The 135,059-nt window shown below is 38.7% G+C and overlaps 1 protein-coding gene across 1 annotated transcript; it reads left to right on the top strand.

The window, feature by feature from the left end:
- Window positions 1-31,433: 31,433 nt before the first annotated feature.
- Window positions 31,434-84,511, top strand: LOC145984415 (uncharacterized). Its single transcript, XM_083118079.1, has 6 exons — window positions 31,434-31,666; window positions 47,322-47,644; window positions 49,485-49,554; window positions 54,337-54,525; window positions 72,452-72,507; window positions 84,407-84,511. The coding sequence occupies exons 1-5, from the start codon at window positions 31,468-31,470 to the stop codon at window positions 72,472-72,474; spliced, it is 804 nt and encodes a 267-aa protein (XP_082974205.1). The 5' UTR covers window positions 31,434-31,467; the 3' UTR covers window positions 72,475-72,507; window positions 84,407-84,511.
- The last annotated feature ends 50,548 nt before the right edge of the window (window positions 84,512-135,059 follow it).

Genomic DNA, 135,059 nt, shown 5'->3' with positions numbered 1-135,059 from the left:
TCTGTAGTGTACAATATTGGTTGTCTTTCTTCAGTCCTAACGTTCTGCGCTTTGTATGACGATATGGTATTTGTAAGTCATAGTGTAACATGACACTGTAAACGACATAAGTATTTTCGGTTCAATTTACAAAACACTATGGTAACTAAACGGAAGAAAATAATAGCATTTACTAAATTTGCTAATTTTGAACAAATTCTTTGGTAACGATAAGCAAAAAGCAAACATGCACTAGCTATACTAAAGAGCATTTAGTACTGGTGAATAATTATGCCATTTATTTATCACCTGCTTAAACAAATGCTTGATTGATTGATTGATTTTACTTCGCTTCTTGTGCCACTTTTGGCTAATTTGCGAAGATGGGATGAGTGATCATGTGATGAAATTGACGAATGGACACTCAAAAACATCCATGCTCAGGCCGGGATTCGAACCCGGGATCCATGGCGTTCGAAGCGCCATGTGCTAACCACTCCGCCACGGGGACGGCAACACATATTTGTTTTCTAGAACATATTTATTTATTTATTTTGTTATTCCAAACTTTTCTGTGAAGAGTTTACATTATTTTAAGCTAAAAATTGGTTACGAAAAAGGGGTGCTGAAGTGGGTGCGGAAGAAAATCAAGGGATTTGCGAGCACCCCGTAGCTCATGGCTCTGGGGGTTAACATACACGTACGTGACCAACTATTCAGAGCTAAAGGGAAGAAATAGGCTAAGGCGAATATGTACCAATGTCTGTTATTCACACGTAATTTAACTGTTAAAGGGCAAATAGCTGTGTGGAAAATAAACCATCGATTTCACAAATGATTGTGATTGTTGAAAAAGAGTTGAACGTGTGTAGGAGAAGCTAGGAAAAATTCGTGGGAAACTGAATAGGCAGAGAAGTAGTTTTCCCTCCTGCGAATAATATTTGTTCATTTTCTTCCATTGCTGGTATTTCATTTACCTCTTTACACCATGCTACTAACTCGAAGGAAAGAGTTTGTCTTGTAGCAATATACTCGTATTTCTTCCACCATTTACCTGTTTCCTTTTGTGAATTGTGATATACCGTCATGCCTGTGGACTTAATGTCATCCTGCATGGTGCCTCATTTAGAAATATCTATTGTTCGTAATCGGTGGCAGTAGACGCCATTAACGGCCCTGACGTGCAACAAAGCTTCCCTTTCGGTTCCAGCTGTGTGAAGGTGTTCTGTTCACACGTGTTGCCTTCTGCAGTGAAAGTAGGTAGTAGCTGAAAAGCATTATTAATTGACTGCCTACATTCTAAAATTGTAACGTTACCGTTAATGGAAGAGTGTGTAGAACTCAGGGGCGTGCGACAGTGGTGCCCATCTCCTCCCAAGGACAATGACTCGTCTCCCACATAGCAAGCCATACGAACCCCAACCATGTCATAATCCCCATAACGTTTTTTATAACGACAGAGTGTCTACTGAAAGTATTTTCTTTTTGGCTTTACTTAACACTGTACTTGATCTGTCCCTCCATCTTAAACCTATGTCTATAACCTACAGGACCGTGGACGCATTAACCCCAAAATCTTTTATCATAATCGCCCAAGAACAGTTTGGATGAATATCTCTCTCTCTATTTATTGTACAAGAAATCAATCATTCCATTTTGGAATGTATAACAGTAAAAAAATTACAACAAAAATAATAACAAATAAAAATTACATCAGATAAAGAGTCTTACGTATTAATTGATTATAATTCGAATACAATAGGCTGTCTATATTATTTCCATTGTTCAAATTTGCGAAACAACGGAAAGCTAGCACATTGATTGGGCAAATGTTTAAGTTAATCTAAAATATTATGGTAAATTTCGGTACAAAACGAGAACAATTCGATAGCAGTATAAGATCCTCAATTTTCGAATATCAAAAATACCATTTCAGTGGAACCCGGTATTTTGGTATACGATACTTGGTATAAGGATTTTGTTACAAAACGAAATTTTTGTGGTACATTTCGGTACGAAACGAGTACTATTCGGTGGCAGAATCAGAACCTCAAATTTCGAATTTCGAAAATACCATTTCAGTGGAACCCGGTATTTTGGTATACGATATCTGGTATAAGGATTTTGGTACAAAACGAAATTTTTGTGGTACATTTCGGTACAAAACGAGTACAATTCGATGACATCATAAAAACGTCGAAATTCGATTGTCGGGGTTTTATCGTTTCTGTGGAACCCGGTATTTTGGTATACGATATCTGGTATAAGGAGCTTGGTACAAAAGGAAACTTTTGTGGTACATTTCGGTACAAAACGAATACAATTCGATGGCAGGCAGTATCAGATCCTCAATTTTCGAATTCCGAAAATACCATTTCAGTGGAACCCGGTATTTTGGTGTACGATATCTGGTATAAGGAGCTAGGTACAAAACGAAATTTTTGTGGTACATTTCAGTACAAAACGAGTACAATTCGTAAATGTATTTTATTTCGAGTTTCGTTGCTGTCGGGTTCCAGTAAAATGATCCCTGATTATATTGTAATACCTATGGCAGTGGCTAAAAATACCTATATATAATATAAAATATAAATTTTCAGATTGTCTTATTATCCACTTGGGACTTCAGTGGCCCACTGCAAGATAAATCGTCTAAACAAATCTTTCTCAACATTTCTTGACAAAATAACTTCTCATAATTACTATTTACCGTTATTAAATCACTATTATTATTATGAGTTTATAAATTGCACAAAGCTCCTCTGCATTTGTTTTTGCTGGCCCCCGTGCTGGGCATGGATGTTTGTGAGTGTCCATTCATCAATTTCATCATATCATCACCATCCGCATCTTTGCAAATTAGTCGAAAGTGGCACAAAAGGCGAAGTAAAGTAAAGCAAGTCAATCAATCAATCAATCTACATTTCCTTTCTTCTGGGTGTGGTTTTGATTACTACTGCAATCCTCTTGCTCTGCATAAATGCAAAAACAAATAAGCTTTTGTCTCCGAGACTGAATGGTTAGCACAGCGCGCTACGACAGTCCCGGGTTCGAATCTCAGACCGGGTATGGGTGTTCTTTGTGAGTGTCCCTTCATCAGTTTTATCACATCATCACTAATCCTCATCTTCGCGATTAGCCAAAAGTGGCAGAAAAGCGTAGTAAAATAAACCAGATCAACCAAGCAAATAAGCTTTGTCAGTTGAAGAAGGTTGCATTAGCAATCGAGGGTGTGCTCGGGGAGGGATACTTGCGGATCGATGTGGATCTGGGCGATTTATAAAATTCTTTACTACGTGATTACTGATTATAGTGGTAATAAATTGTTTAGAGAGGGGGGGGCATCTCAAATGAAACGAAATTCCTTTTCTAAACACGGATATTATTTTCATTATTTTAATGGTAGTTTCTACATTTTTTTATTTTTTGAGCACACAGTAGGGGGTGCGGCACCCCTGGCACCCCCCGTGCGCACCGTATCTTTAACAAATGTACCGATTTATATACATTACTCAGGATCAAAGTAAATTGTAGTCACCGCCCAGCTCCAAACCAGTGTTTATTACATTGTTTTTAAGATTGTTTTCGCTTTCAAAACGGTGCATTTGGATAGTTTTGGAACAGTGGTCGCCTAGAATTATCTACCCCAAGATCAGTGCAAACTTCTGTAGCGGAGTGGGTAGAAGTGCAGTACACAAGGGAAAACCTTACCTTTTTAAAATTAACTAAATATTTCATGCAATTAACTCCTCAGCTGTTCATCTGTATAAAATATAATTCTAGAAAGATATGGAGCCGGCCTGCGTGGCGCAGTTGTTGGCACAGCGCGCCACGACGCCAGGGGACCTTGGTTCGAATCCCGGCGTGGGCATGGGGTATTCTTTGTGAGCGTCCCTTCATCAATTTCATCATGTCATCACCCATCCTCATCGTCACGATTAGTCAAAAAGGGACAGAAAAGCCGAGTAAAATAAACCAAATCAAACAATCAATCAGTCTAACTTTTTTTCCTGCTCCGCACTTTTCTTTAGGCCCTCTACTGGTGACCGCTCGGCGGAGTCTTTGATTCCATCTATAAGGACAAGGCCAGTTGCAACAAAAAGTTTGGATCCACCTGTAAAGGAAGTGTTAGTTGCAACAACTGGTCTCAGTCCCACATGCCTCAGCAAAGGATGGTGATTATCCAACAAGTTACGGGATAGCGTATGGTCAGCACGACGAACCCCCAGTCGTTGTTGTAGGTTTCTATGACCGGGTTACGCTACTCATTTGTAGCTCCCCAATATCCTCACGATGGTGGTTGGCCACCGGTCTCATACGCTGCTCGAAATCTCAGAAGAAAAGTTGTTAAACTTCCGTCAGGAGCGAGCCCCCCCCCCCCCCGAAAGTTTTCAGTTTACACTAGATAAAATGATTTTTTTTGTTTATTGTGGTATGAAATAAGATAATGTGACGATAATTTAAGGAGAGAAATAATTTTCGAAGTAAGACAGAGTATGTTCTGTAACCCTGTTATTGTCAATAGCACTATCCAAGGTGGGAATCAGGTAGCTCGAGCCCCCCCCCCCCCTCCCAGGAAATTTTTCACTTTACACTAAATAAAATTCGTTTTTGGCTTCTTGAATAATGTGACGATAATTTAAGGAGATAAATAATTATCGAAACAAGACGGAGAGTGTTCAATAACCCTATTATTGTTAATTGCATGTATCCAAGGTGGGGATCAGGGGGCTCGAGCCCCCCTTCAGTTTACGCTAAATGAAATTATGTTTTTGACTTCTTTAATAATTTGATGATAATTTGAGAGAAATAATTATCGAGACAAGACGGAGAATGTTCTGTAACCCTGTTATTGTTAATAGCCCGTATCCAAGGTGTTATAGATCAGGTGCCTCGAGCGCTCCCCCCACGGATATTTTTAAGTTTACACTAGGTTAAATTATTTTTTTGGGTTCTTGCATAATGTGACGATAATTTAAGGAGATAAATAATTAGCGAGGTAAGATGGAGAATGTTCTATAACCCTGTTATTGTTAATAGCACGTATCTAAGATGGGGATCGGGTGGCTCGAGACCCACTCTCCCAGGATATTTTTCAGTCTACAGAAAATTAGGTGTTTGGCTTCTTGAATAATGTGACGATAATTTTAGGAGAGAAATACTTATCAAGGCAAGTTGGAGAATGTTATGTAACTGTTGTTGATAATATTGCACGTAAACTTTTCTTGCTGCAGCGAACTTGAGCATTATTTAAAGACTTCTGAGCATTTGAAAGCTGTACAACAAAGGTAGCGCCACGAGTAGGACGATTCGTTGTAATTTTTTATCTCTGGAAAGCGCGAGAGGAAACGTTCTTGAATAAGAGAAGGAGTCGAACTACTGGCAACATTAACGAATCGTTTTATCCGCGGAATATTCTAGAATATAATGATATAATGAGGGGGTTACGTATACTATTTTTTGTGGTCAATCCTCATCTTGCCCAGGCCTGTACCCAGGATTTTTTTGAGGGGGGCAGACCCATAGGCGAATTTTAAATACATTTTGTCTCATATTATACACTGTATATATATGTGTGTGTGGAGGGGGGCTGTATAGGAGAGGGTTGGTAGAGAAATTTGCTCATTTTGTTACGAAATGTTGAAGAACAGAATTTTCTAACCTATATGTATGCAACCACGTGACAAATATTTGCAGTTGACACTGACATTTGTTTGTCAGAGAGCGAGAAAAAAATTGTATGATGTATGATGATTACGTGTGCATAATGCAAACAATTCAAATAGCCTACGAAAAGCAACATAGGTATGTGTGTGGGGTTGATAGATGAGGGTTCACACCCATTTTGCAAAGTCCGTGACTTTTCCAGGCATTTTATTTACATAAATGTGTAATGATTTAATATTCTAAAAAGTAAGTTACATTTCAACTTTGTAAGTTAATCAAATGAATCACATTTGTTGAAAATTTTTGAAAATAAATGAAAGAACCTTTTTATAAGCAATATTACCCAAAAAAGAAGATTGTTTATATGATAAAACGAAACGTGTTTCCGGTTTCAAATTCTGCCAAGCAAAAATCATTTGTTTCCAATGACCACAGTCCTAGCCTTGTTTTCCTGACTCCTCCAGTTGCCCAGGACTTTGGAGTCAGTGCGAACCCTGTAAATAAATTATCTGAAGGGAACGGCTAAGTGACTTCACCCTGGCAGTGTCTCTGCTGGCGTAATATTGTTTCTATGGTGTATTTTCGGTTCTAGAATCTTATTCGACAGTAAAAATAAATGCTATTAAAAAAGCTATTAAATGGGGTTGCATACATGTGGGATAGAAAAATGCCATTTTCAACGGCTTGTAGCATCAATTTTTTTGGCCTTTATGTCTTCTGCACATTTCTGAATTAAAAATCCGTTTATAGCAACAAAACACGTTTATTATGGTGTATTTAAAGGGCATAGGCCTATTCTAACAATGGCGGCATATGCAATGCAAAAAGGACATTTTCTCGGGGTTGTGTTTTTTTTCCAAACTTGTTGTTGAATGTCGTTCGACCTTAAAAATTTGTGTGTTGGCTTAAAGCAAGGTGAGTCCGTTACGGAGCAATATGACGAATGCGATCGTTGACTTCTAGCCACATTTAAAACCTTGCATTCTGCTCTTTTTTCCCCCTTTTGCCTGTCCGGATTAAGCGAAATCCGGCTTATCGGGGTCCGGATTAACGAGATTTTACTATATATGTGTGTGGGGGGGGGGTGTCTGTGTGTGTGTTTGTATATTATATACGTATATATCAACAAAAACATTTTCGGATCTGGCCCCTCCCTCAAAAAAAATTTGGGTACGGGCCTGACCTCTAGAGATACAATACAAACAATGCATTGTTTGTATTGTATAACATTTGTTAAGAGTTTAATATTGTGCACCAATATTGATTTTCAATTGTCTACTTTCATTACTATTTTAAAAATAGAAACATCGTGACAATGATAGGAAAACATGTGGTAAGTGATAACAAATACCCAGAGACTATAATGTTAAAATTTCTTCATGTACCTAATAGTTCTGTGAACGAGAAACATGCAGTCACGACAGCATTGTACAGATACGCAATTGAAACACCCTTTAAGGTGTCCCCAAAATAAATTAGTCTGCGTTCGCCTGTGAATGAGTGAGATAATACTGTGAACTACATCGCCAGGCAGGCCAATAAATGAAACGATCTCTTTCTGCTGCTTGGTCTCCTGCTCCTACACTGCGAACACCTCAGAGAGCTATTAGAAACAACATCCTGTTTGGTGTTTGGGTACAATCGTGTTTACACTTCCAGAGCCTAACAATCCTACGTGACGGCAGTCGAACGATCAGTTTATCCAACCGCAAAATAACTTTCGTCAATTCCTTTCAGTTTCGTCAAAAATTTATATATTACTGGCAATGCTGATCGTATTCGAAGGCAGTGCGAACAAGCTAGCATTGTTCTTCCTCAACGAAAACCCAAGTTGCTCTTCGCTGGCAATAAACACTTCCTGAATTATTATACCCATGGTAGAAACCCTGTGACCCCAAGCCTAGACTCTTCTTGTTTTGCTTCGTATGTTTCATAAATAATGTCGTTCCAGGAAAGGGGGGGGGCTTGTTTTAATCTCCGCGATCCTTTTACACCCCCTTGTCGTCGTCCTATTCCCATCCTGAATCATGCCGTATGTTTCAACGATTTTGCCAACCTCCGTGGCGGAGTGGTTACCACAGCGCGCTACGACCGCAGGTGTCACGGGTTCGAATTCCGCCCTGGGCACGTATGTTCTTTGTGAGGGTTCCTTCATCACCTAGTGTCGTCGCCTTGTAATCAAGCGGTCCCGGGTTCGATACACGGTGGAGGCACAAGTTGTTCGGATCCCACTTTAAGCTGTAGGTCCAGTCCCAATTAGACTTACTGTGCATAAAGTGGACTTAAAACACCAACTCAATCAATCAATCAATTCATCAACCCCATTATATCATCACTCATCATCTTCTTAGCGATTTGCCAAACTGGCACAAAAACGAAGTAAAATAAACCAAATCAACCAAAGATTTTACTTCCAAGTTGCGGCCCAAGTTATGGCTTAACCTTTTCCACTTGGAATAAAAATAACACATCCACCCCGTCCCCCAGCTCGGATTTTTTTTCTGCGTTTGTTGAGTTTTAATTGATTATTATCAATCATTTTAATGGTTTACAGGTCTTAACTTAAAATAATTAGTGAGTACAGAGTTTGGATAAATAAAAGTACACTTTACCTTCAATATATATTTATATTTTTAATGAATAAAAATGTTTTTTTATCTCTAATATATTTTGTTGATTGATTGATTTGGTTTATTTTACCTGGCTTTTCTGCCAGTTTCGGCTAATCGCGAAGATGAGGATGAGTGATAGTACACTTTTTCATGCTTGAAGAAGATAATAAAGAAAAGATGTGAAAATCTGAAGTGAAAATAGGTAATCACACCGTAATTATCATATTTGAATTTAATCATACAATTAGTGGACAAATTGTGTGATTGGGTTTGCCTAAATATTGAGAGTTTTAGGCTCAAATTATGAGAACTAACTAACTCTTTAGCCTTCTTAAACCCGAAGGTTTATGACTGCAGCAACACAAGCCTTCCATCTGTCCCTATCCTGGGCAAGATCAATCCAATCTTTTCCATCTTTACCGATTTCCCTTAGGTCCATCTCAACGTTATCCATCCATCTTCGTCTTGGCCTTCCTGCAGGTCTCCCAACAAGAATCCTGTAAACTTTCCTTTCCTCTCCCATTCGTGCCACATGGCCTGCCCATTTAAGTCTTCTTGATATAATTATTCTAATAATATCTGGACAGGAATACAAATTGTGCAGTTCTACATTATGTAACCTTCTCCATTCCTCTGTCTCCTCATCCCTTTTAGGTCCAAATATTTATCTAAGGATTTCATTTTCAAATACTCTTAATTCATGTTCCTCTTTTAATGTAAGGGACCAAGTTTTACAGGCAAAATTACTGTTTTGTATATTTTGACTTTTAGTTTCTTAGATATTATAAGAGAAGATAAATGTTTATGAAGAGAAAAGTAACACGTTTCGTGAATTAAGTCTGCTTTTTATTTCCTCTTTAATATCATTTTCATTTGTTAGTATTGTTATGCTTTATTTGCTTCTGGAAAGATTAACCTGCCTTTCCACGACCTGTTGCATGCTTTAGTTACTTCCCCAGGCAAATAGTTAGCATTACACTTTAGAAACTAACAATTCAATTTAGTTCAATCGAACGAAAAGACATTGAATAACTATCATATTCTTCACCATGGATATTAGGGGAAAACTCAGTTCTTTATCTTTGAATGATATCAATATGAAAGAACATCTTAACTACAGCTACCAGACGAAGTCTTGGTGATGTCCACCAATATTTCCTAAGGATCCAGGTTCGAGTCCTAGCCTGAACATGGGTGTTTCTTCTTACCGTAGTGCGCTACGACGCCAGGAGTCCCGGGTTCAAATCATGGCATGGGTGTTCTTTGCGATCGTCCTTCATCACTTTCATCAATCTTCATCTTCGCAATTAGTCAAAAGTGGAAGAAAATAGAATAAACCAAACCGATCAATCAATGGATATTTCTTGTGAGTATCCTTTCATCAATTCCACATAATTGCCGTTCATCCTCGTAAAACTGACCTGAAGGCGACGTTAAATAAGAAAAATTCAGAGCTCCGAGATGCGTACACTTCGTGTATACTCAGTATACGGGCCGCAACCTGTGATGTTAAAAGGACTGATGACGTCAAAGGATTAGTCGTGTGTTTTGGGGAAATACATGTACTTGAATGAGCGATAAAGAGTTCCTTTAAATGTATTTATTTCAGAGTAAGAATAATAATCGTAATCTCAAATTAAACATAGTTATATCCTGATCATTTACAAGTAAATGTAATATAACATCTCATTACATGTTCGTAAAAAGAAGTGTGTTCAACCAGTGCGAAGTACAACATTTAAGAATTTGTGTATGGTAATATTCATTACACGGATGCCAAACTTGTAACTACTAATTATATTCCTTTATTTAACACGAAAAGTGTTGATAGTTAATTGTATGTCGGTATTATTGCTCATACATTGTCTGAAATTGTGTAGTTCAAAGTTCAAAAGTCATGTCTGAAACATCTTATTTACTTTCTAACCACAGTAGACGGTGGCGGCGATTAGGGGGCGAGGGAGGGGCTGTTGCCTCCCCTCCTACTCTTTGCCACTTTTGCTCCCGCACTATGCTAAACCTTATGTATCAAGCGAAAGTAAACTGTTCTTGCCCCCTCCCCCCCCCCAGTTTGGAACCCAATTGCCGACACTGACAGCAGAGGATATTAACTTACTTCTTAAAGCTATGTTCCAGTTTACAAAAATTACGATCTTGATGATATACATATAATTAGAGCCCGGAAGTTTGGCAAAATGCCTCTTTTTATCTACTGCATATATTGATAAAATTTTTCCGGATATACGTTTTTTTATGTTGTTTCGAATGTTTTAGAAGCCTTTTCATTTTGCCTATTTTGCCTATTTGGGACCCCACTGCCTATTTTTAATTATAATGCCTTTTTTTGCCTTTTTCAATGAAATTTGAACATTTTTTTAAAAAAATGTGTACATAAATTATTTTTCTCCCAAAAAACGTTGTTGGCATTTATTTTTCTTCCGTTTATTATGTGAATAATATTCGCCTTATTTAAGTAATATTGAACTCACGTATGTTTCAACATTGCTGAAGGAGAAAAGTGTGTTTAAAAAAAATAGTATTTCATGCTGAGTTAAGATATTGCCTTTCCGTTAACATAACTAACTAACTAACTCTCTAGCCTTCTTAAACCCGAAGGTTCATGGCTGCAGCAACACAGGCCTTCCATCTGTCCCTATCTTGAGCAAGATCTATATACTCTTTCCCATCCCTACCGACTTCCTTTAGGTTCTCAACGTTGTCCCTCCATCTTCGTCTTGGCCTTCCTACAGGTCTCTTACCATCTGGTTTCCCAACAAGAATCCTATAAACTCCTCTTTCCTCTCCCATTCGTGCCACATGGCCTGCCCACCTAAGTCTTCTTGATTTAATTATTCTAATAATATCTGGACATGAATACAAATTATGTAGTTATAAATTATGTAACCTTCTCCACTCACCTGTCTCCTTATCCCTTTTAGGTCCAAAGATTTTCCTAAGGATCTTATTTTCAAATACTCTCAATTTATGTTCCTCTTTCAATGTAAGGGACCAAGTTTCACATCCATATAATACTACAGGCAAAATTACTGTTTTGTATATTTTAACTTTTAGTTTCTTAGATATTAAACGAGAAGACAAAAGTTTATGAAGAGAGAAGTAACATGCATTTCCTGAATTAAGCCTACTTTTTATTTCCTCTTTAATATCATTTTCATTTGTTAGTATTAGTCCTAAGTATTTGAATTTGGAAACTGGTACAAACGAGTTGTTATCAATAATTAGATTTTGATTATTACCTAACACTTGGTTTCGGCCTGTAACCATATATTTAGTTTTCTCTTTGTTAACTTCCAAACCTATCTCTTTAGCAGTTTTGAAAAATATTTTAGCATTATTCTTAATTGTATTCACATCATCCCCCAGTAAGTCCACATCATCTGCATATGCTAACAACTGAGTCATACCATTTAATTTTCGTCCTTCTTTAGTTTCTTTCACCTTCCTAACAGCATATTCTAAGGCAAAATTAAATAGCAATGGAGATAATGCATCTCCTTGTTTTAACCCATCATGAATTGTAAATTTGTCAGACATATTATTACCCACACGAATTTTACTTTCTGTTTCACTGGTGCATATTTTTATCATACTAACAAGCTTCTTAGGTATTCCAAACTCTACTAATATATTATATAATTTATCTCTTTTGACCGAATCATATGCTTTTTCGAAATCAATGAATAGCTGATGGACATTTTGATTATATTCCCACTTTTTTTCAAGTGTCTGTCTGATGTGAAAAATTTGATCTGTAGTTGATCGGTTACGTTTAAATCCACATTGATAATCACCTATAATTTCATTAGCATATGGGGTTAGTCTTGTTAAAATAATGTTAGACAATATTTTGTATGTTGTTGAGAGTAGAGAAATTCCACGGTAATTATTGCAGTTCATTTTATCACCTTTTTTAAACACAGGAACAATTATGGATTCTTTCCACTGTTGAGGGATTTCTTCTTTATTCCATATTAAACAAATTAATTTATGAATTTGACATATTAATGAATTTCCACCATACTTAATTAACTCAGCTGGTATTAAATCAATGCCAGGTGCTTTGTTATTCTTTAGCCTTTTAATAGCATCTTTAACTTCAGTCAAATTAGGTTCTGGAACTAAAGGTTCTGCTGTGTGTACTTCATTTACTTCTGATTTATCTCCTACATGAACATTTAAAAGGTCATTAAAGTAGTTCTTCCATCTATTTAGAATATCGCTTGGGTCAGCTAGAAAATCACCGTCTTTATCTTTTATCAAGTTTACTTTAGGTTGCCACCCCTTTCTAAATTCATTTATACCTTTATATAAATCTCTGATATTTTTATTTTTGCTGTTTGTTTCAATTTCGTTAATTTTGCTTTTCAAGTAATCTCTTTTTTTACTTCTAAACGTTCGGTTAACTTCTCGCTTTATTCTATTATAATTGCTTAGATTTATATCATCCGAGTTATTTAACCACCTAAGTCTAGCCTGAACTCTTATTTCTATTAGATTATGACATTCATTATCAAACCATGGCTTACTTTTTCTTGGTTTATGGTATCCTATACTTTCTTTAGCTGCTGATTCTATTGCATTACGTATGTGCTCCCAATTCTTATTTACGTCTGTTTCATTTATATTTTCATCATCATTTAAATCCTGTAAAACATCAAATCTATTTGACAGTTTAATTTGGTAATCTTTCTTAATTCTTTCATCAGCAAACTTTCCTGTATCAAATTTTAGAAGTTTTAGATTTTGTTTCTTATGATTTATCACTGAGAGTCTTTCTCTAAATTTAGCAATTACTAAATAATGGTCACTGGCACAGTCAGCACCTCTATGTGTACGAACGTCAATTATACTAGTATTCCTTCTCTTATCAATGAGAATATGATCTATCTGATTATGAGTTTTACCATCTGGAGAAGACCAGGTATATTTATGGATATCTTTATGTTTAAAAGTGGTACTTTTCACAATTAAATTCTTTGAGGTTGCAAAAGTAATCAATCTTATACCATTATCATTACTTAATTCATGAAGACTTTCTTTACCAATCGTGGGTTTAAATGTCTCTTCTTTGCCAATCTTTGCATTACAGTCACCTAACAGAATTTTCATATCATACTGAGAAAATTTATCAAAGATCTGTTCTAACTCTGCATAAAAATCATCTTTAGTATTATCATCTTTATCTTCCGTTGGTGCATGTATGTTTATTAAAATATTTTTACACCACCTACCCTGTAAAACTGCATATGATATCCTATCATTAATAAATTCTACTTTTTTAAGAGCCGAGATAATTCTATTATTTATGAAAAAGCCTGTTCCAAAATTATGATTTTCAGTACCACCATAGAAAACATGTCCTTGTGAATGATTGACTGCTGAAAACCTGTTGCAGAACACCTGCACAATTACGTCATCACGTCCAGCGTCCGTGTCAGGAGGTTATTGATAAGAAACAGCATTAATGCCCAAGGGCCTTTGCATGGATTCCAAAATCAAGTTCTCTATCTTTAGTTTAGTTCTGCACTTTGGAAGGAAAGGATCGTGTAGTTGTCATCATGCCGAAATTTAGTGTGCTATTAAGTGGTAAGTTACATGGTTACGTGCATGAATTTGGTGAAAGCACATTTTTGACAGATGATACTATTCTTCTCTGCAAGATATGTGAAAAAACATTCAACCATGAGAAAAAATACTTTATATCTCAGCATGTGTCAACAGCAAAACATAAATCTGCAGTTGCCAAAAAGGTTGGACAGAAGAAGATATCCCTAATTTCAACAGTGGGCCCTTCATCCAACAGGCAATCTCAGTTTTCTCTTGAACTGTGCAAAGCTTTCATGGAAGCAGGGATACCTTTCTGGAAAGTGGAAAACAAGTCACTGAGGAAATTCCTGGAGAAATACACTAAAGAAACGGTGCCGTCGGAATCTACGCTGCGGAAAACATATTTAAGCATCTGCTACGAAGAAGCTCTGCAAAGAATTCGTGCTGAAGTTGGTGGAAAGAAGGTTTGGATTTAAACAGATGAAAGTACTGACGCTATGGGACGCTGAATAGCCAACGTCATCATATGAACTATGGAACCAACATGCGGAGAATCCTCGTCATTTCTTCTCACGTCAGAACAACTAGAGAGAGCCAATGGTTCGTCAATAGCTCAGTTATTCTCAAATTTCCTACTTCTGCTCTGGCCAGATGGTGTACATCATGATGACATGTTACTTTTTATCAGTGATGCAGCTCCCTATATAAAGAAGGCTGCCATAGCAATGAAAATTCTCTTCCCGAACATGCTTCATATCGCATGTGTAGCCCACGCAATGCACAGAATCGCCGAAAAAGTTAGAGTGTTGCACCCAGAAGTGGACAGGTTGATTTCGAACACAAAGAAGATATTTCTGAAATCTCCCTCTCGAACCCGAACATTTCAGGAAGTTGCACCTGAGCTTAGTTTACCTCCGCAACCAGTCTTGACGAGATGGGGAACCTTGATTTCAGCAGCTATATATTATGCTAACCACCTTGAAAAAATCAGTGAGGTGATCGATGCTCTTCCAGAAAATGAAGCGGCTTCAATTCGTGAAGTGAAAAAACTCCTGTGCTATTCAGAACTGAAGAATGAACTGTCGTTTATTTTTGCACATTATGGTGTATTGCTAGAGACAATTACAAAGCTAGAAAAAAGAGATGAGACTCTTGTAGCATCCATGAAAATCTTCGAGGAATCTATGCAGCAGATGATGGAAGTGTCAGGAGAAAAGGGGTCAGCTGTTGTGAAAAGTGCAAATGGGTAGTGAGTGCAAATGATGACTTGAAACAATTGAAAACAATTTGTGATATTCTAAAATGCTGTTATCGAAATGAGTCCAGCTACATTTGCTTGTTTTATGTATGCTTCATTAACATTTTGCCAGAAATTATAGATAAAAGTAAGTGACTTTCAAATGTGCCTTTTTCAGTTTATTTTGCCTTTTTTCCCATTTTTAGTGCCTATTTTCCACATTATAAATGCCTTTTTGCCTGCCTATTTTAACGAAAATAAATGCCTGAACTTCCGGGCTCTACATATAATGTACACGAATGGAATTTTACGACTTTGTTCAATTTTAATAACCTATTTCACAAATACATTGGAGATAATTTTGTACCATTGTACTCAGTAATGGATGTTATATTTTTCCTTTGTCGATTATTTCTGTCAAAAACAGGAAGGTCTTTATGATTATTGCTATGTAGTTAGCGAACTATATAAAATGTGTACTTGTGTCACCAGCATTTAAAGTAATTGGAAATGTAGAACGAAAATCTGTAGACAAGTTGCTAAAGTGAAAATTTACTAGTATATAAAGAATAACGATTCGTTTCGTACACTTGCACAGTCAGTCATTGTGAGTTCATGTAACCTATTTGCTTTATTCAAATTTTTGCTCTGTGTAAAAGTAAGAGAGCAAGATTTTTATCTCTACAAGGGAAAAATATAATTATCAACTTATATGACAGCTAATTTTGCATGGTACAATTTCAAATCATGTCCAGGTACAGTTACAAGTAAATTGTCATTGTTAGGGATGAATGAAACACACGCTGATATTCCTAAAACTTACGCCGTATCCTAAATAAACAACTTGTCTCTTGATTTTTACCATATCTAGCTTGTCTACCGACGACAGGCATGTATCCAGAGGGGGGGCTTAGGGGGCTCGAGCTCCCCCCGAAAGTTTTAGGTTTACACTAGATAAAATGAGGTTTTTGATTTCTTGTGGTGTGAAATAAAATAATGTGACAATAATTTAAGGAGAGAAATAATTATCGAGGCAAGACGGAGAATGTTCTGTTATTAATAATAGCACGTATCCAAGATGGGGCACAGGGGGCTCGACACTTTCCCCAGGAAATTTTTCAGTTTACGTTAGATAAAATTATGTTTTTGGCTTCTTAAATAATGTGAAAATAATGTAAGGAGAGAAATAATTATCGATACAAGACGGAGCATGTTTTATACCCCTGTTATTGTTAATGGCTCGAGCCCCCCCCCCCCCCACCTCCCTCAGGAAATTTTTCAATTTACACTAGATAAAATTAGATTTTTGGCGTCTTGAATAATGTGAAGATAATAAATTTATAAATCTGAGAGAAATAATTATCGAGACAAAACGGAGAGTGTTCTATAACCCTATTATTGTTAATAGCACGTATCCAAGCTGGGGTTGAGGTGGCTCGAGCCCCCCACCCAGGAATTGTTTTTATTTTACACTAGATAAAATCAGGTTTTTGGCTTTTTGAATAATGTGACGATGATTTAAGGAGATAGACAATTATCGAGGCAAGACGGAGAATGTTCTATAACCCTGTTGTTGACATGGGCGTCCGGAAGGGGGGCAAGGGGGGGCCGTGCCCCCCTGAAAAATGAAAGTCAACCAAAAATTTTGTATTTCACACACATAATTTCATTTTAGCCACAATAATATGTGTTAATTATTGCATGAACACCATAAATTCAAATTTAAGCAATGTTTTTTTTAGGGAACAACACTATTTTTGGGGAAAATGTGCCTTGTTTGCCACCCCCTGGAAAAAATACCTTCCTTGCCCCTCCCTGGAAAAAATCCTGCGGACGTCCATGGTTGTTGATAATATTGCACGTACACTTTTCTTGCGCGTTCGCTGTTGTCGCAACGCACTTGAGCACTATGTAGAAACTTATCAGCATTTGGAAGCTGCACAACAAAGGTAGCGCCACACGTAGGGCGATTCGTTGTAATTTCTAATCTCTGGAAGAACCGAGAGGGAATGTTCTTGGATGAAAGAAGGAGTCAACTACTGACAATATTAACGAATCGTTTTATCTGCGGAACGTTCTAGAATATAATGAGGATATAAATACGCGGATTCAATTTTTCGGTTGATCTGTACAAAGAATCGGTTAATGAGATTTCAGAGGTAAGTGTGACAATTCATCTAGTCGATTGGTGATCAGATCAGTCAGCGTCCTCTGATTGCTTTATAAGATATAGTGATTCGAAAATGAAGACATTGACGACAGCAGAACTTCCGGGGCCTCAGTGTAGTGCTAGTTCGGTTCGAGGGCCGAAGAGATCAAAGGTCTCTCTCTAAAGTGAATATTTCAGCAGTACCGGATATTGATTGGAGTGGTTTATTAAAACAGAAATAAACTGCATAGATCAACTGAAAAGCAAAGTTTTGAGTGATGATTTAGTTTTGCCAGAACTAAATTTCGTATATGTAGTCCGAGAATTTCATGGTATAAAAAAATACTTTTGTTTAAGCCTACTGGGTTCGAAACACATTCAAACACTTAACTACCATAAAGAGACAGCCGAAAATTTTATGAATGTTGAGAAGAGAAAGCAAGAAGATGTTGCATATGTATACATTTTAGGCGGAAATTGTAGGCTCTACCAGGACCCAAATCAGGGCTCTACCAACTGAGCCACCTAGCCATCCTTGACTTCAACCGATTTTTCGTTAAAATGTCTACATAGTACATGTCCTGTGTATATTAAATCTTAAGGTGTTGCCTGTATAGTGAACAAGCACAGAAAATAGAGGAGAGAGAAGAAAACTGAGGAGCATTCCCACCGATTGAGGAGAATTTTTCTCTTCTGTGGTCAACAAGAGCTACTACTTCGAGGTGACAATGACAGTGGCCTAATAAGGGAGATTTCACACCGTGTCGCCTGAGGAATTCACAAGTCGAAATTAGGTTTGTGCGGCCTTTTGTGTCGCTACGGTGTGAAACGTTGCTGTTGATTATCCCATTCCAATCGACATGTATCGCGTGTCCCTTCGGTCTGAAACCTTCCTGAGTCTTGAAAACCCAAGTCACAAGGATGGAAAATTAGGGCCTTGTTAAGGTTAGGTGTGAAGGCAGGCAGACGACAGCACCCTAAAGGATCATATCCAAACCTGCAGGAAGAACGCATCTTACTTCAATCTCCAATACGGAATGATAAAAACTTCTGGTGAGTTGATATTAAAAAATGTGTCCGAGATAAAGAGTGGCGTGCCCAGGATTTTCGGAAGGGAGAGGGGTTACGCATACTATTTTTGGTGGTCAGTCCCGATTTTGCCATTTTTATACTGTCTTTAACGTTCTTTTTTTTTTTAAAAAAAAAAAAGGAATACTGGGTCAAATGGGGTTATGACCTCACCAACCCTCCCTTGGGCACGTCACTGGAGATAAATGAATAAGGATTTGATCATACTGGGAGACGAAACATTAGATGTGTTGGGAACGGAAGGGTTTTCATTGTGCATTAATTGTTTCGTAATCCAGCTATATTCGAGAAGACTTCCTTTGTTTCGTGTCGATATATGACAAGACTCCGGAAGCTGTGACAGGCATTTTTGAACACTTGTGAGTGCTAAGGCCTGAATCTGAACAATTTGGTGGGTTTCGGCTTTTATAAGAGCTGCAAACATGGGAGGACAAGACACGTTAGTGGTGTTCAAGCTCGAATCAGAGAGAAATATTCGAGAGCTGTCTGCGTCCAGTTCGCAGCCCACAATTTGAATCTCGCGTTGTCGAGTGGATTGTCCATCCCGTGCATGTGTAACAGCTTCGTAAAAACACTCAAAGACACCATAGATGTTTTTATGCCTGATGAGAAGAAATGGACAAACACACATACTGAGATGGTTCCGGCACACAATGTTAATGCATGGAAACAGAGGAGTCGAGTGGTAAAAGATGTCCCGATTTCACGTTCTGATTAAAATGACAGCCTTACAGTGGCGACGATTTAATGGATAGTTGCTCCCCATTTTTTATTTTTTTGCCTCAACATTATGACCTCTTAATGTTAAGCCTTGGCTACCAAGAGAAAGTAAACTTTCCTTGCAACGCCCTCCGCAACCCCCCCCCCCCCGTTTTGGAACCCAACCACCTCTGGTTTTAAACACACAATTGTGAGGTTCTTACTATACCCCTTAAAAAATGGTGTTGAGCCCCCCCCGAAAGGAATTCCTGGATACGTGCCTGACCGACGAGGGATATAATTATAAGGATTTTAGAATACGAAATTCTTCTAACAATATTCTCCTGATAGATCTTGAGGTTTATTGTGCTCTGCTTCGTTTTGCTTTGGACTTCTTAGTTAAAGTAAGTTGCTTGCATTAGTATTCTCATTTTCCGCGTGATCGCAAATCCGTTTTCAGAGGTTTGAATTACTATTAGATCATTTAAGGTTAGTGTTCTTAGGATCCAGGTATTTCGCATATGTTAGTCTAGTACGTTTGTTGCATTATTGTGTGTACACTTTCTCTCTTTGCTTGATGTAAAATTTTTAATACGAAAAATGATTTTAAAAAAATGTAACCTACAACCAAACCATGTCAAACTTGTGCAGCCAAGTATTTACCGAATTTCTAAAAAACACAAAAAATGTATTCAAATTACATACGGGAATTGAGTTGGGAAGTTTATTTAATACGAAATTCCAAACTTACAAGCTTTTTCCTCAACCATCTGTATGTAAACTTTTACAAAATTACTTTGCATGCATAATTTGAATAGTAAGTGTTTATTCCACAGCAATTCGGTAGCAATTATTATATACTAAAGATGATAATTCTTTACGAATTTAGACTAAGTTTCAAATGTAGGATAAAATTTTATCTCCTTCGCCTTTTTTCTCTTGGTAATTTGAAAAATAAAGGTGGTAAAGATTAGATTTTACTTTTGTTTTATCAATATTATTTACGTATTTTCTAATGCCGTATAACATTTGAAATGTTCTTGAGGTGAAAACAACGTTCTGAAAGAATAAGAAAGGACGACTCAGTCAGAAAAATAGATATTTTATTCTTATAATGTGCTTTGTTAAATGTTGTAAATGGACTATACTTGACTAATCCTGTGACGTCACGGAAGCTGATGTGAGGCCCGTATATAGGTATCTCGGAGGGCCCGCCCTGACGCAGAATATTTACAGTCCAATTTTCATTAAATTCAAAACATTGGCTAACGTACGGCTATTATCTCAGAGCGTACACTTTGTATGTGATGATTTTGTTGTTGTATTCATCGTGTTATTATTCTGCAGTCGATGTGAACACACAATGCATCTTAATATGTCGTCTTTTTATCATCTTTGTTTCGTACAACTTCTCATTAAAGTTCCAATTCCTCCTCTAGCATTGGATGGATATGCTCCACTCACAGGACACATTTTTTCAGTAAAAAAGTACATTTTCATCTTTAACACAGAGCAAAAAACAACATAAGTTGTCCCATTAACGTGATCACTAGCTATGCCGACGTCCATGGCGGACATAGGTGTGCGCACGAGGGGCAAGGAAGGGCAGTTGCCCCTCCTAATACTCTCACTTAGAAATTTAGTGTAGAAAAATCTCATTACCGTTATTAAACAATATTATTATCTTTAGAAAATAAAGTATTTTCAAGACTACGGAAGTTCCAAGCAACTATGGCTGGGTTTATTTCCTATGTATGTAATTAAACTATCTCAGTTCGTTCTCCAGCAAATTTCTTGTTATTAAGAGACGCATTTTATTCTTTAGCTTAGTTGTGTTACACCCACGTGATCGCAGAATAAATTGGTCACACATTGGAAATGAATAAATTATGTGTAGTTGTTTTGAATCTCCTGTACGAAATCTCATGTTTATATGTAAATTAGTGTGAATCACAGGGAAGGAAAATAAAGGTTGAGGGAAACAGAGAACTTTTGTACCACGGAAGCTGGCATTCTTCTAATAGAGTGGTTTTCGGTGGATCCGAATTCCGGACATACACTCTATGCGCCCCTGCAGTACAATAAGACAGTGAGATGGAATGAGATTTTTCTTTCTCCGACTGAACTTTCATCAATGCTTTCGTCCCCCTTAATCAGAGGTTCTGCGCATGCTTATGATGACGGAGTGGTTATAACATAGTTCTACGGCTCCAGGGGTCCACGGTTCGAATCCTGGCCTAGACAAGGGCGTTATTTGTGAATGTCCTTCATCAATTTCATCACATCATCACTTATCCCCATCGTCGCGATCAGTCAAGTGGAAGAAAAGCGACCCTAAATAACAAATATAAAATCAAATCACTATAGTTATAATCTATTACCTACACATATCCAGCTCCTGAAGTAGAAAATGTTATGGGTGTTCTTTTCATCAATTTAATTATATCATCTCTCATCCTGATCTTAGCCATCTTAGCCAAAAGTGATAGCCAAGGGTCCCGAGTTCGAATCCCGCTCGGGCTTGGTTGTTTGTGAATGTCCATTCATCAATTTCATCATTTCATCACTCATCCCCATCTTCGCAAATTAGCCAAGAGGCACAATACGCGAAGTAAAATAAACAAAATCAATCAATCAAACCAAATGTGGCAGAAAAGCCAAGTAAAATAAAGCAACCAAATCTAGTCAAAAGAGGAAACAAAAGTGAAATAGTGCAACGAATGGGGATATATTTGGAGGAAGTGAGGGAACTCTGAAAAAAGGGCGATAATGTACAGCTATAAAGAGAAAGAAACTGAATAAAGTGCTATGGTCGTATAATACGAAAACTGTGTAATTGTCAAAAAGACTCATGTCGTGCAATTGAAGACTAAAATTGGTAAACGGTGTAAGTGCCACAATAATTCAAACACCGTTTTCCACGTTAAACTGTGAAATGTGCCATGCTTTATAATGTGGTAAACGTGAAAAGTGGCTGGTAGCCCTCTAAGTAGTTCAAAGAGCGTGTAAAGAGGTCACTAGTGTTAACGTTCTTACGGGCTGATGTGCGAATCAATACGATTTCTCAACATTTTTGCTTTTGGCACTTACAACGCTTACCACTTTTAGTCCTCAATTATTGCAAGTATGGTAATGCAAAGTCAAATTTTAGTGCATACAGGTACAGCCTACGGCACGCACAAGAAAAAGAATTAATACATATGAAATAAAATGCAAATAGACAATTGGGGTCTGAGCTGTGGAAATCAGTTCGGATGTCTTCCTTCAAGAAATACTTTTGGTTTCGGTTTGGTAACATGTAACTTTTTTTTATGTATAAGAGAAATCATTTATACCCTGTCGCATCTAACTGGAGCAGGGCCGCGCATAGCGGAAGAGGAAGAGGAGGGAAATCGAGTGGTGAAAGCGCATCGTTGCAAACCGTTGGCAATGCTGCGAACACCAAGGCATTCTTGATAAGAGGCTTGAGGAGCATCCAGCAAACTTTCCTGAAAAGCACAACTTCAGCATCGAAGGACATGCATGCTACACGTGGATTGGCAACTTTCGGGAGCATGCTGTCTGTCTACACAATTTTCCTCAAATGTCTGTTTGAAGATGAATCTTCTGCTCGCATTTTATTTTTAAAATGTAGTTCTGACATTGTAGTAATTTTACAATTATTTTTATTTGTTCTTATGTCACTTTTATAATTAATCGAAACTATGAAGATGGATGATAATTAGATTAAATTGATCAAGAGACACTTAAAAAAGAGATTTCCAGACCAGGACTCGAGCCCGGAACCTAAAGCGGATAGGTTGGGGAAGACCGTCAATAACTCCCGGCCATGAACTGGCGTATAACATTTGTAATTGCTCAGGAGTATTTTTTGTTCTGTTCATGCTTAATACCTGATTTCGGACACTTCATTTATAAGTGACACACTTCGTTCGGTGGGGACAAGCCACGTATTGTTTGAGAGAAGGGACACATCTCGTTCATATACTAGATACAATCATGGACTATACTTGAAATATGACGTGCTAACCACTACTTTCAGTTGGACATGGTAATTTTGATATACATGTTGCATTTTCTCTACTTAGTTTTAGTTTTGTCCAATTTTATCCTAATAGATAATCTCGCAACAACGCAAAATGTTTTAATTGACTCGAATTCACAATGACTAATATATACTAGACCTACATTTTTTAAATGCAAAAATCTAGGTGACGAAAATATGCCTCAACACGAAATGAAAATGCAATATTCATTCAATACACTAAAAATGCTAACCAAAGCAGACTTTATTATATACGTTATACTTTATATTTATTATAGGATTATTATTCCCTACAAAGCGATAGCTATACATATTATACAAAAGTGAAATGAGGGGTTAGTGTTCACCATGAGAGAGTTGCAGCAGGTTAAACAAAATACATATGTAAGGAAGAGGTGTGTAAGTGTAAGTTTCTATGTGAAAATTGACTGAGTGGTAGCACTAGACAATTTTACGTCAGGGGTCCTAGGTTCGAATACCGGTCTGGGCATTGGTGTTATTTTTGAATGTTCTATTTATCATATCTTAACTCATCTTCATCGTCGCGATTGAAAAGCGACGCAAAATAACACAAATAAAAATATATGTGAAAATTAAAAGGTGAATTAAGAGTTGTTAGGTAAAATATATTTCATGAGCGATGTTCGATAGAAGTTCTCTTAAGATGTCAAACCTGTAGCAAGCAAATAGCGAAGTTGTATGAAGGATTGAAGATAAGCTTCTATCATATTTAATCTAACCTCACACGAAGAGCTAGAGCTCTGTGTGAGCTAGAGCAATGAATGCAAAGCACAGAAAGCACTTAATTATCGAGAGAAACAATGAATTTCAAGTCTGCAAATTTCTGCATATGTCAGAATTTAAACTCTAAAATAATTATTCTTATGTGACGAATAGCATCCATCATGTTGTAAGCCAGTTGGGATTTGAGGTGCTTTGCGTGTTGTTGCTTTTCGAAATTATTTTCGTTGTTACAATTCTTGCTATGGGCAGCATTTTGCGACAAGTTCTTAATTAGTTTGGGTTTTTTAAAGTCCATTTTATGCACAGATAGACTAATCGTAACTGGGCCTACAGTTTAAAGTGGGATCCACCTTTATGTGTCTCCACCGGGTATGGAACCCAGGGCCCCTTGATTGCAAGGCTTGACGTTATCACTACGTCATCGTGATGGCCCTCCGTAATGGGTTACATCTGCTTGGATTAACATAAATTTATTTTAAACATATTTCGTACACTAAATAGAGTTCGTTATCACCACAGACTGGAAATTAGTTTTTTGCGAAAATACGAGGGATACCTATCGCTCTTCTCTTGTTACTATTAATTAAAAAATAAGAATCATTTCATTTCTATCGTTGCTATTGATTGACGAAACAACAATGCTTCAAGCTCAGAAGCCAATACCGAAGATTATATTTTTGTTACTTCACGCAATTGTTCTACCACTCTCCGGTAATTGCGATAATAAAGATTAAATATGGAAGGTGGAGGTGGGATGAAGACCAGGCTCTAAACCCAGCTTTTCGACTTTGAAGCGCGTTACGCTAACAAATTTGCCACGGGGTTGTCTTTTTCGTGTATGTCAGTTCAGCAAATCAATCTATTCGCCATTCAAATTCCAGATGTAGCAAAGCAACGTAAAATAACGAAAACAGAAAACAATAACATATCCACTTATCATCACCCACCAAATACACACACGAACCTCTTTTGGCATTCGTTTTGCAGAATGGCCTTGGGGATTAAAGATCATCCATTTCCTGGTTCAGCTCGAGACAATTCAGGTGCCTTATCAAAGCTGCCCTGAAGCACGCAGGGTTTCTAACCCACTTCGCCGTGTGGTCTACTATTACCTTTGCCGTTGTTTGTACAGGTTATAGTGCCTTGGCGGCCAATTTCCAACATGGCGGACGAAGTCCTAGTCAGATACAGTATGCCAATTTTATAGATCATTACAATTGTTTTAATTTTATTTAGCCTAATTTTCCTACACTGTTTTCCAGACAAAATTCCCCCAAAATATAAATGAGAAATATATATACTAGAGAATTGTTATGTAATCTCCTTTCACAGCAGAGCACCCGTAATTTGTGGATTCTAGGGATGGGCGATATCGGAAATTTGGTATCGTGATATATCGTCACAGACGATACGATACGATTTTTTTCCGTATCGTGATATCGGCGATATATCGTCTCCACGATATATATCGCCGAAATATCGTGACGATATATCGTCTAGTTGATATCGCCTGGACGATATTTTTTCAATATCGCGATATATCGTCTCGCCCAACAAAGGAATAGGTGGGCAAACCGGTAAAGGGCGCACCCAGTACGCTCGTCACCACTCGTCACCGTCACTGTCACCGTCGCCATCAGCTCGCGCGATCCTCTTTCACGATTCTGATTCCACCCTGCTGGGTTACTGCACTACAAGGTCATTTCCTCCACAGGGAGAGTAGGCATGTTTTTGTTTTGTCTCCACTGGCGGACAGTGCCACCAACTTTTGAATCTGAATTTTTGTTGTAAGTCCACTTATGCAGAGATAGTAGGCTTGCCAACTTTATAGAATAAAATTCCGGGAGATTTCCTGGAAGACTTGAATCCTGAATATTAGCTGTTAGCCTGTTACTTGTTTTGTGGTCTTGCTACTGTGAATACAAAAGTGAATTAACTTGATCAGAACAACCTAGCAACCACAATTTGTAAGTAAACAAAACAAAATCAATAACTGATAAAGACTCTTTTGAAGTCGTACTACCATGGTACTACACTGTTACAAAATTGTTCAAAATGAAATACTGTAAATTTATATAAACCTAACACTAAGTTTAAAAATTAGCATTTGATCCTACTGTAACAGTTTACTACGAACGAAATCATGAAGCAAAATTGAGTATAGGAAAATAAAGAAGTGTAGAGAGTTTGACGCAACAATGCCTTTGTTTCAGTTTTCTGCAGCTCTTGTGCAGACGCTTTGGTGCAACAATGCATTTAAACTTCCTATTTCTCCACATTCTATGTACTTATAAACAATGGCTCATTTTTCCCGATCGTCATAATAATATTTCACGATCTTCATAATAATATTTCACGATCTTCATAATAATTTCTTCGCTCGGCAAATTCATACCGAGAGAAAATAAAAAAAAAGTTTATAATAAAGAATATAATAATACTAAATGTCGTCATTCTGGGAGTTAACAACGATTCCGGGAGACTCCCTGTCATTCCGGGACTGGACCTACAGTCTAAAGTGGGATTCGAACTATTGTGGGGCCTCTCCGATGGCACAGTGGTAGCGTCATCGCCTTGTAATCAAGGGGTCCCAGGTTCAATACCCGGTGGAGGCACATAGTGGTTCGGATCCCACTTTAAACTGTAGCTCCAGTCCCGATTAGCCTTACTGTGCATAAAGTGGACTTAAAACACCAAATCAATCAATCAATCGAACTACTGCGCCTCCACTGGGTATCGAGCAGGGGGGCTCCTTGCATACAAGGCGACGCCGTTACAACTACACCATTGGGCCGGCCACCAAGTGTTGAATGGACCCAGTTCAAAGACTTGTTCTATAATTTTAGGATCTCGCTGCCGAAAGCTTCAGGTTCGAGTCCTAACCTAGGTATCAATTCCATTTCGTCGTCACGATTAGCCGAAATCGGAAGAAAAGCGACGTAAAATTAAAACAATACAAATGAGACTTCATTTCGGAAGGAAGTATTTTATTCTTCTTGCCTTATAGCGGTGCTACTTAACAAATTGCCAGTCCTCACATTCTACAATTGCTTTGTAATTGCATGTATGCTAGCAACAAATTCAACAAAACAAATTATGCCATTGGGTCAAATTGTAAGGAATACAAGGAATAACAATGTTTTATTTGGTTTTCATAACATAATGTTCTTACTGTCTCAATTCAATTACCGGTAACTGTAACTGAGTTACTTTTTAAAATGAGTAACTGCAACTTTATTACTTTTCAAAAGTAACCAGGGGCGGCGACAAGATTTTCCAGTTGGACGTGGCTCATCTGATAGTTTTCGCCTAACAAGATACTTGTTGCCGTACTTGTCGGTATACTTTTGTTCCCACAAGGCATTGCGCAGAGCAGACAAGCTAAAAGAATGGATGAACCACTTAAAAGAAAAGCATAGGACAGATTTGGTGTGTTAAGTACACTTTATGCACAGTAAGGCTTAACAGGACTGAAACTACAGTTTAACGTGGGTTCCGAACCACTACGTACCTCCACCGGGAACCCCTTGATTACTCATAGGTGCTCTCGCACCTCTTGATTTTCTTCCGCGCCCCCTTTTTTCAAAAGCTAGGTTTACCCGAAAACACTAACTCTTACAATATCATGTTATGTCATGTCATATTGAGCATCGAATGTTAGGTATTGAACTGAACGTACAACAAGCAAGAATTGATCCTGTTTTGAAAGATTTTGATTGATTGAGTTGGTGTTTTAAGTCCACTTTATGCACAGTGAGGCTAATCGGGACAGAACCTACAGTTTAAATTGGGATCCGAACTACTATGTGCCTCCACCGGGTATCGAACTTGGGACCCCTTAATTACAAGGCGACGACGCTATCAGTGGGCCATCGGGGAGGCTCTGCTCTGAAAGAGAAGCCGCATTTACTTTCTTGTACTGGCAACAATCTCTATAAAGCTCAGCGGCAGATGTCTATCTTTCGTCAACATTGTTGTTAAGAATTGTTTCTTCAAGTGGTCTGTTTGAGGTTTTCAATAATTGGTTGGTTGGTTAAGTTTAAGCCTACTTAATGCACAGAAAGTCTAATCGGGACTGGACCTACAGTTTAAAGTGGGATCCAAACCACTGTGCAGTGTGCCTCCACTGGGTATCGAACCTACAACCCCCTCATTAGAAGGTGACGACGTCACGACTACGCCATCGGGAAGGCCGGTTTTCGTTAATTTCGTATAGCTCAATGTAATAAATTATTTTATTTATATTACCATATATACCTAATAAAAGTTCTTCTTTGTAGCTAATCAGTGGTGATTTATTCATTCTTGGTTTTGGACTTTTAACCACTGTTATTTTCAAAATATTTTTACCAACGCTTGGGAGGCTGAATCTGCCTCCGTCTTCAGGGTAGCGTGTAGTCCGTTAAATCATATGGTGTCTATAAATGGTTGCCTTGGAGGATTATTCTTGGTGGCCTAGGCTCCACCTCGTCTGTCGGTCACAAGGACCTCTATATATATGAAGTTGCCAGGGAGGATGTCCACAACCATTCAGGGTCTGACAGTAGCACATAAGCGACACTGAAGGAGGTTTTTTTTCTTCATTTTTTTGGGGTTCATATCCTACAACATCAATCCTTTGACAAGGTGGAGCCTGGGCCACCGCATCATAATCCTGCCTGGCAACCTACGTACATACAAAAATAGGTCTTGACGTGACCACCTGACGAAGTGGAGCCTGGGCCACTGATAATCCTCCCTGGCAACTTCATGTATGTATATAGAGGTCCTTGTGACCTACAGACGAGCTGGAGCCTAGGCCACCAAGAATAATACTCCAAGGCAACCATTTATAGACACCATATGATTTAACAGACTACACGCTACCCTGAAGACGGAGGCAGATTCAGCCTCCGAAATGTTAGTAATTTTTTTAAAAAAATAACAGTGGTTAAAAGTCCAAAACCAAGAACTTATAAGAGTTGATTGGTATTTAATGTTGTGGTTAAAGGTGATTCATGTTTTCATTATTTTCGACATCGCACCCCTTAAATTTCATTCCGCACCCCTACATGATTAATCCTGGCATCCCCGCAATCTGAAAAAGTGAAAAAGAAGGTTCTTGAAGTCTCCCTCCCCCTCCTTCTGCATTTTCTCCATTCGAACGCAGGTGATAGCGAAACTTTGCATTTTCGAGTTGGCAATTCTGCACGGTTCTCGGTGAAGTTGTTTATCGATGGTCACGTGCTTCGCACTAGTGAGCAGTGTTGCCACATGATGGGAAATTTGGATCGAATTTTAAGGGAAAAGGGAAATTTGATGAACATAACAAAATTTCAGGAAATTTTGAAGACATCACGCTCATTTCTTTTAAGGTTACATTTGGTTCCAGTTTAATATCCATCATTCATGAGTTATAAGTGAAATGAATTAAATTGTTGTTTTTAAGACCACTTTATGCACAGAAAGGCTAATCGAAGCTGGATCTACAGTTTGAAGTGGGATCCGAACCACTATGTGCCTCCACCGGTTATCGAACCCGGGACTCTTTGATTACAAGGCGATGAGCCACCACTGCGCCATCGGGGAGGCATTTATAAGTGAGTGAAATGAGTGATATGAACAAACACGACTGTACAGTCATGCTTGACCAGGGTTCGAACCTGGGACATCTGGTTCATTATTATTATTATTATTATTATTATCAGGGCCGGCGCTAGTCATTTTGCCGCCCTGGGCAGTCGCGGCACATGTCGCTTCCTGTCGAAAGCTTCCCCTTTCGTCATTACGCAGCAACGAGAAATTGAAAATCAATATATTCCTAAGTAATACATCAAACTATAAAATTAATATTGTGACCTGTTACGCTATTACTATACTATTATGAACATATTATGTCTTGACCACAGCAAATCTTTAAAGAAAATGCGATATTAAATTACATTTTATATCATTAAACCAGTATCAGCGAATTTGGTGCCAAAACTGGCGGGGAGGGGGGGGAGTAGAGGACTGTTTACTTACTCTTGTACACAAATCTTTGCATTACGAGCCCATAATGCGGGGGCAGTGGCGGCGATTAGCGAGGGCAATTGCCCCTCCCCCCATCCTTTTGCCAGTTTTTCCCCCTGCGCTTTTCATTTTAATGCTATAGTAGTGTCGCCGTACGAACCGGTCCCCAATCACAGCGCAGAACGGCTATTTTGACAAAATCTTGTTTCCCTGCTGGCTGCTGCGGGGAGAAGTGGTGGAAAGGTTGTCGCTTTTCGCCCAAAGAGGGGGCAGCTGCAGGTCTAATTGGCTGTTTGACCGCAAGTTCCTTTGTAGGTAAATACGGCAACAGAGGGTCACTGCCACAAAAGCGGTCCCCGCGCCGGCTGTAAAGGTGGCGGGACTGTAAGCCTTGTATACAAACATAAACTAAACTGTCTTTGACTTCGGACGGTACTTGCCACGGTTACCGGCAAAGTTAATAAAATTCGAAGTGGAACACTCACATTAGGAGCAAAATCATGACCATGTATCAGTTTTAAGCTCTCCTTTGGTGTATCGTATGTTTTTTTTTTTTTTTTTTTTGGCCGAAAGCACTTTCATTTCATCTTTTAAATCAGTAAGATAAGCCTTCATGTGTTATACAGGCAAGTTTTGTACACTTTTCAAGCAAAAGATCAGATGGCATGTCTCGAAGCTTGCTAATATCATACAGATACAATAAATCGAAAAATTCACTATGATGTTTAAGCTGCTCAAATATTTCTCTTAGAGCTAAAATAATCACGTCTGACCTGGTAATAAAAATCAACTTTGTACCGTGTTTGTGAATCTTCAACAGTTTTGTTCTCTGCTTCACACTAAAACTGCTTTCGATTTCGGACAGTATTGCCGATCTTTGGATGGCGAAATGGACACAAGTCCAAGGCGGAGGAAGAGAGGCCGGGACAGAAAGAAACTGCCAGATGAGTTTGTGGACTCTGTGCTGTGCTGTCAGAATTTATAAGCTTTTCAGGCTCAGAAAAGCGTAATAATACAAGATTTTTTTGAAAATTATCTCTGGTTTGGTTTGTGTAGAAAATGAGTTTCAAACGAATATTAGCATTGAACACGAATTTCTCGAAAAATCAAGTTTTGATCCTATTGTCGAAATGTCATGATTTCATCAGCGATAGGATAGGAAATTCTACATTTTCCTGTGATCAATAGTTTCAAATCTACTTATTATTCAGCCATTTCGAACAAGTTTTATAAAGTAATATTATAACTTCCAATTTTTCAATAGGCTTATTTCGTCGTCGCCTTGTAATGAAGGGGTCCCGGGTTCGATACCAGGTGGAGGCACATAGTGGTTCGGATCCCACTTTAAACTGTAGGTCTAGTCCCGATTAGCCTTACTGTGCATAAAGTGGACTTAAAACACCAACTCAATCAATCAATAGGCTTAATTTTTCTTTTACAATTTTGCCGCTCTGGGCAGTGGCACGGTTTGCCTTCCCCCTTCCGCCGGGTCTGATTAATTATTATTATTATTTTACATGAAGGGAAAGATTGGGCGAAAAAGGGAAATTTTACTCCTTGAAAAGGGAAATTGTACCCTCAGATTGTGGAAACACTGTTAGCGAGGCAAGGTGTGGGTTGGAAGCACGAGGAGACCAGTGAGTGATCCGAGTGTTGAGTGACAGTACGTTAATTGTGTTGTGCTAGAATGGAAGGGAAACTACCCCTACAGAAACCTGCTCCAGATACTTCTTCAGCGGAAGACATATCTCCCCCTCCAGCTGAATCGTCGTCCAATTCGGACTTTCATCTTCCATCCAAAAATGATACAGCAAAGTTCTTGTTCTTTATGCTACCCCGTTCCCCTCCACGTGAATCGACGTCCAATTCGGACTCGGATCTACCAGGTAAAACAGTAATTTTGATTGATTTACTTTATTTAACTTCGCTTCTTGTGCCACTTTTGGCTGATTTGCGATGATGAAATTGATGAATGGACACTCGCAAACATCCATGCCCAGGCCAGGATTCGAACCCGGGACCTCTGGCGACGTAGCGCAATGTTCTAACCATTCTGCCATGGGTAAAAAGCAGTGTTGGGCAATATATCGTTTAGGCGATATATCGCGATATCAACTAGACGATATATCGTCACGATATCTTGATATATATTGTATCGGCGATATATCTTCACGATATTTTGGCGATATATATCGTGGAGACGATATATCGCCGATATCGCGATACGAAAAATATCGTATCGTCTGTGACGATATTTCCTTGACGATATTTCGTAATATCAAATTTCCGATATCGTCCATCCCTAGAAATAGGCATCTTAAATCTAGGCCTAATGAGTATTCCTCAGACGTTCGTAGGAGTGTCGAATTTTAACTCAAATGAAGGTTGCCCATCCCCCAAATGCAATACCCCCCCCCAACATCTCTACACACTACTAACTTAAAGGCTAATTAGGGGTAGCAATTAAACATTAATTTCCTTGCCAGGGTAGTTGTTTCTTTTACAAATTTTGCAGACTTTAACTATATGTAAGCTACATAATGAATACAATCTGTTATATCACTATTCTTATATCATCTCTTTACCTGTTCATCTAATAATGTTACATTAATTAATTTGAATATTTTAATCGGTACTTCCTAGAAACAAGCCATTCATTTGTGCAAGCACAAAATTGAAATTTTTGCAAATTTTGAAAAATCATCAACGTTATTTTCGTAGGTTTATATAGGTTCAAATTAAAATGTTTCATAGCTCGAGGAAGGCGAATGACATGGCCCCTCCCTTGGGTAAGGGCCTGTCACATGGCTATTTCAAGTTTTTTTTATTCAGAAGTAGCGAATAGCGAACAGGAGTAACTTATGAGCTACTTTGGTAAATGTAGCTGTAGCTGTAACTAAGCTACATTTTGGAAGAGTAGCTGTAGTTGTAGCAAGGCTACTTTTAAAGTGTAGCGTTCTGATCACTGACAAAAAGTTGCTTCATAGTCCTCAACTCCATAGTCCTCATTTTTATCAAAAATTTACAAAGCCAGAGAAGAAAAAGAACATGTTTCGATACCTTCCTAGATCTAACAAAGGCATTTGATATGATTAATCATAAAATTCTAATTAAAAAAATTAACAATATAGTAATAAGAGTCACTGCAAATTCATGGTTCCAAATATATATTTAGAAAAAAGGTTTCAATAGGTATTTAGAGGTGGGTTCAGAAAAATCCAAATTTAAACTCATTATGCATGGAATTCTCCAGGGATCAATATTGGGACCGATTCTCTTCCTCATTTATATCAATACTATAGGCTACCAGATGATCTAAAACCAACAGATACAGTTCTCTATGCAGATGACACCAATATTTTATTACATTGCTGCAATGTGCATAACCTCCAGGTTACAACCGATGAAGCAATGAAAAGGTTGGCCGAGTGGATGAATCACAATCACTTTTATATTTACGAAACAAAAACTTTCGAAGTAAATTTTAATCTAATAGAACTTCAGAAAAGAATCATACTTGTCCTTTACAATGGAAAACAAAAAGAAGAAATTGCAGAGAGTAAATATTTTGGTATATGGATTGATGCAAATCTATCATGGGATAAACGTATATATAAATTATCCAAAAGGTTGAGCTCATATTGTTACAGGTTCGAAATCGTGAGGAATATCCTAACAAAAGATATGACGAAAACTTTGTACCATGCAATAATTAATTCAAGAATAACATATGGCATACCATTCTGGGGCCTATCATCAAAAGTAGAAACTATTTTCAAACTCCAGAAAAAGTTTGTCAAATTAATAATGCAAGAAGCTCCTAGAGCATCTAGTAAACCTATCCTTAAACATCTTCGTATATTACCAGTGCCTTGCTTATATATTTTAGAAACAGTTTCATTCATACACAAGCATTAGGGTGTATCGAAAAAGGCCCCAAATTTTCTTTTTCAGAAATTCAAAAACATATAGTGTGCAAAAGTTGTGTAAGGGTAGCAAAACATCTCACAATTTTTTTTAGCCAAATTGAAGAATTTCTAGCCACGCCTCCTGAGGGGTCTAGTTATTGTGCCCAATGGAAGAAAGTGCAGCTCTTCGCTTGATGCAAGCTGCAACTTTTATAACGAAATGTAACATTTTAGATTAGTTACAACAAAAAACAAATATAGCAATGAAACCAAAATATATTCATGTGCGCGCATGTCTGGTCTAGTGTAGTACACTGCTCACCATTAAAATTGCAACACCCAGAAGGAAATGAGATAGAAACACGAAACTTGGCAAATATGTAGTTCATAATAAGATAAGAAAATGATTACAGTTAGAGCTCGGTGGTGTGACATGTGACACGTAGACCATAGTTGCATAACCCCAAGGAGCTAGTAGTGTGTATACTTGCCTCGTTCTTTGGATCCCCAGGCGGCATCAAAGCGCGCCGGTTTCCTTTGGAAACTAGATCTTCCCACCCTTGAGAATATTGCAATCCTGCGACGCGTGCAGGGTGAGCATGCTGTCAACAGGCTGGACGTTGCCAAGTCACTTCATCCCCCGAGGCCTTCTCTTCGCCGCCTTTCACAAACTCCGCAACAAGAGAGCGGTGTGAGGTGCGTATGCGAGTTCATATTCTTGGATTGACAAGTGTATTTTTTTTATCTAGTTTATTGTTATATCTTAGAAATATTACGGGAAAACAGAGTTTGTATCGACATGTGGCGACCGTGGGACACAATCGAAGTTCCAGATCTTTCAACGAACCAAGATAATCCTCAACCAAGCACTTCCGGAGCACCGAAAATAAAAGTATCCAAAACCAAAACGTTGAACAAACAAAGTCAGTTATTTTGTGTAATGTGCACGAATATGTCGAAAAGAAAAAGCTAGGAGAAGGAGCAATTGCAGAGACAGCCAAAGTATTAAAGTTAGACAGAAAAACCGTGCGAAATGTGATTTGGAGAGGTCCAGTCACCAAAGAAGCCTGGAAATAAAAAGATAAAATTTAACAAAGTGGACGAGTTTACTTGTGATTTCATTAGACGCGAAATTTACAAGTTCTATAGTAAAGGACAGTCACCAACAGTGAGTGAACTATTGCAACTTTTAAAAGTGTGTCGGACTTCCCTTATGAAGAAACAACGCTTCGAGAACTAATAAAAAAACTTGGTTTTCGGTGGAATCTGCGACAATTGTTACTTGGAGATTCTACGGAGACTACAGGAGCTGCGTTCAGAAGGTTGCAAACTCATTTACTTGGACGAGACTTGGTCCACATTAAATTATCTTATTAAACGTTATAAAATGCTATGCAAGATTGGACGAATCAGATGATTATTATGATATATTTTCGGGTCACAGAAATAATGAAACACCATAATTAATTATCTGTGTCGATTTATTTATTTATGTCACATGCTTTGAGTGCAGCGCGTCGACTTCCCCCCGCCACCCTCTTAAAGCATGGCAACAACGCGTTGCCTGGAGCTTTGTTGGGGTGGTCTTGCTAAGGAGGTCCTGGCTCATTAGAAGAGGGGCGGGCAGGGTACGATTCCAAAGGCAGCCGCCTGGGGAACCAATGAACGCGACAACTATACAGCCTCCACGGGCGGCAATAACTGCTGCAACACGGCGAGGCATGGACAGAATGAGTCTATCGATGTCTGCTTGTGGTATGGCATCCCAAGCGGCTTCCACACGGTGCCAGAGGTCTTCAACATTACGTGCCGGAAACCTGAGTTGGGCCAGCCGGCGACCCACCATGGACCAGACATGTTCAATTGGCAACATATCCAGCGAACGTGCTGGCCAAGGAAGCAGGGGCACGTGGTTAGCTTCCATAAATGCGAGGACATTCCTTGCAACATGGGGGCACGCATTATCCTGTTGAAAGTGGCATTATGCAGTGCATGGATTAATGGGACAGCAACAGGGGTGAGAACCTGTGTGATGTACCGTTGGCTGTTCAATGTCCCTTGAATGCGTACGAGACGCGAACAAACACCTATGGCGATGGCACCCCATACCATGATACCCAATGAAGGCCCTGTGTGATCATGCATGATGCAGGCGTCATGAAGCCTAGTGCCACGGTTTCGCCACACGCGAGTACGTCCATCATGATGTTGTATACAGAACCGGGATTCATCAGAGAACACTACAGCATTCCACTCCGCCATCCATGCACGACGGTCTTGGCACCATCTCAGACGCAAACGCCTATGCTCTAGCGTATTCCCGGTTCGCCAAACGACGAAGCACGTTTCATGGGGACACTGGGTGTTGTAACACATCCCGTACTTCATGCGCAATCCTCGTTGATGTGGCCGTTCTATCTGTAAGGGCCATGCATATCAGACATCTGTCCTCTCGTTCCGTCGTTCGATGTGGATGTTGTGAACCTCTACGTCGCTCTACAGTGCCTTCCTGGACCCACTGGTTCCATACACGGATCACTGTGGATGCATTCCGTCCTACGTGGGCACCGATCTCACGGTAGGATAATTTGCATTCACGGTATGCAACAATTCGGCCGCAATCGAACTGGGAAACCTGCTGGAATCTCTGCCGTAGTCGACGACGTGGCATTGCTGACCGATTTTAACACACTACACTCACAACCATGCACTTTCACTGCTCTTCTGCACCTATCTGACCTGCTACAGGTACCACTTACCAGATGGCATGGCAGGCGCACATGACGCATGACGGCCTTGAACACCTGATAATTTCCTTCTGCACCTCTCCTCTACACACTGTACACGTTTGGTCTGATTCCGATTACTCCGTCTGGGTATTGCATTTTTAATGGCGAGCAGTTTATAATGCTGCAGGTTGCACCAACCGAGAACTCACTGCGTGGAGGTGGCTGCCAGCGAGTTCCATCCCACCCTCCCTCCATCCACTTTTCCTTTCCTTAAACTATTATTTTAATTTCAGTTTTACTTCCATCTTTGCTCAAAATAATCAGATTTCTTCTCCCTTTTTTTGTTAATTGCTTTCTTGCATCAAGTTTAGATCTGATATAAGCATCTCTTTCTCTTTCACCACAAACAGATGCTGAAGCCTCACTCACTATTTTAACTGCTGTCTCTAACTGCTTGAGTATGACATGGGAAGGATGCAATTGTTGTTTCTGCAATATTCTGATCATCAACCATCTTCTGAATATCCTCGGAATTCAAATGGGCAACTAAGGGAGGCTCTGTTACAAGGCACACATCTCAGTCTATCATGTTGATGTAGTCCTCTGTCAGGAAATTTATTTCTGTCACTTTGAACTTATGTACTGACCCTTCACCAGATGTTTTCCTTGTCAGAGCATCTAAAATCCTTCTCACAGATATTTCTCTTACTTCACGCCTATCATCTGTCAGCATACTGAGCAAGAAATGGATTCCTGGCGATCACCTTATTCACTACAGTTTTCAAAGGTTCCTCAAGGTACCTTGAGAGCTTAATTGCCAGATACAAGTGCCTAGCACCATCTTTGCATGTCGGGTTTGATTTCACAGATAACCAAACAGGGGCATAAACATACACAGCGAACTTAGCAAGAATTTTCAGTTCTTCTGTTGGGTTTTCTGTGGAAATATGAAGGCAGTAGTAAGCCATCTAGCATGAGATAATGTTCCGGACTTCTTGTTTCCTAAATGTGCATCACACTTGCCACTGATTACAGCTTGACATATTTGCAGAAGCTGCTGATCTGAGCTCAAATCTTGTATATCTAAGGCTGGCATTTCGGTAGGTATAGCCTCGAAGTTCGTAACTGGCCTGTCCTCACAATTATGGAGCATTTTCCCTACAGGGCCCGAAAATGTATAAGATCCTGTTGTGTGTCCATCATTTGTCTTCAGCACGTGTCGAAGTGGTAATTCATTGAAGTGCAGGAAACAAATGAACCACTGCAAAGATCTTTGAACGTGGTTCTCGAGAAATTTTATGAGTCCCCTCCCCGAACTCCGACGTTAATATTAGTTCCATCGCAACCAACTGCCCTCAGATCTATCAAGTCCACATTATTGTCATTCAGCTTCTGAATTATCGAACTTCCGATGTTAATGACAGTGGATGATCCTGACACAGATGTATGTGTGTGTGTTTTTGATTGCCAGTTTTCTTTAACATTACAGTCTCATCCTTCTTACCATCAAAATATGAATATGAACTTTGAGGTTTAATACTTTCATTAAGTTCTCCTTTTTGCACAAAACTACAGTTTTTTGCAACCTCTCTTTGAATCTTACTTTCGTCTATCACTGTCTGTTGATCTTTGTGCTAAATTACATTCAAATCTTCTAAAACGGCAGAAGCGATAGCAGCGACCTTTCTTAAAGTCACACCAGTTTTATCCTTTACTTTAGCTAAAGTTGGAAGTGGTGCCCTCTTTTTCACTTCTTTGGTCAAGACTCTAGGGGATAAGACCACTTAAAGTCACTGTCATTTACGGTTTCCACTTCTGACGAACTGCCTGTTGCTTGCATCCCACTGGTCGACTGTTCTTGCAAATCATCTTCTACGGCAGCACGTTTACTTACTCTCCTATCTTCCCTTTTCAGAAGAGTTTTAGTTTCCAGTACATCGATGGTACCTATTGCTATTTTTTTGTCTGTTCTCTGATCTATAATAAACTGTTTCTCCTTTTCAGTAGATTCTTCACATCTGCATGAACTGAAATCTGCACATTTGCAACTAGCAATATTAAGAAGTTTTGGGGAATCTTCTTTAAATTTCTCTAGCTTTTTCGGGTTGCTTATTTTTTTCACATTTTTCAAAATAGCCCTGACACTTTTGTGGTATGCATCTATCATAAAAGGAATCCTATAAAAGGAAACTGTGGGATCTGAGGATCGCAGCCACACTTCTCCCAACTTTTTTTGCCACTTCTTCACAAATGGAATGAATCGCTGGTTCTGTGCTTCCCTCTCCTTTCAATTCTGTATGAGTAAGTCTGTAGCATCTCATCACATCACTGTATGACTGTAATGTCCTGGAACTGAAAGCACAAGGAGTTCTGAATAGAGATTCATAACTCATACTTATGTTGCTTCTTGTACGAACAGATGATTTAGTGGTAGCCCTGGTCACCACAAACACACACACATCCAAATCTGTTCTCAGCACAAACACTACTGAATTCTGAAACTTCGATGTTGAAACTACAATGCAGGGCTGAAATTAAGTGTACATGAAAACGTTTAGCACAACCTCGTGAACCACTTTGGTAGCAACCCTTCGCCCAATCCAGTAACATGTGGTGACGACGGTCGCTGGCCTCTGCTCCACCTCCCCCTTCCCATTCCCAACCCTATAGACCCACAATTTTCTATTCTAGCTGGTTCATTGTACTGTGTAGATAAACACAAAGCTATTTTCTTCACCTTTTCCCGTGAATTTAATTACACAATACATTGTAAATCCACCAAGTGGAATCTTAATGATATCATTGAAGAAGTAAAAGGTCAAGCCCAAAGAGGTGCAGCTAGAAATCTTTCAATTTGGGTATTTTTTTTTATGTGATGTATTGGTACAATAATGCAACTTTTGCGCACTATACGAGGAGGCACCCAAAAAAAACTGGAATCATAATGTTGCGTGGATTACCGATGTAGTTATGGCTTGTGCCGCTAGGTGTCATTAGTATGGGATATCTTGCATCAATCTGCAAGTTGACATTATTCTGTGCTGAGCGGTTCGTTCGTAGTGTTGCATTGTTTGTGGTGTTGCGGGAAGAGTCTGGTGATTTTTGAGAGATTGTTGAGATGGCAAACCACAAGGAGCAAAGGACCTGTGTTAAATTTTGTTTCTTGTTGGGAAAAACGGCTGCTGAGACTGTTGTTATGCTTCGCCAAGCTTGTAATGAAGCTGCTTTGGGAAAGACACAAGTCTACAAGTGGTTTTCCCAGTGCAAAGATGGTGACATGTCAACTGAAGACTTGCCGAGGCCTGGCCGTCCTTCGACAGGCAGAAATGGGCCTCCCCCATGGTGCAGTGGTAGCGTCATTGCCTTGTAATCAAGGGGTCCCGGGTTCGATACCCGGTGGAGGCACAAGTGGTTCGGATCCCACTTTAAACTGTAGGTCCAGTCCCGATTAGCCTTACTGTGCATAAAGTGGACTTAAAACACCAACTCAAACCAAACCAAGACAGGCAAAAATGAAGAAAACATTGTAAAAGTTCGAGATGCCTTGTCTTGGAGTACCTGCCAGCGCATTTTAACTGACGATTTTAAGATGAGATGGGTGTCTGCTAAATTTTTTGCTCGCTTGCTGTCAGAGGAGCAGAGATAGAATCGAGTGAATGTTTGTCGCGACTTGAAGGCTGAATTGCGACTGGGGATGAGTCCTGATGCTATGGGTACGATCCTGAATCAAAACAAGCATCCAGCCAGTGGAAGACTCCAAATTCACCACGTCCCAAGAAAGCATGTCAAGTTCGATCCAATGTGAAAACAATGTTGATTTGTTTCTTTGATATGAATAGGATTGTCCACAGGGAATTTGTTCCCCAAGGACAAACAGTGAACCAGCAATTTTACCTGAATGTTTTGAGAATATTGGGTGAAAGTGTGCGACGGAAGCGTCCAGAACTGTGGAGAAGTGGAATGTGGTTACTGCACCGTCACAATGCCCCAGCCCACACGGCCATGTCTTGGCAAAGAACAACATGGTGCTTTTGCCCCATCCCCTGTACTCACCTGATTTAGCATCCTGTGACTTTTTTGGTTCCCGCTGATGAAGAGGAATGTGAAGGGGAAGCGAAGAGGAATGTGAAGGGGAAGCGATTCCATGACGTCAATGAGGTCAAAGACATTATGGACAAAACCTTGAAGAGTATTGTACCAGAGGAGTTTCGAAACTGTATTCAACAGTGGGAAAAACGTTGGGACAATTGCATTAAAGCACATGGGCAATACTTTGAAGGTGACTAGAGTAGACATGCTTACCTGAATGTACCTACAACATGTACATGTACGGTCAAAATAAAACAAGGTGACAAAATTGAGCTTCTTTTTGGGTACCTCCTCATATGTTTTTGAATTTTGAAAAAAATAAAATTTCAATACACCCTAACGGGCATGCACACTTATTTAACCAAAATTGCAACTACCATGAACACAACACAAGAACAGCAAATAACTTTAATTTAGATTGATTGATTTGGTGTTTTAAGTCCACTTTATGCACATTAAGGCTAATTGGGACTGGACCTACAGTTCAAAGTGGAATTAAAACCACTATGTGACTCCACCAGGAATCGAACCTGGGAGCCCTTGATTACAAGGCTACGATGCTACAACTGTGCCATAGGGGAGGCCAACTTTCATTTAGAGACCATAATGTTACAGTTAGCAAAAAATACTATTGATCACACAGGATTAAAACTATACAATAAATTACCCAATGTATTCAAGAAAATGAAGAAAGAAACATTTAGATGTATTACAAAGTGGATGAATTTTTTGATAACAAATAAAAAAATCCATTGCCTACTTGCAATGTGTACATATACATTTAAGTGTACACAACATTTCTATATTTACAAATGTGATATATCTGTGTTATTATATGTATTCTTCTGCATTCACTGAATAATTTTCTGAACTATTTATCATTGTATTGCATTATGTTTCATTCCATGTATTGCAAGTATTACCCAAATCTTGAGAGCACAAGAGGAGAAGGCAAGGAGGACACCTCTGGCTCATTGCCTGATGGCCATGACAACGGTCATTGCAACAGCTCCTACCCTCCAATACAGAGGGTGAAATCTGGTGGGACTATAGGTTTAACATCCCCATTTAAGTCTCCAGGGACCCACCCTAGGAAGGAACCTTAGCTCGTAACAGTATCAAAATTTTAGCTTCAAAATTGAGTTTTAAAATATTGGAGATCTGCATTTAGATATGTTTTCTTCTGACTTACAATTGATGATATTTGTGATGTATCATTTGCAGATATTGTGCAACTCCTCCAGCGACTTAAAAGCTGCTCCATGGAATTGAGTTGGTGTTTTAAGTCCACTTTATGCACAGTAAGGCTAATCGGGACTGGACCTACAGTTTAAAGTGGGATCCGAACCACTGAGCTTTGACCAGGTATTGAACCCAGGACCCCTTGATAACAAGGCAGCTGCTCCATGGAATTCTACAAGTCAGTGAGAGCATTGCTTTCTTTGAAATGCAGAATGCATTCCTTTTTGACTCATTTTTTTCTTGAAATATTTCTGCACATTTCTTGTTACTTGTAAAGTCATTCCAGAGTAGGATTATGACACACTGCTTTATTTATAGTTTTGCCCTCCGGGTAACCAAATACCGTGCGTCCATTTCGATCTGCAGCCGAGAGATCGGGAGAAACGTGGCGGGCGGCGCTGACGGAGGTGCCGGCATTTGCGGCCTGTAATGCCCGCATATTTTTATGGACATATGCAGACATTTATATAAATATTGCAAAACTAGCACTAACCTGTGTTATAAGAGTTGTTCAAATTGATGTCCACCTACATTCACACATTCCTGGCATCGTTTGATGAAATTTTGATTCACACGCAAAAGTTCTTCTTCCATAATTCTTCCTAGTTCTGCCCTTATATTGTCTTTTAGTTCGTCGATGCTATGAGGGTTATTTCGGTAGACTCTATTTTTCAAGGTTCCCCACAAATAATAGTCAAATACGGTAAGATCTGGCGAACGTGAAGGCCATAAACCTCTTGAAATTATTCTGTCATCAAACACCTCCCTTATAGCGTCCAAAGAATCAGCGGCGGTATGGGCTGTGGCCGAATCTTGTTGAAAATACCCATATTGTCTCTCATTATCTGATAACAACTGAAAAAACGGCGCGAGTATTTGTGTGCGGTACCTCTCTGAATTTATTGTGTCTTCAAAAAATATAGGCCCTATTATTCTTTTGGCACTTACAGCACACCACACACCAATTTTTGCATCGTGTAACGGAACTTCGTGTATTATTCGGGGATTTTCAGTGCTCCAGTATCTATTGTTCTGTGAACAAACATGACCACGCAAGTGAAACCATGCCTCATCCGAAAAAATTATTAACTGTGGATCAACAATACCATCTACAATATTCTGCAAAACCCAATTACAGAAATTTACTCTACTTACGTTGTCAGGGGGCCGTAATTCTTGCACTATAGAAACTCTGTACGGTTTTAATTTTAGTAGCTTAGTGGCTGTATGTGCTGATGATTTTGACACGCCCATCTCCTGTGAAACACGGCGTAGAGGTTTGTTTGGAGAACGTTCAAACGCTGCACCAATTTCATCGAGTTTTGCTTCGGTTAGAATCCGTCGTTTTTGCTTAGGTGTTTTAAAATTTAACGATCCAGTTTCTCGTAATTTAAGGACAAGACGTCTAACCATATCTCTATGTGGAGGTGAAACGCCTGGGAATTTCTGTACAAATTGCCTACACACGTCTCGACACGAGTCTGTTTTCACGTAAGTGTCATACATAAAAATTCTTTGTTCTAACGTGAACCTTGCGGCTGGCATTCCAATCGTCTGACTGACACAACACACATACACACTGCAATAACACAAACAAGTAACGGCAAGTAACCAAGAATAACACTCTTACGCACAGTACGAAATTAACACGCTCTTGGTTTACATCTGCCTGCCACTATATTCACAGCTCTGTAGTCGCGAAGGAACAAAAAACTTGAGCTAGGAGATTTCGGATTGCAAGGAAGCTCACGAACACCATTAGCTTTTAACGGTTCGTCTGCAGCGTAATCTTGATACAGTGTTGCACATTCGAAAACTCCAAACGATCCCCATCGACACAAAACTGACGTTACTGGTCAAAACTATGATTAAAATGTTTTACAGAGTATTATCTGTGGCTCTTAATATAATTTCTAAAGCATATTTATTTGTGTATATAAGGGTGGAACTTGGAAGAATTACAGAAGAACTTTTGCGTGTTATAACACAGGTTAGTGCTCGTTTTGCAAGATGTCCACAAAAATAAGCGGACATTACAGGCCTCAAATGTCGGCATCTCCATCAGCGCCGCCCGCCACATTTCTCCCGATCTCTCGGCTGCAGATCAAAATGGACGCACTGTAGTTAGCACTCTCACCAGGCACGTATCCAGGAATTCCTTTCGGGGGGGGGGGGGGGGTGAACTCCACCTTTTTTAAGGGGTAGGCTATAGATAGAACCTCACAATTGTATGTTTAAGGCTGTAGCGTCAATTGGTTCAAAAACGGGAGTGGGTGCAAGGAAAGTTTACTTTATCTTGGCAGACAAGGCTTAGCATTAAGAAGCCATAGTGATAGTGTGGAGGCAAAAAAAATGGGGAGCAACTATCCCCTAAATCGTCGCCACTGTTTGAAGGTGTAATTTTAATCGGGACATGAAATCGGAACATTTTTTACCAGTTGGCCCACTGTTTCCATGCACTAACATTGTGTGTCGGAACCATCTCAGTTCTGTGTGTATGTCCATTTCTTCTCATCAGGCATCAAAACATCTATATACCACCAGAAGTAAGTGTTTTTATAAAGCTGATACACATGCACGGGATGGACAATTCACTCGACAACGCGAGATTCAAATTGTTGGCTGGGAACTGGACACAGACAGTTCTCGAATATTTCTCTCTGATTCGAGCCTGAACACCATAATTGTGTCTTGTTCTCCCATGTTTGCAGCTCTTATAAAAGCCGAAACCCACAAAATTGTTCATATTCAGGTCTAAGCATTAGCAAGTGTTCAAAATTGTCTGTCATAGCTTCCGCAGTCTTGTCATATATCGGCACGAAACAAAGGAAGTCTTCTAGAATACAGCTGGATCGTGAAACTAATGCACAGTGAAAACTCTTCCGTTCCCAACACATGTAATGTTTTGACTCCCGATATGATCAAATGCTTACTCATTTATATCCAGTTATGTGCCCAAGGAGGATTGGTTCGGTCCTAACCCCATTTTACCCAGTATTCCTTAAAAATAATAACGTCAAAAGACAGGAAAAGATGGCAAAATGAGGACTGACCACCAAAAATAGTATGCGTAACCCTCTCCCTTCCGAAAATCCTGGGTACGGCTCTCTTTATTTCGGATACATTTTTTAAAATCAAGTCACCAGAAGTTTTTGTCATTTCGTATTTGAGACTGAAGTAAGATACGTTCTTTCTGCAGGTTTGGATATTATCCTTAAGGGTGTTGTCTGTCGCCTGCCTTCGCACCTAACTTTAACAATTTTCCATCCTTGTGACTAATCTTCAAGACTTAGGAAGATTTCAGACTGAAGGGACAAGTGATACATGTCGTTTGGAATGAGCCAATCAACAGCAACGTTTCACACCGTAGTGACACAAAAGGCCGTACAAACCTACTTTCGACTTGTGAAATCCTCAGGCTACACGGTGTGATATCTCGCCACTGTCATAGTCACCTAGAAATAGTTCCTGGTTCGATACCCGGTGGAGGCACATAGTGGTTCGGATCACACTTTAAACTGTAGGTCCAGTCCCGATTAGCCTTTCTGTGCATAAAGTGGACTTAAAACAACATAGATATCAATCAATCAATCAATCACCTAGAAATGGGACCTCTTGTTGACCACAGAAGAAAAAAATCTTCTCAACCGGTGATAATAACCCTCAGTTTTCTTCTTTCTCCTTTATTATCTGTGCTTGTTCACTATACAGGCAACATCTTACGATTTGACATACACAGGACATGTACTATGTAGACATGTTAACTAAAAATCAGTCGAAGTCAAGGGTAGCTCATGGACACTGACTGATCACTAATCGACTGTGTGAACTGAAGTCTCATCTCATTAACCCATTCTGTTGTACAGATCAATCGGGGAAATTGAAGCCGGGTATTTATATGCTCATTATATTCTAGAACGTTCCGCAGATAAAATGATTCGTAAATATTGCCATTAGCTCGACTCCTCTTATTCAAGAACGTTCCCTCTCGCACTTTCCAGAGATTAAAAATTACAATGAATCACCCTACTTATGGTGCTACCTTTGTTGTGCAGCTTCCAAATGCTGACAAGTCCGTACACAGTGCTCAAGTTCGCTGCGACAACACCGAAAGTGCAAGAAAAGTTTACGTGCAATATTATCAATAACAGGGATATACATAGAACAATCTCAGTCTTGCCTCGATAATTATTTATCTCCTCAAATTATCGTCACATATTTAAGAAGCCAAAAACATAATATTATGTAGCGTAAACAGAAATATTACCTGAAGGGGGCTCGAATCCCCTGCACCCTACCTTGGATACGCGCTATTAACAATAACAGGGTTATGGAACATTATCCGTCTTTCCTCCATAATTATTTATCTCCTTAAATTATCGTCACATTATTCAAAAAGCCAAAAACCTAATTTTAAGTAGTGTAATGTAAAAAGTTGCGGGGGGGGGGGCAGGTTCAAACCCCCTGATCTCCATTTTGGATATGTATTATAACAATAACAGGGTTATAGAACATTATCCGTCTTGCCTCGATAATTATTTATCTCAGATTATCATCACATTATTGAAGAAGCCAGAAACCTAATTTTATCTAGTATAATGAGAAAAGTTTCCGTGAGGGAGGGAGGCTCTAGCCCCTGATCCCCACCTTGGATGCATGCTATTAGCAATAACGGGGTTATAGGACATTCTCCATCTTTCCTCAAAAATTTGTTTATCTCCTTAATTTATCGTCACATTATTATATTTACACCACAAGAAGCCAAAAACCTCATTTTATCTAGTGTAAACCGAAATCCTTCGGGGGGGGGGGGCCTTGAGCCCCCTAAGGCCCCCCCCTGGATACGTGCCTGACTCTCTCCCTTAGTGCAAGTGATCCTGGTTTTGATTCCCTGTAGCAGCCTTCAAATTTCGGCATGGACCCAACTTCATGATGACAATTGGTGAACTACTTCCAAAAAGAGGAAATAGCGGTATATGGTCTCGAAAGCCAGAAAGCAGTGACAATGGGACTCAACGTGTCTTTTTTTTGTTTTGTTTTGAGTTGGTGTTTTAAGTCCACTTTATGCACAGAAAGGCTAATCGAGACTGGACCTACAGCTTAAAGTGGGATCTGAACCACTATGTGCCATCACCGGGTATCGAACCTGGACTCGATGTGTCACCCAATAAAAAAGCTGCTCTGACGGGCCATGGATCTTGGAGGGTTGTTGCACCACAGAGTTTAGTTTTAGTTTTTATGTGCAGTTTTCCAGAATACCAACTCCAACATAATCCTTGTACTCATACCATCATTCAACAACTCATCATCCATTGCTTCATATAGCCATATGCTGTCATGTGTACTTTTGTCTATCTGTTGTGCCATCAGAACATAACTGGCATCTGTAGTGAAGTCACCCTTGTTTTGAAAATTTATTTGAAAACAGAACAGTGGAATAAGAGCTTTGATGTTCATTGTAAAACCTTGTTTCAACTATCTATAGTTTGTAGTGCAATTCTTATGTTAATAAACTGCATCATTAATTTTAGTAAAGAAAATTTGTTTGATGAATATTGTTATTACTGTTTCAGATGTTTCAAAACGAGCTAAATATGATACTATGCTAGCAATTAGGATAGGTAGAAAGGATGCCTGTGTTGGAACTAATTCTGAAGAAATAAATGAACCTGAAATTATTACCATTAGTGATGATGAAGAAGAAGGCAGGAAATCTAGTAAAGAGAATAGAGAAAGGAGTGAGAAGGCCAGAGGCCAGGAAAAGGAGGATGAGCCAAGGCTACAGGGACAGAGTGGAAGCATGAAGCATGAATGCAAGATAACATTCAGGAAAAGGATACCCTATCAGGCACCAGTTGGAAGAGCTACTGTAATACAAAGAACTGACCTGAAAAACGTAAGACCTGGAAAAGTATTTTGTTGAAATATAAATGTAATTAAATTTATGAAATTACAGTTACTATTAAGTTTTAAGATCTCAAGGTTACAAGAGGAGTCATTAGATATTTTTCTCTTTCTATATTACAGAAAAAAAGGATAGGAATTATGTCTTAGTCTATAGGGCAGTGCAATTTACTTAACCCTTAGTTGGTCGTGCATGGTCTCTAGTTCTGGGTTTGTGGTTTTAACTTCACCATTTATTAATGATTATATTATCAACACCCTCCCTTTGTCTACTTGAGTTTGTGACCTTGCTTTTACTTCACGACTTATTTTTCAGTGTTCCTCAGATCTTTGAGCTACTAGGGGGTTCATTGAAGACCCCAGTCCTTTGCGCTCATGTGCGACTATCGGCGAACCTACTTTTTAGGGAAAATCCGGTCTGCCGTTCCATGCCTTTTTTGTTTATTTGTCTGTTTTTGACTTCTATTAAACTGTGATACTGAACAGTTGGTGTAACGAGATGGACATAAGGGTAAAAAGAGTGGATTAAACAACTATTCCTGAAAATTTTGGGGGAAAGTGACTCAACAGATGGATAGTTTGATTCAGATGACCATTGAGAGCCATCAGCATAACATTTGTAAGAGTGCTGCGAAAAATGATCAATCACCGATTATTTTAGCTGCAAGAGAAACTAGTCTTTTCAATTGTCTCACTGATGTCTCAGTGATAATGTCATGCAATTGTAATCAAAAGATCCTGGGTTTAATAAAGTGGACTTAAAACACAAATTGAGGAAAAACAACTTATTTTTCCAATTTTATGAAAGCACATGTAACATTGAAATTTTTAACACATGGTTTGTGATTTGATATGCTTTATTTTACTTTGCTTTTTGTGCCACTTTTGGCTAATTTGTGAAGATGGGGATGAGTGATGATATGATGAAATTTGATGAATGGACACTCACAAATATCCATGCCCAGGCCAGGATTCGAACCCAGGACCCCTGGCATCATAGTGCGATGTGCAAACCACTTCACCACAGGGGCTGGCTTTTTAACACATATTACTTATTTTGTCTTGTGTATTTAATTTATGGACTAAAATGTACATTTCATAGTTTTATAGAATCTCAATTGTGTGCAAAAAATCACAATAACTCTTAATCAACTCTAAACACATTTTTAGAACCCAGTCTTTGGCACCATGTGTGACCATTGACAAAATTTTTCTCTTGCGACCCACGAAGGGTTAAGAATAAAATACTCCAGTAAAAAAAAAACAAAAAAAAAACCTAAGTAATTATTAGTAATGTGGAAATTCACTCATTCACCCACTGAAGCAAAATAAACCATAAAATTGAACCCGTGAAAATAGGAAGAGATTCTACTAGATCATGATAAAGTAAATGTATTCTTGATTGCTCTGTGCTATAATGCTGCCGCTCCAATAAAGGAGAAGCCTTCTAGTGTTGAATTCATAAGTATTTTAAAAACATATTATGCAACTGTATTTCCTGCTTATACATTTGATCACGCATAAATAAAATTATGGAAACAAACTTGTAAGTTGCAAGATAAAAATGTAATAGCTTTAATGATTCTAATTGTTATTATTTTGAATCAATTTTAAGAAAATGTCTGTTAGTTAATGAAGTGGTTGACTTTCGATTCTGCCACTGAAGTTTCCAGATTTCTGTCTCAGCCTGGGTATGGGTGTTCTTTGTGAGTGTCCCATCATTAATTTAATCTAATCATCATTTATTCTCATCGTCATGATAGCCAAAAGTGGCAGAAAAGTTACATTAAAAATATATGAAATAGAAATAAATGTATTTTATTTTATTTTAGAAACGTCATCCGAGACATGAAAATGAGATGGCAGCAAGAGGACAGCAACAAATTGAATATTTTCACCCAAGTAAGAAAATTAATATTAATGTAATAAAATATTAATATCAGCATGCAAGTGTTATACATTGGAGACAGTTTTGAAATACAATCAATGTTTTCAAATGAAAATATCAATTTCTTGTTCATGTTCTTAAATATATTTTGTGTAGTTGAAATTTTTCTAATTGAAATTACAGTGGTTCTTTTTTTGCTTCTCAAGGTTTTTTTTTTATTACACAGTTGCTATACATATGCCAGTCTTCAAAGTGGAAATTTCCTACAAATACGTGCCCAGACATGCCCCCCCCTTCCCCCTCCTATGATAACCTGTTCATGGTCAGGCTGGAACAAGAGTTCTTCGACTCCCAGTCACAGAAACCACTTCTCTGGGTAAGATATTTTCCTCCTCCAGGCACATGGCAACCTTGCAACTTTCCTCAACCAACTCAACAACTTCACCACCCTCAAATTCACCTGGTTCCATTCCATAGACACAAGTGACCTTCCTTGATGTGGATGTCCACATCATGGGAGATCACTTTGAAACCTCCATGCATATCAAATCCACCATATATCTCCAATATTTCCACTACTCCTGCTCTCACCCCTACCACACTAAAAAAGCCATCCCATTCTTCCTAGCTCTCAAGAGGCCAGCTCCCCAAATCACCCCCCTCATCCCACGAAAACTACAACCTACGTCTCCACCAAGTTATTACCAACCTTGGCTACCCCCTCTCTTCAAATCACCAGTCACTTTCCACATTCAGACCAAACAATCCAAAACCAACCCTCTTGCATTGATCACACAACAACACCCTCACATCCTGAAGATCAAACACACCCTCCACTCCCTCTTCCCATCCTTCACAGTGATCCAGACACCAGGAATATCTTTCGGGACAAACTCAGGGTCATCTTCTATCATCTCCCCAACCTCAAAAACAGCTACTTCACCCCACACCCCCAAGCCCACAGGTGCAACAAACCCAGGTGCAAGCCGTGCCTTTATTCATCACCTCCCTCACCCTCCAGATCCCTACTGCTGGAGTAGTGGAGATTTTGAAAGTGGTTGGTGGGTTTGGTGTGTATGGAGGTTTCCCAGTGATCTCTCACTATGTGGACATTCAGCCCCAGGCATTCACTAGAGAACAATTGCTTTGAAATGCAGCATAGAATGTATATTTGAAATATGGTAATAATATGAATAATGTAACCAGGCATGTATCCAGAAATTCTTTTGGGTGGGGGAGGGGGGCTAAACATCATTTTTTTGCAGGGTTATAGATAGAACCTCACAAGGTTTAAAGTCGATGGTGGTGATTCAGTTCCAAAACGGTGTACGGTGGGGGGACACGAAAAGTTTACTTTCTCTTGGTAGCATTAAAAAGCCATAGTGCGGTGCCAAAAATGGAGAGCAACTGTCTCCTAAATCTGCCACTGTTTAAACTACTGATATTGAGACCTGTTTTATCACTCGACTCCTCTGTTGCAATGTACGAACATTGTGTTTGTGCCGAAATGATCTCAGTATGTTTATGTGTGTCCATTTCACGAAGCTGTTATGCAATGGACAATCCATTTGAATGTGTTCTTCCAGGTTTGGATATGATCCTTTATGGTGTTGTTGCCTGCTTTCGAAACGTAACCTTAACAAAAATCCTAATTTTCAATCCTTGTGACTTGGATCTTCAAGATTTAGGAAGAATTCAGACTGAAGGCACACACACGTCATTTGCAATGAGTGACCCAATCAACAGAAACTTTTCACACCGTAGTGGCACAACAGACTTCACAAGGCTGTGTTCGATTTGTGAAATTCTCAAGCGACACGTATAGCTTGTAGCTTCGGTGTGAAACCTGGTGAGTCAATCTCATTGTCACCTTGAAACGGCAGCTCGTGTTGACCACAGAAGAAAAACATCTTGTCAACCGGTGGGAATGTCCCTTAGTTTTATTCTTTCTCCTTTTTCTGTGCTTGTTAATTAAACAGCCAACATCTTACGGTTGGGCATACACAAGAGATGTGATATGTAGAAATTTTAGCGGAAAATGCAGGCTCCACCAGGCATACCATGCCATTGCTCTACAGCAACAGCAAAAGATCAAGCGAAGCCAAGGGTGACTTGGTAGCTCACTTGGTAGAACAAAGAATGGCACAGTATATGCAGGAGACCCTGGTTTTGGAGTCATGATCGAGCTTGCTTTTTCCGCTAAAATTTCCAGATATGCAACATCTTCTTGCTTTCTCTTCTCTTCTCATAAATGTTCGCCCTTCATGGCTGCCCCTTTGTGGTAGTTAGTGTTTGAGTGTTTTTCCAAAACAGTTGACTTAAAAGTATTTTTTTAACCCATGAAACTCTCGGACTGCATACACGAAACTTGATCCTGTCCCTAATAAATCGTCACTTAAAACTTAGATTTTCAGTCGATCTGTGCAGCTTATTTCCGCCCTTTACTGCTGAAATGTTTACTTTAGAGACCTTCGATCTCTTCAGTTCATGACCCGAAACTAGCACTAAACTGTCGACAATGTCTTCAGCTTTGGACCCGAACTTGTACTAGTGGTTGACTTCAGCACTTTCCAGGAAAATGTATCACTAGTCCTCTTCCCCCCCCCCCTTCCCCCGAATCCCTACATCTTATAAAACTCAATGGACACTGACTGATCACTAATCGACTGTCACACTTACTCCTGAAGTCTTATTGAATTATTCTGTTGTACAGACCAGTCCTGAGGTCTTGTTTCAGTTGTGTGTTTCCAGTAGCAAAACTTTGTGGGAATTTATATATTTTTACTATTACAAAAGCTGTAAGAAAAAGACCCCTCCCTAAAGACAAGGAAAACAAACAAGCAAACAAAAAAATAATGATATTCAGTTTCAGAAAGTAATATCATGCAATGCATAGACACCTACAGAGATAACATGCTAATCATGATAGTTTTCCTCTATTTTTAATATTTTAACATCTGAATATTCAATTGATTTCTTTACTTTTTTCTGTGGGTAGGGTTTTAAGAACTAAGAAAGTTTTCAATGTAGGTAATAATAATAATAAACTAATAATAATAGTTCCAGATAATTAAGGAATAAACTTTGATGTACTGTTGAAAAGATTTCCTCAGGCTATCGACTGGATGAGTTGTGGAAAAGATTCCAAGCTTTCGAGAGCTAACATTACAAAGACGAAAGTGACATTAGCTCTTGAAAGAATGTGGAACGTTTTCCACAAATCAACTGGATGATAGCCTGAGAGAATCTTTTCATCATTCATCACCAGGAAAACTTCAAGATATAACTTCATGCTAAGTATTGTTTGACTTTACTCATGCTGAGAAAAACTTTTATATCTACTATGGCCAGTGTGGTATTTAAAAAATTCGCATGGATAAAATTTATCATGCAGTTCCCCCCTACAAATACCACACTGACTATGGCCCAAGAAGAGGAATAGAAGGTAAAAATGAAAATATATCAATCTTACATGAGAATTGAACACATGTGTTTCTTTTATAAGTTCCTACCTCAGCAGTACCATTCTCATTACTCATTGCCAAGTATCAAAACACACTCATGATCCTCTTTGTCTACAGTTTGGATTAGATTGTTACAATCCATTTTGAAGTAAATGCCCTAAGATGACCAGGTTATCTGGCACAGTTCTAGGAGTGAATGAGACCAGTGAGCCTTATGTTGGTCATCCATATAAACAAGTTGGGAATCAACTCAAAGCAAAATTGCTTGAAGTTGAGATCACTTGTACTTTCAGCTGATGATGGGTAATACACTTGGCCATCATACCACCCTGATAGATTAGGGGAGGAAAACCTCCGTTCACACTTCCACACAGTACAATTCCTGTTGTTTCCCTTCAGGGGTGTAACTCTCTCCAGTTATTAAACCAATCACTACCCATACTTTTGTGATCCATTCGAGTTACTCAAGGGGATAAAAAAGACACTAAACATAACACCCTTACAGCTATTTAAAACACAAGAGTTTTTGCTGTCTGCAGGACACCACATGTGTGCATGATCATTACAACTTAAACGGCATATAATGAATATTATTCACAGCTTTAGTGTCCATGGATGGGTTTGCATCCCACATGGTTTCCCTTTTTGGCACTGACGAACCACAATGTGAAAGTATACTGTTGTATGGGAGTACCATAAATGTGTAGCTCAAGAAGCATTTATAGACTCCATAGATTTATGCATTTAGGAAATAAATACATGTAACTGAATTCAAGATAACACTATGTTTAAATGTTGTTTTTAATAGATAAAGTCTGTATGGCTGAGCTGGTAGCACTTTGAACTGATACAGATTCCCATCAATGATTGAGATGTATAACAATTAAAAATTGTTCAAAATATAGATCGATATTAGTGTGTAAGTTCTAATTTTTTGCATCAATTTACCAAGATTTTTGCTTTAAATGATTTTAGGATTACATCAGAATATTAAATTACGGGTCATATTATCACAAAATTCAGTTATTTCACACAAAACTTGTGCAAAATAATAAAAATACTTTGAATTTTGCATGTTATCCAGGTTAATTAGACCCTGTAAAAGTGTTGCACTATATTTTTGCAACTCTGTGAAAGATCAAGATACCAGAAAAGTATTGGCAGGTATCGGTAAATAAATTTCAACCGATACTTTCTGATACAGATACATTGACATCAGTATCAGCTCAGCCCTAAACATTTCCTTGTACAGAAATTAACAGCATATGCAAAACGTACTGTAGCTTTGCTAAGTTTTCAAAAGATAAATTTTTCCATTTTGATTTTCTTCAGATCCAGAGAACAATTGGGATGCTCCTGGGCCCAGTGGAATTGCAAGGAACACTCAACCAATTTTGAATTCCCCTGGAAGACCAAGTGAACAACCAATTTTGAATTATCCTGGAAGACCAAGTGAACAACCAATTTTGAATTCCCCTGGAAGACCAAGTGAAAATCCCAGAAACCAAGCTAATTCCAGAAGTAATATTGTCCAGGAATGTATCTAGAAATATATTTCAGGGGCGATCTGAACCAAGTGTTTCAGAAATAACAATAGTAGTGGTGGTGGTAATTAGATACTGGATTTTAAAGGGAATTTGAAAATTATCTTCCACTAACAAGATTAAATGGTTAGGACTATTTTTCCCTTTTCTTTAAAAAAAAAATCCTTTCTGCTCTCTTTATTGACTAGTTTTTCAGCTTACTTTCCCTTTTCTTCCCTTTTTAGAAAACATCTTCCTTGGTCCCTTTGTTGACAAGATATCAAATATTTTGTACAGCTCTATTTTCCCCAAACAAAACATCATGTCATCACCCATCCCCATTTTTGCCAATTAGCCAAAAGTGTCACAAAAGCCGAAGTAAAATAAAGCAAATATCATCATTATCGATGATTCAATGAGTAATGTAATAATGTTAAAAAAACTGCAGGTTCAAATCCCATAAACAGACATGCAGATTGAAGATTTTCCATGATTTTACCAGTCTCATGAGGCGAATTCTGGGATGGTACAGTCATGTTCAAAAAATCTGTCACATGGATTTTTTCTAAGACCAACGTCTTACGAAATTATGTTGGTAGCTCTGAACAAGGAAGTGTTGTGAAATTTACGATCCTCCAATCAGAGTGAAGTTCGATTCGGAGGAACAGGAGGCGTGACTCACGGTCTTGTCCACAGGAAGTTCAACCAATGCAGCATTTCCAAATATGAGATAACGTCCCCATTGGTTAAATTTTGTTTCAATAATGCGAATCGGCAGAAAGATTGCGCAAAATTTTACTTTGTCGTTTTAATGCCTTTAATCCTTTCAAATTAATATTAAATTGTCCCAATTATAGTTCACAAGCTTAATATAATGTATTCATGTATGTGTTTGACAATCATATATCACTCATTAGAACAATTTTCACATTGTTTTCACTACGTGAGATGACATTTAATTTACATTTACGATAAAATAGTGGTTTGGGTGTAATAACAGTTTTCATTAATTAATTTAGAGATGCATTTTTATTTGTTGAGTTAATGATTAGATTAATTCGTTATTTCTCACGAAAAGAGGGAACCACAGCTGAAAGAAAATACACAACTTGTATTATTGAGGTCAAGAGTTCGTTTGAACATCACTTTTTGCACACATAGGCTAATCACGACTCGGGATACATTTAAATTGGAATCTGAAACATTATGCGACCTGACTGGAACTCGGAAAAGGACACACTGATTACAATACGTCGATACATTACCACTTGGTCTGGCGAACACCAATAATAATGAGGGGTTGTGGGAGTGGGAGAGGGGTGACGGAAAGTAGAAAAATAAATAGTATTTTTGGTGGTATTTAATGTTATATTCATACACATACAAACCTAAGAAAATATTTATTTTGATACATATGTGTGGGGTTGGGGAAGGTGGAAAAGAGAGGGACAGAAAAATATTGGGAGAGATGGGACGAAGAGGTGATTGTGGAAAATGTTTTATTTGACGTTCAGTAATAAAAACAATCAAATCAATGATGATTATCTTATAAATACCATATTTAATGTAAATTTGTTTTAAAAATGGGGGCGGGGAGCTGTTTGTTTTACGTTCAGTGCAGGATAACAAGTGGAGACACATAGTGGTTCGTATCTCACTTTAAACTGTAGGTCCAGGCCCCATTAGCCTATCTGTGTATAACGTGGATTTAGAATTCAGTATTAAATAACGTCGATCTAGTATTTTGGATTTTAGATGCGTTGAGACCACTAACATTTCCAATTCTTATAATAATAAACCTGTCCTCATATTACCATTTTGAAAGAGAGAGAGTTAATTAATTAATTCAAATAGTAACAATGGGAACGAATAAAGTTAACGAAAAGTTTTTGCCACCATGCGGATTTGAACCTACGACCATTAAAGTGACAACCCAGTGCGATAACCACTACCCCACGATTTCGTTCCTTCTTACGGCATGATTATGAGTTAAAACCAATTCGTTCAATATGCATTAGAAATATAATCCCCACCCGCCTCTTTATAAACAACACACCCAAACGCTCCGTTGTAGCAAATGAAATAAAGGTGGTATGAATGTCACAAAACATTTAAGCAAAATCTACTATATTTACGACGCAATCGTTTTACATGGAAAGGCTACAGCTTCGAGATTTGAGGTTGTGGTTTGACTGTAATTGTAGGATACCCCATAGGTATCGATAAGCCAAGGCTCTAGTGTGCACTAGATTGGTTCATTTGTAGTGACGTGCTCAGGAATTTGTAAAGAGGTATGTGAATATAAAAATGTGTTAATGCTAATTTTTTAAACAGTGAACTCATAATTTAATATCTCTCTGTCCATCTCATTATCCTACTTAGGAACTAATTAGTATTTCAGGAGTCATACTGAAAAGAAATCTCACGTGACAATGACGAGAAATTAGATTTACGGAAGGAATAGTTTTCATATTTTAAAACCTCGAAGGGCCATGGGCTATCTCCCGACTGTCAGTCTCCCTTCCACAATCCTACCTAGAGTTATCTTCAACTGGCAACGAGGTGATGTTGGTCAGCACGTCGAACCCTCAGCCGTTATAGAAGATATCTGAAACCAGGTTACACCAGTCACTCGTAGCTCCCCAATTTCCTCACGATGGTGGGTTGCCACCGGTCCTATACAGATAACAGGCCGAGAACCCAGGACGACTCAAATCCATGCTGTCCCGCTGCAGTCGGAGTCCAAAGCACAGAGTGTTAGACCGCACCGCTACGGAGGAAGAGAGTTTTCATATTTTGTTTCTTATAAATGTCGACAATACATTAAATATATTACGCACCAAAAATTAGTGTAAAAAAATAGCCGGTTCTATAAGAGATTCGAACCTTCGATCTTCACTCAACTAGGCTTCTATTTTTAACAATTTCCCATTTTCTCACTCAATAACCTTTGTTGAACGTTTGTCTTAAGAGTTGTTAGTAAATCTTGTAAACCTTATTAACCTATCTGCTGTCTATCACAAATGTATTTTACAACCTGGAGTACATTTTGATGTCTGCAATTTAGAACTTGACTTTCGTGGTAAGTAATTCTCTACCGTCTACTATAATAAACAAATCAAAGTCAACATATCTCATATTTTGTAAATGCGAAATGTCATTGTTAAATGTTAGAAACTATTTCTTATTCCACCGATAGTTCCAGATTTAGCCACAGCATTCTGGAAGCCAGCGTGAAACGTGTTTCCAACACTTCCAAGGTCAGGTGAACCCTTATCAGTTGTATTGGATGCCTGTGAACATGTTACTTCATACGCCATGGTACTGTGGTCAGAGGCCTGCACAAGACCTGGAGCAGACCCGTTCGCGAGACATCGCTCCTGAAATGCCATGCAACCTGCGCAACACCCTCGCTTGAGCAGCTTGTCTGACCACCTGCCCAGATCGTTCCTGGCAGGCATTGTAGACCCGCCGGGTACCCGCAGTCTTACGATACCTAGTAGGTCTCAGTTCGTTCTTTCCATCAACTGCAGACCCCTCCCTCTGCATGACGTAGTTGCTTCGAGTAGAAACTGCACCGGGCCCACACCATTCTGCGGTGTTGCCAACTGCAATAGATTTTCACTACTTAAAAAAGGGAACTCAAAGCTTCGTAAGCCACATCACCAATGAAATGAGATTTACGAATGTTGCTACCCCCCCCCCCCCACACACATTGAAATAGGTTTTCCGTGGCACTGGGTCCATAAGTATATGTCGTAAACAACCAATATACGTATATATAGTGATATAGGGCAGGACTGAAACATGTCACGTTCGACGCCGAGGTGGCGAGTCGAACAACACACTGTTCTACTGCGAAAACCAGGGCCGTAGCCAGCCAGGGGCATTGCCGTTACCCTCGTTTGGGGAGGGGGGTTTCAAGTGCTTGGATAAACGTGCCAACAACAACAATCACAATAATAGTAATAAAGTAGCATGAAAGGCATTATTATCCTCATAAATCACGCAAAAAGGGCACGCAAAGAGGGGGTAGAAGTCCATTCTCACGTATTTGTGTTGAAACAGAGGATTAGAAATATTTTTTTTCAACACGTCAATTTCACATTAGCTAATAATGGAAAACAAGCACACAAACTGTTTTTGAAAGAAAGAAAGTGCATGATAAAAGTGGGAATATAATCAAAATGTCCATCAGCTATTCATTAATTTCAAAAAAGCATATGATTCGGTCAAAAGAGATAAATTATATAATATATTAGTAGAGTTTGGAATACCTAAGAAGCTTGTAACCATTATGGAAAACTGTGCGTTTACTCACTAAAATATATAAAAAATAAAAAAAAAGTTAAAAAACTTACGTGAGTGAGTATAAAAGTTTTGCAGACGACGTTTCACGAAGCTACGCTTCGCTTCTTCAGGTCACTTATCAGTATTTAAAATACTTCGTCAAGAACATAAGAAATCCAGGATTAGGTTAAAAGGGGGTGATAGGATATGGAATTAAAAATACCTGAAGTTAAAAATGCCATGTAGGCTAAGAAATAAATCTAAATGATGAGTGCCCGTACTACCATATTGAAGGATTGGCTGTAGTGGCATACAAATGCTACATTCCTTCCAATGAAAACTCCACAGACTCAGAAGCAGCACGGGCCACTTCCGGCGTGACATGGAATTTAACAGATTCACTCCTATTATTTCCCCATCGCTTAAACATGTGAATCCAGGCTTCGTTCAGGTTACCGTCGTCTCTGTTTAATTTTTTCCCTCTATCAACACAAATATTTGCGGCCTCGTGAACGTTCAAATCAGGTTGTTTATGTACCCTTTTTACAACCTCTCTTTTATCAACCGTATGGTTAAATTCTAAAATATGTTCAGAAAGCCCAGTTTTCGGGGATAGTTCCCTGATATCCTTGTCATGCTCGTCCCAACGGGTTCCCATGCTTCTTCCAGTTTGTCCAATGTACGCTTTATTACAGGAACAGGTAATCTTATATACGCCCTTCTCGTCTCTGACATCTTTTCGCCCTTTTCCATCCTTTTTATATTCAGTAAAAAATTTCTCGATATTTCGGGGAGCTCTCATTCCCCCTTTTATCCTGAAGCCTTTTAGAATTTTGTCAAACTTTTCGGATACCCCTTTTACATACGGGATGCCGACGTATTTGTATACTATTTCCCCTACCTCGTTATTCTTACTTATCCCCTTCTTTCTACCTTCATTATTCAAGACTTTAAGAGCCCCCCTCTTTATTCTCCTCATTTCCTCTACTTTATAACCGTTTCTTAACCCTACCCTCATAATCCAATTTTCTTCTTTCTCTCTCTCCTCCCTACAACTACAAAGTCTCCCAGCCCGAATGTAGAAGTTCATGTATATATTATTCTTAATTCTTTTTGAGTGTTCAGAATCTCGGTGGATAAATCTGTCCCCTGCTAACTTTTTGTGGTAAACCCCGGTTCGAACACTGCCATTAACCCGTTCAATCCTCAAATCCAAGTAGTTGATTACTCCTTCATTTTCTACCTCACATGTGAATTTTATTCTATCGTCCTGTCCTCCCATAATTTCGAAAATACAATCCAAATTTTCTTTTTTCCCGATAATCAAGATGTCATCAACATATCTACAAAAATATTTGATATCATTGTTAACCTCACTCAGTGAATCTTTCTCAAGGTAATGGAGGAATATGCTGGAAACTATTCCCGAAACAGGGCGCCTGAGCGCCGAACGATCTAAGTGAGAAAAGTTTTAAAACAGAGAATGCTATGGCGGCCCGTGATATTATTTGCTATTTATGTTGGTTTGTTACGAGTTGGATGAATTGATTATGTAATACGTCGCTCCATGTGAAAAGAAAATATTGTAGATGGAAATTTTACATGCCATATGTATGTACATTCGGAATGCATTTATCATCATAATAATAATAATAATAATAATAATAATAATAATAATAATCCGTTGCGCAACAGCCCATGAAGGGCCTAGGCATACCTACCGACTGCCGATCTCCCTCCCCCGCTTTCCTTCGTCACCTCTAAGCGTGGAGATCTTCAACCAGTATTGGAATAGTCGGGTGGTCAGCCCGACGTATCCCCAGCCGTTATAGTAGGTCTTCTCGACCGGATTACGCTCACTCACTCGGAGCTCCCCAATTTCCTCACGATGGTGGGTTGCCACCAGCCCTATACGCAGGCCGAATAAATTCCGACCAGAGCCGGATTCGAACCTACGCCGTCCCGCAGCGAACGATCTCAAGACGAGTGAACGCCTTAACCCGCTCGACTACGGAGGAGGACAAAAGGATATTTTGTATTTTTTTTAATTTCTCTGCCTTAGGTTATCTTGACTGGAGATGAATGCCAACTAACTAACTAACTCTCTAGCCTTCTTAAACCCGAGGGTTCATGGCTGCAGCAACACAGGCCTTCCATCTGTCCCTAACTTGAGCAAGTTCTATATACTCTTTTCCATCCCTACCGATTTCCTTTAGGTCCATCTCAACGTTGTCCCTCCATCTTCGTCTTGGCCTTCCTACAGGTCTCTTACCATCTGGTTTCCCAACAAGAATCCTGTAAACTCCTCTTTCCTCTCCCATTCGTGCCACATGGCCTGCCCACCTAAGTCTTCTTGATTTAATTATTCTAATAATATCTGGACATGAATACAAATTATGTAGTTCTGAATTATGTAACCTTCTCCACTCACCTGTCTCCTCATCCCTTTTAGGTCCAAAGATTTTCCTAAGGATCTTATTTTCAAATACTCTCAATTTATGTTCCTCTTTCAATGTAAGGGACCAAGTTTCACACCCATATAATACTACAGGCAAAATTACTGTTTTGTATATTTTAACTTTTAGTTTCTTGGATATTAAACGAGAAGACAAAAGTTTATGAAGAGAGAAGTAACATGCATTTCCTGAATTAAGCCTACTTTTTATTTCCTCTTTAATATAATTTTCATTTGTTAATATTACTCCTAAGTATTTGAATTTGGAAACTGGTTCAAACGAGTTGTTATCAATAATTAGATTTTGATTATTACCTAACACTTGGTTTCGGCCTGTAAGCATATATTTAGTTTTCTCTTTGTTAACTTCCAAACCTATCTCTTTAGCAGTTTTGAAAAATATTTTAGCATTATTCTTAATCGTATTTATATCATCCCCCAGTAAGTCTACATCATCTGCATATGCTAACAACTGAGTCACACCATTTAATTTTAGTCCTTCTTTAGTTTCTTTTACCTTCCTTACAGCATATTCTAAGGCAAAATTAAAGAGCAATGGAGATAATGCATCTCCTTGTTTTAACCCATCATGAATTATAAATTTGTCAGACATATTATTACCCACACGAATTTTACTTTCTGTTTCACTGGTGCATATTTTTATCATACTAACAAGCTTCTTAAAAAATAAAAAAAAAGTTAAAAAACTTACGTGAGTGAGTATAAAAGTTTTGCAGACGACGTTTGCTACGGCATTGAATTTGATGAGAGTGTATAATATTTTATAACATATTTCTACTTTCGTAAAATTTGAAATCAAGGGGTTGCAATTACCCCTCCATCCCCCCCCCCCTGCAGGTGCCGTTGGCCGTCTGGAATGAAAATGCAAGAAAAATATGAAAATTAATTCCATCTTGAGTACCCTTTCGCCCTGCTACTCTTAAATTCTGCTAGCCTGTTTTTTCTTGTACTTTAATGTTTGACCCCTACCCTGACCCCTCCGCTAGACTTAATTTCCGTCCAAGGTTGTGAGCAATGCACCCTACCCCCTCTGGTTGTGCCACTGCATGCCTGGTTAAGGCACCATGCAATGAAAAACAATTAGTTTTCAGTGAGGAGATTTTTGTTTGCTCGATCATTCATTTAGATAAATGAAGCTGTAATACTGCGTGCATTTCCTGGCAATAAGATAAAAACTGCTTACGCTGAACTGAAATTGCTAAGTATATAAATTCTCCTTGGAGGAGAGAGCTCCTCCTAGGACTTCGTAGGATTTAGAAGCTACGTAAGTAGGCAACACTGGCTGTAGCTGTCCGCGTGGTGATGAAACACCTGGAGCGACACGCTGCCGGAGGGCTGTTTCCTTCCAGCAGGTTTTGCAGGCGCCCGGGTCTTGTTGAATGCCCAGTTACCTTGTAAGCGCAGAGCGCCTTGAAGACCAAGAACCCGGGTAAAGACGCAAGTCGACTCGTTGCCGTGGGCAGGCGAGCAGGTATACCTGTCCTCGCGGGCAAGTGGGCTGTGAGTAGGTAAAAGGCAGACTATGCAGCCCTCTAACTGTGGTGGATTTCTTCCCCTTCCCCTTTTACCTTGAACGGAAGTAATCCCCGACTGGGCACGACGAATCAATCACAGAAAAGCAGACTGTCTAGTAAATCGCATGCCATGTATTATTTCGAGCTCCTAGGTTTTGGAGAGTGAAATAAAAAAAAGTATGTAACATTAATTCATAATGGTTGACTTGTTTGGGTATTATTTCATGACTCTTTTCTACTTACTCAATGAAACTTTTGTCTACTGTTTTCAGTAGATCAATAGGTGTTTTGAACAGGGGCAGTGCGTGCCTTTTCAGTCAGGCAGGGCACATTTTTCTTTTGGGTGGGGAGGGGGGGGGGCAGTTTACCTCTATATTCCTCTTTAAGGTTTTTGAGGGGAGTTTCTTGATATGGAGTAAGTAAATTGTTCGAACAATTTGGAATAAAATTAACATTCTGATCAAGATATCTCTCCAAAGAGCATTAAATACTCACTACGTAGGAATACGAAAAATCAGCAACATATGGAACAAATTACATAAATAATAAAAAAAAAAACTCGAATACTGACGTCGGAACCCTATACGCTTGCAGTAACTAAACTTTGGGTAGATACTGGAATGATTAGAAAAATGTTACACTGCAGTTTCTCTTCCATTGTCAATGAATTGAAAGGCGTAGATATTAAAGTTTCTACATGATTCAATGTCATATTCACCAAGTATCCACTAATATCAATGACTAAGTAGGAAGATGATGCAGCATTAAGTTCAGTTACAACACTTTACATTGGCCATGTACCCCTAAAAAGTTCGTTTATACTTACGAAGATATTCTGCATGTCAAGTTGCTGGAACACAGACACAATTACACAAATAAATAAACACGTACAGTAACTATAAAATCGCGAAAAACTAATTATTTCATAAGCGACCAATACGCACAGACGGAACGCAACGCAAACTCACACACTAACTCAAATCCAAATCCGTATTACAATGGGAAGAAAGGAGGATCTTTTTAAAAATACGAGGGACTAGTTTGTGCAATAAAAAGTGTTGTCAACTTTTCAGGTCGCCGGAACAAGCGCGAAGAAAAGCATTCGAGGGATTCTTTTATATCTTATTGCTGCAGGCTGGCGGAACGAATGAACTGCCTGCCAAGCGTTTGAACGGTGAAGGAGGCAAACATGAATGGGCAGGGCACCTCGTTCACTGCCCAGAGACGGCTATGAATTTTGCGCTTTTCCATTGTGAGGGGACCGTCCCTTGCCTATGCTGTAAATGTTTGGATCAGTCGGTGACGTCACGTCTCCGGGGCAGAGCCGAGATTAGACTCTCTCAACAGGACGGAGAAATATATTAACCTCGCACAGGGTGCATACCCTGTAAGTCTGGTTGCAGCAACGTAGGGGTTGAGGGAAAAAACAAAAAAAATATTTACGCGTATATACCAATCGTCTCTTTTATGTTAAAATTGTTGTGGGGCAGTGCCCTAGTTGCCCTTTATGTAGCATCGCCACTGGTTTTGAAACATCTACTGTGTTCAGATTTTCAAAAAGATATAAATACCAAAAAAATAATAAGGGGTATGAAATTAATATTTATGGCCAAAATATTAAATTTAACATATTATACATTATACTGAGCCGCGGTGGCTCAGTCGGTAACGTGTCTGACTACCATGCTAAAGGTCCCGGGTTCGATCCCCGGCCGGTTCAAATCCGGGAACTTTTCTAACGATGGAAGTGGCCCCGGCGCCCACCCAGCATCGAATAACATGGGTACCTGGGGGGGGGGTAAAGGTGGTCAGGGGCGTGATGCTGATCACATCACCCCCACTCTCGACCGGATCAACAAAGTGTGGGGCGTTACCCCCACACCCCCTATACGCCTTCATGGTGTGGTGCTAAGCACAGGGGAACACTTTACCTTTTTTTTTACTGAATAAATTAATTTCACTTGCAGTTTCTCTACTGTACTGGTTTCAGTAGATCAATAGGTGTTTTGAAACATCTATGTTAAGATTTTTTAAATTTGAATTACAATTTGTGTGCCTGAAAACTTAGGGTATTTTACACCTGTCACGCTATACGGGGTCCAGCCCCTTATCATGACAAAAATAAAAGCGTGTCTGAAAACTAAAATATCCTTACCTGGGTTAAAAGCTGAGCCTCTAAAGCGACAAACAGTCAGCACAAACAAGGACAACACACACGCAGTCCTACAAAGATTATACTAACAGTAGGTCCAGTCACCAGAGCTTCGTTAGTCTGCAAAATGCAGTTCAGGGTGTACTACATGGAAGTGAGGTTGGTTTAAATTTTAAATAGATATAAAAACAAGTTGTTAGTGAGGAGGAATAAAAAGTTATATTTACAGCTAACATGCTGAGCTAAACACACTACAAGGGTGTAAGGGATGAGCTTCCACGAAGTATGTACACCCAATTGTTGCTTCCAAGTAGTACACCCTGGATTTCAGTTTGCAGACGAACAAGGTTCTGGCGACTGGCCCCATGCCAGTATAATTTTCTGTGTTGTCCTGTGTTTGGTCCTTGTGGGTGCTTAGTGCCCCTTTACAGCCTCAACTTTTAACCGAATTCAGAATATTTTAATATTTTAGTTGCAACACGACATTACAGTTATGTTATTTTAGTTCTGGTAAGGGGCTGGACCCCGTATAAAGTGACAGATGCAAAATAGCCTAAGTGCTGCCGCACCCAAAATTTTGAATTCAAATTCAAAGTCAAACACACTACATTCAATATTACATGTAGTACTGAAGAGAATATTTCACTTGTAGTTCCTCAACTGTAATTACACATTAGGCCTACTGAAAGTGTTCAATAGGAAATCATTGAATTTGAGTAGATTTCCGAGAGACACAGTAGAGTACTACACTTGATAACAGTAGACCTGGAGCAAACAGGAACGTAGAATGTATGGGAGCAAGATGCAAGAGTTGATCAAGAGATTGTAGCATCAAATTCAGCTTAGAGCTCATAATTGATATTTCTACATGAGCTCAACATACAAGTTAACGTTACATACAATGAGAGAATTGAATTGAGTTTACATCTCATGTGATATGAGTCGAAACTATTGTTGCACATTGAACTGTGAAGTGAATCAATATTCAAATCGATTAACTAGTGAATGGTGATGTGCTGAGATTTTGTAACGAGATGTGCCAAATGGCTGACAGTATAATAACTTATGGACACACTGATTTAATATATTTGAACAATCTTATGATGTGCAATTTTGCATGAAATTTTATTACTTGAATCTACATCACTTCATTGCAAAGGCTGCAAGGCATTTTATGGGTTGTAAAATTCTGTGTTCGATTCACCGTTCGGTTAACTCTGCGATTTTTATTTCTTATTAAACCGAAAAATTATTTATTGCATTTTACTTATTACGAAAATTCGTATATTATTTGCTTTGCAAAATGTAGAGAATATATTGTTTTTCATGCTCTTTACAAATACAACTATGCATGGTGAACAAAAAATAATGTAAAATAAATACTATTCACAAAAGGATGTCAATAGTATATATTTGTTTTGTTTCTTGATAATTTTCCCTAAAATAAAAATCTATAACTTTCGCTGTACATGACATTTCTTCGAATATGACACATGGATCATTTTTATGCAAATCCTAGTAAAATGATGAGAAATTCAAAAACATATTCTGAAAAATTATTTTCAAAAATAATATTGAAAATCATTAGAAAGGAGTGTTATTTTTTAAAAAAATATATAACATTTTTATTTATTTCAATTATTAATTAAATACAATACTTAGTTGCTATATATAATAATAATAGGGTAATCGAACAGAAGTCAAACTTATAATCTTCGGCGTGTAATACTGATAGCTAGAGCCCGGAAGTTCAGGCATTTATTTTCGTTAAAATAGGCAGGCAAAAAGGCATTTATAATGTGGAAAATAGGCACTAAAAATGAAAAAAAGGCAAAATAAACAAAAAAAGGCACATTTGGAAGTCGCTTACTTTTATCTATAATTTCTGGCAAAATGTTAAAATCTACATTGGGAAGAGCATTTCAATTTTCACCAAATTCACGCACGTAACCATGTAGCTTACCACTTAATGGCACACTAAATTTCGGCATGATGACAAATACATGATCGTTTCCCTCCAAAGTGCAGAACTAAACTAAAGATAGAGAACTTGATAGAGAACTTGATTTTGGAATGCACAAAGGACCTTGGGCATTAGTGCTGTTTCTTGTCAATAACGTCCTGACACGGACGCTGGACGTGATGACGTAATTGTGCAGATGTTCTGCAACAGGTTTTCAGCAGTCAATCATGCACAAGGAAATGTTAACCGAAAGCCAATATCCTAACTCAGCATGAAATACTTTTCTCTCACACTTTTCTCCTTCAGCAATGTTGAAACATGCGTGAGTTCAATATTACTTAAATAAAGCAAAAATTATTCACATAATAAACGGAAGAAAAATAAATGCCAACAACGTTTTTTGGGAGAAAAATAATTTATATACACACTTTTTTTTTAAAAAAAATGGTCCAATTTCATTGAAAAAGGCAAAAAAAGGCATTATAATTAAAAATAGGCAGTGGGGTCCCAAATAGGCAAAATAGGCAAAATGAAAAGGCTTCTAAAACATTCGAAACAACATAAAAAACGTAGGCCTATATTCAGAAAAATTTTATCAATATATCCAGTAGATAAAAAGAGGCATTTTGCCAAACTTCCGGGCTCTACTGATAGCCTATCACCACTTTACCATCATAAAAAAAATTGAAGTTTTTTTCTCGGAAATTACTGGCTAGTGCACACTGGAACCTTTCCATACGAATATCTACCCTACCACTACAAGATGCCACGTCACAATCTCAATTTTCGAAGCTGTAGCCTTTCCATGTAAAACGATTGCGTCGTAAATAGTAGATTTTGTTTAAATGTTTTGTGACATTCATACCACCTTTATTTCATTTGCTACAAAGGAGCGTTTGGGTGTGTTGTTTATAATGAGGCGGGTGGGGATTTTATTTCTAATGCATATTGAACGAATTGGTCTTAACTCATAATCATGCCGTAAGAAGGAACGAACTCGTGGGGTAGTGGTTATCGCACTGGGTTGTCACTCTAATGGTCGTAGGTTCAAATCCGCACGGTGGCAAAAACTTTTCGTTAACTTTATTCGTTCCGATTGTTACTATTTGAATTAATTAATTAACTCTCTCTCTTTCAAAATTGTAATTTCTTATTATAAGAAATGGAAATTTTAGTGGTCTCAACGCATCTAAAATCCAAAATACTAGATCGACGTTATTTTCTACTGAATTCTAAATCCACGTTATACACAGATAGGCTAATGGGGCCTGGACCTACAGTTTAAAGTGAGATACGAACCACTATGTGTCTCCACTTGTTATCCTGCACTGAACGTAAAACAAACAGCTCCCCGCCCCCATTTTTAAAACAAATTTACATTAAATATGGTATTTATAAGATAATCATCATTCATTTGATTGTTTTTATTACTGAACGTCAAATAAAACCTTCCCCAACCCCACACACATGTATCAAAATAAATATTTTCTTAGGTTTGTATGTGTATGAATATAACATTAAATACCACCAAAAATACTATTTATTTTTCTACTTTCCGTCACCCCTCTCCCACTCCCACAACCCCTCATTATTATTGGTGTTCGCCAGACCAAGTTGTAATGTATCGACGTCTTGTAATCAGTGTGTCCTTTTCCGAGTTCCAGTCAGGTCGCATAATGTTTCAGATTCCAACTTAAATGTATCCCGAGTCGTGATTAGCCTACGTGTGCAAAAAGTGATGTTCAAACGAACTCTTGACCTCAATAATACAAGTTGTGTATTTTCTTTCAGCTGTGGTTCCCTCTTTTCGTGAGAAATAACGAATTAATCTAATCATTAACTCAACAAATAAAAATGCATCTCTAAATTAATTAATGAAAACTGTTATTACACCCAAACCACTATTTTATCGTAAATGTAAATTAAATGTCATCTCACGTAGTGAAAACAATGTGATAATTTTTCTAATGAGTGATATATGATTGTCAAACACATACATGAATACATTATATTAAGCTTGTGAACTATAATTGGGACAATTTAATATTAATTTGAAAGGATTAAAGGCATTAAAACGACAAAGTAAAATTTTGCGCAATCTTTCTGCCGATTCGCATTATTGAAACAATATTTAACCAATGGGGACGTTATCTCATATTTGGAAATGCTGCATTGGTTGAACTTCCTGTGGACAAGACCGTGAGTCACGCCTCCTGTTCCTCCGAATCGAACTTCACTCTGATTGAAGGATCGTATATTTCACAACACTTCCTTGTTTCAGAGCTACCAACATAATTTCGTAAGACGTTGGACTTAGAAAAAATCCATGTGACAGATTTTTTGAACATGACTGTACCTTGAACAAAGACATCATACACTTCTTGTCACTCTTTTACCATTGTACTCTCACCTACTCCTTTTGGTTAACCTAATGGTACAAATAAGTGATGTTAAATAAATGAACCAACCAACCTATCAATGATCAACAGTATATTGTATTGTTGATTTTTAGAATGCTGTTAAGATAATTTTATGTGATGATTCTTTAAGTAACACTCAGATAAATTAATACATATCTGGTAACTTGATGATTTGTTTCAATGCAGTGACAGCTGCTGATCTGGGCCTAATGGTTTGCACCTCAGCTTCTCACCCAGGAAAAGTGCTCTCACCTTCCTACTTACACCCATTTTCACACACATAATTATACTAATTCTATTGACAATTCAAGTTATGATGCACCTTTCACATACAGTATGGTATAGTTGTACTGTATTAAAAAGAAAGATTTATTGCAACTTTGAGATACACCAGTGTTTTTTCCAATCGATCATGAGGGGGGTGATGTTTTCTTTAGATATTTCAGCATTCAATGACCTGACAAAATCACTTACAGTAGAGAAATACTACTGATGATCTACTACTCTATATATGTTCGTTTATCCATTTCATAATTTTTTCCACATTTTCAGAACTAGCCCACAGAGGCAGAAAAGTGGCATATAAGAAAAATGTAAAATATAAATACATGAAAGCCACATTAATCATGAATGTATTCCTGTCTGGCACAGATATTTTAAATTCAGCCATCATGACTGTAGGGAACAGATTTATATGTAAATACATATTTATGTATGAAGCTGAAAGCAGTTATATTATGTATTGTGTTTGCGCATCATGGCATGTAGACTCGGAAACTTCAGTTTTATTTTCCATATTTGATCTTATATTATTTTTTGGCTCATATTTTACATATTTTATTTATTTTTACATTTATTTCCATATTTCAGAACATTTCTCAACATATACTCCATACTGGTGCAATAACTACATGTCCCTCTGTAACCGAAAGAGTTGGGTGAATTTCTTGCGAATTACTGACAAAGTCTGAAGCGACGTTAAAGAAACAAATGTTTATGACATTTTTATATCCTCAAATTGTGTTAATTGCAAGTTTTCTGTCATATGAACAATAATATTTTTTAAAATTAATTTATGCCTCCTAACTGTGTTTTTGCTATTGGAACACATTTGAAATTCCTGTTTATTTACAATTGTTGTCAACAAAATAGAATGAAGGCTCAAGCATTGGCTCCTGGTTGTGGTAAACATTCTTTCTAAGAACCCAGAATATGAAGAAATTCATACTGGTTCATATAGTGCTACATGGTGATTCAAGTGTGAAGATAAACTTGCACTTAACTCCAGCTGACATTGCGAATTTGAAATACACTCCCATAATTTCTTGTTTTAGTCAACATAAATTCATCATATGAGACAACAGAAGAAAATTCACATTCGAACACTTACAAAAATTTTGTTAAGAAAGAGCATTGGAAACCAAAAATGAAAACACATTCTGTGTTCTTCTACAATTTATGTCAAGTTTACTGTATTTTATGTAGCTTGTGTTGTTTCTTGCATTATTATAAAATTACATTTTTACAATTTTAACCCCATATTTAAGAAAAACTAAATATGCTGACCAAGCATTTAGTTTTTCATAATCATGGAAACAAGGCTTAATGGTGTTATAACCCATATTTAACTCCATATTTTGATAAAAATAACTAAATATATATATTTACATATTTAGCACAATTTTACTACATGTAAATCTGTTCCCTGATCATGAGAATTGAGACGAAACACTGGCAGTCTTGATGTTTATTAATAGTGAATCATAGGAATATAGAAAATAAAGGTTTGAAACCTATACTTTTCAATAGAGGTCACAAATGTGTGTGAGGTCACGAGGTTTACAAATGGTCATGAGAGCAAAATACCACTTCATCACATGAGTCTATAGAGCAAAAAAATATATACCCTGTCCCAGCTAACTGTAGAGCAGGGCTGCACATATTGGCAGAGGAGGAAAATCAAGTGGCGAAACCACAGCATTGCCAACCGTACGGTCCTCACAGCTCATGTACGGACGTATGGTCCAGACCTTAGTCTGTATGCTAAATGCACGGCTTGTCAAAATTTGCTCTTGCAGTTTTATCCCTAGTATTTCCCTAAGAAATTCTTAAACCAATCGTACGGACCTGAAGACAAAAATATGGTCCGTTTGCCATGTGCATTCAGTATTATCCTTTTCAAAAGTTTGCAATGCTGCATAACGAAGGAGGAATTCGGGTAACTCCCATCACGCATTACAGAATCCCATTTCTTTCACTGTTCATTGGTGGAGCAGTCTCGCTTCACTACTTGCACAGAGACTTATTCTCGTTCGCCTGGTCTACAGTTAGCTGGTACGGAGTTTACATATTTACAAGAAAGTAATTTTTTGGACTTATCTGCTTTTTGAGGTTCCTGAAGTTTATTCTTTGGCCGGTCAGGCTTTTAAAACTTTTTTCACTTCTAGACAAGATAAAAATGTCAGTAACAACCATGAAAACTGTTGTAGGCTGCAGCTTCAGTCATAGATACAAACTGAGAGAAACACCATATTAGGGCACAAGCATGTGGCATTTTTATGAGCCATACAAGGTACCACACTTTAAACTCAACTGATACCAATTATAACGATTGAAAATTGTGTAAATTAAAAGTTGTTCAGAATATTTTAATATTATACTAGATCAATTTACAAGAGTTTTGTTTCAAAATATTGTAAGACATATGATATCATCACAATATAAAAAAAGCTATCATTAATTCATGTTTGGGGTATAAAAGACACTAGTGAAAAAATACGAAGTTGTGAAATACACTCTTTCCACGCAATGTTGGTGCAAAATTTATAAATTTATGCATAATTTACAGGATAATCAGACTGCAATATTAGCACATGGCATTTTTATGGACCTCATAATGTACCCAGACTGAAAATCTGAAAAATACCAGTATCTGGTATTGAATTCAAAATTATATCTCCCAACTCCACTAGAAAATTTTCAGGAAATTTGTTTACCTTAATCTATACTTGATAGTGTGATTCTGTTAGACTTTTTTAAGTGTGTTCTACTTCTCTTGGCAGGAAGGGGCTACTACTATTGACTATTAAGTCTATATTTTCTATTATAGGTGTTGGAATCCCTGTCACGTGAACGAAGTTCCTGAATTCAACCAAAGTAAAAAAAGTAAGAATTTTTTTTTCAAGTTAGTGAAATTAGAGTTTAAATTCTGTAACATTCTGTGTATAATGATAAACAACAAATTACATTTATCCATTATTATTATATATTAGTGACATTTATGTATCAATTGAAAGGTTTATTTCAATTTTGCACTTTATACAACTCAAAGTAAATATAAATTACATATTGATAAATTCTCAGAAACATACCACTTAATAATCTGAAGTGTAGATACTAATATGAAACAATATATCATAATTAAACATAAAACAAAATCTTAAGCACATTGAACCATTAATGCAAATCTGCATTTGCTTATTTTTCCAACACCAACTACATCTTTGTATAGTGAGTTTCATGTAAATGTTGAGGAATCAATCCTTCAGTTACATGTATATGTATATATATATTTCTTCAAGATCTCAAAGAAAAGAAAGAAAAATGGATTTCTCAAAATAGGTGTAACTTTCCAAAGGCAGGCACATTATCAATGTAAGTAAAAAACTACTCACAATAAATAATAATAAAATACTTCAATTATAATGATACAAAATACCTGACTACATAGCTCATGTTATGTACGAATGCAAATCTGTATTCATGTCTATTCTACAATACTAACTAAACTATTAATAATGGCAGGTGTGGTGATGTCAAAAAATGATTTCTTTATCTGTATTATTTTGCATGCTTTATTTTTATATTCATTTTTCACAGTAGTACTTCTTTATTACCTTATTGACCCATTATATTTTCAACTTATTTTAAACACCACATTTTGAAGCTTCTCTTTCCTTCTTTTCTTTCAATACAATAGTCAGCTAAACCATTACGAAGAAATGTTTTCTTTATCTCATTACACAGGGTGGCTACTCACTGGGAATTCCTTGAATTGCGAGAATTATGCGTGAATTTTTGGTTCTGGAATTGTGTATGAATTCTGCTTGAATTTTTCTCCCCAGCTGTGAAAAATTGCAACTTTATTAATTCAAATCCCATTGCATTTATACATATTTATAAATGGCCTGAGGCACGTTTTTCACAGTTTAGCTTTTATTTTGATTGAAGAAGGAAAATAAATCTGCATGGAAAATATCACAGAATTCTCTCAATCTGTTTACTTTTTTAGTGTCCTTTGCAGAAAAATCTATCTGACAGATGGAAGATTATTGCAAGATAAGATATCTTTAAGTTGATTACTTAAATTTGAGTTGAAATTCGTATACAATTAACAGTTATTTGTAGATTAGCATATCCCGTAACATTTGTAACTTGCGTTTGTAGATGTATTTCGAGTCTGAGTATGTGACATCTCAAATGTAAAATCCACACCTTAAATTAAATATTTTAAACAGTGACATGTGGTGCTACTAAATCAAGCAGAGGAACAGGTCATCTACACTTGCCACCCCCCCTTCGGTGACTTAATATAATACAGTAGACCAAGTAAAATTCAACCCTTATTGAATTGAGCCAAACTAAATTTTGGATACATATATTACAAATTGTCAGAAGTGAGTCACATTGAAATTATGTGAAAGTAAAAATTTTAAAACAAAAATGATAGAAAACATTAAAATCAAAATTGTTGACACGCAACAAAGAAAGATTTAATAAAAGCAATTTATGAGTGATCAGAGGAAAAAAATATTATGTCGAAACTTGTTTCATCTGTTTATTCGTAGATTAAGTTTATGTTTTTTTTTCATAGAGTTTAGTATTTTTCCAATTCAAACGTTCTCAATGCAATAATGGCATACAGATGGCTGACTTTTTTCATGACGTACACTAGATTTGTAGAAGTTGTTAACCCAGATAAGCCGGTGAAAAAAAAAATAGTTTTTGCTCAAAATTAGATGTCATTGTAACGTTTGGATGTCAATGAACACATTTTTATGAATTATGCTGCAATACATATATCATGCTGCAAGTTATGCTATGTCCTATATATAGGACGTCAGGCTCAAAAGGAGGTGAATGTTGCTATATCCTATGTCCTATATATAGAACGTCAGGCTCAAAGGAGGTGAATGTTTCTATAAAGTTAATCATGAAAGTAATGGTCACCAGGCACTATAGGTTGCACAATACTTATTTACTACAGTAGACATATTACAATCACTGTTTGGAATATAAGTGAAAAATGTAAGATATGCACATTTGTATTTATACACTCTGATTGATACATTTCGTTCTACAAATTAGTAAATATACAGACATTTGTGGTTTTGAATTTAGGCTTATTGCTACATAGGACTTATTTTGTATGGTAGAGCACAAAGCATTTCACGTGCAGTCCTATATCACATTTCATGCATCGGGTAGTAGTTTTGGCATGACACTGTCTGCCTCTGGTTTGCTTATCCTGTTGAACAACCCAGTGATCAAGACGGTCATATCGTGTATCTATATTTAGTCTCTGTGATGGCCTTCCCTGCGATTTTGCTGTACGTTTAGTTCCTTGCAACATATAGCAGGCAATTCTTCTCCGGAAAGTGAGGTGGTCCAGTTTTCCGTTATCATGTCTATGCAATTGCCATGCATTTTGTACTGACATGTCAAGGAAATGTGAGAGAAGGCTGAAATACCATTTCTTCCCTCTTACTGAGGTTCTATAAAGAGCAATATTTTGGTCCACGCGATCCACACCTCCCATGTACTTATTGTATGTGTGGATAAGGTGTGGTTGCTTTACAATCACACGCTTCTTTTCTTTCTGAGAATAGCGACTTACATTGTGCAGCGGATGTACAGAGGAATAATTTGAAGCCATTGTTACCACATTATTATCATTCCACCTTGCAATCAGTATTCCTTCGTCTTCATGTTTTACGAAGTCAACAGTACCTCTGGCAGTTTTCTTGAACTCCTTTGCTGATTGCAATGGGGCGTCACGTATTCGATCATTCCTAAGAGTCCCTGTAGCCCTAATATCTCTTGCTTGCAGTTCTTCAAGCAACTCAATGGATGTAAAATAATTGTCGAAATAGAGCTGAAAGGGAAAATTTCCAAATTTGTGAAGCACATCTGCATACAGCAAGACAACGCTTTTGCCTAGATTATTGTTCTTCTGACCTTCAACTCTGTACTTTGCACCTTGATAGGGACTCATCCACACAACATATCCCTTCCTTGTTGCACCGGTCCATATTTTAAAGCCATATCTGATGGGCTTTCCTTTTATAAACTGTTTGCATCCATGCTTACCAAAATGTGGAACCATCGCCTCATCTACACAGTGATACTCTTCATGAGGTGCGTGATCGAAGAATCGCTTGTTGAGCTCGTCAATGAGTGGTCTCACTTTTGCAAATTTATCATTCTTATGCAAGTTATCATTGTCGCACACATGAAAATTTGACATTATAAACTTGAATCTGTCACGAGATAATGCATTTCCAACTAACACGTTTTGCGTATCTTTGTTCTTTTCCCAAAACATGCGAACCTGAGGAACATCGACATACCCACTAAGAAGCAGGACACCAATGAAACACTTCATTTCCTTATCTGTAATATCACCAAGAAGATTTTTCTTTGCAGCATATTGATTAGAGTATTTCACCAGAAGCTCGAAAACGTGATCATCGAAAAAGAGTTCAAAATACTCTACTGGTGAGAGTGAATTTGAAGCAGTGCTTTTTGCCATCCATTCCACAGCAGGTACTTCTAAATCAGATTGCATCCATCTTGCACTGCACGTGCTCTTCTTTCGTTTCTTCTGTCCAGTGTGATGTGTAGAGTCCGACTGATCACATTGAGATGAAGAGTGCCCAATGTCTATTTCTGCTTCTGCACGCAACTGACTCCCTGGCATATTGTCAATTACAGGTGATTCTTCCTCTCCGGTGTCTTCATCTGTTACGTCATCACATGCATTATCTGGAGGAAATAGTGTAATATCAAAAGATGGTTCTTTGACAAAACTGTCCTCATCGTCATTCAGCAACTCCAGAACTTAGTTTAGGGAGAGACCCCTGAAAATATTGAACCGTACATTACTATTATGCATGACACGGGGCTTCCCTATAGGCCTGGTGACCTACATGTAGGACACTGCTGTACTAACGTACTAAGAAAGTGGCAACAAAGCACTGCCACATGCAATGTGTCATTTTTCATAGGTTTGTACCTTCCTCAGTACAATAACACACTTAAAAGTACTTAAAATATAAAAATTCATTGAAATTATTACCTTTCAAATCCAAAACTGCTGTCTTCCATCACCGCTCAACTTACACGTGACTTCAATAATGCCAGGACTCCACACAACAACAAAGAATGACGCAAATAAATTGCAAACACAAAGAAGAGACCTTCGTGAAAAGGTAACTATCATGCCATCTATCCGTAAAGGCGGAAACTGTTTCCACAGGTGGCTACGTAAGAAAAGGCACGGTGTCCTTTATATAGGACAAGAGGCTTATCTGGGTTAATGTGACAAAACCCGAACTGTTCCAAACTCCCTTTCAGGAACAAACAAGGACAACAATATAATTTGCCACTGGAGGAATATGCAGTTTATCGTTTTACAGAGTTGTAATAACTCGTTTGAAAATGCCTTATGTATGATTTCATTTTAGTTTTTAATTCAGTTAGGATAGGTGTTGGTTTGCTGTCTTTTTTGCAAAGTTCAATGAACTAAAAGCTTTCGTCTTCAGCTGGTTGATCATACAACACTTGCAACATTCGCTTTCTTGTCCTGCCCCTGCATGCATTGAAACTTTGGTCTTGGGGCTGGTGGAACAGGTGGACTGGAGCTGTTCCCTTGGAAGCTATTTCGCAGCTTTTAACCAAGGTAACTTAAGGCATTTAGCAGACGCTTAGACTGTAGAAGATATTTCCAGTATGTTATGAATGTCATACAGAAGTTTGTAATGAGATTAGGAAATTATAGACTTACTACACTCAAAAGTATCACCATGACAGCACATAGCAAAAACTCGAAGAAAAGCAAATCCGCTATATCTCTTGGAGGAAACAGCTAGGAAGTTCAGCTTCTGTGAGACCATGGGGATTGTTTACCTTCATGCGTGGTCGGAAATACTTGGTGCCAGGCCATAGAGGGTGGAAAGATGAGGCTGTATGTGACGAGGGTAGGTGAAGTAAACAAACGTTTTGGAAACGTTGATTTCGGGAGAAAGAAGTGTTTATATTATGTTAATATAGATAATTTAATAGATCAAATGGGCGATAAGTAGGAAAGAACAGCCTGTTCAGTCTGTTCCATGGAGGCACCACTACTGATTTTAAATATACCGCGTGAGGCACCTAAAAGTACCACCTGAAATAGCGAAGAAACCAGAAACAGTAGCGATGTGAGGTTTGCGGGAAACAATAATATCAAATGGGGCTCGTAAATCTGAGGTATGGGGTGGGTCGAAAAATATTGACAAATGGTGCATCTGGAGCAAAGTCATATTTTTTTAAATGGAACGATATACAATAACATGCATAATATAAAAGAGCACACGCAGAGAAACACAATGCCGTTGGTCTCCTGCATCTACTGCACATAGGAACGAAGATATGGCCATGTGAAAATATGTAAACAAACTAACAAGTGGCCCACTTGACTGTCAGTACCACGGCATGTACAAGTATGAGATGTCGGAAGCCATTGGACAAGATGAAGACAGATCGTGTTAAAGAAAGAAAAAATACAGTAGACATCGTCAGCACCATGTATTTGACAGTGTTACAGCATAATGAAAATGACCATGACAGTATGTCGAAGAACCACTGCGTAAGAAGCGAAAACCTGTCAAAGTGTGTGTTCAAAGTGGTGGCCGTCAGCTGCGATACAGGCAACAAGGCGCCCACGCAAAGATCGTTGCACAGAATGTAGCATCTCGTAGGGAATGTCCCTACAGGCTGCAGTAATGCGGTGTTGCATATCCTCTGGAGTTGTTGGCACATCCCGGTAGACAATGTCCTTCAGCTTTCCCCTCAGGAAAAAGTCTAACGGTGTCAAATCTGGGGAACTAGCCGGCCATTTGACAGGCCCTCCATGTCCAATCCAACAATTTGGAAATGTATTTTCCACACATGCTGTAGCACATCTTGCACTGTGAGCTGGACACCCGTCATGTTGGTACCACATTTCCCTCCTTGTCTGAAGTGGTATGTCCTCCAATAGTACAGGCAGTTCATGTTGTAAAAACTGTATTTATCGGTCAGCATTCAGTGTCCCTTGTATAAAAAAAGGGCCAATGAGATGTTCACCCACTATACCACACCACACGTTCACACTCCATGGGCGCTGGCGTTCCACTTGGCGAAGCCAATGTGGATTTGTCACCGACCAATAGTGCATGTTCCTTAGGTTGACATTTCCATGATTGGTAATAGTTGCCTCGTCAGTGACAACGATACGAGACAAATCTGGTGTGTCATGTCGTAACATCCATGTGCAAAACAGAACACGGTCCACAAAATCATTCCCATGAAGTTCCTGATGGAGGGAGATATGATATGGGTGAAACTTGTGTGTGTGCAGAATGCGCAATGCACTTTGATGACTCATCCCAGCATCCCTGGCAATTTCAAGGGAGCTAACGTGCGGATTCACAGCAACAGCGGCAAGAACATTTGTTGCACCTGCCTCACCTGTAGTTGGCTTGTTCCGCGCACGTGCTCATGGTGTTACACTTCCGGTGTCTCTTAATTTAATAAATAACTTACCAAACAGACATCGAGATGGCTGTCGTCTGTCCGGATATCTCTCTGCGTACACACGGTAGGCTTGTGAGACATTCTTTCGGCATTCCCCATAAATCAGGATCATGTCCGCTTTTTCTATGTTTGTGAACACCATAATCTTCGCTCTTACCACTACGACTGCTTGCTATGAACTAACACGATCTCGTGGACCTGCTATCAAAACTTGCTCTGCGTAAAGGCAGTTCTGTCAGGCACCTGAGAAGTCTTACATGCCGTGGTACTGACGGTCAAGTGGGCCACTTGTTAGTTTGTTTACATATTTTCACATGGCCATATCTTCGTTCCTGATATGATATGATATGATATGATTTATTTGCATCCAAGGACTACAATTTTGTACAAATAGGTACATCTGTAGTATAGGACATGTCAAGTAGAAGTACATGATAATAACATTTGGTAATTTTAACATAAGATACACGCATATATGTTGGTGTATTATAACCCTTGCATATCAAGATATTATACTATACAATTTCAGTTTGATGTGCAACATCAAGCCCTGCATGTATGGTAACTAACCATACCTTTTAACATTTATTCTGGTTACACATAGAATTATAGGACATGTCAATTAGAAATACATGATAATAAAGTTTAGTAAATTTAACATAAGATACATTGCATATAAAATATTATACTTGAAAAATTTCAGTTTGATGTGCAACAACAAGCTCTGCACGTATGGTAACTAACCTAACCATACCTTTTAAGATTTGTTCTGGTTACAGATACACAAGACCTTCAAAAGATGAGTGTTGCCTCTGTATATTCTTGTATGCTGTAAAATGAATGTTTAATTAGCATGGTTTTGATTTTGTTTTTAAACTTTTCCACTTTGGGTTCGTGTCTTAACTCTCTGGGCAACTTGTTATACAGGGCAACTGCTGAGTTTTTAGGTCCCTTCTTGCAGAGAGTAAGACGGCATGTCTTCATTCGAATTTTATCTTTATTTCTCGTGTTCAGGCTATGGATATCTTCATTGGTTTTGAAAGTACTAATATTTTGTTTGATGTATACCAGACATTCATAGATATACAAGCAGGGTAATGTCAGTAAGCGGAAGTTACGGAAGAGATTTCTGCATGAATATTTCCCATTGACCCCTGCGAAAATTCGAAGTGCTCTTTTTTGTAATTTAAACAGTATGGAGCTATGTGCCTTGTTTCCCCAGCTCATGATTCCATACCTTATTACTGATTCAAAGTTTGCTAGATACAGACTTCTGACAGACCAAAAGCTGGTAATATTTACCATTACACGCAGTGCAAAGCAGACTTTACTTAATTTTCGTTGAAGCATGTTGATGTGGTTTGAAAATTTCAAGTGTTCATCTAAAACAATACCCAAAAATGTAGATTCTTTTGCGTGCATTAAGTCTGTATTTTGGGACGTAACATTAATATTTAAGTGTTTCTTTGTTTGAGAGGCAGTAAAATTTATGTAATTTGTTTTGCTTGTATTTAGAATTAAGTTATTTCCTTGAAACCAGCTATCAAGCTTTAGCAATGTGTTGTTTACTTTATTTTTTAAGGCATGCTCACAGTGATCTGTTAATATAATGTTTGTGTCATCTGCATACAATATAGCCTGTGCAGTAGATGCATGAGACCAACGGTGTTGTGTTTCTCTGCGTGTGCTCTTTTATATTATGCATGTTATTGTATATCGTTCCATTTAAAAAAATATGACTTTGCTCCAGATGCCCCATTTGTCAATATTTTTCAACCCACCCCATACCTCAGATTTACGAGCCCCATTTGATATTATTGTTTCCTGCAAACCTCACATCGCTACTGTTTCTGGTTTCTTCGCTATTTCAGGTGGTACTTTTAGGTGCATCATGCGGTATATATATATACACAATGGCACGTGAAATTCTCTCCCTAGACGTTAGTATGATCTCAATGCATTACTAACACATTAGAGCTGTTTTAATGCTTTTTTTTCTGAAACCTTAAAAAGGAGCAAATTGGTTCAAGAATTCATTCATAACTTTTTACTGGTTAAAGGTACGTAGCCTGATTTGTTATGTCATATCACCCCCTTACCATTTAAAATTTTGAAGTTGAATTCAAGATGGTGGCTGTCATTGTCATATGCCCTATTATTTCCCCCCACCCCTATTACAAACCTACAGTGTTAGTTTTGTGGAACAGTAAACTTTTATTCGGGTATCTCCATACTTTTGGACCATCTTGTAGTTTCTTCTCTCTAGGGTTCTTGCAAGGAGTTTCTTATAATTTTTAAAGGATCCTGTGTGTCCTTGACAGCATTCTTCAACAATAAAATGTGAAAGAAGTAACTTTCAGGATATAAACTTGTGCTAATGATATCAATGCCGAATTGTCTGTACACATATATTAAATTCTGAATATGTAGAACCCAGAGTGTTTTTCATATTATAAGTATTACTATTGGGTCATACATCAAGACCTCCATTAACCCTCCATTGGTATATGTGTGAGTGCAGCACTCATCCTAGGATATAATTGTAAGTTTTCAGTCCCAGATAATGATAATACTTTCTGGTCTTCTGTAGCTGTCATTTGCAACATCCGTGGCCAGATGATACCAGTTATAGGTTGTGACATTACTCTCAGTCTATCATTTTGATAATAATGACAGTCCGTGTTTTGTGAGCACCACGCTCACACATATACCAACTGCGTAACCATTTTATGCACACATATTATATTTCTGTGTACACAGAAATTGTGTTGTATCACTGTTTTCTGTTTTGATTCTTTGGTAATTTTACACTTATTACTGTAACTAAATCTGGCTAAATGAACTTTGAAACCTGATATTCATTACAAATGAACAACAGCATTTCTGAGCATAGCTTGCTGAAGTGAATGATGAGAAAAAAAGAAGACCTGGGCAGAGTGTTTGATTCTCAGGGCTCAGAAGATAATGTTGCTGAGGAGTCATTGAAATGTGATAATGAAAGCAACATGGACAACCTTATTTTGAAGATGAGCCTATTTGTACTTGTTCTTTTTCCTCAACATTTTTGAAGGATGAAACTGCAAAGTTGAATATACATGTCTCTCATCAACAAGTAATAAATTATTGAATTGATTACTAATGTTATGCAAATTAGTTAACATCAAAAGTAAATTCCAAATAAAATTATAAAAATTGTTGTGTTTCTTGATAATTTGTCTCTCATAATAGATAATCAGCAGTAATATTGCAATACAAGAATATAATTTTCTAATTATATGATAAATAAAAAAAAATATCTTATAGCTAACTGATGTATATTAAGCAATACATATTTTTAAACTATTCATAATTGATTGATTTAGTTTATTTTACTTCGCGTTTTGTGCCTCGTGGCTAATTTGCGAAGATGGAGATGAGTGAGGAAATGATGAAATTGATGAATGGACATTCACAAACAACCAAGCCCGAGTGGGATTCGAACCTGGGACCCTTGGCGTCACAGCATGATGTGCTAACCACTCGGCCACAGGGTCTGGCTTAAACTATTTTTAATATGATGAATCTATAAAGATATTTGAAAAAATGACAAAAAAAAGAATTAAATTGAGTGGTTATAGTATATAGTGGTTATAGTACGCCCGTACGCCCGGCGTTCCCAGATTTAAAATTTCAAAAATGCTAAAATGCTGTGATTATAAAGTAAAACGTGACTAATTTCAAATATGTTTGACCTTTATGGCATTATAATAGCTATTTTTCGCGATCCGCTTGCAACGCTCCACTCTCAACACTCGTTCTAGCATCTCTTTTCAATGCCTTTCCCAGCCTGACGCCGAGCAGGTTCGGCGTACAGGACTCCTATATTCCTTGCTGCCTTTATGGAGGGAAAGCTTCCATTTCTACAGCTTCCATTCTAAAGCTTCCATTTCCAGCGTAATGGGCTCTCTTACGCTGGCGTACAAGAGGTCTACCATGATTGGTTCATGTGACCCTTCCTGCCTTGTGAAGCAGACGACAGCGGTAGCATTCCTACCCGGTTCTTCGCTCTCATGCAACTCGTGCTATGTGATGCTACAATACGCAATATTGACTGACGTAACTTTACCAATCTCAAATATACTGCTTCTTAATGGTCACTGCATTGTATGATTTATCGCACGAACAGCGATGTGCATTAGAAACTAAAAGATCAACACAGTTTTTGTGAAGTAAGTTGGTGAAGTCCTCGTGGTAGAAATTCAGCATGTTGCTGCTCTACCACTTAACCCGCAAAACTATTAATTTTTTTTTTATTGTATTTTTTCGTTATTATCTAACTGCTTAATATTGTGTCAATGGAAATGTTTAGCATTCATTTGAAAACTCTTAACATCGAATGGTCTCTGGACAAAATTATTTTAAAATGTTTATCAGCATTCTCAAGATGTAATAAACAGTGGTCTGAATTACTAATCGGCACTGTTACGTCAGTAGAGTGTACGATATTTGGATCATCCACTCTGCTTTGCACAGCGCGCCAAGACGACAGAGGTCCCTGGTTCAAATCCCAGCGTGAGCACGGGTGTTCTTTGTCAGTGTCCCTTCATCAATATCATCACTCATATTCATATTCGCGATTAACCAAAAGTGGTAGAAAAGCGAAGTAAAATAAACCAAATCAATGAGTAGTTGGATCAATCACAACAATGACGTCTGCTGTTGTTCAAAGGCGCTTGTGATTCAGGTAGGTTTTCTAATGACTTGCGTCATGCAGAAAGGTATAAAACACCAGAGTTCAAAACATTTGTGGCATAGTGAGGCATCTAATTGTCTAGCTAAAACATGCATGGATGATGTTTTATTGAAAACCCAGCTGACTTCAGGCAAATAAACAATACCTGTGGCGACTAATACCATAAGTAAGTTATTAAGCAAGAAAGGGCCGACCCTTCCTTCGGACTTGGCGTTCCCACCCGAAATGTCCATGCTACGCCACTGCTCACCATATACCAACCGTGTTACTCTGGAACAGGTATACCAATGAAGGTTTAATTGCTTTCCAAGGAAATCCACATTTCTTAATCTAGGCTTGATATCCCAATTCTATAAAATATTTATGTCTGCTATGTTTCAACATTGTTCTTGATTTTGTATTTTTGTCAGTATATAAGGTATAGATAATACTGAAGATAAAAGTTTTTTCCCCAATTTTTTTCACACAAATAATCAAGTAATTTTGCCATTTCAGTTGGTGGTTGGGTTTGAAATGAAGAGTCTGCAAGTGCTACGTCTTTCAGATGAGTGTTGTTATTTTTTTATCTGGATCAACATTAATGTATAAATCACATTTAAGTACAAATATTGTAATATTTTTATATTATTATTATTATTAATATATTAATTCTAATTTTTTTTTACATTGATCTAAAGAAAATTATAGTGTGAGTCTTCACACCATATTGAATATGTTAGTATATCTGAACACTGACATGTACATCAGTGAATTAACGTGAGTCTCCCAATTTTATTTCTTACTTTTTGTCTTTTTGTATTCTCGAACCTCAACCTAAATATAGATAAATGCTATTTGATTATCGTGATTCATGTAGCCTAGAACTTGGTGCTTTATTTTTGTTGTTTCCTTTTGATTTGTGTTGGAGCAAACAAAAGAAGAGAGAAAGAAAGAAATGAAATGTGTGAATCACGATTATTCACTGTTCAGATATAGTGACATATTCAATATCTTTCTTGAGTTAAGGAAAGTTCTTAAAGTGTTCTTGTCTATTTTTGTGTAAATGCTGAATGTTAGTGTTAGTTGGTGATATTTATGGAACCAACTTTTCAATCACATGTATCTGTAAATAATGCTTACATTAATTACATTTATTACATTAGTGGTCATGTTGTTTAAGTATCCAAAACAATACATATCAATTGAAGGATTAATTCAGACAAGTCTATAAATTTAATTTTTCTGGAACTCAAGAGAATTACAAAGTGGAATTCTCAAGTAAACAATGCTGAGTGATATCATTGCAGGTACAAAATCAATAAATCATAATAAAATACAACTCAAAATTCTAGACTATAATCATGTGAATCAAATAACATGTACATGTATCTATATTTAGGTCTACTTTTTACAAGAAAGTAATTCTTTGGACTTACCTGCTTTTTGGAATTTATCCTTCAATAACATTTATATTAAAATATGGTTGATCTTACAGTTTTAAAGACTTGTTATAGACTGTGATATCCTGTGTAACCTGAAAAAAAAAATGATGGATATTTTATTGTACTCTGTTGAATTTCATCACATGAAAGAAATTAGTGATTTTATATTCATATCATATCATATATTGTTATGTAAGAATGAATACATTAAAATTTACTATTGATATAGTATCAGAGTTGTAGTACAGGGTGGCTACTCACTAGGAATTCCTTGAATTCCAGGAATTATGCATGAATTATTAGCTGTGGAAATTATGTGTGAATTCTGCGGGAATTTTTTTCCTTATACATGAAAAATCACAAGTTTTATAATCCATATCCCATTCAATTTATACATATTTGTAAATGCCCTGATGTACATTTTTCACAGTTTAGCTTTTATTTTGATCAAAGAAGGAAGAGAAAGCGTGGAAAGTAGAACAGAATTATCTTAATCCTTTTACTTTGTTAAGTGTTGTTTGCAGAACAATCCATCTGACAGATGGAAGATTATTGCAAAATAAGACATCTTGAAGTTGACGAGTTAAATTTGAATTTGAAGTTCTCATACAATTAATAATTTTTAGTAGATTAGTATATCCTGTGATATTTGTGACTTGTGTTTGTAGTTTAAGTCTGAGTATGTGAAATGGCAAATGTAAAATCCACAACTTTAATTAAATATTGTAAGTATATACACCATTTAATTTAATTTCATTAGAAATTTTGGATTCATTGGATTCACGCAAACCTTTTATATTGTTAATATTCTTGTGTGTGGGTGGTGTGAGGCGAATTGAAGTAGAGAAAACATCTGCTTGTACCCTTGAAATTTTGGAAAATTCGCTATGTAAACCAGGAATTATACTTGAAATTTAGCATGGTCCTAGAGTAGCCACCCTGTACTAGTTGCATGTGGTACTGGTTCAAATCCATAGCAGCTCAGCTCTGATTTGAATAAAATGTATATTTCAGTATTGCTTAGCCCATGGATACCTGCTGAAATGTATCTAAGGGGGTTGAAATTAAAATGCTATGTTATGAATATTTAATATTTATATATAATATATAACTGTGTATGTATATTGAAAATCGCATAAGATTAAGCTCGTGGATTATGTAAAGTAGAAGTGTTTGAAGAAAAGCAGAGAGAGAGAGAAAGAGAGAGTTGGAAATAGAATAAAGGAGAATATGCGAGAAGGCATAAAAGAAGAAGTAGTAAAAGAAATAAGGAAGATGGAAAACAAAGTGACCTTTCTTGAGGGTGTCCATCATTTAACTTGTGTGTGTTGCTTTGAAAGCAAAGTCAGTTTTTTCAGTTCCTATTTCCCATGTGTTCATTTTGTACTCCTTTGAACACTTTGAATAAAATGCATTTTTTATTTTATTATATTTTTGTAGCAAATATAATATAAGTTATTGTAATGTAATGTAAAAACATATATGGAGTGCACCAGATATTTTAATTCAATTATGTAAACCCAGGAACCAGATAGCCTATCATTAAATGATGTTTAGGAGAAAGATGGATGAATTGTGCACGTCAGGTAATGATGTGCACCCCAAAATATAAATGTTCCTATCAAATATTTAACCATGGTGGGTTTTGCCAACTTTCTTATAAAGTGAAGGTAGTTCATGGGTGACATCTTGCTGTAGTTTCAATTATTTCTTTCTTTTCTTTTTTTCCGCATATGTTTTACTGTAGTTTTCATGCATCAGAAAATAAGGCAAAGTAAACCGCATGAAAATAGACCAGTCAAGGTCACAGTTTCCTCTTCTCCTGGCCCTCCACTTGTAAACTGCTCAGTTGACACTTCCCATGTTGCATATGTTTGGTTGATTTCATCTTTGCTGGTGTGCTGTGTAAAGATTATTTGTTTTTGTATTTATTATGAGTGATATTGATGAGCAGTGTCCCAAGTGTAGTGCATTACCAGGTGGAAGTAATGATGGTGTGCACTCCGAACGGACATTAGAAAGCAAAGTAGAATCATTATAGGAAACCTTTAAAACTATCTCCTCCATAACAAGGAAGGCAGGATGAACGTAAGCTTTGCATAACTACAAAAACTGATGGCGGAAGCCTTGTGGGAATTCTGATAAATCTGTACAACATTTCAGCAGAGCCTTGAGGTGTACATTTTTTTTAAAAAAAAAGTCAAAAAGGAAGAGGTACAAATGGGAACACCAAAAAACTATAGTGGACAATTTTAACAAAGACTTAGTCTAGAGGTACATTCTAACTCAAATTTCTAACTCAAATGATACTGTTTATTTTGGTGCATGTGTGAGTGAACATTGTTAGTGTAATCATGGAAAGATTGATAGATTGAATTAAGTTATCTTATGTTGCTCTTCTGCCACTTCTGAGGGCTGTGGTAGCTCAGTCGTTAGGACATCTGATTACCATGAGAGAGACCCAGGTTTGATCCTGGCATGGAAGAACCAGGATATTTTCCACCTGTTCAAGCAGCTCTGGCACCCACCCAGCATCATATAAAGTGGGTACCTGGGGTCCTAACTCCACAACCATATATGCCTTCATGGCGTGGTGCAAAGCACAGGGGAGCACTTTACACTTTTACACTTTCTTCCACTTTTGGCAAATTGCAACAATGAGGTTGAGAGGTGATATGATGAAATTGATGAAGGGACACTGACAAGAGAATACCCATGCCCAGGCCAGGATTCAAACCCAAGGCCCCTGGCATTGTAGCACACTGTGCTTACCACTCTATCACAGAGGTTGGCTAATCATGGAAAAAGGAAGGCAAAAATGACTTATCAACAAATATTTTCAACAAGAAGAAAGCGAGAGAGGAAGACAAAGTGTACTTGCTTTTAAAAGAACCAACTTCGTGAGTGAAAATCAGTGGATGTTGATTCTGGTGCTTTAAGTAATAATAGGTAAGAACCGATACAAGATTCCTTGTTACCAGAAGGGACAGTGAAGGAACAGTGTCCCTGATAAGTGACCTCAGGTCAAAGAAGAAGAGAAGAACTCTGTCCATCTGTTTAGACAGGGACCAGTGGGACGAATGAGCTGGATGCTATGTGTGGCATGGCTGTATATAAGGCAACGGCGTCTCGTGGTCTGACTTTATGGGTGTGCACTTGAGCCTCGCATCCAAAAGAAGTGTTTTATCAACCCTCTCAAATACTCGCTCCCGTTTTTGCATACATAATGATGCTAAATGTATTGGCAACCCAAGTTATGAGTACCTTTCACTGAAAATGAGGCTATGGGAGAATTGTTTCCATAAAAAATGTAAAAAATATAAATGAAATATCTCTGTGAATTTTCCGTCTATCACAAGAAGAATGATATTATTCGGTATAGGTAATGCAACATTAGATAACCTGACAAAATCACTAAAAAAACAGAAATGCCAATCTACAATATTCAATATTATTCTCGATTTGCAAAATATTTAGTAAAATATTCTTCCCTCTCTCCGCTGATAATAGTGAACAAGAAGAGGAAGAATTTTTGCATACATCTAACAAGCAGGGCCGGGCAACTACCCAGGATGCCAAACCAGGACATCTTCCTTGATTAGAGCCAAATCCTAAGCGTGAGTATATTTTTAAGTCCACCTTATGAACAGAAAAGCAAATAGAGGTGACTTACAGTTTAAGGAGGGATCCGATGTGCCTCCATCATGTGCGTGGCTATTGATTTTAAAAGGAGTTGGATTTATTGTTGACAAGAGTTAATTGAAGCTACTGCTGAATAACTTAAGTAGATTGCAAAATTATCTAGAAATTTAAGCTAAGAGGTTATTATTGTTTTGATGTCATTATGTAGGTATTAAAGAAACACACACCTACAATAAACATGTTCTTTAACAGCATGAAAGTAATTATAAAATAAGGCTATTATTTTTTGTCATTAAAACAGTTAATATATAACATGGTTATGATTTACAGGGTGTCTTAAAAGTAATAGTGCAAACTGACACAGGTGAAAGTACACGATAATAGAAGCAAAAAAGTCTCAGTAAACATGGGTCTGCAAATGAGCCGTTTTCGAGATAATTGCAAATGTGTGATTACAAGCTGCCACTGACTTCAGTGTTTGTAAACGTCATCCTAGATGGTAAAATACCAATATTAATTACAGTATGAAAAATCAGGAGATCTCATTGCTTTTATTGAACATTCTACTTACTTTAACAAGGAATACAGCACTACTTTAGTATGTTCTACGTTACAAATACTGTACACTTGTACCTCTTAAAGAGGTGCTCAAAGTGTCGTCCTTCCATCTGGATGCAATACCGTATGCGATTCCGTATTGAGTTTCGAATTCTTTCGAACACCTCTGGATCATTTTGGAATTGGTCACAAACATGTACAATTCTTTGTTCCAGTTCTTCAACCATATCAACAGAAGTGTTGTACACTACACTATGCTTTTGAGGTGACCCCAGACAAAAATCAAAAGGATTTATATCCGGTGACTTTGGAGGCCACGGTACTTGCCCACCTCGACCTATCTGTCTTTGATGATATCTACTTGCTAGATGTCGTCTCACAGCAGCAGCAAAATGTGCCGGTACTCCCATCATGCATGTACCACATACTCTGACGTGGATCAAGGGGAACATCCTCAAGCAATCCTGGAAGATCATGCCACAAAAATCGAAGGTACCTCGGTCCATTGAGTCTTCTTGGAAGAATGTGTGGTCCAATGAGATGATCACCTAGTACCCCTAACCACACATTCAATGAGAAATGTTGCTGATGTGGTGCCTCATGAACAGCATGTGGGTTTATTACACTCCTAACATGAGAATTATGAAAGTTAAAAATACCATCGCGTGTGAACCCCACTTCGTCTGTAAATAAAATGTTACTTGCAAAACAAGGGTTGAGTATACAACCTGTTGTTGCATCCACTGACAAAACGTCACTCTAGGAACGCAATCCATATCACAGAGACACTGAACTCGTTGGAGGTGGTAAGGGTATAGTGAATTGCGATGTAAAATTCTCCATACATTACTGCGGCTTACTGGCACTTGTGTGGCAATGTCACCTCTTGGAAATGATCTGTTTGATTACAATGCCACCTCTAGGATATGTTCTGTTTTGTAAACAAAGAGCAAACCTCGAGCAAACCTCGGACCATGCAAGGAGTAAAGCACTCGGTGTTTACAAAATGCAATCAATGATGGCTTGTAACCTCACATTCGCACACGTTATTAGCATTTTACCAACTAGGATGACATTTACAAACAATGAAGTCAGTGGCAGCTTGTAATCACACATTCGCAATTATCTCGAAAATGGCTCATTTGCAGACTCATGTTTACTGAGACTTTTTGCTTCTATTATCATGTACTTTCACCTGTGTCAGTTTGTACTATTACTTATGAGACACCCTGTATATTGGAGGAAGGTGGAAAGTGGGAGGAGGATCAGGGCAGAAAGTAGGGGGCACCAAAATTCCACCTAGCTCTGGTGAAAATTTTATCTTGTGCCACTCCTACAAACAAGGTAGTTGGTCCAATGACCACATGCAGAAAATCAGTTGTAATCTATCTAGCAGTTGTTTATTTCTAATGACCGACTTACCAAACCAAAAAAACTTAAGCAAAATCAAGAGAATAAATAAAAAAAATTAAAGAAAATGACAGTACTCACTCAGGCCACACTGCCCAGCTTCGTACTTCAGAATTTTTGTTTCCCTTCCAGCTTATCTGTCTTATTACTGCAGTCGCTGCGCTCTTTGCTAACTTCCCTCCAAATATCCAACAATGTTAAATATTGCTTCTCTGCTTTCGCCATGTACAGTTTTCCCTTTCATCATGCTCACTTTGCAATGAAACAGCAACAAGCTTTTGACATTGCAACAATTGGAACAGCTGAGTGATCCACGTTCCCCCTGCGTGGGTGGATATTTTGACTACAGCACCACAAGGACAGTTTATTTTTGCCAAGCTGCACTAATACGCAAATGCAATGCAAGACATTATTTAAAGCATGCGTTTCACTTTCAGTTGTCCCCCTCCCCTCTCTCCCATCTTTCTTGCACCTGCTCCCAGCCTTGTTCAGAACAGTGTGGTCGAAGATACCATAGAAATTACAAAAGAAAATCCCTCGATTTACGATGATGTATGTTTGCCTGATCTCAAATGGAACGGGATTTTAACACTGGAACATTTGGAACACAACTCTAGCAGTGCAAGTTTAGCCCATAATACTGCGAGCTAGAAGAGTGAGTTCCTTCTCTTTTCTTGCTTGCTGCAACAGTGACAAACGAGGACATCAACTTGTGTTCCGAGCGAACATATCTGTGGCAGGTGCTGGCAAAACGAAGCTAATGGGGCGTGGGAACGCTTGATGTTTTGAAGGAGATAGTGTCCAGTGAATAAGTATAATAAAAATTAATTGCATTGCAGATTTATTTGGGTGTGCACATGCGAATGTGCAAATAGGCAGAAGCTGCTACTGATATTAGGGGAGGGTTTAATGGGTCCAAACCCCTCCCAGCAGTGCTTAATATGAAGGAAATGGGTGATGCTTTTCTCCAGATAAGAGAAATTCCATAAAGCATTCCCACCACTTGGATAATATGCATTGGCACTTAATCTGCTGTCTTTCATGGCACCCCTTGTCCATATTTTTCCACTGCAATTTCACCACTTGAATTGTGTGAAGTCTTTCCAGTTATCTCCAAGGGGGCAAATGCTCCACCCTGCCCCACTCCCCCCTGCAGGTTCCCTTGCATCCTACAAGCAAGGAAGGGCTGCTGTGAGGTCAGAACACCCTTACCCTTTGGACTTAATTTTCTTGAAAAGAATATCATTAAATTATTTATCCCCATTTTCCTACCAAATAACATTCAAAATACTTTTTCAGCAGCAAACCCCTCCCCCCTCAAAAAAAACTTTCTGGTTGCACCTTATGTACACATGTACACAGACATGGAATAAATTGGGCACATAGTGATTCGAATCCCACTTTAAACTGTAGGTACAGTCCAGTCTCGATTAGCCTATCTGTTCATAACGCAGACTTAAAAAACTCACTCAATGAAATAAATTTTAAGAAAACAACCTTTGAAACAATAAATATCTGTAAGAAAGTTCTTGAGTTCACATTCTCAGTACAACTTGAATGTTTATGATGGTCCCTCATCACTTCCACAAGTTCATTACTACAACTACAAAATGTATGTATTGGCTCTTGCACTTAAGGGCAAGGAATAACCATATTTGAAGATAAGACTGTACTACTAAAATGTGAAAGAGAGGTTTTTGTTTGTTTTTTACATTATAATTATATCCCTTACTGGAAAAAGGAAAATATTTCCACCTAATTTCTTTTCACGCTCAAAATTCATACTTTCCCATTTCATAAATAATAAGACTTGAAGCCATATGAGTGTATTATGCTATTATACATAAATAAAATGTATAAAATTTGTGGTGTAGATATTATAATTCCTCCCTCGAATTGAATCATAGGACTTTATCAGTCCCCTAGGTGATAGACTGGAAGTGGCACAGTTGCCACTACTGCAACCCACACAATGCAGGGGAACCCCGCAATCCCCTCTGTGTTTCTGAATCTTTTTATAATCCAAGAAATATAACAGATAGTGTCGTTTATACAGGAAAAAATTAATTTTCAAAACAGATGTGGGCCAACAATGACAATTCAAAGTGGATTTTTTTTTTAAAACAAATACTGAATAGAAGGACAGAAATCTTTATTTTTTCCTGTCAGTGAACTTGGAACATGTATCAGCAATCAGAGTTAGCTCTTGGACACCACAAATAACTTCACGACTTGGTGTTTATTATTGTTATTTAAAATGTTGGACAGGCTGTTAAATGGGTTCCCAGTAACATATTCTATGATGCTCTCTACAATATGAGGGATGATGTGAGAACACTAAGCCAGAGAGGCCCAGACAACTTGGCGCATGGGTCCCCTCTGAATTCACTTTGCTCTGCAGATGGCCATCAATAGGAAAAAATAAAAAGATATCATACTTATTTGTAACCTCATCATAAACTTTCAGTTATGATTCCAGTATGTAGATTCAGTTGCTCAGCTAGCCTGTCTGCTAACTGTAATCAAACTTTTATATTCATTCTATGTGTGAAATTTAAAATGTAACTTCCTACCAAATTTTTTCAAGAGGGCCCCAAGCCTCTCTCATATTCAAATCAGAGCTAAGATAAATTTCTCGCATTTTTCATATCTGTTATATATTATTTTCATATCTGTTATATATTACATATTATTCTCCATTTTCAGTGGTACTGTGACAAAGTGGTTGATTTTCCTCTTAACCATTAAATACTTTAATGAGATCCCAAAACCCAGTAGGGGGTGAGATCCAGACCAAAGGTTAAATGCTCCATAGTGTATTCTGTTGCAAAGGGTTAAATTTCAGCATTATTTAGCTGATTTTGTAAAGTTAATTTCTCTTCCGTTTTGAGGTTTTCTGGACATTTGTGTTGAAACATTTTTTATTTTATCCAGTTTTTTTATTATGGTTTATTTTTAGATCTTCTTTCATGTATGTTCGATGGTAGGTCCATATCAAAAAGAAGTGGTATTGTTAAAATTATGACTAATAATGTGGAATTCCATTAACATTAAAAGTAAATTGCATGACCAAATGGAAACAACCTTTGAAGGGTCAGGTTCTTCAAATTGGTGTTTCATTGACTGATACATGATCAGTGAATTGAGGAGTCTCATTGTCACTCCATTTCTTTCTAGTAGTTTCCAGTTGATCTTGTGATGCTGGGTCAACATCGACCATGTAGAGCATTAGCTCAAATCCCTAGAACTGAAATGGTAAGTTTAATATACTAGGTCATTCAAATATGACCGGGACTGATCTTTTTTACCAAATCCTTTATTGTCAAATACTTATTTGCACATGTCACCCTTCAAAGTACTCCCCTCCAGAGTCCATACATTTTTTTCAACGTTCTGGAAACATCCTAATGTCCTTTTCATAAAAGTTTTTTGGTTGGCTACGTATCCACTCCCGATGACGGCATTGGTATCTGCAAACTGCATGTCTTCCAAGTCTGATTTAAGCCTTCCAAACAGGTAGAAATCACTTGGAGCCAAATCGGGACTGTATGGTGGGTGTGGCAGAAGGCCCCATTTCAATTTGCTGAGGGTTACCATAGTTGTTTTGGCTGTATGACGCCATGCATTGTCTTGAAGGGAGGCTACCCGCTTTCCACCTCTCTTCCACTTGGATCGGATCTTTTCCTTCACTTCTGTTGTCAGAAGATCTGAGTAATAAGCTGCAGTGACTGTTCTGCCATCTGTAAGAAAATCTATATGGATAACCCCCTGCTAGTCCCAAAAAAATGTGCCGAACCCTGTGGCCGACTGGTTAGCACATTGTGCTACGATGCCAATGGTCCTTGGTTAGAATCCTTCTTGGGCTTGGTTGTTTTTGAATGTCCATTAATCAATTTCATCATTTCATCACTCATCCCCATCTTCGCAAATTAGCCAAGAGGAACAAAACACAAAGTAAAATAAAGTAAATCAATCAAATCAAATCAAAAAAACGTTGTCCATCACTTTTCCTACCGAACAGGTCCTCCGCCTTTCTTGGGTCTGGGAGAACCGGTATGCCACCACTCACGTGATGACTGCTGGGACTCATTCTCCACGTGCTCTCTTCCCTCTCTGAAGTATTTACACCACTCAAACACACGGGTTCGTGAGAGACACTCTTCCCCATACTGTTGTTTGAGTCTCTGCAAAATTTCAGATGGCTGGACGTTTTTTCCAATGAGAAGTGTGATCACAATGTGTTGTTCTATGTTCCACGGCACCTTCTGTTCGCTCTTAACTCTAGCAACACTCAGACATGACAGAGCAGGTTCTAAGCTGTACAGGAGGGAGGGTGGGGATTGTGGCTCTATTCTCCCAAAGATGCACAACTGCTGCGCATGGCAGGTAGTTTGAAAAAAAAATCAGTCCCGCTCATATTTGAATGACCTGCTATTAATAATTCTACGTATTAGTAGAATCTTGGGCTGGCACACCTAAATGGATGGTTTTGGGGGCAGGAGCCCCACCCCCCATCAAAGTCCAAAATAGGAGTGTTTTCTTTAATTATACAATTCTGAAGAACTGTATTTTTTAAATGTCTATGTAACCTATTTTTTTAAAAAAAATTTAAGCAAAAGAGACGAGATCATGCAGTAAATATTTGGCCATACGAAGCATCCCCCCCTCCAAGAAAGAATCCTGACAGCATTACTGCATTGAAGTTAAAAATGATATTATTTCAAACTCTTTGCCTAGTTGATATATATGTTCATAACATAAAATGGGGAAGGTGGGGTATTTGGGGTGAAAGTTAATTTCTTGTCAGTTATGACTGCAAGGGGGGGGGGGGGGAAGAGATGAAGGAGGAAGACTAGCTAACTACTGTATGTCCATCCATCGCTCTGGCATCATCAGTGTGGATATGTACGTAGTTTATAGTATTCTCGATAATTGCTTTTGCTAAGGTGAGCACAATATATTACTTGCAGAGGAAGCATGGATAACTGCTCTGTGCCACTGTATACTGACTGGTCTACCTGAAACCGTGACTTTTTAACCTTTGCAGTGGCTGGCAGGTTGAAGGCAAAGGGGTGATGTATTGGAAATGAAAATCTTACATTTTCCTTTCGGCAGCAGACTCTACCTGAAACTGGTCATGTTGTCAAAAAGGCTGCTGGAGTAGCTCCTTCCAGCCTGCCTGCTAATTGTACGAGAGGTAAAAAGTGGGTGAAAAAAAGATTGTCGCATTTGAACTGTGGCTTCGACAAAACAATAAATATTGAAATTGAAACTAATGAGATATATGATATCCTCAGTCCTCAGTGCACGTCACTTCCTCCACCCCTGTCATTCACCCTTGTATGTGTGTTAAAATGCCACAATGTTTGTTGCATTTCATTCCAACCATGCAAATTATTTACCAATATATGAGAAAAAATAAAAATGAGGCTCTTGGCAAAATTCACCCACATGTCCCCTCCTGGGCTTCAGGGAGGGCAATCGCCCCCTCCACTCCTACCTTTAATCCACTCTTGCTTTGGTCAAGAGTCAGTGGACCACTGTCATTGTTACCTCAAAGCACCATAGTTGACCAATTTGACCAAACAATCAGAATATTATGTAATATTTATTAATTAATGTAATATTAGTGACTCACAATTCATGATAATCTTGTTAAATTATGTATAAAATATTTGATTTCATGAATGAAAACCACAAAAAGAACTCCTTTTGTCTAGTGTAAACTGAAAACTTTCAGAGGGGCCTCAATCCACACAATACACTACAATGCACAACCTTTCGATCACAAAACTATAACAGTAGGCACTGACCTACTGCAATGGTGTTTATACAGGGTGTTTCTAAAGGTCGTTTACAACGCTTGGGAGGTGATTCCTCACACGAAAACAAGCAAAAAGTGTGAGTTCCATTTTTACGACTGAGGCTTCGTTTCCGAGATAGGAGCCTCGCAAAAGGTGACAAAGTGAACGTCACACCTAACTGGGACGAATACTATCACAGATAGAGATGCGGTTCCAAGGGAATCATAAAGGAATCGTATGTGTTTAGTCCGGAAGTCACTATGAAAAGTTCACTACACGCATGCGCAATGGAGTCCTCAAAGGAATTGTGGATTTCCAGCAAGAACAATGCATGGATAGGGTATGTAACGCAGCAAGGAGGACCGTGACAATGAGAAATGCGTTAAAGACAACACATCCCGACCTCAAACATGAAAACATGAGCATGGAACACAAAATCCGAAAAGTTGAGCACGGTTGCATACCCCAGTTACACGCGAGGAATGAACGAATCATGTCATGTGGCATACGAGAGACACATTACTCCACCAGGAGAAGGGAAAGAAAAACACAATATCAGATGATTGCGACAACGTGTATTTTTACACACGACAACTACGTAATACGCCCCCCCCCCCCACACACACACACACATACAACAAACAACAAATGCTCCAATGTCTTACGCACAGACAGTTAGTGTCACTGTACACCAACTGAAGATGTCACTTTCACCACACAAAGGTGGTTGGAAGCAATACCAAGAGTGTTCGCACGCGATCACTGTGATGTAAAAGAGACCAGTTTTGGAAGCGCTGCGCTGGCAAGTCTGGCTCTCGTAGTCTACGTTTGACTTTCATGACTGCTGTACCGGCGAGAGGAGCTCGAAGGGTCTCTCCGGCAGTCGTCCCAGTCGTGTTGCAGGTGCTGGGATATGATCAGCAGTTTGCTATAGGTTGCCATACGCATTGAAGAGTACTAGTATTTTGTATTGAAAGAAGTTGACGTGGTGGAGTGGGCAAGCCAAGTATGGCAACAATTGGTCTGTGGTGTTCGTACGGTGATACGGCCAATTTGTGCAGTGTGCCAATGTTAAACAAAAACGATATTTTGCGGTTCCAGCTCCCTATTACACAGATGGCTGCGTATACGACCCAGCAGCTAGCAGACATGCATCTCATGTATTGGGAGGCACACGGTAATAGCCGTGAGGCAAGGCGTCTTTATGGAGAACGCTTTCCACATAGACGTTTACCGTCTCACGCCTTCTTTCAGGTTGTGGACAGTCGACTGCGTGAAACAGGGTCAGTGTTACCACCGCGGCAAGAAGTTGGAAGACCCCGAAGTGTACGCACACATCAGTTTGCATAAGATGTGTTAACAGCGGTCGCAGAACATCCTGGCACCAGTACGCGCGTGCTCGCTCTGGCACGAAACACGTCTCATGTGAACGTTTGGCGAGTGTTGTCAGAGGAAGGAATGCACCCTTTTAAACTGCAGAAAGTACAAGAACTGTTACCTCGTGACTTTCGCCCTCGTATGGAGTTTTGGCAATGGTTGTTTCATCAGCTGGACACAAACCCTCACTTCGGGGCAAAGGTATTGTGGACAGATGAAGCCATATTCACCAGGATGGATGTCTTCAATAATAGAAACAGTAATGTCTGGGATTTTGACAACGCACATGCACTTTTTGTGGCCCATCACCAGCACAGGTTTTCAGTTAATGTGTGGTGCGGGATAGTACATGATCATTTAATTGGACCATACATTCTCCCTGTTCGCCTGAATGGTCGCACGTATCATGCATTTCTTAGTGAGGTTCTGCCTGAACTGTTGGAGACCGCCCCTTTGGCACTGCGGCAAGAAATGTGGTACCAACAAGATGGGGCACCAGCTCTTTTCGATCGTAATGTACATTTCCTGCATGGCGTGTTTCGCAATAGGTTCATTGGTAGGGATGAGCCTGTGCCTTGGCCACCGAGGTCGCCAGATCTCAACCCTCTCGATTATTTCTTCTGGGGAGAAATGAAAACCCTCGTATACAACACACCTGTCACATCAGCTGAGGACCTCGTTGCTCGCATCAACGTCGCCGCCGCGACGGTAGCAGATACACCTGGCTTGTTTGCTCGTACTCGACAATCCTTGATTCGTCGCTGTCATCTCTGCGTAGAAGTGAACAGCAGACATTTTGAAAACCGTCTGTGATTATCGCCCTTGGCAAATCCCAGTGAGAACACTCTTGGTATTGCTCCCCACCCCCTTTGTGTGGTGAAATTGACACCTTCAGTTTGTGTACAGTGACACGTACTGTCTGTGCGTAAGACATTGGAGCATTTGTTGTTTGTTGTGTGTGTGGGGGGGGGGGAGGATATTACGTAGTTGTCGTGTGTAAAAATACACGTTGTCGCAATCATCTGATATTGTGTTTTTCTTTCCCTTCTCCTGGTGGAGTAATGTGTCTCTCGTATGCCACATGACATGATTCGTTCATTCCTCGCGTGTAACTGGGGTATGCAACCGTGCTCAACTTTTCGGATTTTGTGTTCCATGCTCATGTTTTCATGTTTGAGGTCGGGATGTGTTGTCTTTAACGCATTTCTCATTGTCACGGTCCTCCTTGCTGCGTTACATACCCTATCCATGCATTGTTCTTGCTGGATATCCCCAATTCCTTTGAGGACTCCATTGCGCATGCGTGCAGTGAACTTTTCATAGTGACTTCCGGACTAAGCACATACGATTCCTTTATGATTCCCTTGGAACCGCCTCTCTATCTGTGATAGTATTCGTCCCAGTTAGGTGTGACGTTCACTTTGTCACCTTTTGCGAGGCTCCTATCTCGGAAACGAAGCCTCAGTCGTAAAAATGGAACTAACACTTTTTGCTTGTTTTCGTGTGAGGAATCACCTCCCAAGCGTTGTAAACGACCTTTAGAAACACCCTGTATATCACATACTTTATCTTGAATGTTATACTAGCGATTATATTTTTTTTCACTCTTTCACTTTCAAATATGCTTGTTTAGTAGACTGCTAAGTGATTACCTTCTGCCACCAATGGAAATCCTTCTGGCACTCATTATTTAGACACAATTCCGGAGCAGGCAATGTGTGATTCTCGAAGGATTTGAAGTATGAATCGCATGTTCAAGTCACACTATTTGATCATAATTTAGTTTATATTTGAGGTTTTGCTTGAAATACCACCATCAATGAAAAATTTGGTTTGTGGAACAAATAGTGTAGCTAAAGGATTGAAACTAGAATTTCAATGTACAATAAGAATATCTAAAATAATAGAATGATACAAAATGTTTTCTTGAATTTATTAACATCTTTGTTTTTACATAAAATGTTTTCCATTGTCACAGCCATAACATTTTTGGATCAGGTACAAAACATAAAATAGTATTTTACTGGAATTAACAGAGTTTAAAGGAAACACACTAATGAAAATGTATAAATAAAACTTCTCACAGGTACGATTCTCTGTAGAATAGTATGAATTGTATAACCCCTGAAAGAACTTATTTCATAATTTTGATGAAAACATCTGTTTTGAATTTCAATTTAATTTCCTTGAAATACAAAGAGCTGAAACTAGGATTTCAATGTAACTACAGAGCAATTAGAATATGTAAAGTAATAGAGTGATCTTCCATGGAATTTATAAACATCTTTGGTCTTCATTGTCACAGCTATAACATTTTTGTATTAGGTTTAAAACTTGAATTAACAACGAATTTAAAGAAAACACACTAATCAAAATATACAAGTAAAATTTGTCAAAAATGCTATTCTCTGTAGAATAGTATGAATTGTATAACCCTTGATAGAACTTATTTCATAATTTATTGCAAAATTATTAATATTCTTAAAAGGGCTGAGCCGATATCACTATGAATAGATACTTAAAACTGATGCTGATACTCTTACGAGTTCAATACTTTAGATATTGCAAGTACTTCAGCAAACACAAACATACAATAAGTTCCATATTTGAAATTATTATTTTTATTCCAAACCTGAAATCAATCTAAAGACATATATCGCAAAATCAATTTAAATTATAAATGCATTTACGATTCAAAAGCTTACAACAGTTGTTATTTAATGCACGGACTTTTTAATTCAAAGAAGACATTGCTTTAAAGGTAACACAAATTAAGAGAATGAATTGTCAATAGTATACAGTAGCGTAACATGTCATGAAAAGATGTAGCTGCCTCCTAAACTAATTGGCCTAATTGTACCACAAAAATGTATCATGTTCTTAATTTGATCCATTGTAAAGGTTATTATGTGTTTGAAAAGTATCTGCAATAAATTATGAAATTAACTATGGGCTTCTGATGAAGAAATAAATCATTCTAACTTCTAGTACACACAGGGCTAAAGAAAAACTACAAAAACTGAAAATGTGCAAATTAAGAAAAGTTGAATACACTTATTTCCTGACATGTTATTAGAAAGTAAAACCAGGAAATACAAGAGCAGGTATCACAAGTAATATTTCAGCGGAGTATTCATTAACAACATGGTTTAGATATGTTACTCCTGCTGTCATGTTCATCCTTAAAAAGGACAGCTTGCTCTGCGACGACATATTTGCTCTGCGCAGTATGCACCGCATTCGTACACGAGATGCCTCTGATGCCATGCTAATGTCGGGATCAGAATTTCCATTCTTCAACTTCTTTGGATGTAAGATTTGTTTTCTCAGTTGTTTCCTTGTAAATGGCCATCTCAATAGGTTCATCTTCATCCAACTGCTCGAGAAGTTCATGTTCAAGCTCACATGAGCAGGTCACAAATGCAATGATTCTCCTTGCAGTTCTGTAGAAATAGTCTCCACACATTTTGCAATTCTTGTCCGCAGACTGGCTGTAAAAAAACATAGTTTATGATGCATGTTTTGTGACTATTTTTGTGCAACTATTTTTTTTTAAAAAAAATGAACCAAAGCTTGTTTCAAATATTTAAAGTATCGGTATCAGAAAGTATCATTTGGAATTTATTTACCAATACTAACTTATACTTTTCCGGCATTTTGATCTTTCATGGACTCCGCAAAAATGCCACAGGACACTTTCACGGAATTTAATTATCCTAAATATTATGCAAAATTCAAAGTTTATTTTTATTTTGCACCAGTTTGGCATGAAAAAATGAATCTTTTTGATAGCGTAACATGTGCTCTAATATTCTGGCATAATTCTTTAATATTTTAAAGCAAAATCTTGGTAAATTGATTCATATACTAATTCGAGAGGAATACTTACACACAAATGTTAATCAATACTTAGAGCAATTTTTACATTTTCAAATATTGTTATTAGTATCAGTGGGAATCGATGAGAGGAGAGGGTATCAGCATTGGTATTCGTTCAAAGTGGTATTGGCTCAGCTCTAATTTAAAGTAGCAAACATATTCGCAGGTTAACATTTCTATGCAGGGTTGCTAGAATTCGAGAACATGGTTTCCTTTTATCAGCTACAGAATTGTCCTTTCCACTTCATCTTAAGAATTTAAATCATCATGAGCATTCGTGCTTGAAGTGGAAACTCCTAGCTGGGGAGATGCTTGGCCTAATTTTTTTGTGTAGATCAACATGGAGATATTGCAGTTGTGGAGAAATGCTCATGTAACTTATCCTAGCAGGGAGTAAAACATCTCTATGTTTTCCTCCACTTTGAGCACTGCTAGTCAGGGCCGGATTAACCTATGGGCAACAGGGGCAATTGCCCCGGGGCCCCCACCAAATGAAGCTGTGAAGGGCCTCCACCAAACAATACAGTATTTTTAACAAGATGGCTTTGCTTGTAAAAAAATACATAAGTTGAATTTTAAAAGTACAAAAAAAACAATATTGTCGTATGTCTACACTCTTCTGGATCCAATTGTAAGCACAGGTCTCAGTTGATCTGTTTGTAGATATCTGAAGCTCAGTATACTTTATACCATGGATTGATTTGGCTGTGGTGTGGAAATAAGGCACACTTATTCAAACAATCAATTCTCAGACACAATTAAGATAATAAATAATCTTATGAAGTACATAACTTTCTTTTGTTAATAACATCGTATTAGAACTGTGAGTTTTTCTAGGGAAAAAATTGTGGAGATACTAGCGTTCTCTCTCGGTGCATAAGTGAACTACGGGACACCTAACTTTAAGCAGCGCTTTTGTGAACCTCGCTAACATAAACTAACGGACGGCGGAATGAGTTGATTGTTTCCTTTTGGCTTTCGGTCATTGAGTACTTTTATCAACAGTGTGTGACTTACGTGTTATTGATCAATACTGACGTGTTCGTAACTAGACATTTAGATGCAGAATTTTACTGCTGCTATGGCGCTACAATTTTCGTCCTGTTATTTTATTTTACTGCGCTATTCTCCCTGCAAACCTATCTGCGATATGTTCGATTGTGAATGACTACTGATTCTAAAATCAGGTCTACCATTTCAAATGCTGAAAATTGGTGGTTAACATATTGAGCTAATAAAGCTCCTAGTAAAAAATAAAATAAGAAAAGGGGGCCCCCACAAAACATTTTGCCCAGGAGCCTCCACAAACCTTGATAAGGCACTGCTGGTGGTAGTGCTAGAAGCAAAGGAAGAAATGTTGATGCAATGCTCGAGGTGGGATATGATTGAGCCTTGGGACTAGGTGGGGGGATGCTTGACAGAAAAGCTCCTAGCTTGGGATATAACCACCCCTGCATCTCCACTCCAATTTGAATACTTCTTACGTTCTATCTCCATTCCAGTGGTGTGTCCAGGTATTTCATAACCGAATGTTTCACCAAATTATTTAGTTCTTTCAGTATTCTCTATCACCATATTTTCAGAAACTAAAGCAGGACACTGTATGCAAAAACCATAGTTTCCAGTTTTTCAAATCCTTTCCTGGTCTAACTACCATTCCAAACATGCAATAAAACCAAGTTTGGGAAAATATAATTTATTATATGCACAGTTTTATGTTATATATAGTGTTTTTTTCCCTTTAAAACAGTATTTCAAGTTGGGAAAATACTGCAGAACATCCCCCAAGTGAAGAAAATTTGCATAAAGCACTTCCCCCTCAGCTAGGATAATTGAAGACTAAAATTGGTAAATGATGTAAGTCCCAAAAAAATTCAAACACCGTTTTCAACATTAAACTGTCAAATGTGTCATGCTTTATAATGTGGTAAACGTGAAAAGTGGCTGGTAACCCTCTAAGTGGTTCAAAAGGGCATGTAAAGAGGTCACTAGTGTGAACGTCCCTGCAGGTTTATTTGGTGAACGATGGAAGTGCCAAGCGAGATTACTGAAACTCTCGAACAATAAATTGGAAAAAAATATTATTTCAGGTACCAAAATAGGTTTCACGTTGAGGGTGAGTGAAAATCGTAAACATTAAATGTTGTAAGTGCCAGATATGTGGAAGAACAGTATTTTTGCGATTTCCCAACACTTTCGCTTTTGGCACTTACAACGTTTACCACTTTTAGTCCTCAATTAATACTTCATTGACATGTTGAACCAAACAAACATCACCCACCTAAGAATTTCCACTTCATGCAATGGTTTAAAGTAGCATGTGAAGTGTTTCCCACTATCTGAATGAAAATTAATACTGTGCTACATTAATTTATAATAATGTTAATGATGCCATGTTTACTGATAAAAGCAACTTGGTTTAAATAATCCAACCATGTAAAAAAGTAAAGTGCTCCCCTGTGTTTTTGCACCATGCGATGAAGGTGTATAGGGGGTGTGGAGTTAGGGCCCCACACTTTCTTGATCAGGACCAAAGATGGGGGTGATGTGATCAGCACCATTGCCCTGGTCGCCTTTACCCCCTCTCCCCTCCCCCCCCCGTTTCCTACAGGTATCCACTTTGTACGATGCTGGGTTGGCGCCAGAGCCACTTGAAGAGGTGGATAAAATCCAAGTTCTCCCCCACTGGGAATGGAAACCTGGTCTCTCACATGGTAATCAGATGCCATAATGACAGAGCTACCATGGCTCATTATCAACCATGCATAACATAAATATTAAAAAAAAATGTTAATGTGGTAGCTATCAATGAACAGCCATAAAGGAAAGGAAAAAAAACAAGTAATGTAAGTAAGAACCAAGTAAGTCGGAATATTTGCCTAAGAAACAAGAAATAAACCTATGATGCAATACCCAAGTATCATTCAATTACACTTCCACACTCTTTGAAAAGTACCTTTCATGAGCACTAATTATTTGTAACAGAGCACAGATTGTCAGAATCAACTCATGAAATCTGGAACATGCACAAGTTAAGTTACATTTTGAATTTATCGAATGTGCTAAGGTTTAAACTTTGAGTTTTGACTTCACTTAATGGAGGAAAAGGGGTGGTGGGGAGGGAATTGAATTTGCCACCGTAAATCTCAAGGGCATAGGGAGGGCAGCTTACAGTGCATTTCGTATTGAGCTGAATGTACTTTTAAACTCTGCAAGCCGATGTGTCATGTTATGCAGGACAATCTTCAAAGAAAATACATATTTGTTTTTTTAAGACTGGTTGTGTGCTGCAGGACAAGACTCCCAAGACTAGTATTCTGTGCTATATTTAATCATATTTTCAAGTATCAAGTGTTAATATTTTATTGTGGAAAAGGAGAATGGTACCAAGGGAAATTTCCTTGGGCACACCACTGTGTTATATGTAGCTAATTTGATCTTGTCACTCAGAAGCAGTGGTCCAGTGCTCGAAGAAAGGGATCTTCTACTTACAAAGTGTATACTGTGACTGTGTGCTGTTCCCACCACTGAGTGCAATATCATTTGGGCCATGGCAATTGGGTGCCAAAACTGGGGGGCAAGAACAGTTTGCTTTTCTTGGTAGACAAAGGCTTAGCATTAAGAGGCCAAAGTACCAGGGCAAAAGTGGCAAAAAGTGTTGGGGGGTGCAAATACCCACACCCTAATCACCGCCACTTGGCCATTGCTGCCAATGTACTCATGTCATCTGCAGAGGAAAGTTCAAAGTGCTCCATGTGGTCACACAAACTTCTATGCATTCATATGTGTACGAAAGATGGGCAAGGGGTGAGTACTCCTGAAAATTAAAGTTAACCAAAATGGAATATTTCAGTCACAGTGATAATTATGAGGGCATTGCAGGAACATGATATCTTCAAACCAAACCAAACCAAGCCAAACTTCAAACCAAAACTGAAGGAGTATTTTTTTTCTGAGGAGGCAAAGCTATTATGGGGGGGGATACTACCTCATTTGCCTTCCCTGGGAAAAATGTCTTGCTTGCCTCTCCATGGGTGAAATCCTATGGATGGCTATGAGGTAAAAGGAAAAAGTATACATATATAGCACCATAACCATGAAGGTAGGGTACAGTAGGGGGGTACGGTTCCAAACATTCTCGATCTAGGTCCTTTTTGTGATGTGATCAGCACAGTAGCGTACACAGGATTTCATGAAAGGGGGGGTTATTTCTAAAACTTTCTCCAAATTCACATTACCATTGTTTTATTATACTTTAATGAAATAATTATAATAATAATCACCATTAATTAATAATATTTATAATTAATTAATTGGCTGAATTACTACTAATAATACTACTAATACCACTACCACTATTAAGTAGTAGAGATCTACATAAATATAGTATTTATGAAAACAATAGAACGAAATTACTTTCTAGTCATTCGATTTCTATCAAATTCTGGGAGCATTTTTTTGTTTCTTTGTTACGAAATAATTGTCTGGTCAACGAGGTGAGACATTTTAAGGGTGAAGAAAATCCATAAAAACAAGAAAATATATTAAAATAAATTAAAATAATCAAAATATGGAACTCATCCAAGGAGCTGCGGTCGTCTGGTCGGTAGAGCGTCTGACAATAACGCGGGAGATCCGGATTCGATTCCCGAAATTGGTTGGAATTTTTCCGGCTTCTTCCCCACATAAATGTCCCCGATAATTCACATCTGGATTGTCTCGCTGTTCTTACCAACAAAACATTTTACAATAGTTAAGCTTATTGTCGTTTGAATAATTGTCTAGTCAACAAGGTGAGACATTTTAAAGAGAGACATTCAAACGTGCTGCGGTAAACTATACAATGGGAAGGCGGACTGGTGACTGCATTCTTGTCCGCCTATCCTTTGTCTATACATTAGCCTCTAACAACGAACCAAGAACTTTATTTTGTTAATTCTCATTGTTCACACACAAAAAAATACATGTTTGTTGAACACTAGCGTACGTAGAAAAGTGGCCGATGGTGTTCCAGCCCCTACCGAAATTTTGAGAAAATCAGAATTTTCAAATAAAAATCCGTTAAGAACTTTAAAATGTCAAAATGTGTAAATGCGAAACCTCTTTTCAAGTGAGTCCCGATTACCATTTACTTTGAATACAATTTTAATAGACTGAAAAGCTCCAAAAATACGAAATATTTTATTATGCATCCTGCCCTCCAAAACGAAGCCATGTGTCCACATTTACTATTCCAGTCCCTCCCGGGAAAAAAAATCCTGAGTATGCCAGTGTATTGAACATTGTTGCAACTGAGATACAAAAACATTTTTCTTCTATTTTAAATCATAGTTACCCTCATATTTTATTTTCAAGAACTCTTGTTTATTTTCAAGGCATCACTCTGAAAGGCGCGTGTGTTTGGAATGCTGTGCTTTTCTCATGCTGCATTGAAATAACAATTCAAATTATTATTATTATTAGTAGTAGTAGTAGTAGTAGTAGAAGTAGTGATAGTATTGTCCCAGATCTTGGACTGTGATAAATTGGCCATTTAATTTTTTTTCCACAGCATTTTTCATAATATTTCAGAAGCTCAAGGGGGTGGTTTAAACCCCGTAACCCCTCCCTTGCGTACGCCACTGGATCAGCACCACGCTCCGACCACCCTTATCCCACAGGTGATTTGAGGCTGGGTGAGCCCCGGAGCCGATTTATGTGGGGACAATGTCGGAAAAAATCCAACCTTAGCTCCTCCATCCCGGGAATCGAACCTGGGTCTCTCACCTGGCAGTCATACCGACTAGACCACTGCGGCTGTATATGGATGGCTATGTATGTATTATATTTTCAGTTTACGGGGAAAACAACCATGCACTATCCAGTGGACAATTAAGGGGGGTGGTCGAGCAATAATTGGCGATAACGGTTCTGAGACGACAGTAAACGAATGGCTGTTCGCAAAGAAATACGCACATAGTGGTATACGGAAAGGAAAATCATTCTCTGGAAAATATGCAGTAATCAATCACTAAACCGATGAAGTGCAACTGTGATTGCTGATTCGATGTCCCCGTTAATTTCCGCAGACACGCCCTCATAAAGGCTGAAGCGTTGGCGCCAACAGAACACAGTTAAGATGCACGTACAGACACCGGCAATAAAAACGGGACACGTAGATCCTAAAATACTCACTTCCCTGTGTAAAGGTATAAATTGTGTTTTAAGGCGATTGACAGCTCGCGCCTTCAACACACACACACACTCATACATTTTAAAATCTTGTCCCTAGGTTCAAAACATACAGTATCGGAAGTTCTGTGGATATAACTATTGGCAATAGACAGGTATTTCTTCGAATCATTACATAACGCCCATTTCCCTTTTGATATATGCAGGTTTATTCATATCTTATTTACAGAAGAAGTTAAGACTTGGCCGTTACTAACAAAAAATCCAATTCAGTGTGCCCTGTTCCCCCCTTCCCGAAGAGAGTGTGTAGACTCGTGTAGCCACTGACTTCACGAGTTAAAAAAAAAAAATCAGTACCAAAAAAGGTGGCTGAAGGTATGTGTACGTGTGTATCCGATTTCCCCACATGAACTGTACTATTGAAATAATGTGAAGAGAGCAGGTGTGTGTATTAAAAGAAAGAAAGAAAGTTAGAGTCCCGTCGTTTCACATAGTGAAAGAAAAGTTCTCCCACCGTTCCCCTCAGAGAAAAAGATACCTCTTACATCCCTGTACTCCGCCAAACATCTGAGAACCACTGCTCCCTTCCCTTCCTATTTATAGGCCCCAATGGCCTAAGCCATTACTGGAAACTTTCCGCTGGTCGGCTGTCCAGCGACACACGCGTACCCCAACGGCCAAGTATTCAAACGTACAGGAATACATAGATACACAAGAGTTGCACACTAACTTCACCAAAACACATGAAACAAAAAACCGACCGACTCCATTAAATTAATTAATAAACATATAAAATAAAAAGGATCAAGTAATGATCGCATCATTACACCTGCAAGGCATTATCTGTGTTGCCTAAATCTACGGCGGTGGTAGAAGTTAGCATTGAAAATTTGCTATAATAATACACTTATCGACACACATAACGCCTTGCAGAGAAGCAAGAATTTCAGGATCTAGGTGTTTCATTTTTATTGCCTGTGACTGTGCATCTAGGCAAATTTACATGAAGCATCCCCGACATGTCTCATGATCACCATGCAAACCCCGCTAGCATCTCCTCCTATACTAAAGGCTCGAACCAAGGTCTGTAGACCGCTAGTTTCCCTCGCTCTTGAAGGTCTGGTCAAAACTCGCCTTTTTTCAGCCCCCATGTTTACAGCCCCTGCAGGATCTCTGTGACGTCATCAGGATGAGACTTCGAGTGTCTGCTATTTTATTGTATGAACGGCGCCTTTCTTCAGACTCTTCTTTGCTGTAATTCGGATTATAAATCACGTTCATAACACACTGGTATAAAAAGAAAAATAGCAACCTGAAATTTGTCTTTCAATAGCATTTGCTCGGAACTTCTCATCGGACGGAAATATGCGGTAAACAATATGGGAATTTTTCGTTTTTTATGTATATATATATATATATTCATGCGCTTGCAGCACAGTGAGACATTATTTATTGTCACCCAGACACTACAATATGAAACGCATAAAAATTACTGGAAATACACGAATATAAGCGCAAGGAAAGAACAGAGAAACAAGTTTCCCTTGCTAAAACTAACGTATACCAAACTTTCCCCAGCGATCTGTCATTACTATGACGACACAGTTTTACAACCACCTCGGCTTGTTCAAAAGGGTCGTTATGAACAAACCTTCCAAAGCAGGCGGCAAACAAGTCAACGGACCTTGGCCTCGAGCAACCCCCATCCCCGCCTAAAAGTTTTTACTTCAAGGGTTGAGTGGTCACCTCGGTTCACGGCGCTTTAAGGCAAAGTATATCAAAATACTACGTAATTTAGCACTTGCGGGGAAAAAAAAAGAAACATTAAAACTATCACGCCTGTAACGCCAGACTTTTTTCACTCTTTTATGCACAAGAACAGGAACAGTTTTACGCAGTTGGCGTAAGCTTACTTTTGCCCACTAGATTAGATTATTATCTTCACTATAGTCTCTCACTTAGGAAATCCGTTAATTACGTGATTTGTAAGGGGAAATTCCCTCAATCTTTCTCTGTTCGACGTATGGACCTAATAGTTTATAAAATCTTGATGACGAATGATGTAAACTTAAGAAATTATACACAGGCTGAACCTCGCCCTTTAATAAAAAAAAATAATTTGAACTTGAACTCTTATTTTAGAGACTATAAGTTTCAAAAATTGTGCATTGTTTCTTTTTTCGTCGTGGCGAGCAGTTTGATAACCAGCTTCTTAGTTTATAAAATCTTGATGACGAATGATGTAAACTTAAGAAATTATACTTACATGTTATGTCAATCTTCCAGACGGCCTCGCACCTGCGAAATAACAGACAGATTGAGCTTGCGCATGGACAGCTTATGGGGAGTGGAAGCTGAAGGAAGAACAGCATAGTCTCGTGCACACCTTAGCGTCATGTGATAGGGAGCAATAGCAACACAGTGAGGTAGGCCTATTGTGTTCCTCTCGGAACTGTGATTTGAAGGAAGGAATGTGTATGAAATCACCTATGGAATCAAAAACATTACAACTCGGGCAGGAAACAATGGATAAGGTGGCTTTGGAATGTATTCAAGTTATCCAACTAGGTAACGGAAATCATTGGACAATACTAACTGAATTCCAATCCTTATGAAATCCAAAATTCAAAGAATCTAATTTAGTTACCTTCAACTTGTGGCTCGCGGGTGGAATGCTCTTTTGAAATTGGTTGTAAACAGTGATTTATCCAGGCCCCCGGGTAGCGTTCTCGCCTTTGCTGCGAGCGGTCCCGGGTTCGATTCGCTTCGAAAGCCAGAAAAACAGCGGCAATGAGGCTCTATGCGCCGACCACGCGTCACCCAATGAAAAGCCGCTCTGCCCCACGGAGCTTAGTTTAGTGATTTATCCACATACCCCCTATACTTCCTTAACACATCCAAAATATTTTTAACAAAGGCCCTAATCATGGTAATTTTGGCTAGACATTTACCCTTACACCTCCTTAAATTTGGACTTAAACCTCCGCATGGGAAAACATAGGTTTAACAGTTCTAATTTCTTTTCAGTTGGGTAGCGTCATCTCAACGCTGGTCAATACCAAAGTTTGAGGTCCCCATCGGGCATAGAACGTGGAACCGCTCGCACCAAAGGATACACCGTTCACCATTTAGCTGGGGGCAAGTTCAATATCTCCCTCCAATACAATTCGTGTGGCATGGGATAATTTAATAACCAATTGGCCTAGGAAGCATTTTATTGGATATAATCACACGTACATTCAGTGACGGCGCTGCAGGGCGGGCTGGGGGAAGGGGGGAGGCTGAAGCCGCCCAAAACAGACCTCAGCCTCCTGTGTACCCCCTAGGTTTTCATAGTACTGATCGATTATGAAACGGCCTTAAGGCAAGGCCATTAGTGTTCAAGTACATTTCTTACTTTAGTAAGTACGCAAGATTACTTTAATACTCCTTTGTTCTAAAAATCGTAGGGCTGGAGAGAGGGGACAGCTGGAGATCTGTCTGGATCATTTGATACTAAGTATCATGAGTAGAGTAGCCAAACTTGGTACGAAATTTACATGGTACTCTGCTACCTGTCTGGTAGGAGAATGTATTCAGTGACTCTGAGATGGTTCTTTGGTTGTCGAAGGCTCAAACGGTGACGACGAATATATGCATTTACAGCTAAATTTATTAGCCTCTATAGATCGTATCACTATTTTTTCAGAAAAGAACCAAGAGGCGTGATTTTTTTCTAAGTAGGAGGACGTTCAACATCTAAATAATCGTCAAGTTTATTATATTTTTTTTTAGTTTCTCATTCGAGTACCCGCAATAGCATGAGTTCCAGCGATGTTCTGTCAGTCGTTTCATCGTTATCCTCGTCGTTGCTTGCTTGATTGATTTGGTGTTTTAAGTCCACTTTATGCACAGTAAGGCTAATCGGGAATGGACCTACAGTTTAAAGTGGGATCCGAACCACTATGTGCCTCCACCGGGTATCGAACCCGTGACCCTTTGATTACAAGGCGACGGCGCTACCACTGCTCCATCGGGAAGGCACCCTCGTCGTTGCAAATAGCCTATAGGACAAAATTGGACGTTAATGAATCGAAAAGTACCTAATTCTTAAATGCTAAGAATCAGAAAAATTTATACTGGCTTCCCCAACTTGGTAGTGTATCTGGAAGACTGCTATCTTGTAATCGCGTGTTCGATCCTCGGTGGAGGCAGATTTCATGAAGTGAGCGACCACCTGACCACCCAGTGTTCCTTTGTTGCACTAATCGCAAGATGGAGTCATCCAGGAGCGGCGCCAGAAATTTTCGACCGGGTGGGCAGAAGCTCCATAGTGATAGATTAGGGTGGGCAGTATAAATGTAAGACGTATGTATCCCCCTCTCTCTTACACTCCCGATTTTCCTCTTGCTTCATTTTCCTTTCCTTGTTTTTCTCTTTATTCTTTTCTAATCTATTCTCGCATCTTGTTCCATTTCCTTTCGTTTTGTCTCTGATGGACACAATTATTTCAAGGAAGTGTTTACTCAAGCGCAGCATTACGCCAGTCATACATTCTAATCACATTCTTTCATGCATGTTAATACAGTGAAATAACTGTGAATTAGGTTTAAGCTTGTGTTGCAAATACAAGGCACATACTTGATTTTATGTATTCGGCGACAATGATAGAAAGTGCGATGGTAGACAATCGTGAAGCTTCTCGTAATTTAAATGCATGTTCATGAGCATACGAGGGTCACTATTTATATTTTGAGCCTTGGCAACACTGATTGAAGTTAGGCGCGATTTGACGTTTGCACGGAATCGTCTGGCATTATTGACCATAACGTACTTCAAATGTTTTGTCAATAGCTTCATTTGTGTTGTTTATGTTGCCTTGGAGATTGCGCGACAACAATAAAATGGAATTAACCCGTGAACATTTTCGTGCGATGATTTTTTACGATTTTCGACGTGGATTATCAAGACAAGAGTGCATCGATCAACTTACTTCCACATTTGGCGATGAAGCCCCATCCTTTGCCACTGTGAAACGCTGGTATAACGAATTTAATCGTGGCCGCCATTCGCTCACCGACGAGATTCGCGAAGGTCATCCAAAATCAGTTGTTGTTCAAGAAAACATTGATGCTGTGCAAAACCTAATACTGCAAGATCGTCACGTGACATACTGTGAGATTGAGGCAACCATAGGCATTAGTTCCACCAGCATATATAAAATATTACATGATCATTTAGCTGTGAGAAAGATACAGTATGTTCTCGTTGGATCCCACACAATTTGACAAAACCTCAAAAAGACGCTCGCGTCAATTGGTGCAAACAAATGCTCAATAAATACAATCGTGGTGCTTCAAAAGACGTATATAAGATTGTAACAGGTGACGAATCATGGATATATGCATATGAGCCGGAACGTAAACAGCAGTCGACTGTATGGGTGTTTCAAGATGAACCCAATCCAACAAAAGTTGTTCGCGCTCGAAGCACATCGAAACAAATGGTCGCCTGTTTTTTCGGGGAAACTGGTTATGTGGCAACTGTGCCTTTAGAGGAGAACGGTCAACTCTGAATGGTACACAACAATTTGTTTTCCAGAGGTCTTCGGTCAAATACGGAAAACAAACAAACGCCGTCGGATCATTCTTCATCAAGACAATGCCAGCTGTCACACATCTCCACTAACAACCGACTTTATGAACAGTCAAAAAATCGAATTGATGGATCATCCGCCGTACAATCCTGATTTGGCACCCAATGACTTCTTGTTCCCGAATGTCAAGAATAAATTGCGTGGACAACGATTTTTGTCGGCGGAAGACGCCGTTGATGCGTTCAAAAACCATATTATGGAGGTGTCTCAAGAAGATTAGAAAAACTGCTTTGACAAATGGTTCGAACGAATGCAAAAGTGTATTGACCATAAAGGAGAATACTTCGAAAAACAATAAAGCAGTTTTCAATGCCAAATTCCTGTTTTTTCATTGTTAGGCTCAAAATATAAATAGTGAGCCTCGTAGTATTTTCATCGTATAAGTTTTTGACTGAAAGAGTTTTCTTACTCCTTGGGGGTTACTTTTCTTAGCTTACAAGGTTTGTACAACTGACAAATCTATCTGAATGTTTGTAGTAGCAGCGATTGGGTGCCAACATTTGAGGGGCAAGGACAATATACGCAGGGGTGCCCATCCCCCCCCCCCCAAGGCCAATGGCGCATCCCCACAAAAATCATGTCCATGTCATCCGCCCCCGCCCCCAAATCATATCATTTTCGCCCTGAAACTATATCGTAATCCCTACACCGAAAGTAACTTTTTCCTTAGCTTTTTGTTACAAATGATGCACCTGCTTTAAAATAAGCAGTATACCAACACTAAGCACTATATTTTAAGAAGAGATGTTACTCATGAATATGGAGAATATCGCTCATGTCTTGTAATACAGCTATTGCATAAAAATTCAAATCGACCTCAGTAAAACGCCAAACACGCATTGTTGCAACAAACACATTATTGCGAGCGAAGCAAGCAAGAACATTTTTACATCCATTTCTCTGCAGGCTTTCAAGAATATTAATTTAACGGGATGTCAATACTTTCTTAGGATCCCAGGATATTTATTCTTTTCCAGCTTCTGTTTTGGCACGTTCGGGGTCGATAACGTGTGGATACCATATCGCTAAATACAGTCTCCAGAATTTAATGTTCAAACTCTCTCTTCACTACAGAAATCCCTTGATAATCTAAGATTTAACACTTTTTCAAGAGCTTCCTATTTCCCCCCTTTAAATTTAATACTCAATCCTACCACAAAAATGTCCAGTCCATGCCAATTTTAGACTTACTGTTGATATTGAAGACTGGATATTGCCTCCTCCAAAAATTAATTCTCAGTCTCCATACCAGAATTTCTGCAACATTCTAAGACAATACTAATACACAAGAATTGGATACCTTAATGCTCAATGCCCCTCTAACTAAAATACCCGCCATAATCTAAGACTTAGAGTTGAATACTGTCCCCGCCAACGTTTAATATAGAATTCCCCCCCCCGAACCCACGAGTCAATTAAGGCCTAATATATAAGAGTTGGATATTTATCCCCCTCTCACCTTCACCTTAAACGCTTTCTTTTCTTCATCTAATGGATTGAATATGGTGAATTTAAGGTGTAAATTTTTTACCTGTATTTTGGAAAAATATATAAATGTTCAATTTTACATTATTTGAAGGGAAAAAATCCCCCAAAGAATCTCGATGCCGCAGCCCTGTGAGCACCCCTGAATATACGTTTTCTTGGTAGAAAAGGCTTAGCATAAAGAGGCCATAGTGCGGGGGCAAAAAGTGGCAAAATGTGGCTGGGGAACTGCATCCCCCACTTTCCGCTCCTCCTAATCGCCGCCACTGAATGTTTGGATTAAAATTAACGTCTTATTAGGAATGATTTAAAACACACACGGAAAACAAATTATTTGTTCATTGTCCATTAAGTGTTCCTAGGCTAATGAAAGGCTATTTTGACAAAATATCTCTCGTCATAAGTAATAAACAAGTAAGATTGAGAAATCTGTTCAGAATTTAAGAGATAATTAGCTAAGTTACTATTCGTTTTCTGAAGAACTGTCATATTACTAATGCGGGAGAAGCAAGACACGTATGGTTACATGAACATTTTTTTTGAAGTAACAAAATGATTTAGGACACAAGGAATTCATTGAAGTTGATCATCGGACCAGTAATACTTCATCTATTTTTCATTGGGTTGTATGGGGTGACCATTTCGAACAACTTCTATCCTGTGCAGCATACCCTGGAAACTTTATTCTTTCAGGGCAACGAGTCCCTGGCGCCTGGAACCACTGTCAAAGTAATAATTTATGAGGGTTTGTATTTTGAGTGTCAGCGTGTGTTTGTTATCGCCCCTTCGTTACTTTCATCTAACCACCATGGAACCTTATCACGTCGTCATTATTAAAATTAGCAGAAAAATGACTTACAATAAAACAAATCAACCAGAACTTACTCTTCCAAAAATGGAGTTTCATTAGTTCATACCTCTTAGAAAGTTGAGGTGGTAATTTCAATCGCACAGCGTTTCATTAGTGGATCAAGACAGCTAATTCCGTGAACAATGACGTTGTTTTCCGAAAGTCTCAAATATTTGTCTCAGGCAATCACCCTCTTAAAATAAACGCATCTTCTGTGATGATAAAATGCTACGTTTGGTGCGAGTTCGTTCTGTATATTTTTCCCCAATGGCATAACTCTGTCGCATTATAATGAAGAGGTCCTGTCTTTGACTCCCCCCCTCCTCTGGTGGAAGCACAATGCACACTGGTTCGGACTACACGTTAAACTGTAGGTTTAGTCCCGTTTAGCCTATCTGAGCATGAAAGTGGGCTTAGAAACAAACTAACAAAATAGTCTTCTGTATATTTACTTCAGCTGCATCTACAGATTCTGTTGACATTTTCGGCTGATTCCTGTGACAAAAATTTATGTGTGGAACGATTTCTAAATAGGATAAGCCACTCATTAGTAATTGAATAATTCTGTAGCTTTTTTCCACATACAACTGATTTATTAAATTTATTCACTTCGGTATTGTAGGGGTTGTTGTGATTCCTTGTTATTAGTAGAACGAATATAAAGTTGGTATTTCGTATACCATATTGATATTTGAAGATGACAGGTATATGAAAATTGTAATGAAGAAAAGGGACACGTCTGGAATTTTAATGCAGAGCTAATTAAAATTATATTATACTCTATAGCAGGCATGTCCAACTTCAATCAAGCAGTGATCTATTTTTTACTGTCACAACAGGCAGTGAGCTACTATTAATCGTTAATCTTTGCAAAAATTTGTACCTACTCAGCCATTATACATTATAGAAGTTGAATTCAAATAACGTATATTCGTATAATTACAATAGGTAACTGCGATCGACCAACAAACGCCCCGCGATCGACCGGCCAATCGCGATCGACGCGTTGGACATGCCTGCTCTATAGCAAGGTTTATGGCTGCAACAACACAAGCCTTCCATCTGTCCCTATCCTGTGCAAGATCAATCCAATCTTTTCCATTCTTACCGATTTTATTTAGGTCCATCTCAACGTTATCCCTCCATCCTCGTCTTAGCCTTCCTACAGATTCCTTACCATCAGGTTTCCCAACAAGAATGCTGTAAACTATTCTTTCCTCTACCATTCGTGTCACATGGCCTACCCATCTAACTAAGTCTTCTTGATTAAATTATTCTAATATTAATTAAAAGGTCGAAATAATTTATTGTGTTGCTGGAAGAAGTAACGCTAAGATGATGTTTAGATTTATTTATTTGGAGATTATTTTAACCATAGCCAGGCTGGAATATATATATACGTAGTGTAGGCCCGGAGCTGCAGTCCTCAGGTTCACCCTCAATTCTGATTTAATCTTGATCATACCCTGCATAATTTTGAGCCTCCTAAGCCTACTAGCTGCTTTTAAACATGGAAGTATTCATTGGATCACAGTTTCTGTTTCAACAATGACAAAAGTGGCTTTTTATGGGTTGATAATATGTGAACATTTCCAGCATAGATAATATTCACAAGTAAAATATACATGTTATAAACACCAGGTTACAGTTAAATATTTAATCATTCATATATCTCCGAGTATATGTACTTATTGAATTTGATTGGGTGGGCAATCGGGTGGGCACAGGAATTTTTGGGTGGGCGCTTGCCCACCCGTGCCCACCCCTGTCGCCGTCCCTGGAGTCATCATTGCAAACAGAATCTCTCAGGGACGTCGAAACCGGGTGAGACATGGGCGCATGCTGCTTCCTACTTATTGTCGGGAGGCAGGGGTCTCATGTTCGAATCCCGGCCTGGGCATGGATGTTTGTGAGTGTCCCTTCATCAATTTCATCACATCATCACTCATCCCCATCTTCGCAAATTAGCCAAAAGTGGCACAAAGGCAAAGTAAAATAAAGCAAATCTATCTATCGTACATAACCCGTGGCTCGACAGCCCTTGAAGGACCTAGGCCGATCTCCCGACTGCTAGTCTCCCTCTCACAATCCTACCTAGAGGTGTGGAGATCTTCAACCGGTAATGGGGTGACGTGGGGTCAGCCGTCGAACCCTCAGCCGTTGTAGGAGATTTTCCCAGACCGGGTTACACCACTCACTCGTAGCTCCCCAATTTCCTCACGATTGTGGGTTACCACTGGTCCTATACACAGGCCAAAATCCCTGAGACTTAACCCAAGCGGACTCGAACCCATGCCGTCCCGCAGTCGGAGTCCAAAGCACAGCGCCTTAGACCGCACGGCCACGGAGGAGGACAATCTATCTATCTATCAATTATTTTCGGGAGGGGCACCGGCCCCCAATCGTGGCCTGAAAATTGAGAAGCGATCTTTCAATCACATTATTGGTTCCAAAAAATAATTGGAAAAAGTATTTTCTTTTTTCGAAATTTCCCCTGATTAGCAGCAATTAGCACGTTACATAATGCCATGGGCGGCAAAATGTGGAGCAGTGAAGTGCAGACAACAATATATATTGGGGCCTCACTTTGTGGGGACAGAACATGAACTCAGGTTCCAGATGGTTAAAAAGAATACCCTTGCTTAACATGTACATTTTAATAAACCTGGAAATTTTGAGGACGAGTGCCTCCCTTGCCACGGCCAAATTACGCCTATGGCTGTTGACTGTAAATCTACATCTACACAGGGATATCGGGTCTGAAGATCGTGCCAGGGATTGGCAACGTAATCCTGAGGAGGGACATTTTCCCTCTCTTCCATTTCGTATCCTGAAACACTGAGAAGTGACTTTTGAAACTTATCGATGCAGTGACGACACCAATAATAAATAAGTGGGGGAGGCAGAGAGGAGTTGGAATATTTTCTGGAGGGTAGCCACATTTAGTATACAGCTAAACAGCTGGGTTACAGAGCGGAGAGGATCAACTCTTCAGCTGTTGCGTATGTTCCGGAGCGACATTCCAAAAGTGGTTCATTCCGTTCTAGAGCGGAGTGATATCTTGGGACGCTCCGATTCGGAAAATTTCTGGCAAAATTTGAACATTGCCCGTCCAAGGAAGTTGATATTGTTCTTTGTTTGTTTGAATTGTTGTTTTAAGTCCACTTTATGCACAGACAGATTGTTGTTGGCAATGTTGTTATTATAAAACTGATTATTGATTGATTAGCTTTATTTTGCTTCGCTTCTTGTGTTACTTTTGACTAATTTGCGAAGATGGGGATGAAATTGATGAATGGACACTCACAAACATCCATGCCCAGGCCAGGATTCGAACCCGGGATACCTGGCGTGGTAGCGCGATGTGCGAACCACTCCGCCACGGGAGCTGGCAAAAAACTTATTATTATTATTACTCTTACTACTACTACTACTACTACTACTACTACTACTATTATTATTATTATTATTATCACTTGCACTACTACAGCTTTTACTCTCCTCCTCCTCCTCCTACTACTACTCTATTTTAATAGCAAACGTGCCACCTGTGGTTCCAGTCGCCAGCGGCTGCGCCAGGATTAATCATCTAGGGGTGCTGAGGTGGTGCGGAAAGAAATTTAGGGGGTGCAATGCTGAAAATATAGAAAATCTGAAACATGCATGCAACCTTTCAAAACTGGGGGTTCAGGGTGCCAACACTGGGGGAGGGGGGGGGGCAAGGACAGTTTAGTTTTCCTTGGTGGATAAGATTTATTATAGTGCGGGGGGAAAATAGCAAAAAGCGGGGTGCAACTGCTTCGCCTAATCGCCGCCACTGATCAACATAAATTACTTACTAAAATAAAATTATATGTGCGAAATATATAACTTTAGATTGACGCCCTCTCCCTGGACGTCCAGGATCATATGTATTAAGTTATACTCCAAGAAAGTGGTCATACAGTCAACGTTCAGATACACGTTGCAGTCTTTTTGAACTATGTAGTGAAATACAAAATGAACCTTTCCTTTAAAAACACAATTTTTTAACCATTTCAATGTAACCAATGGAGGTACAAAATACAAAGTACATAATACATAACATGTACCTTCCGTGTGCCACTTCAGGACAAAACGCAAAGTGGACAGCAACTTCATCTTCGTTAAAATCCCTTCCGCAGCACTAACCCCAACAACGAACTTTCTTCGTGAACATTGGGCCTCTTCCTAACAGTTTTTGAAAAAGCCTGAAATGGTACGTTTACTAGACATGTTACGTGGAACAAATACATAGAACGTATTAACAAGAAAGGTATACCCTTCACGTTACAACTCGCATCGCATTAAAAAAAATCCTGAGCACGACCTGGTGATACCTTGAAAGCAGCTGAAATTTTGTCTCCAGTGCGAGGAGGAACAAGTAGGCGGAAAATATACCATTTATCAACAACGAAAAAAAAAAAAGAAAAAAAACATAACTCATACTAAGCTACAGGCAACTATCGAAAACCACAAACAGACCACAGTAGTGTAATTTGGACGGTTCTACGCAATCCTTGTAGGTATCCCCTATTCTCTATGGATTTAGCCTCAGTTGTATCATATTATGACGATTTTTTTTGTGGATTTTATAGCGTTAGACGACGTTCCAGTACAATTTTCACCGCAACTCAGTTTTTTCAATCTCATCCTTTGTAGGTATGCTACGATCTTACGCGATATAACTTAACCTATTAATTTGTTTTACGATCTTTTACGAGTTAGATAACATACAGGTCGTTCTCTTTCACTCCAGTTGTAACCTGTTGCGAGGACTTTTTTTTACGATTTTTTACGGACTAAACTATAGTAGAGAGGAAACGCCAATTCCCGGCCAAACTGCTAATTTTCCCTCACTGAAAACTCTCGACCGATTCCCCGACCCGAATTAAGTGTGCTGTGTGAGATAAATCGATGGAATTCAGTCAATGAAAGTTGGATCTTATCTCGAACCGACTCGTACCGGCCACGGTTATGAAAGTTGTTGTAGAAGAGTATAGTTCGAAAAATGATAGCTTGTTCCCCTTCAGGCTGAAAAACATCTGTGAGTATTGTTACGCCTAATTTCAAGTATGCGTCGTGATAATCCCCGAGAGTATTGCATCTCAATTCATTGCACATTAATTTTGCGTGCTCGTATTCTTCGTTTGTGATGCCTGTCTCTCTGAGTCTGCTGTAGAATTCTCTTTGAGGTGGGAGAGTGTTGTCATTAAATTTAGATTTATTAGTTACATATTCATATGGATAAATGCCTTTACGTCTAATAAGTTCTATATCTATGTTGGGAAAACTATCGACCATGAATGTAAATTGATCATCAGTAAGTTTGCTTGCGAGAGCGTCGAGGCTAACCGAAAGAAATCTATACGAGTCGAGAAAACTCATCTCGATTGTATTTTTCGTCCCAGGAATCGACACTTACTTGCTGAGACTGATATATCGTTCCTCATTCTGGGCCATGACACCTATAAGTTTTCTATCATAATCAAGATGCCTGACCAAGTGGTAAAAATCGTAGCCGCTGCCGTTGTGAAAAAATATCGGGACAAATTTATGGGGACATTGCATAATGGACTGATATAGTTTCCGGTGAAATGATCGTGGTGGAATATTTTCCAGTTTTCATCTGTGAAATGTTGATCACACACCGGACAGACAACGGCAGCATTGTGACTTTGCAACTCTGTAGCAGATAAAGGACGCATTGGTTTCGATTTATGCAACACACTACCAATTTTCTCAACCTCCTCGACCATTTTTTCCAGGAAATGTTCGGCAGCATCGGGCCCACGGTATATGTATGGTTCATCTATTCTATCCTGCTACATGACAACGTAACCAAAACTATTTGGTTCATGAAGCTGATACGGCGTGGTGGAGGAAATTTCGGGATCCGGCTCGCAGTAGGAGAGTGGTTTCAAAAAAGCCTGAAAATCCGCCATAATGATGGCTGGATGTTCAAGCAAGGCACTATGCATCCTGAATTCTTCGACCTCTTCTCATTGTGGCATCAACATGCGAGCTGGTCTGTTGATGCCACAATATATTTTATGTTCGGCAAGTTTCTCTGACGCAATTTGACGTCCAGTGTATTTTCTATAGTTGCGATGAACACGATCGTCGAACACGGTTAAGCACCTTGGACAAACTTCGAAATGACGTTCATGCTTGGTTGTTTGACCGCTCACCCACCGGGAAAGTGAACGAATAAGACAGTAGTGATGAACATCCTCGTTGGAAATGAGAAGAAGATTTATTGCAGGAGCATTGTCGTCATCAATATTACTTATTCTGACGGGATGTACGACATGTTTTTTATGATGTATATGAATACACATTGATAGCTAACCGTTTTCCTTCTGTATCTTGTGTACGCGACTCTAATTTTGATATATCTTTAAGAGCAACTGGATACTCGATACCCGCCATAGCATATTCAATCTCATCAACATATTGTGTGTAATGACTAACCTGCTCTGGATGATTTGACCAATAAACCAGATACAGAGCCGCCAAGACACACCAAAGAAAGCACTTTGCATCATTATTTTGGATATTCAACATAGCTTTCTTCTTTTGAATATCTGGTGTAAGGGACACATAGCTGGTTGCACGAAGAGATGAGGATGTGTTTAAATGAGCGATTAATGAGTGAGCCCTTCCACTTTATTAGAATAGAAGTCGTCTAAATTCTCGATGTCTGCCAAATGAAGAACAGCTTTTCGTTATGCGGTAAAAAATATTCGTTGTGGCATCGGGTTTCTCATATTCAGAAAATAGATCAATATACAGGGTGATTCTAAAGGTAGGGTACAAACGAAAACCACAGATACCTCCCATGAAATAGAGACGAAAGTGACCCTTCCACTTTGCCGAGAGATGCCTCCGTGAGGAGCTAGACAACGCCGAAAAACGTGTGAAAATGAACGTCACCCCGCGGTACAGCCAGTACCAGTGAAGATAGAAAGGCGGAACAAAAGAAGTCAAAAGGAACACCAAAGTCGCCCATCCGAAAAACACCAGGCGGCAGCTGCGCAACGCATGCGCATGGGGTTCCACAAAGGAAATAGGAGTGTCCCGCAAGACAAGTGAAGGAAAAGGGTAGCGATCGACAACGGTAGGGACAAAAGAAGCAATGAAGCATGAAGTAACGATTGCACAGCTGGAAACAAACACCATGACTGAAGCAGTGCAGTCGAGAAAAGTAGTGCGGGGTTGCAGAACCACGGGAGGACGACGTAGGACCAAGAAACACACCGAGAATGCAAGCAAAGTGGTCCGTGACACTCGACAGGCAACAGACGCGTACATGGTTCGGGGCAGAAATGGCTGCGCTGGAGTTCAAAAGAGAAAGAGGACCGGACGGGGAATGGTACAGTGGGATCCATGAGTATTACAGTGCAAAGTGTCCATCAACATGTTCGTGCCCTTTATTTGACCCAATAAGAGCTTTAATTATTGAAACAAAACTCAAAAAAAGCTGTTGACAACTTCTGCACCAGCATACATAAAAATCCATCGCTTAAAAACACATAGGATGTAAGATAAAAATTAATGAAAATAGTAATGGACAATTTGCACGGTAATACTCATGGATCCCACTGTACCTGCCAACGAGACAACAAATGCGGGACGAGGAATTCCCCGTTGCAGCAACGAGGGAATGTCACACAGAGGTCGTTCGCCAGCAAGACAAACACAGCAACTACGGGCACAGGAGGTTTATTGCCACGCAAAGGTGCACTTACAGATAGGAATAGTACGTAGTCGTACCCCGGACTGACGCTGTTACAAAAGTTGCTCAAATTGACGACCACCACATTCAATGCAGGCATTGCAGCGTCGCAGGAAATTCTGGCGAACCCTGTCAAAAATCCCTGGCATGATACACACCTCGGCCGATGCTGCAAGTATCCGCGCTACCAATGTTTCCTGGTCAGGCACCGGGGTCTCGTAGACGAGTGTTTTCACATGGCCCCACAAGGAGAAATCCATTGGTGTGAGGTCAGGCGAACGGGCGGGCCAGGGGACGGGGCCCGCTCTGCCGATCCAGCGCTGTGGGTAGGTACGATGCAAAAGGGTTCGCACTGTGCCATCAAAATGTGCAGGTGCTCCATCCAATTGAAACCACATGGGATGTCGCACGTTGAGGGGTACATCTTCTAGCAGCTCTGGAAGGACTGATGCAAGAAAGGTGGGATGGAGGCGGCCATTTAAACGTGGTGGCAGCAGGTATGGACTGATAATCTGTTCATCGATGATACCTGCCCAGATATTCACTGCAAACTGGGTCTTTTGGTGCACCTCGACTGCTGCATGTGGATTTTCATAATCCCACACATGGCTGTTTCGGCAATTGAAGATGCCCTCACGGGTGAATGATGCCTCGTCCGTGAAAAGCACAAGGGGCAAAAAACGGGGATCGTCGGTACAAAACTGCAACAGTCGTTGACAGAATTCCACACGTTGCGGGTAATCCCCAGCCAGCAACGGGTGGACTCGCTGCGCATGATAGGGATACAGCAGATTATCATAAAGGACACGCCACCCTGTCGACTGTGATACTCCCACTGCACGTGCAATGCTACGGGTGCTAGTGCACGGTGTGTCGTCTACGCGAGCAAGTACGTCCTCCTCGACCGCCGCGGTGCGCACTAGTCTTGGGTGACCGACATGATGGCCTGCACTTAACACACCCGATTCACCAAGGGTACGGTGCACGTTCGAAAACAACCTGCTGTCGGGGTGTCGCCTGTCCGGATACCGTTCGCGATATAGGCGTGCAGCTGCTCGACCATTGCCATCTGCAAGGCCGTAGACAAATTGCATGTCCCTCAGTTCTACAAATGTGTAGCGTTCCATGGTATAGTGAGGACAGTGCCAATTACGGAATACTGTACTCCAGTGCACAGGTGGCACACACACACACACTGGTCACAACGGCTTCGAAACAACGTACTCAACTATCGTACGTCAAGCACACCACCACAGCACCGGCTCTTTCACTGACACGCTCCCTGACGCTGCACTTCCAATCTGGCACTGTGTACGCAGAACAGACGCCTGCAGCCCACACGTCAGCACGACGCTGTGGTACAATCAGCTGACGTTCCCGAGCCACCCGTTTCTGTGCCCTTCACTACCTGACCACTGCCGTCAGGTGGGCCATGTACTCTGGTGGCTTGTCATCGTGGAACACATGTAGCGTCCTACATTCTTGCCCAATTCACCCACAACACGTACTTCGTCCGTCTTGCTCGAGCCGACGGGGAGCACTACGTACGATCGTGTGGTGTTTGTGTACACCAATGTGGGGTAACCCAGCAGTTGAACAGACGTGCATACCCCCACGTAGCTTCATTCCACGGCTGTCCCACGCAGTTTGTTTGTCCAGCCTCGCTCGGCCCGGTCTCGCACCCACGCGGCAGTGTGCGGCTGCGGTGGTGTGAGGCCACGGTTGGTTTCGGAGCGGAAGGCTGCGGCCGAGGAGGGACTCGAGTTGTTCGGCTGGGGTTGGGCTCGGAAGCAAGCAGCCGCGTCAGGACTGTGGACGGTGGACCTGGTGATCGGGTTGGACACTTTCCGACCTCGTCCATTGGTGTCGTCCACCGTACGGAGTGGTGGGGTCCGAACGACACTTCAGCAGCCTTTCGCCTCCTCCCATCAAGCGATGTGCCTCCGGCTTCATTTTTAAGAGGCTGATTGTGATTCTATCTGTACGTGCACCTTTCATTGGCAATAACCTCCTGTGCCCGTAGTTGCTGTGTTTGTCCTGCTGGCGAACGACCTCTGTGTGACATTCCCTCGGTGCTACTACGGGGAATCCCTCGTCCCGCATTTGTTGTCTCCTTGGCAGGTACCATTCCCCGTCCGGTCCTCTTTCTCTTTTGTTGCACCTTGCTTTGTTCTTGCTGCGGTGTCTCCCCACTGTGTTTGGGGACTCCCCATGCGCTGCACCGCCAGCGCCGCCATTTCTGCCCCGAACCATGTACGCGTCTGTTGCCTGTCGAGTGTCACGGACCACTTTGCTTGTATTCTCGGTGTGTTTCTTGGTCCTACGTCGTCCTCCCGTGGTTCTGCAACCCCGCACTACTTTTCTCGACTGCACTGCTTCAGTCATGGTGTTTGTTTCCAGCTGTGCAATCGTTACTTCATGCTTCATTGCTTCTTTTGTCCCTACCGTTGTCGATCGCTACCCTTTTCCTTCACTTGTCTTGCGGGACACTCCTATTTCCTTTGTGGAACCCCATGCGCATGCGTTGCGCAGCTGCCGCCTGGTGTTTTTCGGATGGGCGACTTTGGTGTTAATTTTGACTTCTTTTGTTCCGCCTTTCTATCTTCACTGGTACTGGCTGTACCGCGGGGTGACGTTCATTTTCACACGTTTTCGGCGTTGTCTAGCTCCTCACGGAGGCATCTCTCGGCAAAGTGGAAGGGTCACTTTCGTCTCTATTTCATGGGAGGTATCTGTGGTTTTCGTTTGTACCCTACCTTTAGAATCACCCTGTATACTTTAATGGAATTGTTTTCCAGTTTATTTTTCTAAATATTTATTATAGATGTTTTTATTTCACTCAAGAAACTAGGAATGTCACGACCTGGTTCTGACGTAAAAGGGAAATCCTCGAGCTGACCGTTAAATGCAGACCTAATTGGTTTATGTTCATCGGATGACTTAATTTGTTTTGAAGTAGAAGCTTCAGTTCCAGGATTATCAATTTTCCTTTTCGGTAGAGATCCGGTCGATAGTTTGCAAATTTTCAGATGCCTATTTAGATTAGGAATGCTAATTATTTTTCCGCATTGAGAACAGGGTTTAGATGGTAAACGATTTATTCCAAGCCCTGCCTCGTTACACCTTGTCCTGTGTACTGATAAATTGTTTCTTGAGATTAGCTTCTCACAAGTGACGCATTTGGTTTTACCATTTTTACGAGTGGAACTGGTGGATGCCATTTTTTTAACACTGTATTTATACGCTTTCTAGGGAATCACACAAACAAGTAAACAACGATAGAATTTTCAGGTATGTTATTTATAGAGAATTTCTCTGGGACAACCCATAACGCTCGATCAAGTCAACATTCAATCTGGTCGAAATTACTATGAAACACCTTCAAACTTGAAATAATGGGTCGAATGTAGCTTTAAAACAAGTTAAAGAACTATGATCGCAATTACGATAGAATTTTCATTTATATTATTTATAGATAATTTACTGGGACAAGACGTAACGCTCGATCAAGTCAAAATTCAATCTGACCGAAATCAATATGAAAAACCACTTGAAACACCTTCAAAAGACACTTTATACTTGAAATAATTTGTCGAATATAGCATTAAAACAAGTTAAAGGACTATGGTCGTAATTACGATAGAATTTTCAAGTATGTTATTTATAGAGAATTTTTCTGGAACAACACGTAACACTCGATCAAATCAAAATTCAATCTGGTCGAAATCACTGTGAAAACCATTTGAAACACCTTCAAAAGACATTTTAAACTTGAAATAATTGTCGAATGTACCTTAAAAACAAGTTAAAAGACTATGGTCGCAAATACGATAGAATTTTCAGGTATGTTATTTATATAGAATTTCTCGGGGACAACAAGTAAAAAAATCCGATCATGTAAAAAATTCAATGTGGTCAAAAAAACTAGGAAACACCCTAAACACCTTCTAAAAAGAATCTTTAAACTTGACATAATTTGTCGAATATAGCTTTAAAACAAGTTAAAGGACTATGGTAGCAAATACGATAGAATTTTCAGGTATGATATTTATATAGAATTTCTCGGGGGCAACACGTCTGGTCGAAACAATTCAATTTCTAACGTGCAAAATACGCTTTGGAAATTTCGACCAACCTATCTAACTAGATTGGGGAAACCTCTAACTATTGTCATTTCCGAAACTTTTTAATTGCCATCTCCATTGTTATTTTTGGCACAATTTTCAAATTGGCCATAACCAAATTTACCACAAGGAGATGGCGGTTCCTAAATGACAATAGTTAAAGACATATTTTAGTGAAATACGCCGGCATAAGCTAAGTTTGTGTTGCTAGAAGGTCTTCGTCGTTGCAAGTCACCTAACCCATTCACTAAGAAAAGGGGAGAAAAAGCTGAGGTAGTGAAAAAAGTTGTCAGAAAATATTCCAACATTTGAGAGTTTCGATGTTTTGCTCATATATGGCTCTGTCGTCGCCTATCAAAATTCCAACATCCGAGTTTTGCTCTGTCGTCGTCTATCAAAATTGTCAACCCTTCCGAAAAAAATGGCAACCGGAAGTGGACGCATCTCGAAAACGGTAAGAGATATCGCGAAAATAAATCGAAAAATCTCCCCGTTGGCACCCTTGTCGATTTTGGTGATGCAGAGTACGTATACCAAATTTGGTGGACCTAAGTTCACGGGGGAGGGGGGTTTAAAAATGGCGACCAAATCTCGAACGGTTACACTTGGTCAAAATCTGTTTTGGGGAATTAGCAAGGACATGTGATACAAAAAGAAAATAATAAACGCTTATATACGTACATGTAGGTTTAGAAATAGCCTGAAAGGGAACAAGCTATCATTTTTCGAACTATACTCTTCTACAACAGCTTTCATATCCGTGTCCGGTAAGAGTCGGTACGAGATAAGATCCAACTTTGATTGACTGAATTCCTTTGAATTATCTCACACAGCACACTTAATTCGGATCTGGAATCGTAATTTAACTCGCTGGTCGAGAGTTTTCAGTGAGGGAAAATTAGCAGCTTGCCGGGAATTGGCGTTTCCTCTCTACTGTAGTTTAGTCCGTAAAAAAAAGTCCTTGTGACAGGTTACAACTGGAGTGAAAGAGAACGACCTGTATGTTATCTAACTCGTGAAAGATCATAAAAAATTGAATAGGTTAAGTTATTTCGCGTAAGATCGTAGCATACCTACAAAGGATGAGATTGAAAAAACTGAGTTGCGGTGAAAATTGTACTGGAACGTCGTCTAACGCTATAAAATCCACAAAACAATCGTCATAATATGATACAACTGAGGCTAAATCCATATAGAATAGGGGATACCTACAAGGATTGCGTAGAACCGGCCAAATTACACTACTGACCACATGAATAAACAAGAGAAGAAACATTTCTTAGCAGCAATACTGACGAAAAAACGGCCGCTGATCTTTATTGAGGCTGCCGCCAGTACAGGAAAGTATGTATATCGGCACCTCTTTCAAGTGTTTTCAGTGGAACGTAGGGGGTGCGGAAGAAAAGTAAGGGGTGCACAAGCACACCCTCGCGTTGCCCATTCCTGCCATCCTGGGGTTCTGGCCACAGATCCATACAACACGAGGCCCTCCCCGATGGCACAGTGGTAATGTTGTCTCTTTGTATTCAAAGGCTCCCGGGTTTGATACCCGGTGGAGGCAAATAGTAGTTTGAATCCCTTTTAAACTGTAGGTCCAGTCCCGATTAGCCTTTTTGTACGTAAAGTGGACTGGCTATTGCAGATCAAATATGAATCATGGTGGTGTATCACTATATATCAGCGACAACCTAGATACCAGCTTTAAAATCTTAGATGTTAGTCAGTTTTGCATAGAATGGTGTTTTGAAGTGGCTGCTATGTCACTGCCAAATTTAAGAACAATTGTTATCTCAGTGTACAGAGCACCTGAGAGTAATGTAGAATTTTTTATCGAGTGTGTGCAAAATATTATTTCGTACCTAGACAAAAACTTTAACAAACATAAAATAATTATTCTTGGAGACATCAATTTTGACATTCGAAACAGTACCCCTAAGCAAATACATCTTCTAAATATTTTAAAATCTTTCAACTATTACTGCGCAAACAATAGGCCAACAAGACTAGACTCTTGTCTAGATAACATTTTAACAAACCTAGATAAATACTGCTATGAGATAGGGATATTCAATACATTTTATTTAACGGACCACAAAGGCTTATGGTTAAAATTGAACAATAATATACCTCTGAATACTATACATAAACAAATTAAATCTGTTAGACTAATTAATGATAACAGGCTGAATATACTAAGAAACAAATTAAAAGACGTTGATTGGATTCATTTAATTTTCTCAAGTGCAAATGTCGATGCATTATTTGAGAAATTTATGAGTACCATCTCTGATATATGTAACGACTGCTGTCCTAGAGTCCAAAAAAAGGAGAAACCAATTAAAGCTAAACGCGAACAAAGACACTTAGGTCAATGGTATAATCCACACTTGAGTAAATTAAAAATCTTGCTTATGATGTATTATAATGGATTTAAAAATGGTAACACAGATAAGAACAGATATATCAAATTAAGAAATATTTACAGATCAGAAATTAGAAAAGCTAAATGCACAGCAAATGATAAATTTATTAATAACTCCAATAATAAATGCAAAGCAGCTTGGAATGTCATTAAGGCAGAATTAGGCAGAGGGAAACCCAGAAGAAAAGAAAATGTTCCGATTACTCCAAGCGAATTTAATGATTTCTTTGTCAGGGTAGGTAACAAATTGGATACAAACCACAATTCTATGAACCAATTTGATTATGAATATAATAATCTCATGTCACAAGACATCTGTAACATTTTGACTGACTTCCGGTGGCATGAGACCCAACCTGCTGATATTTTAAAAGCAGCACAAAAACTAAATAATTCAAAATCGGAAGACTTTTATGGAATGTCGAACTTTATTTTAAAAAGAATCATTGATATTCTACAGTACCCACTTTGCATTCTCATAAACTGGATGATGTATTGTGGGCACTTTCCTTCCTGCCTCAAGCTCTCGGTCGTCATACCCGTGTATAAAAAGGGTGATAAATCGAGCCCCGACAATTACCGTCCTATATCACTTGTTCCCATTGTCTCAAAAATTATAGAACACTGTTTATATAATCAACTCGATAGCTATTTCACAAATAATAATTTATATACAAGTGCACAATATGGTTTCAGAGCCCATTTATCCACTGTGAAAGCGAATGAAACCATTGTTTCCACAGTGTTAGATGCATTTGAATCCAAACTTTCTGTAAGTGCAACACTTATCGACCTGAGTAAAGCCTTTGACTCTGTTTCCCATCAAATATTAATAAAAAAATTACACTTCTATGGCATCAAAGAAACTGAACTTGCTCTAATAAAATCCTACTTATCAAATAGACAACAAATGGTCACTGTAGACAACATAAAATCAGAATTCTTAAATATAAAAAATGGAGTTCCACAAGGTTCTGTCCTCGGCCCATTGTTGTTCAATATTTATATAAATGACTTACCTAATATTATTCCTCATAAGACTGTTTTATATGCAGATGATACCACATTCCCTACAGTGGGGAGTGACAAATTTACAGTTGAGAAGCTTGATAAGGAAATAGAGGAAAGGTCCACTTTTTGGTTTGAAACAAATCAACTTACAATTAATGAAAATAAAACAGAGAAAATATTTTTTACATTAGGAAATGGCCATGAATGGACTTCTGTAAAACTTCTTGGTTTACACTTAGACTCCAAACTATCTTGGGAGTCACAAACAAATCACCTATGTTCCAAACTTGCCAGGGTGGTATTTCTACTTAAAAAGCTTAGAACATGCATTAGCAAGGACTTGTTGCTGCAATCATATTATGCATATTTTCATAGCCTTCTGACTTATGGAATTCTCTTGTGGGGAAACTCATCTGGTGCTGGGGATGTATTTATCTGGCAGAAAAAAGCTTTACGAAGCATGGCAGGAGTCTTTGATCAGTCTGTTTCCTGTAAAAATCTCTTTAAAGAACTAAAGATAATGACTGTGCCAAGCTCATATATATTTACCTGTCTAGTGTATACAAAAGAAAATGTACATAATTATAACGCAAGACACACTGTGCACAGACACAATACAAGATTCTGTTACAAGCTCGACACACCATCAATCAGATTAAGTAAAACACAAAATAGTTACAAGTATTTAGGAATTAAGTTATACAACATGTTACCAGAAGCTGCTCACAGTGTCTCTCTTAAAAAATTTAAAAGTGTACTTCAACCCTGGTTAAAAGAAAAGGTCTTCTACAATCTAGAAGAATTTGAAATCCATCCCAAAAATGATTTAATATTCTAGAATGTATTGTATTGTTTATTTACTGTTTTATGAATTATTGTTGTGTATATTGCCACTGCCATATTTATATTATTTCATCGTCACTAATATTATAATTGTCTAATGTCTATGTACTCTTACTTTATATATGCATATACTCTCATATTAGTATCTATAACATATTGGAGTTCCATGTAATCCCTCTCTCTATATATAATTATATATTTACATATATACAATAACAAATATGTAACCAATAACTGACGACATCTATTGCATTGTACAATGTCTAACGATGAATAAATATATTGTATTGTATTGTATTGTATTAAAAACAAACTGAAAAGGACAAAGGATACACACGATCGCTTGATAACATTAAAACTCTTATATCCAGATTCATGCTTCAAGATACACCTCAATTGTGAAATACTATTTGATTCATATTTGCTCGAACAGCAAACGAGGAATTTAGTCAAAACACCATTCTTGTATTACCTTACCAATGTTTATTGATTGCGATATCCGTGTAGTTCACTAAAATATCTAATTTTAGTATTTTCGATTCGATTAAAACTATTTACTGTCATACTGCAGAACTTTTCACACATTCACAGATAAAAGGCTAAAACCGTTTTAGTTCATGTCTATCAATCATAGTTATCCAGAACCATGCATGAATGTCGGTTTTCACACAGCTCACTATAATATAATGTTACTTTTAGACATTCCCCGATAAGCCTGATTCGTTTACTGCACATTCCCATTATTCAGAGTGCTGTTGTAACACGTTCCTGTCCACTCCAGAACGAGCAGCGGAGTAGAACCAACCAGTGGCTTGACCAGGATTTTCGAAAAGGGGGGGAGGGTATGTATATACAGGGTCCTCCTTTCCCCTTTGGCGCCCGGACGCCAACTCCCGTCAAATCACGTGCGATGTCTCCGCTATGGAAACCGCTAGCTTCGAAATGACTTCAAGTTCTCAGAATTACAGTTACAAATACAATCAAAATAAGCACGCTAATTGTCACGGGGGGATGTTGGAAATGTTGTCCTCGTGCATCCACTCGTTTTTGGCAAGGGATTAGGAAATTTGTCTGATCCCGGAGATTTGTCTTAAATTTTATGCAATAATAGGCTAACGATTTGACATAAAATGTATTTTCTTGTTCCTTGGCCAGATAATGTAGGCGTTTATGATTAAAAACCGTCTCGTGACATTTCTGAGTGGCATTGATTGATTGATTGATTGATTGATTGAGTTGGTGTTTTAAGTCCACTTTATGCACAGTAAGGCTAATCGGGACTGGACCTACAATTTAAAGTGGGATCCGAACCACTATGTGCCTGAGTGAGTGGTATTCATGTTTCACAGGTATAGTGTTCTTTTGTGACTGTTTTAGTCACAAGTGCTTCTTTCGATGATAACAGCTTTTTCAGTGCCTAATCCATGAAAATGATGAAAAATGTTCAGCACGTTTAGTTTGATTTGATTTCATTTATTTTTACTTCGCTTTTTGTGCCACTTTTGGCTAATTTGCCAAGATGGAGATGAGTGATATGATAAAATTGATGAATGAACACTCACGAACATCCATGCCCAGACCAGGAATCGAACCTGCAACCCCTGGCGTCGTAGCGCGATGTGCAGAACGATTAGTGCCTATTTTGTATTTTGTTCTTTCTTGCCTGCTTATTTTGAGAGTTTTGGTACCTATCAATCCTCATCCTGTTTATAAGCCCTTATTTAACCTCCCTTAGATTTCTAATAGCGATGACCGTGGATGGTGCAAATAATATAGGACACTAAAAAGTATCATATAAAAATTATGTAACATTTTGAAAGCAGTTAGTAATTAAACTTGCGAGAATTCTTTCAATCTATAATGATGAAAACTTTTCTTAATCGCAGAGACTTTATTTCTAAAAATATATATATATATATAACAGGCAAATTATTGTATGGGTTCGAGCCCCACAGGCTCATTTAATTTGGCGCCACTAGCACTGTCCCCTATTTTTGTTTCACTAAACTACAATCATTTCTTTACGCTGAGTGTACTTCTGGCTTCATGGCAATACTGGCGTCCAAGCGCAGGGGCGGGAGGGCACGGCACTTAATAATTGAGAAAAAATATTTTGGAACGTGGCAGATCGGACTCTCAGAGATGCCAATTTTTACTGTAATGACCTACTATGTTATGAAAATTATTGCAAATTCATTCCTGCAACAAATACAGTTACAATCATTAAAGTGTCAATTACAATTACAATCAAAATAAGCAGGTACCTTATCACAAGAGATGCTGGAAATTGTGTCCTCCTGCATCCACACATTTCTGGCATCTTTTCAGGAAATTTTCATTTACACGCAACAGTTCAGCTTCTGAAATTGCTTTAGTTTCTCTCCTGATATTCTCCTTCAGTTCTTCTAATGTGTGGGGGTTTGTTGCATAGACTTTATTTTTCTATTTCCCCCCATAGATAAAAATCGCATAAAGTGAGATCAGGGGAACGTGGTGGCCATAACCCTTTGCTAATAACCCTGTCTTCAAAAATTTCCTGAATGAAATCCAACGACTCTTCAGCTGTGTGTGAGGCGGCAGAGTCTTGTTGGAAAAACCCTGACTGGCATTAAATATCAGTTAGTTGTTCGAAGAATGGTGTGAGTATGTCGTCACTGTATCTCTGTGTATTTATGGTATTTTCATAAAATATGGACTATATAATTATGTATGCATTTACTGCGCACCAAACACCGATTTTATGTTCATGCAAAGGAGTTT

This window comes from Lepisma saccharinum, chromosome 2 (assembly GCF_977018435.1).
Source record: "Lepisma saccharinum chromosome 2, izLepSacc3.1, whole genome shotgun sequence".
Taxonomy (NCBI): Eukaryota; Metazoa; Arthropoda; class Insecta; order Zygentoma; family Lepismatidae; genus Lepisma; species Lepisma saccharinum.
This window is presented reverse-complemented; position numbering and strand designations above follow the sequence as displayed.

Bases quoted from the DNA above. Each gene is read 5' to 3' on its own strand.
- LOC145984415 (XM_083118079.1), top strand. From the start codon at position 31,468: ATGGAAGGGAAACTACCCCTACAGAAACCTGCTCCAGATACTTCTTCA. The intron at 47,645-49,484 runs GTAAGACCTGGA...ATTTTATTTTAG, and splicing joins AAAGAACTGACCTGAAAAAC to AAACGTCATCCGAGACATGA. The intron at 54,526-72,451 runs GTAATATTGTCC...TTTCTATTATAG, and splicing joins AAACCAAGCTAATTCCAGAA to GTGTTGGAATCCCTGTCACG.